Source organism: Bos grunniens, chromosome 15, assembly GCF_055505025.1.
Source record: "Bos grunniens cultivar Pamir isolate PY7600 chromosome 15, Bosgru_T2T1.0, whole genome shotgun sequence".
NCBI classification, from domain to species: domain Eukaryota; kingdom Metazoa; phylum Chordata; class Mammalia; order Artiodactyla; family Bovidae; genus Bos; species Bos grunniens.
In genome coordinates, this window is record NC_141179.1 from 30,150,715 (window position 1) to 30,270,016 (window position 119,302).

Consider the following 119,302-nt stretch of genomic DNA (forward strand, 5'->3'; position numbering starts at 1 on the left):
TGTTTTAATCTTGTAATATGAAAAATACAGAAAGAGATAATCCACATACATAACAGCTTTTTGGAGTCCCTCGATGGGTTTTTACTTTTTATTTGGGGGGCAACTCCCCCTCCTACTCCCCGTGTCCTTGCTAGCACTTTCTCTGACAGCAGTTTAGAAAATGCCTGAACGGAGCACTGGGCACACCTGGACCTCCAGCCCTGCTCTGTGGGACACTGGGGGTGGGTTTCCAATCACTGGGCTTAGCGCTAAATCTTGGCAGGAGCGGGGCAGCTGGCGTGGGTTGGGGCGGCTGCAGAAGGGCAGCCTGGCTGTCCTCTAGTAGAACTCCTGTCTGTGCAGTGCATGGCACTGTCCAACCCCCAGCACTTTGCCCTAGCTCTCTCTGCAGAAGGTAAGGATATCCTGGTATGGCGAGTGCTTTTTTTTTTTGTTCCAGATTTAACTTATTTTAAAATCTCTTTTATTTATTTATTTTTAGTTGAAGGATACTTACAATATTGTGTTGGTTTCTGCTATACATCAACGTGGATCAGCCATAGGTGTACATATGTCTCCTACCTTTTGGGCCTCCCTGGCACCTCCCACCCCACCCCACCCCTCTAGGTTGTCACAGAGCCCAGGTTCCAGTTTCCCGAGTCATACAGCAAATTCCCACTGGCTATCTATTTTACATATGTTACTGTAAAGTCTTTCGACTAAGATCAAGAGTAGTATCTGTTCTTATCAGTTTTTTGGATCATTTCTAAGAAGGCAAAGGAGCGCCATTTCCTCAGTTAACCTTAGTTTTGTGGCTGTGATGTTTCTTGCCTCACCACATTTGGGTTGCTACTATATTTAGAGACAATTTGTTTTAGCTTTGACAGCTGAACTTATCATTATTTTCATAGGAACTTTATTGGCTTGAAAGGATAATTTGTGTTATTTTCTACTTGTCTTTGGCATGTAGAAAGAAATAAAAACCTGATGTTTACATCACATATTTTTACTCAGTCTGTCTCACATGTGAGAGTGAAATACATGCTTAAAAAAATAGAAAAAGAAAAGAAGGTAAAATGGTCCTGAGATCACTGCATTACGATCTTCCCCTACCCTTAAAATTATCTGTTTTCAAGTGACATGATTTTATATAGAGAAAACTCTAAAGACTCCACCAAAAAACCCAAAAAACCTCAAATCTGTTATCTCAATGAATTCTGTAAAGTTGCAGGATACGAAATTAATACTCAAAGCCAGTTTCTATACACTAACAATAATTATCTGGAAAGAGGTTTTATTTTCTTCAAAAAGCTTTATTGTTTCCATTTGGTGGGCTCCAGTGTGGTTAAACGGAGAAGGCAATGGCACCCCACTCCAGTACTCTTGCCTGGGAAATCCCATGGACAGAGGCGCCTGGTGGGCTGCAGTCTATGGGGTCGCTAAGAGTCGGACACGACTGAGTGACTTCCCTTTCACTTTTCACTTTCATGCATTGGAGAAGGAAATGGCAACCCACTCCAGTGTTCTTGCCTGGAGAATCTCAGGGACGGGGGAGCCTGGTGAGCTGCCGTCTATGGGGTCGCACGGGGTCGCACAGAGTCAGACACGACTGAAGCAACTTAGCAGCAGCAGCAGCAGCAGTGTGGTTAAAAACCTGTCTGGAGGTTGCAGGGAGAGGTTCAGGCAGAAGCCCTTATACCAGGGAGATGCAGGGGGGGCCCTCAAAGGCTACTGAGCTTTGGGGGGCTACTCATAGGACCTTTGGAAAGGATTCTCTGCCCATCTCAGCCCAGGGGCTGTCAGCCAGCCTTACTGAGATTAGTCATGTGGTCACCGTCTTCCTGATGACTTTCACCTCTTTCTCTGTTACAGACCAGAGTTCGTGAACTCTTTAATCAGTAGAAATTGATAAAAGGCCAGGAAAAAAATTCAGCAAGGCTTTACTGGGACTACAGCAGGAGGGAGCGAGAACAAGTAACCAGTACCCTTGCTCACTCCCTGCGGTGGGGTCCGGGTTGGGGTGGGGGGGCGGAGGCGGGCAGGATGTATAAGCTGGTCCCTTAAATGGGGGAGGGGAGGGCTTCCCTGGTGGCTCAGTGGTAAAGAATCCGCCTGTCGGTGAAGGAGACATGGGTTCGATCCCTGGTCTGGGACGATCCCACATGCTGCTGAGCAACTAGGCTCATGCACCACAACTATTGAGCCCACGTGCTGCAGCTACTGAAACCCGAGTGCCCTAGAGCTGGTACTCCAAAACAAGAGAAGCCACTGCAGTGAGAACCTGCACACCACAACTAGAGAAAATTCCGAGAAGCGATGAAGATCCAACACAGCCAAAAATAAATAAATAAATAAAATTAAAAGAAAAAATCTGAAACCAGGATCCAATGCATTTGCCATTTGGCCATTAAAAAAAAATATGGGGGAAGGGAGGGATGGGTCCCCTGGGTAGAGGTGGAGGGGTGGCTTGGGTGATCTGCCCAACCCCTTGGTTATGCTATGTGCAGGGCCTGACATCTCAGAAGTGGCAGTTGGATTTTGATCTTTTCGTGTCTTGTTCCTGATTTGCCCAGCTGTGCATGTATGGAGTTGCTTTTAGCCCCTTATAGTTTCCTTGTTTTCTGTTGCTGCAGAGATATATTCAGTTGTCCGGGTATATGTCCCAGTCCTGAGTCCCAGCCTGTCTCACCTCTAGGAAGCTGTCGTCCAGGTATGTGTGGGCAGAACCCAGGGCACGCAAATGCAGAAGAGCCTGGTTCAGGGTCTTCTCCAGGGCCATGGTGGTTTCCATAGCCTCCAGGTCCTGCCTCACCCCTACTGGGCCAGCTTCTCTGAGTCCTGGAAGAGGGTGGAGCAGGTGAACTGGTTTTGGTCTTCTAAAGATGCTTGGAGCCCTCACAGTTCTTGACCAACTGGCAGAAAGAAGCAGCCCACACCCTCCAGAGCCACGTTGTTGCAGTTGAAGTAGAAGCCCAGAGAGGTAAGTGTAGAAGGCCAGAGACTCCCAGACGCTGGTCGACTGTATAGTGGGCTGCAGTTTCCATGTTAGTGGAATAAGTCTGACAAATCTGGGAGCTCATGGTTGATGACAGTAAGGAGCCACCACACAAAACCCTGTTGGCTGGTCCTAGAGGTAGGGGGTGGCCGAGAAGATAGTCCTGGAGGTGGTGACTGGAGAGTAGGTTACAGGATGGTCAGAGGCTGGAAGGAAAGCCACTGCTCTGTTCTGACCAACTACTGTGAAGCAGAGGCAGATCTGCCTGACTGCTGGATGGGCTCCAAAAAAGAAATTAAGGACCTCCCCTAGTGGCTTAGAGGGTAAAGAATCAACTCATGTCTCCTGCATTGGCAGGTGGATTCTTTACCAGGGAAGCCCTAAGATTGTTTTTAAATAAAATAAATCCAAAGAAAATAAAAGGAATCAGCAATAACAGCAGAAATTAATGAAACAAAAAACAAACTATAATACAATGTCTCAAAGCTAGACTCTTTGAAAAACTAAAAACAGAATACTCTGAAGATACTGATCAAGAAAAAATAGAAATAAGTCACTACTTTGCCCTACAAAATTTTCTCTCTTTATACCCCTTTTATAATATGGCTGCTAACATAGAGCAAATTTAAAAAATAATAACACTAATTACACATATTTTAAAAATTCAGATATAGTTCATATAGCACAAAATTCACTGTTTTATTTTTTAATGTGTATTTATTTATTTGGCTGCACCAGCTCTTATTTGCAGCATGTAGGATATAGTTCCCCGACCTTGGACCCACTGCATTAGGGGCACAGAGTCTTAGCCACTGGACCAGCAGGGAAGTCCTGTAATGTCTATTTTTGTTTAATTTTATTTTTACTATTCATTTATTTGGCTACATCTGGTCTTAGTTGTGGCACAGGGGATCTCCTCTGCATTATGTGCAGTCTCTCATGGTCGTACAGGGTCTCTCCAGTTGTGGCACACAGGCTTAGTTTCTCTGCTGGCACGCAGGCTCTTTCTGGATCAGGGATGGAACTCACATCCCCTGCACTGCAAGGCAGATTCTTTGTACTGGACCACCAGGGAAGTCCCCTTTAATGTCTGTTTTAAAGTTTAAATTGGTATTTAATAATAATAATAAATAATAATAAAATAATCCAGCTCTCTTTTGGTTACTATTTGCATGAAATATAATTTTCTGTATTTTCATTTTCAACCTGTTTGTCTCTTTAAAGTGAGTCTTTTGTAAGCATATCATCAATTATTAAGATCCATAGTCATGCTGATTTTTCCATCAGCGCCTTAAGCTGTTCAAAATTGATATCATCCTCTTAACAAAACAAATTCCTTCTTCTTAATTCCTCTGCTTACCATCCCCATGTTGTTTTCACCTGTATTTTTGTTTCAGAATTCTTAGTAACTGGCTAATAATAATGTTTCTTATATGCCAGTAATGTACAGGTTTAATTATTGTAGGTTTTAAAAAAACATTTCTGTATTTATTTATTTGGCTGCACCGGCTCTTAGTTGCAGCACCCAGGATCTCTAGCTGTGGCATGTGGGATCTAGTTTCCTGACCAGGGATCAAAGCCAGGACCCCTGCATTGGAAGGGCAGTCTTAGCCACTGGATCACCAGGGAAGTCATTACATTTACAAGTGGTGGACAAGGGATTGATTTTTAATACATAGAGAATTCTTAAAAATCATTAAGACCAACAACCTAGTGGGAAAATGCACAAATGTTAGAGAACAAATGTCACTAAGAAGAGGAATATAAATGGTTCTTCAATTAGATGCTCAACCTCAATCATGAAATAAAATTGATGCCACTTTTCATCTATCAGGTTGGCAAAATTATAGTATTAATGCGGTGTTTGCCAAATTCAGACTGAAATTGAAGAAAGTGGAGAAAACCACTAGACCATTCAGGTATGACCTAAATCAAATCCCTTATGACTATACAGTGGAAGTGAGAAATAGATTTAAGGGACTAGATCTGAAGACAGAGTGCCTGATGAACTATGAATGGAGGTTCGTGACATTGTACAGGAGACGGGAATCAAGACCATCCCCAAGAAAAAGAAATGCAAAAAAGTAAAATGGCTGTCTGAGGAGGCCTTACAAACAGCTGTGAAAATAAGAGAAGTGAAAAGCAAAGGAGAAAAGGAAAGATATACCCATTTGAATGCAGAATTCCAAAGAACAGCAAGGAGAGATAAGAAAGCCTTCCTCAGAGATCAATGCAAAGAAATAGAGGAAAACAATAGAATGCGAAAGACTAGAGATCTCTTCAAGAAAATTAGAGATACCAAGGGAACATTTCATGCAAAGATGGGCTCGATAAAGGACAGAAATGGTATGGACCTAACAGAAGCAGAAGATAGTAAGAAGAGGTGGCAAGAATACATAGAAGAACTGTACAAAAAAGATCTTCATGACCCAGATAATCATGATGGTGTGATCACTGACCTAGAACCAGACATCCTGGAATGTGAAGTCAAGTGGGCCTTAGAAAGCATCACTACGAACAAATCTAGTGGAGGTGATGGAATTCCAGTTGAGCTATTTCAAATCCTAAAAGATGATGCTGTGAAAGTGCTGCATTCAATATGCCAGTAAATATGGAAAACTCAGCAGTGGCACAGGACTGGAAAAGGTCAGTTTTCATTCCAATCCCAAAGAAAGGCAATGCAAAAGAATGCTCAAACTACAGCACAATTGCACTCATCTCACACGCTAGTAAAGTAATGCTCAAAATTCTCCAAGCCAGGCTTCAGCAATATGTGAACCGTGAACTTCCTGATGTTCAAGCTGGTTTTAGAAAAGGCAGAGGAACCAGAGATCAAATTGCCAACATCTGCTGGATCATCGAAAAAGCAAGAGAGTTCCAGAAAAACATCTATTTCTGCTTTATTGACTATGCCAAAGCCTTTGACTGTGTGGATCACAATAAACTGTGGAAAATTCTTAAAGAGATGGGAATACCAGACCACCTGACCTGCCTCTTGAGAAATGTGTATGCAAGTCAGGAAGCAACAGTTAGAACTGGACATGGAACAACAGACTGGTTCCAAATAGGAAAAGGAGTATGTCAAGGCTGTATATTGTCACCCTGTTTATTTAACTTATATGCAGAGTACATCATGAGAAACGCTGGGCTGGAAGAAACAAGCTGGAATCAAGATTGCTGGGAGAAATATCAATAACCTCAGACATGCAGATGACACCACCCTTATGGCAGAAAGTGAAGAGGAACTACAAAGCCTCTTGAAGAAAGTGAAAGAGGAGAGTGAAAAAGTTGGCTTAAAGCTCAACATTCAGAAAACGAAGATCATGGCATCTGGTCCCATCACTTCATGGGAAATAGATGGGGAAACAGTGGAAACAGTGTCAGACTTTATTTTTCTGGGCTCCAAAATCACTACAGATGGTGACTGCAGCCATGAAATTAAAAGATGCTTACTCCTTGGATGGAAAGTTATGACCAACCTAGATAGCATATTCAAAAGCAGAGACATTACTTTGCCAACAAGGGTCCGTCTAGTCAAGGCTATGGTTTTTCCCGTGGTCATGTATGGATGTGAGAGTTGGACTGTGAAGAAAGCTGAGCACCAAAGAATTGATGCTTTGGAACTGTGATGTTGGTTGGAGAAGACTCTTGAGAGTCTCTTGGACTGCAAGGAGATCCAACCAGTCCATTCTGAAGGAGATCAGCCCTGGGATTTCTTTGGAAGCAATGACGCTAAAGCTGAAACTCCAGTACTTTGGCCACCTCATACGAAGAGTTCACTCATTGGAAAAGACTCTGATGCTGGGAGGGATTGGGGGCAGGAGGAGAAGGGGACAACAGAGGATGAGATGGCTGGATGGCATCACTGACTCGATGGATGTGAGTCTGGGTGAACTCCGGGAGTTGGTGATGGACAGGGAGTCCTGGTGTGCTGCGATTCATGGGGTCACAAAGAGTCGGACACGACTGAGCGACTGATCTGATCTGATCTGACTCCTTGGAATGAAAGTTATGACCAACCTAGACAGCATATTAAAAAGCAGGGACATTACTTTGCCAACAAAGGTCTGTCTAGTCAAGGCTATGGTTTTTCCAGTAGTCATGTATGGATGTGAGAGTTGGACTGTGAAGAAAGCTAAGCGCCGAAGAGTTGATGCTTTTGAACTGTGGTGTTGGAGAAGACTCTTGAGAGTCCCTTGGACTGCAAGGAAATCCAACCAGTCCATCCTAAAGGAGACCAATCCTCGGTGTTCATTGGAAGGACTGATGTTGAGGCTGAAACTGCAATACTTTGGCCACCTGATGGGAAGAGCTGACTCATTGGAAAAGACCCTGATGCTGGGAAAGATTGAGGGCAGGAGGAGAAGGGGACGACAGAGGATAAGATGGTTGGATGGCATCATCGACTCGATGGACATGGGTTTGGGTGGACTCCAGGAGTTGGTTATGGACAGGGAGGCCTGGCGTGCTGTGGTTCATAGAGTCACAAAAAGCCGGACACGACTGAGCAACTGAACTGAACTGAACTGAATGCGGTATTGGTTTTAGAAATCATTCAAGCTTGGGTCTGATCTTCCTTTAAAAAGGTAAGAAATACCCAACCCAAAAGATTTGTCTCAGGAATCGCCAGGAGCCCAGTTCCAAGAACCCATTTTCTTAATCAGTGAACAGTGCTGCTTCCCACACACATTAGAAAAGAATTGAAAGCAAATACTATGAGAATCTACATCAGGGCTGTCAATGTCAGCACTATTGACATTTGCCTGCATGTGCGCTCAGTCACTCAGACATGTCTCACTTTTTGCGAACCCATGGACTATAGCCCACTAGGCTCCTCTGTCCATGGGATTCTCCAGGCAAGAATACTGGAGTGGATTGCCATCTTCTCCTCCAGGGGATCTTCCCAATCCAGGGATTGAACCTGCGTCTTCTGCATTGGCAAGCTGATTCTTTACCACTGAGCTACCTGGGAAGCCCCTATTGACTTTTAGAGCTGGGTAATTCTTTCTTTTCTGTTTAGTTATTTGGCTGCATCTGGTCTTAGTTTCAGCACTTGGGGGTCTTTCCACAAAGGGCACAGACTCTGTACCTGCGGTGTACAGGCTTAGTTGCTCTGAGGTCTGTGAGATTTTAGTTCCCTGACCAGGGATGTGTTCCCTGCATTGCACGGTGGATTCTTTACCACTGGACCACCAGAGAATTCCCCAGGGCTGATAATTCTTTGTACCGGGGGCCTGTTCTGTGCATTGCAGGATGTTTTAGCAGCATCCTTGACATCTTTTCATTAGAAATCCTCGCTCCTCTCCCCAGTTACAACAGCCCAAAGTACCTTCAGACATTACCAACTGCCCCCTGGCAAAACTCCTGATAATTTCCTTAAATATTCCTGCCTTTTAATGTAACCTAAGAGATCATGAATACAACCTTATGTCTGAATCCTGTTGTCTATAATCCTGAAAAGCAGAAACACTCTAGGTATGCAATAATAGAGGAAAAGATTACATAGACCATAGTATATCTAGTCAGTGGACTGCAAAGTTGTTATTGATGCCCACCTGATGATAGAAACTAGAGGAAAAAAATCAACCCTGTAGAAAAATGGCTATTTAAAAACTGAGAACTGGACTTGCCTGGTGGCACAGAGGATAAGAATCCACCTGGCAACGAGAGGGACACGTTTCATCCCTGGTCCAAGATTTCACATGCCGCAGAGCAACTAAGCCTGTTTGCGACAACTACTGAGCCCACGTACAGCGACTACTGAAACCCATGTACAAGAGCCTGTGCTCCACGAGAGAAGCCGCCGCAAGGGGAAGCGTGCGCACTGCAGCAGAGTAGGCCCTGCTTGCTACAGCGCCACAAAGTCCACACAGCAACCAAAACCCAGTGCAGCCAAAAATAAGTAAATAAAAGTATTAAAAAAAAAGAATATATTAAAAATTTCTAATAACATGGTTATGATGTTAACTTTAAATATATACATAATTACATACTCAAATGAATAGAAAACTTAAAACCTGAACATAGATGTTTAAAGCAGCTTTATTCATAATTGCCACAATTTGAAAAAGCAACCCAGATGTCCGTTAGTAGGTGAATGGTTAAATTATGATACATCTGGACAATGCAATACTAGTCAGTGCTAAAAAGACACTATTGAGCCACAAAAAGACAATGAGGAACCTTAAATGCATATTACTAAGTGAAAGGAACCGACCTGAAAACAGCACTGCATACTGCAGGACTCCCAGCTACGTGACATTTTGGAAAGGGCAAAACTATGGAAACAGTAAAAAGGTCTGTGGTTGCCAGGAGTTATAAAGGGGAGGGAGGGATGAATCTGCAGGGCAGAGGATTTTTAGGACGGTGAGTACTCTGTATGCTACATGATAGATCACAGATCGTAATAGTTACAACAGTTCATAGATTGTAACAAACCACCTGCTCCGGTGTGGGATGTTGATACTGGGGTTGGCTGTGCATGTATGGGGCCAGAGGGTATATGGGAACTCTGTGTACTTTCTGCTTAATTTTGCTGTGAACCTAACCGCCCTTACAAAGTCTGTTGGGGAAAAAAAAGCAGCTTCAGGCTCAAAACTTGTCTGACTTGTTCAAGTGTTATAGAAAAACACAAGCTTCATGGTCATTTCTTATTCAACTGCTTAGACACGTAAATAATTTACTACAGTGACTTTCCTTTGGTGAAACATGGCTTCATCACAAGCAATGAACCACCAAATGAACTGTTCTACATATGATGAAACAGTAGCAACACGTTCCTGTGTCAGGATAACAGAAGGGTTAGCATTACATTCAAACTTAGCTGAGCCTCTCAATACCTCTGATTCCTTGGACCTCTCAACCTCTTTGCTGCTATTTATTTGTAAAATGAGACTGTTACCTTAAAAATGATTATTATCTAAAAATACCTCAAATATTATCTAAAAATACCTGGTCCAAACGATGTCAGAGGAAAAATAAAACAATTTTGTTTTCATGAAGAAAAATTACATGCGTGAATCTCAACTAAGTTCAAAATGTTACCGATGTTTTGGTGGTAGTATTATAGGTAATTTTGTTATTCAAGTTTTACCTTCTAAATTTGCCATAATAAACATGCATTATTTATATTCAAGGAATAAACATACTTTCTTTTGGCCATCCCATGTGGCATGTGGAACTTGCCCAACTAGACACTGAACCTGTGCCCCCTGCGCGGGAAGCACAGAATCTTAACCACTGGACTATCAGGGAAGTCCTAGAAATAAACACATTAAAAAAAAAAAAATCACAGCACAAAAACTATAGAAAAGAATATTTTATTGAAACAGTTTCTCAATTAACAATGGAGCAAAGTACAATTTGACTCAAATCTGTCCAACCAGCCTCAACTGCTAGTGAAACAATTCAAACATATAGGACAGGATAGGAACCTTAGGGCACATTTCTGCCAATGTGGCAAAAAAAAAAAAAAGAAAAAGAAAAGACAAGAGACAGATACAACCAGGCTCCCCTATGCCCTGGGAGTGGGGGTGGCAGCCCTGGCTCCTGCTACAGATAGGACCCTGGGGGGTGGGCTGCCCGACATCCACGTCGTGGGTCAAGGGCCCCCATCACAGCAGAGCAATGCACTACAGAAAGGCCAGCCTGTACCCTCTTCCTTTGCCCACAAGGCCTGCCTCCAAGACAGCAAGATGGCAGTTCTACATTCATGCCAGTCTCTCCTGCCCCCAGGGTCTTGGGACAAGGGGCTCACAGTAGAAAGCACATTTTGGTCAGCCCAGGGGGCCAGGGAGTGAGGGAAAGGCTCTGTCTGAGAGGGCAGAACAACAGGGAGAGAAGGGGGGCAGAAGTCCAAGGGCCATGGAGTACCAGGCAACTGGGAAGATGCAGATTTCAACAGCTGCTTGCAGAATGCTGGCACCCTGCGCCAGCTACTCACACGCCTTTCCTGGCCCAGAGTCCACAGGTGGGGAGCTACAGTGCTCTCACACATCTCACTCCCTCGAGAGGCAGCTGGATTCTCTTCACTTTCTCCCTGCCTACTCTGGCCACTGGGGTTGTACGTGTGGGTGGGGGTCGATCTCGAGTGACTTAGGCAGTCCAAATGGATGGGGTCTGGCCAAGAGGCAGAGGACTGTCCAACTTGCAAGAGAAAGGCAAGGAGACTCACAGTGGGGAGGCATGAGAATGGGGATTTTTAGGGGAAAAAACCTTGGAGGAGGCAAAAGTACAGACAGGAGCTCAGAAACCAAACCTGGAAAGCAAGGTTCTGCATACACTGGCCTGTGTGGCATAGATCTCATGGTGGAAAAGGGAGGGAAGGACAACCAGAAGAGCCTGGAGACCCTCTAACAACCCAGGACACCCTTCCCACTACCAGGCCTGTCAGCCAACCACTGATGGCCGCACTCTCACCTACCCACAGGCGAAGAATGAAGACAGAATAGTGATTTTTCCCAAACTAGGACCTGGATGGTAGGGAATCAGCAGGTGGGGTTGGGGAACAAAACGATTTCAGTTTGAACCACAGAACTATTCCAGAAGGAACCAGTAAACCGTCCCTTCCTTCCCCTTCTCCGCACCTCCAGTCGCAGGTGAGAGAAGAGGAACTGAAGCCTCTGGGGAGGCGGGGAACCAACCCTCCCCCAGTCCTTGGTGCTTAATAAATAGAGGTGGTGAGAGAAGGGGGCAGGGACGAGTGGGGAACTGGGAGGTTATAGTTCATCATTCTTCAAAGTTCGCTTCTGTCCTGTCGGCTGTTCGGGATGTTCCTTCTGTTCGGATTCTGGGAGGAATTGGGGGAAAGAGAGAACAGGATGGAGGAAGGTGAGACAGAGGGAACAGGCCCAGCTCAGGGAAGGCACTGCCCTCCAGCACAGCCCGCCACCTCCACCCTCACCTGCTGCGGGACCCCCTAATTCCAGAGGCTCAGAGTCTGCTGCTTCAGGTCCTGCTTTGTGGAAAGAACAGGTTAGTGTCTGCAAGAAGGAGGAAGGGGCTAACGCAGGGGTTAGCAAACTTTTCCCAATAAGAGCCAGACAGTAAATGTCAGTATTTTAGGATCTATGGGCCACACTTGGTCTATTCTGTTTTTGGAAATAACATCTACAAGATGTAAAGGCCATTCAAAGCTCCAGGGCTGTCCAGAGAGAGGCTGTCCTGCTAGTCTGCTGACCCCTCGGGGCTAAGTGATGTCCATGTTCCCCATCCGCTTCCCCAGCTCACCAGTCTCTTTCTCAGGTTCTGGGATGGGCTTCGTGTCTTCAGTCTGGCCTGGAGGGAAACCAGGAGGAAAAGGTAGTCCCCGGAGGGAAGGGAAAGCTTCCTCCTGCCCAGTGATGCCTGAACCAGTCCCCTGGCCTCACCTGGTGGAGGGATGACCTTCTCACTCTGGTCACTGGTGCTGGCATTGAGGGGAGCCTCTGCCCGGGTCCCATTCTTGTCCCGGGGCCGGGGCCGGGGCTTGGCGAACTTGGCCTTATTGAGCAGATACTGCACCTCGCGGTCCAGGGCCGCCATCTTGGCCTCGATGTCTTTCGAGAGCAACACGGGCTTCTCTGTGGTGGGAAGCTTGGCCTGCTCGGCCACGGTTGTGTTCTTCCAGGCCTGTGGGCGAGGTCAGGACAGGCTTGGAGCCAGCAGATGCCTCTGTCCCGGATGAAACACACCCCAACCAACCTCTGGCTCTTCCCCTCAGACCTCAAATCACTGCCCGTCACTGTCAGCCCCCGAAGCAAACAGATACCTCAGGATGGCATTTGAGGCTCTCCACAAGGGAGTGCCAAACTGCCTATTTCTGGTTTCCATCCTATTTCTATGGACTAACCACAGTTGAACCTCTTATTTTTCTCCTTATTTCAACCGCTTTGGTGCTCTGGTTCAAAAAACAGCCCCCACATCCAGAACAGCTTCTGCATCTCATGACAGGTCATTCTGAGCTCCCCAAACCCTGCCCCAATTTCTGCATGCAGTTCAAGCCCCAGCTCCTCAGAGCAGCTCTCTCTGATCCCGCAGGGATGGGCTCCACTACCCCTCTAATCGACGACTCATGCCTATGACCCTGGTCTGGGACTGATCAGACGTGATCCCAAATGCAGCCATCTTTTGCCTTTCCAATGAGCTGCCAAGCCAGGAGGCAATGACTGCTGAGTCTCCATTTCTCCGCATCTCCCCTGCTGCCAAGGATGGCCCACCTTGCCAGGTAAGTCTCCAATTAAGTATTTATATGGGGATTACCCAGGTCTCATTGATGATTTTCTCTAACGTTGTCATCTCCACTTCAGTGAAGATCTGGTCCATCTCTGGGATGAGCCGGGCCCCCCTGCAGTCAGAGAGGAGACCGTCAGCCCAGGAAGGACAGGGGTGGGACTGAGTGGGGAAGAAGAGCAGAGGGGCTGCTCACTTGAGGAACATGCTGGAATGATTGAGGAGATTATCCAGGGCAGACAGCCGTTCGGGCCACTTCTTGCGCTCTTCCACCCGAAAAAACAGCCCGTGGCACAGCTTCCGTAGTTCAGCCAACTTCTCCTTCAACATCTGACGGACGTGGGGGTGGGAGAGGGCAGAGGGGTTAGGGGACGACAGCCTTGCATCCTTCTTTATGACCTCACACCCCAGCTCTCTTTCCTTTCCCCATCCTGCCCACCACATCCTGGGAGCCCTCTCACCGCTGTGGTGGCCCCAAAGCCCTCATCCTCCAGCCAAGTGGACGTGGCACTGAGCTTCCCAGAGATGTCCTCACGCTGCTCCTCAGTCGACACTTCCTGGTACTCGGGCTGGTACAGCTTGTCCTGGGGAGGTGCACCAGAGCGCGAGTGCGCAGCAGGCCCTCGGGGCAAGGCTCTTGGGGCAGGACCCTCCTCCCCGACCCCGTCCCTTGTCCTGAGGCAGGCCTGTGTCCCAGCCCACCAACCTGGGTCTCAAAGATGAAGGCTTCCAAGCTGTTGGCTGCTTTCTCCCGTTCCTGCTTCTGCAGGTCCCGGAGTGTCAGGTCCTGGAGTCTGTGGCCGAGGGGCAGCAGGAGTGAGGGGTGCTGCTCCATAGCCTGCGCCCACCCTCCGCACGCTTGCAGCCTTTACTCACTTCTGGGCCGAGCGGGCCAGCTGGTCCTCGGGCAAGTCAGGCAGGTCCAGGACGACCAGCTCCACTCCGATCTCCTCCACCATCCTCTGCTTCCGGGCTGGTTTCTGCTTCTTTTCTTCCTCCGGGGCTGGAGGGGCACCCTCAGACCCCGCCTCTCCCTTCTCGCTTGGCTTCTGTGGGGAAGAGACGAGGGTGTGAGGGAAAGCATGATCAGCCCTCCTGTCCTCCACAGGTGGGGATGGCTCTGGGGACAGGAAGCACGGCAGGTGCCTGTCCCGTCAGCCTCGGGGTCCAGGCCGACTTCACTCTGCCGAGAGCTCACCTGGGCCTCGGGCTTGTCCCCGCCGTCTTTCTCTGCAGCCTTTTCTCCTTCAGGGGCTGCAGCCCCCTTAGCCTCAGGGGGTGGGGGCGAAGAGGTGTCCTCCGCTGGGGCCTCAGCTTCCTCCTTGAGCTCTGCTTGCTCTCCAGGCTCGTCCTTGCTCCCCTCAGCAGGCCCTTCCTCCTCCTCCTGGAAACAAACAGACACACCCTCTGAGGAGTCACCAGCAGGGCCCATGGATCAGGACTGGCTCTGCTTTGAAGGGCTCACTGCCTATGACATAGCTTGAGGGAGACAGAGGACCACTGTGTGGAAATGGGCAATGGGCGTCTGGACTGAGGCAGTCTAGCTGGACAAAGGAAAAGTGTCTGGAGGTGACGGTGAGCCTTGGGATGGCTTAGAGTCCAGAGAAGGGTTTGGTGAACCCAGCTCGGGCTAAGGGGAAAGAAAGAAAGATTCAGTCGTGTCCAACTCTTTGCGACCCCATGGACTGTAGAAACCAGGCTCCTCTGTCCATGTAATTCTTCAGGCAAGAATACTAGAGTGGGTTGCCATTCCCTTCTCCACAGGCTAAGAGGAGGCGGGGCCTATCATATCCTGAGAAGCTGGGATCAACACCCCAACCCCCAGTCTCTGCTGCTGCCGCCTGGTCCCATGCACCGTCCTCCACGCTCCCCTGGCTCCACCCTGGCCTTACCTGGACTGTGTCAGTACCATTTTCTTTAGTATCTGGTGTGCTGCCACCTCCAAACAGGCTGGAGATGGTGTTGCCAAGTTCTAGAAAGAGGAAAACCCAAAGACTTAAAGAGCGCCACAGAAGTGACTCCACCCCCAACCCTAAGGGGAAGGCCTGCCCACCTCCCTGGAAGGCACACAAGGACACTCTCTCACACACGTGCACACACTCATCTTACTGGTCAGAGTAGATTCCTCTTCTGGGCTGTCCTCCACCAGCGTCTCAAACACAGACTCCACCTGACAACATGGATCCGAGGTGAAGACAAGCACATGCTAACCCACCTTTTCTCCACAAACATCCTGCCTGGCGGGTCACTGTTTAGGCACAATCATGTGACTTCCAGCTGTGCTAGCCTGTCCTCTCCCCTGCCTCCTCCAAGGGCTTCTGGATGGAGTCTCCTCCACCCCTGGTTGATTACAAGCCCTTTGAGAGGGGACTGGAGCTTCCCCCTCCTCACCCTCACACTCCTCCACTCAACAGAATGGGCCATGGTTGTCCACAGTATGTTCTAAAAGATACAAATCCCATGAACTGTTGTTAATAAGCAGGTTTCTCAGCCATCCTAGACCCTGAAAATTACAACGTCAGTGAGCATTCACAGGCTCTGAGATGGCCCACACCAGATCCCTTGTTTAGCTCAAGATTTATCCAACTCCCAGACCCACTTTATTGACCATGTTTGAACACTACAAGGAACCGCTGTTGAAGAGGCTGGTGGTGCCTGGGCCCCGCCTGGCACAGGGGGGCTCCTGCTCTCACCCTGTCCAGGCTGAGCACACCACTCTCGTCCAGGTTGAAGTGAGCCTTGATGCCCTTGGACTCATAGTCGGGATACTTCTTGAAGCTCTCTCCCACACCTTTTAGCTTCACTGTGGTCAGATTCTGGGAGCCAAATACCCTGGGTGGGGAGGAGAAACCCATTCAGGGGAGCCTGCAAGCCTGCCTCCAAGCTCTAGTCTACACAGCCTCTGGGTATGAGACATGGGGCCCTCCCCGAGGACACCCTCAAGATGGAAGCACCTCCCAGAGGAGAAGCTCAGCCCAAACCCAAGCCCAAGCCCACAGGCTGCTTCCCCTGTGTCACCCGCAGACCCCATCCCTCCCTCCCTGGAGTCCCCATCTGGCCCCACCCCCTCACCGAAGATCCTCAGGCCCCAGGAAGCCCAGGTCACCATAGTTGATGTGGAAGTTGAAGTCATGGCTGTAGCGATTAAAGGTGATGACTTTGCGTTGAGGGTAGGGTCCCATGCGGGAGAAGAGGACGCGCTTATTGTGCTTCAGGCTGCGGACCCCAGTCTCCTCCTCCACCTCCCTCGTGAACTCCACCTACATGGCAGGAGAAGGGAGGCCCGGTGGAGAAGCACAGTAGGGTCTGGGGTGGGGAATGCCGATGGCAGGAAGACAGAGGGATAGGCTTGAGCAGACAGTGGAGATGACCCTGGGAGAGGTATGGGGAGCCTTCCACCCAGCACACAGGCTTACTCACCAGGATGGGGTAGATCACTGCATCCCGGACGACGAAAGGCTTCACCTTGAAGGCTTTGCTGAGCGCGGCCGCCTGGTACACAGCCCCCATAGCGGCGGCTTCGTCGGCATTGATGTTCTTCCCCAGCTCCTCCCTGTGAACATCCCAAGGCTCAGGACCATCCATCTGCAGCCTGGCCTGGCCCCCCTCCCCTCAGCCCTCCTGCTGCTCAGGCCCCACACTCACTTGCCCACAGCCTTCAGCAGCACCTCCTGCACTTTGGGGACACGAGTGGCCCCACCCACCAGGATCACCTGCTCAATCTCATCCTGTAGGGGGAGAAAGCGGGGGATGGGTCGGCTCCGAGGTCACCCTCCTCCTCAGCACAGACTCTTCTCTGACTTCTTCCCTCCTCCCTGCCACCTCTTCACTTTCCATCCCGTCTGCCTCTCCGCCACACCCACCCCGATGACCCTGCCTCACCAGTTTCATCTCTGCACTCTGCAGCGCCTGCTGCACGGGCCCAGGGACCCGCTCAAACAAGTCTGCACACAACTCTTCAAACTCCGCTCGAGTCACCTTTGCCTTGAAATCCACATCGTCCATCAGGCCCTCGATCTGGGAAAGGAACAGGAAGGTCAGAGCACTCACCCAGGTCCTGCTCTCTGGGTTGGTGGGTCAGATACCAAGGGGACAGGATACTGGGAGGCAGGCAGGAAGCATGGGAACAAGTGATGGGCCACCCCGAAATCGAGCTCAGGGTGGTGGGGTCCTCCATCCTCTGGTGGGGGGCGGGAAATCTTTGCCCTCAAGCAGCCACGTGTGAGCACCTGGGCCATGTGATCAGCATTGGCGCTCAGAACGGTCTTCAGTCGATTGGCCTCACGCAGCAGCTTGGCCATGGCACGAGGGTTCTCTCGCACGTCCTTTGCTCTCTGACCCTTGCGCTGCTCATTGAAAAGCCTGGCCAGGTGCTCACGCAGGCGGAGCTCCATCTCCAGGCCCCCCAGGGTACGGTCAAACCTGTGCAGGAAAGGGAAGAGGGACAAGTGTGAGGAACACACGGGGTCCCTTCATCCACACAGGAACCTGGCTCTCACCCACACGGCTAACACCTCTCAGCCATAGCCCATCTGGCCATTTATTCAACTGTAACTACTATGCATCAAATTATGTATTTGTCTCTGGAAATACAATTGTAAGAAGGAAACAAAAAAGACAGGGTCCCTGCTATCAAAGAGTTTATAATCGAGCAATTAACCACACTGTGAAATTTTAGCAATCCTCTGTGTTATAACAGAGAGACAGATAATGCCACTAGAATATATAGATAAGTGAAATTTCAGCTATTTAGAGATGTCTGGGAAAGTTCTGTGGAGAAGTGATGCTGGAGCTGAAACTTGAAGATGAGCTGGAGTTAATGAGGTGAAGAAGAGAGGAAAGAACATTCTAGGCAAAGGGTGAGGTGTGAGAGAACAAGAGTGTATAAGTTCAATGGAGGGCAAAGATGGCTAGAGTTCAGGGTCAGAGCCAAGCTGGAGTTGTCATACAGGTGGCTTTATAAGCCAAGACAAAGGTGTGGAGCCACTGAAGGGTTTCTAAAGAAATGAGATACAGACAGGTTTGAAAAGAACCCTCTAGCTGAATGTGGAGAAAGAACTGGAGGGAGGCCACACTGGCAGCAGTGAGATATGCTATTCTGCAGGTGAGAGGTGACAGCAGTTCAGACTAATACGAAAGCCGTAAACGTGGACAGAAAAGAATGGGTTCATGAAATAACATAACATCAGCAACAAGGAAAGCAAAGATGCCAAGAACAAAGAAATAGTTGAAGCTAACACTCCTCATAGGGCCTATGGCCTTATGGATTTCCTCAGAAGCCGCTTGGGACATTCATTGCCCTCAACCTTCCCAAACTGTCTCCCCACATCTCCATCTACCTCGTGCTCTTTGGGAGAGGTATCCTACAAAGACTGATGCTTTAGCCAGGAGAGTATTCCTGCAGGGAGCAGGAAAGAGAGGCAGCTGACCCTCCAAGAAGAAACCCAGACCCAACGGCAGCTCAGCAAGCAGCCCTCCTCGCAGCACCCACTTACCCCACACCCCGGATCTGCAGCTGCGGCTGGATCCCCGCATCCTTAGTCTTCACTGTCTGGTAGGTCACGATGGTGCACACAGTGCTGCCTGAGCCCATGTCATAGAACATGATATTCTGCAGAGACATCGAGGCCACTGTCACAGGAACCTAACACAACTCCAGGGTGCCTGCCTGCCTGCCTCCAAAGGGCTGCACCGACTCGAATGAAAGCCAAACAGCTCAGCAAAAGGAGCTGAGAGGGGGCTGTTGCCGCATTTGTCAAGAGCCAGCATGCAAATAAGATGCAAAACAAGCCAAGTGACTTCCATCATCAGACTCAGCCACCCTGCCAGGCCGGTCGGCAGCTCCCCCCCGGCTCACCTGGGCAGTGCTGTTGATATCTTTCCTGCGGAAGACACCGTAGCTGAGGGCTGTGGCGGTGTTGTCATTGATGAGCTGCAGCACCTTGAGGCCAGCCATTCGCGCAGCCTGCAGCACGGCTCGGCGCTCAGCCTGGTTGAAGAAGGCTGGCACAGTGATCACTGCATCCTTGATGGGCTGCTCTACAGAGGAAAACAGAACAGGGTTCCCACCAGCTCCACACCTTAGATGGGGGTTTCTCAGTTTCAGCACAGCTGACATTCTGGGCTAGATAGTACTTTTTTTTTTCCTTGGCCACACCACATGGCACATGGGATCTTCATTCCCCAACCAGGGATTGAATCTGTGCGCCTGCAGTGGAAGCTCAGGGTCTTAACCACTAAACCACCAGGAAAGTCCCTGGGCCAGATAATTCTTTGTTTTGGGCGGCAGAGGTGTGCAGTCTAGGACGTCTGGCAGCACCCGTGGCTTCTACTCAGTAGATGGCAGTGGCTGCAGCTCCCCAGTTGTGACAACCAAAAATGTCATCAGATGTTACTAAATGTTCCTGGGGACTCAGACCTGCCTTCATTTGAGTCTCCAGGGAAGGTGGCTTCCACTGGCCCCACCTTGGCCACCCACCTGCAAAATCTTCAGCCAGAGACCGGGAGTAGTTGAGAAGCATGCTGAGGACCTCCTCTGGCGAGAACTGCAGCTGCCTGGGGGAGGGGAGATGGTTAGCGGCGAGGAAAGCCCGGCATCCACACAAGGACAGTGGTGAACACATGTTGACGGGGATCCCACCAGGCCCCGTGAGCCCACCTTCCCCAGCAGGGCACTCACGGGCTGATTTGGAAGTACACAGTCTGCCTCTGCGGGTCGAAGCCCAGCTCATGCTCGGGGAAACGAGCTTTGTAAAGGGCTACATGGGGGTTATTCTCCTGCTTCCCCAGGAGGTGCTGGAAGTAACGCAGCGTTGCCTTTGGGTTCTTGATGGCCTGAGAAGAGGTAAAGAAAGAGCAGAGTGTTAAGACTCCCAAACCTGCCTTCACCTACCTACCTCGGAGATCAATCAGGGAGCAGACTCTGGAGTCTGCCATCGCCTCTCCTCTGCCCACTGCTTTGGGAAGGGGTGGGCTGTGAGCTCACCATGCTGGCTGCACTGTCGCCAAAGAATCGTTCATTTTCTTTCAGGGTCACAGTCACTGGGGTTTTCCTCCGGGACTCCCTGAGGAAAAGACACACTGGGGCCATGTGCCTATGGCACGGCGTGTTCTCAGGAGCCTTAACACCCCCACGTACATACAACACCCCACAATCATGCAGACACAAAGTGTGTTGAGGCCACTACCAAGAACACACTTGGGCCTGGGGTGCGGACCCTCTTTTCCCCACCCGACCCTGGGGCCGCCCTCACTTGTTCAAGACAATCTCCATGGGTACTCCAGGTTTGACGATGGCCACCTTCATAGACTCGCTGCCCAGGTCCACAGACATCACTGCCAGTGTGTCTGAAGGGGAAACAGATCTGTCAATTAGCCCCTCTTTCCCCGCCTTCTACCGCTTTCCATGGAGAAGGTAAGACAGCAGCAGACAAAACAAAAACGTCTGGGTCTGGCAACCTAAGAGCGGAAAGGTTTCCCATTCACCAGTCTCATTACCCCTGCCCGCCACATATCATCCATCATTCACTCATTTATATTTCTTTTGACGCCTCTGCTGGGGTACATACCACTCAGTGCCAACAGGTCTGCCAAGAGCACAGTCATCAAGGCCCAACAGGCTAGCCTCCTCGGCTTCTGCCTTCTGACTGTGGCTGCCATTGTGTCCCTAGGAGAGGAGAAAAACAACACTTGTAACTGGATGCCCTGAGTGAAGGAGGCAGAACCTCATCCAGAACACAGAAGCTTTAAAATTCATACCTACTCCATCCTCATCCAGGGCAGGACAGGGTACATCCCCCCCCTTCCCTTCTAATGAGAACCAAGCACTCTCACCATCTTCAGAAGTGACCACGGGAAGGCCCAGGTGAACCACCGGGGATCCAAGCCTTTGGCCACCACATCCCGAAACAGTGATGGTAACAGGCCAGGAGGAAGGAGACCAAGGCCTTCCGCCCACTGTACAGGCAGCTCGACGGGCGCACCCCAGCACTGTCCCTGCTGTCACACACCTGGGGTGCCGCCAGGGATCCCCGCTCAGGACTAGACTACCTCCCTACACCTGGAGCTCCCCTACTGGCGGGGAAAGCCTGGCCGGGCCTGAACGGGAACCGAGAGAGGGTGACGCTGGAGGAGGCAGGGATGGAAGAAGGGCACGTCTCGTCCTCAGCATCCCTTCGGGTTGTCCCGCCCGCTCCCCTTCTCCATCCCATCCCGGCCCCGCTGTCTACACACAGCCACTGTGCCTGGAACGATAAGGTTCCGCGCCGAGAAGGCAGCCAGTATTCCGAATTCACCTAAGCCTTACCGGCCAAAGGCGGCGGCTCCTACTCCCGGAAACGGGTCCCAGCCCACCTCTAAGGCATGAGAGCACCCCAGGGACCGAGCTGCGGGGCCAAGCGTACCGGCGTCCGCGCGGCCCTCACTCCCGCTACTGACCCGCCCCCGGAGCTAGCACGTTGCCTCCTCTTAGGGGTGGCCGGTTCCCATCGCCATCCCCACCCCTGCTACCTCTTGCCTCCGCTCCCGTGGCCCCAGCTCTGGGACAAACGCAGCTCCGAACAAACCCACGAGGCCAGCAGCGCGCCCCCCAAATCCGCGCCCTCCACAACTCCCCTCTGCTTGCAAACTGTTACATTAGCCACCAACCTCTCCGCGGCGTCTCGCGCACCAGCCGGCCCCGGACGCGGCGTGCGCTCATTGGAGCCTCCGCTGCCCGGCCCTGCGCAGCGGGCCTGGCCCCGCCCCCCACCGCCGCGGCGCGCGTCCCCATTGGGCCACGTTCTAAGCCCACCCCCTCCTCCGTCTCCGGCCGCCGCCGCGAAGGCGAAGGAGAGGCCAGTCCATCAGTTGGAGGAAAACCGCCGATGCCCGCCTCCGATTGGTCCACGTCACGCGCGGCCCAGCGTCCATCCCGGTGCGTTCACGGGACCTTTCCGGCCGCGGCGCTGAAGGTCTGATTCGGTGCCTGGAGCGAGTCGGCAAACGGGCGGCCCAGCACTCGGGCCTCTTCTGGTCATCTGGGATCCCCGTCCGAGGAGCAGGCATCCTTGCATCCCCGAGGCAGCCACGCGGAAGAGGTGCTAGCTTGCTGGTCGGTATTGAACTGCCCTAGGCTTTGGCTGGAAATCAGAGAATGACTTCTTAGTCCACCTCAACCCCCGCTTTCTTTCTTTGCGGAAACTAAAGCCACCAAGAGAGATGTTCGCTGATGAGTCGGAGATAACGCTTGTATTAGTGGCAGAAGTTGGCCTGGACCCTTTACTCCAGTTTGAGAAAGAACATGCCGAACTGCAAATCCCTGACACAAAAGCCGGTTTTGTGAGGCTCTAATTGGTTAAGCACAGATGCACCACCTCCTGTTTCTCTTCCATTATGCCTGTTTACTTTCTGAATTAAAGCACCTCGGAAAGGTTTCTGGTGCTCTTAACTCCCCTCTCTGTACTTCACAAGCCCATAGAAATCTGCCTGGTCATGAGAGCACACTTTCTTTTTCCAGTTTTATTGACATCAGCGCACTTTTCTTAAATATGGTATCACTGCTTCCTCTCATGAAATCGTTGCCTAGCCTCCCTTTACAGAAGGTTCTTGTGAAGGCCCTGGCTATGATAGCCCAGGAAATCTTATCTGGTCCTTTCCCTACAGTTTTTTATAATGCTTAGGGCTGTTACAGAATCCAAGCTTTGTCTACTAGCCAATAGTTGGACGACAAACTGATTCAGGCAAACACTAGGCTTTATTCGGAAAACCTGGCTACCAAGAAGATGGCAGGCTTGCACCCTAGAGTACCATCTGATTGGGGTCTGAATGTCAGTTTCTTTTATAGAACAGAGAGGAGGAGGTGGTGTGGAAGTAAAGTAAAAAGGCCATAAATCCTGCAAAATAGGCATCAGGGAAGGGATGTGTTAATTTCTTCTTTTCTGTAACCATTCACAGGTGGGCAGGGTCAGATGTATCAGTAGGAACTGAATAAAGGCACTTTAACATTCAGGCAGAGGGGCAGGTTCCCCTAGCCAGGTCATTATATATTTGTACAGTTGTAGACAGCATCCTTTTAGTGACTAAGTGACGAAACGCAAAGGTTAAAGTAAACAGATCCAGCTGGGTTCAGATTTGAGTCTGGTGTCTATGCTTAGAAGATCAACCTACTGGCAGTATCAAGGAGAGGTCTGTTTTCCTTCCTTTTAAGAATAGTTCAGTCTTCAGGTAGTAGAGAAATTGGTAGAAATAGAAATTCGCTTGAAACTAACACAGTTTAATTACACAAATAATATACAAATGTAATCTTGTAAAAAGTTCTAATATGCCAGATAAAGTTAAATCTCTTTGATAATATCCACAATCTCTAGAGTTATCTGCTGTTATTATTCTAGGCCTTTTCCTCTATTTACATACATGTATGCATCTTGAAACATGTAGCTGCTGTCTTTTTTAAATGGTAAAATGTTATACAATTAGCTTGTTTGCAACTTGCTTTTTTTTTTCCTTGGGTTAAAATAAATCATGGTGTATTTTCCATACCAGCGTACAGATTCACCTTGTTTATTGCTATTGAACATTCCATAGCATGGGAGTTGTTTAATCATACTGATGAACATAGAAGTTGTCATTTCAATGCCACAGAGAAAGATTTTGCTTATTTTCTAAGCCCGTTGTGGTGCGCAGGCTTAGTTGCCCAGTGGCACATGGGATTTAGTTCCCCAACCAGGGACTGAACCTGTGTCCCCTGCACTGGAAGGCAGATTCCTAACCACTGGGCCACCAGCAAAGTCCCCAAGATTTTGTTTCTCAATAACTGACTCTACTTTTGACCACCTATTCAGTGGGGTGAAAGTGAAGTCGCTCGGTTGTGTCTGACTCTTTGTGACCCCATGGACTGCAGCCTACCAGGCTCCTCCGTCCATGGGATTTTCCAGGCAACAGTACTGGAATGGGCTGCCATTTCCTTCTCCAATTCAGTAGGGTAGATTCTTTCAAACAGAATATGCACTTTAACATTTATTGGCCCTGTGCTGCATGCAAGCATTGTGCTAGGTGTTGGGATTCCAGAGATGGGGATGACCTTTCCTTCAGAGGTGAATCTGTTGGGAAACAAGTATGTTCACAGTTTTGCACACTTGTTAAAAACCTATTGAATGATTTTCAGTTCAGTTGCTCAGTCGTGTCCAACTCTTTGCAATCCCATGGACTGCAGCACGCCAGGCTTCTCTGTCCATCACCAATTCCCGGAGCTTGCTCAAACTCATGTCCATTGAGTCGGTGATGCCATCCATCTCATCCTCTGTTGTCCCCTTCTCCTGTCTTCAAAGTTTCCCAGCATCAGGGTCTTTTCCAATGAGTCAGTTCTTCGCATCATGTGGCCAAAGTGTTGGAGCTTCAGCTGGAGCATCAGTCTTTCCAGAGAATATTCAGAACAAACTTCCCATAGGATTGACTGGTTGGATCTCTTTGTAGTCCAAGGGACTCTCAAGAGTCTTCTCCAACACCACAGTTCAAAAGCATCAATTCTTCAGCGGTCAGCTTTCTTTTATAGTCCAACTCTCATATCTATCAGAAGAACCATAGCTTTGACTAGACGGACCTTTGTTGGCAGAGTAATGTCTATGTTTTTTAATATGCTATCTAGGTTGGTCCTAACTTTTCTTCCAAGGAGCAAGCATCTTTTAATTTCATGGCTGCAGTCACCATCTGCAGTGATTTTGGAGCCCCCCAAAATAAAGTCTTATCACTGTTTCCCCATCTATTTGCCATGAAGTAATGAGACCCAATGCCATGATCTTAAGTTTTTTGAATGCTGAGTTTTAAGCCAGTTTTTTCACCCTATAAAGAGGCTCTTTAGTTCTTTGCTTTCTGCCATAAGGGTGGTGTCATCTGCATATCTGAGTTTATTGATATCTCTCTGGGTGGGCTTCCCTTGTAGCTCAGCTGGTAAAGAATCGACCTACAATGCAGGAGACCTAGGTTCGATCCCTGGGTTGGGAAGATCCCCTGGAGAAGGGAAAAGCTGCCCACTTCAGTATTCTAGCCTGGAGAATTCCATGGACTATGTAGATCATGGGGTTGCAAAGAGTCCGACATGACTGAGCAACTTTCACTTTACTTCTTTCTCCCAACAACCTTGATTCCATCTTGTGCTTCATCCAGCCCAGCATTTCGCATGATGTGCTCTGCATATAAGTTAAACAAGCAAGGTGACAATATACAGCCTTGACATACTCCTTTCCCAATTTGGAACCAATCCATTGTTCCATATCTGGTTCTAACTGTTGCTTCTTGACCTGCATACAGATTTCTCAGAAGGCAGGTAAGGTGGTCTGGTATTCCCATCTGTTTAAGAATTTTCCACAGACTTTTGTGATCACTGGATGGCTTTACTGGGAGAGTAAGAAAGTCTGCCCTGCTCCGCTCCTTATGTGAGCTCCCACTCCCAGAATATCCTTGGTGGGAGCACAGTCTGCAGCAGCTGTGCTTCTCAACCTGGGTGTTTGTCCCCCCCCCCCCGGGAGGGGCAGCAGGTGCAATTGCTCTGGGGAGTCACCTGTTTTGTTCTCTGACCAGATTGAAGTTTCACAAGAGCAAGGTGTAAAACAGTAGGAAAATTTTAATGTAGAACATCTGACTTAGATGAAACAGGACAGCTGCTTCCCTGGTGGCTCAGACCATAAAGCATCCACCTGCAATGCAGGAGACCTAGGTTCGATCCCTGAGTTGGGAAGATCCCCTGGAGGAGGGCATGGCAACCCACTCCAGTATTCTTGCCTGGAGAATCCCCATGGACAGAGGAGCCTGGCGGGCTACAGTCCATTGGGTCGCAAAGAGTCGGGTACGACTGAGTGATTAAGCACAGCACAGCACAAGACAGCTGAATCTACTAGTTCTGCTCCAGAACAACCTGTAATAACGTTTGAGGACTACCTCCCCTCCCCTACACTATGCAGAAGCCCAAGGGAGAAAGCTGCCATCTCACAGAACATGAGTAAAATGAACACCTAAGTCAGAGCACATGCATACATTATAAACCATGCATACATTATATAACCATGTCACGGGCCGAGGCCAATGTCAATTATGGTGAACATCCTGGTCCAGAATTTAAAATGTGTTGTCACCCAGTTACCCCATTCTTAGGTATATATCTATTTGAACATATTCATGAGGAGACTTTGTTCACTGAGACTTTGTAATAGCTTAATTCAAAATGCACTAAAATGGAATACTGCTCCAATGCCCAGCAATAACTGTATAGATAGGGAATTCCCTGGCAGTCCAGTGGTTAGGCCTTGGTGCTGTCACTGGTGGGGCCACAAGTTCGATCCCTTGGGGGAACTAAGATCCTGAGTGCCATGTGAAGTTGTTAAAAAAAAAAAGTTGGATCAAATAAATAGTGGTAGATTCACACAATGGAATTCTATAGAGCAACTGGTCTCTTACATTCAACTGCTTAAATAAATCCCACACAGTATTCAGTGAAAGCAGACAGAAACCAGAGAGCACACAGTTTATGACTTCACTTGGATAAAGTTTAAAAACAGGCAAAATTAAATTCTAGTCATAGAAGTTGGGATGGTACTTACCCTTTCACAGTAAGGGGAGGGCATAAGGCTGGCTTTGGGGATGGTAGTTGCAATGGCTTTGTGAAAATTGAGTGGATTGTAGTATGTACATTTAATCTGTTTGCATGTTACACTTCAATAATAATTTCAAAAATTATTTTGTATGTGTCACACAAAAGACTAGATGGTTTATTTACTGTAACTTTAGGCAGGAGAAGCACCAGGGTAAGTTTTTTTTCCTACTTTTATAGCAATATTTTTAGAACTACAGAAGAAGTGTCTGTTGTGTAGCTCTCCTAGCCCTCAGTTTCAACATCTTTCAAAGAGCCATGCAGGTACATGCCTCACAGGTCATACCAAAAAGTGCCTGTGGGGCTCCTGGGTACAAGGGCTTTGTGTCCCCATTTCTTTGATTGTAGGAAACAGCCTTCATTCAGCCTCCATCACTTCCCCTGAGTTCCAGTAGGCAGATTCAAGCAGTTGTTAACTAGGGAAGGGATGGGATGTGAGACCAGGGAGAAACAAACAAGTCAAGAGCAGTCTTGGGGCAAGGTCCTGTTTCCCCATCAATGGATACACACAACAATATCTTTGAGTTATTTTTGCAGATACTGAAACCCCTTCCAGGTGACAGAAGTTGACATGGTTAATGATGGTATACTGCCCACAAGCTTGTAGACCTCAGATTAGTTGACCTGAAGGTTAATTATGCTAATTTCTATTTGCATCACCATGAACCCATCAGAAGAATGTCAACAAGCTGATCACGCCCTCTTTGAACAATTACTATAAAACTCACTGTCCAAGTGGAGACATACAACTTTGAGGGTATTAGCCCACTGTGGCCCCCTTTGCTTGGCAAACTAATAAAGCTATCCTTTTCCACTTCACTCAAAACTCTGAGATTTGATTCAGCACCTGTGTACAGAGAAGCTGAACTTTCGGCATCACAGGGTTGGTGTCAAAATTAAAGAAGGGGGTAAAGTGCTTCACACAGTGCTAGGGAATCCTAAGCACTAAATATACATTAGTTAGCTTTTTTTCTTTTCAGTCTAGAGAAATAAAACTAAAAGATGTGCAGTATTGCAGTGCTAAAAGCTTGGTTAAGTGCTTTACCAAATTCATGACGAAGGTTCCTCTTGCAGGCCAGATTTTCACAATCAATAATCAGCTAATTGCTCCTTTCTCCTGTTTTATGGTTGCCTTAAAGCCCTGCGCTCTCTTATACTGTAAGACCTCTGAGTTTTATTAGGTTGACCTTTTTGTTCCTAAAGTGGAAACTGCTGCTAGCCTTTATAGGGGCTAAGAGGAAAAAAAACAGACTTTACAGTAGTTAAGAAAATAGTTTCTACCCAGAGAGCCAGATGTGGGGGCGGGGTGGGGGGGGAATGATAGAAAATAAACATTTGCAGCTGAAACAATAAGTTTTCCTATTTTGCTGTAGAGGATATGACTGTTGTACATGATAGGCAGCAGTTTGCTGAAGGGCAAAAGAGAGGGCATTGCTAGGTAATTCTTGATTCTGAGTCATGATCTCTTTAATTTCAAGCTAAAGACTCAAGTTGCTTCTTTACCTTTAGTCCCTTCAGAACTCCAGTTTTCAGAGTTTTGCAGAACTGGAAGTGACTTTGTACACACAATCACTTTCTGTGTAGTCTGCCTTCTTACATCCTCACTACACTGAAGTGCCTGGATTCAGACAAGCATACCTAAAAGACAAATCCTGGTGTATGTTCTGACAAGTGTAGCCTAGCTTCACACCCCCAGCAAGTTATTTAATTAAGGGTTAGGGAACGGAAGAATTCGTTTTATTTCCAAAAGACTTTGATGTTTTTGCTCAGGGAGAATCACCTGAACCTCTTTGAGACTCTGTTTCTCATAAGAGATAATGATACTCCTGCAGGTGGTTGCTACAAAGAGTCAATGAAGAGTGAAAGCACCTCATTAGGTATAATTCACTACATGAAATTGAGGGCTGGTATCTGGAAAAGATGAAAACTCTAATTTGAAAAGACACATGTACCCCAGTATTCATAGCAGTACAATTCACAATAGCAAGACATGGAAGCAACCTAAATGTCCATTGACAGATGAATGGATAAAGATGTGGTATAAAAAGATGTGATATATATTAATATATCACATTAATTAATATTAATATATATTAATAATACAAATTAATAAATTAATAAAAAGAATGAAATAATGCCCTTTGCAGAAACATGGATGGATGTAGAGATTATCATGCTAAATGAAGTAAGTTAAAGATAAGTATCATATGACGTCACTTATATGTGAAATCTAAAAAAGTACAAACAAATGAACTTATTTAGAAAGCAGGAATAGACTACAGACATAGAAAACAAACTTATGGTTCAGATCAGAGATCAGATCAGTCGCTCAGTCGTGTCCGACTCTTTGCGACCCCATGAATTGCAGCACGCCAGGCCTCCCTGTCCATCACCAACTCCCGCAGTTCACTGAGACTCAGGTCCATCGAGTCAGTGATGCCATCCAGCCATCTCATCCTCTGCCGTCCCCTTCTCCTCCTGCCCCCAATCCCTCCCAGCATCAGAGTCTTTTCCAATGAGTCAACTCTTCGCACGAGGTGGCCAAAGTACTGGAGTTTCAGCTTCAGCATCATTCCTTCTAAAGAAATCCCAGGGCTGATGTCCTTCAGAATGGACTGGCTGAACCTCCTTGCAGTCCAAGGGACTCTCAAGAGTCTTCTCCAACACCACAGTTCAAAAGCATCAATTCTTCAGCGCTCAGAACTTCTTCACAGTCCAACTCTCATATCCATACATGACCACAGGAAAAACTATAGGCTTGACTAGACGAACCTTTGTTGGCAAAGTAATGGCTCTGCTTTTGAATATGCTATCTAGGTTGGTCATAACTTTCCTTCCAAGGATTAAGCGTCTTTTAATTTCATGGCTGCAGTCACCATCTGTAGTGATTTTGGAGCCCAGAAAAATAAAGTCTGACACTGCTTCCACTGCTTCCCCATCTATTTCCCATGAAGTGGTGGGACTGGATGCCATGATCTTCATTTTCTGAATGTTGAGCTTTAAGCCAACTTTTTCACTCTCCACTTTCACTTTCATCAAGAGGCTTTTGAGTTCCTCTTCACTTTCTGCCATAAGGGTGGTGTCATCTGCATATCTGAGGTTATTGATATTTCTCCAGGCAATCTTGATTCCAGCTTGTGCTTCTGCCAGTCCAGCGTTTCTCATGATGTACTCTGCATATAAGTTAAATAAACAGGGTGACAATATACAGCCTTGACGAACTCCTTTTCCTATTTGGAACCAGTCTGTTGTTCCATGTCCAGTTCTAACTGTTGCTTCCTGACCTGCATATAGGTTTCTCAAGAGGCAGGTCAGGTGGTCTGGTATTCCCATCTCTTTCAGAATTTTCCACAGTTTATTGTGATCCACACAGTCAAAGGCTTTGGCATAGTCAATAAAGCAGAAATAGATGTTTTTCTGGAACTCTCTTGCTTTTTCTATGATACAGTGGATGTTGGCAATTTGATCTCTGGTTCCTCTGCCTTTTCTAAAACCAGCTTGAACATCAGGAAGTTCATGGTTCACGTATTGCTGAAGCCTGGCTTGGAGAATTTTGAGCATTACTTTACTAGCATGTGAGATGAATGCAATTATGCGGTAGTTTGAGCATTCTTTGGCATTGCCTTTCTTTGGGATTGTACCAAACAGCAAAGGAAGGGAGGGATAAATTGGGAATTTGGAGTTAACAGATACACACTACTATATAAAATAGATAAACAGCTAGAACCTACTGTATAGCACAGGGAACTATACTCAATACCTTGTAATAACCTATAATGGAAAATAATCTGAAAAAGAATATTTATATGTGTATGTATGTGTGTGTGTATATATATGTATATATATATGTGACTGAATCACCTTGATGTACACCTGAAACAATGTAAGTCAACTTACTTCAATGTATTTATTTTTAAATGAACTTACTTCAATTTAAGAAAAAAGAAATTAAAAGCTCATTACTGTCAGGCCTTTTTATGTCTGTTTCCTATCGTGGTGGTCAAGCTCCCTGAAGAGCAGGCACCATGTCTATTTCATGTATATATGCTGGGCATTTAGTACAATTTCAGGAATACTAAAGACATATTTGTCAAAAAGAGGGAAGGAAGGAAGGCAGCAAGTCTGAAGAGGTGCATGGGTCCTCTGGAGGGCCAGTCTCTGCTTATGTACCCTCACCAACAGAAGATCCAGTGGCTTCGACATCAGAGCCTCTACCACTGGACAGTAGGGGGAGCAAATGCATCAACAACAAAGATGTCATTCTGCTGCTCACATCTCTCTTTGCTTTCACTTTGCTTCCTTTAACAAGTATTATCCATAGCCTTAATAACTCATAGGTGAAATCGGACATAGGACATAACTCAAAGGTGAAATCGGGTCCCATCTAGACCCTATTTGTGCTTCTGCTCAGAGACTGAGATTCAAAATGGTACTAATACCTGCGTGACAAAGAAGAAAGAAATCTGGGCTATAAATCAGGAAATCTGTGTGCCCTACCCTCATTTATTTCTTTAGACAAATAGACATAACTTTTTCCATCAACTAGATCAAGGAGAGGGTAAGAGGAAAAGCATCCACATCCATTGCTTCAATCCACTTGGAGCATCTACTAGGCTGTTAGACCTGGTTCTTGGTAAGCAACACACAGGCCCTGCTTGCTGAGAATCCGGGGAGGGAATAAAGCCTAACATGTTCTGAAAATAGGCTGTGGGGGACAGGAATGCAAAAATAAACTCCACAAATACTAATCATATGGCCACTTTTTCATATTGCATACTGTCTCAAATGACTGTGTCACTCCCATTTGTAGCTTCCAGTGGCGCAAAAACAGTAAGTACACTTGCAGTTTTCCACACAGACAGCTGGTTTAGCCCAAGTTGGGACCCGTAGGTACCATGAAGTGTCTTTGACCCTTGTCACCTGTAATATCACACAGCGGTCAGTGCCACGACTTCAAGGCTCTTTGCTATACTCTGCTTACACCCTGTCATTATGGCAAGGAGAGAAAGGCCAGGTTCTTGGAATTTGTGCCCCAGAAGTATTTCCCAGCTTCCTTAAGAGACATGTTTTAGGTGCCCAATAAACGCCATGCCTCTGACAGAGGGACACAAAAACACACTGACTATAGTTACAATCTGTACCTGGTGGCAGACACAAACCTCTAATATTACTTCTCCTTTCCTACAGCCGAAAAACCAGTTTCATATACACCCACTCACTTAGGCCTCAAAACAGTCCTGTGATGCAGAAGGTAATTCACCTAGCTAGGCACAGCGGGTTACAATTCACAAACCGCGTGTCATTCCTCGTCTTGATCCCCCACTGCCAGCCAATTTAATTAAAGAGGAAACTGATGCCCAGAGAGGTGAAGGTCTAGCTCTTAAGAAGCATTTCAGTCAAGGCACTTACAGAGCCGGCAAAACCGAAAACTGCGGAGTGAGCTGCGGGTGGTGAACCCTGCCTCAAGCGGCCGCGCCTACTGTCCAAGCAGCGGGAAACCGTCACTTCGAGAGGAGAGCGCAGGTGCACCAGACTCCAGGACGTCAACGGGTCATGTGATACGCCGGCTCCTGTCATGTGACCTCTTCCCCGGAGGAGGGGACCTTCGGCCAAGATGGCGACCTACCTGCAGTGGCGGCGCTTCGTTTTCTTCGACAAGGAGCTGGTGAAGGAGCCACAGGGCAATGATGGGGCTGCTCCCGGGGCCGCGCCTGCCTCTGGACCCGCTGCTTCCAAGTTCCTTTGCCTCCCTCCTGGCATCACAGTCTGCGACTCAGGCCGAGGGAGCCTAGTCTTTGGAGATATCCTTCTTCTGGAGCTGTTCCTTCCCTCCTCGAATCCCTGAAGAGATCCAGCTGAGATGGAATCTGTCCGTCAGTAGGGTTCGTGTTACGGGCCAGTTTCCTTTAGATGGGCGCTCGGTGTTCCTTCTGTGGTCTGAGGGAAGAAAGGAGGAAGTCCGTTCTCTTTAACTTGTTGCCAAATGAGCGAATATCCTGGGCAAGTCGTTTAACCTCTCTGGACTTCAATTTCCTTATCTGCAAAAGGGGCGTAAAATAACAGTTGGGCAAGGTTTTTGTTTTTAAGGTCGATCAAAAGAACAGATGCAAGTTGATTTTAAAAGATGAATATGTAAGGTGTCATTATCTCCCCAGCCCATATTGTGGGTGCTGCCCCTAAACTCTGGCCTTTCTACTGTTTTTAAAATGGGGAGTTTCCAGAGATGATATATGGAAAAACCCTTGAAAAATTTAAACACTTGTATAGATTTTGTTTTTTATTGTGCATGTGTGCTTAGTCATGCCCAGTTCTTTGCAACTCCATGAGCTGTAGCCAGTGCAGGCTTCTCTGTCCATGGAATTTCCCAGGCAAGAATACTGGAGCGGGTTGCCATTTCCTTCTCCAGGGCACCTTCCTGACCCAGGGTTTAAACCCCTATCTCTTGTGTCTCCTGCATTGGCAGGTGGGTTGTTTACTAGCTGAGCCACTGGGGTGCTGTGCTGTGCTTAGTCATGTCCGACTCTTTGGGACCCCATTTACTGTAGCCCGCCAGGCTCCTCTGTCCATGGGGATTCTCCAGGCAGGTATGCTGGAGTGGGTTGCCATGCCCTCCTCCAGGGGATCTTCCCAACCCAGAGATCGAACCCAGGTCTCCCGAATTGCAGGTGGATTCTTCACCATCTGAGCCACCAGGGAAGCCCTGGGGGTAGTTATTTGCGTTCTGGCCTAAATGTAAGAATCTCCCCTTGGAAAGGAGGCTCCTTGACTGCTCTGCACATATGGAAGGCCAGATCTGGTTCTTGCCCCGCTCCCTACAGCTTACGGGTTTCCAGGCCTACAAACTACGGGTGACACACCTGTACCAGCTGAAGCAGCACAATATTCTGGCCTCTGTTGGTGAGGACGAAGAGGGCATCAACCCCCTGGTGAGTCCTAGAAAAGAAACAGGAAAGACCCACAGGCCTGGGAATGAGTATTTGCTGGAGAGTGACTATCATTCACACATCTGAGATCTGTCCCCAGGTAAAGATCTGGAACCTGGAGAAGAGAGATGGTGGTAATCCACTCTGCACTCGAATCTTCCCTGCCATCCCGGGGACAGAACCGACTGTTGTATCTTGTTTGACTGTGCATGAAAATCTCAACTTTATGGCCATTGGTAAGAAGAAAGAAGGCAAAGCTAACACCCGATGATTCTTTATAGATTTTCTTCAGAGTTGCTTCTACAGCTCATTTTCAGGAGACCGTTTTGTACTGAAGTGAGGCCTTTTGAGATTTTAAAGTTTGGGATGGGATAGCATTTAGTTTTGCTCTTTGAAAATGAGTCCGTGAGTCCTAATCCTCATGGTAACCACTGGAGAAGTTGGGTATGAGGAGAAAGATGGTCACTTCTAAAAAGTGCCTCTAAAGGTCTTTTTTCTGCTTCCGTGCCTTTTCAGCCTCAATAAAATACTGTTCCCTGCTCTCCTGCAGGTTTCACAGATGGCAGTGTTACACTGAACAAAGGGGACATCACTCGGGACCGACATAGCAAGACCCAGATTTTACACAAGGGCAGCTATCCTGTTACTGGACTGGCCTTTCGCCAAGCGGGAAAGACCACTCACTTGTTTGTTGTGACAACTGAGAATGTTCAGGTATGACCAGCGCCTCCTGGTATGACTGTTGGGGCAAGTAGGAAAGGCTCTTTTATTGCTCAGGGGGCTAGGGTAAGGAACTGACAAAAGAGGTTCTTATATTTTTAATCATACAGCCTTGAGTCATTTGCCTAACTTAATATTTTATTTCTTTACTTAGGAGACTGGGAAGAGTTAGAGCTAGGAAGAGAACTCTTGGGCTTGTAGCAGAAGACATAAGTTTTTCTTCTAATAGGCTTGTTAAGTGCCACTGGACAAGTTACTTCTTTGGTTCTTGTGCTTCTAAGATAACAGTTTACTCACACCAATAGTTTTGTTTTCTTTTCAGCCAGAGTTTTCTGATAAAGCAGTAAAATTCTCTTACTTGCCGAATATCTGTAGTAAGTAGTGATAGTGTATACAGAGGAAGAAAATGTGGGTTCTGCTTATATATTTAGTAGATGGCTGATGGTAATGGCCCATTTAATGGAGAAGGCAAGCATCCAGGTAAAGTCTTAAGGTGCTAAGAATTAAGAGAGCCAGTATGGAGGTGGGGATACCTTTGGGAACATTTAGATGCCACCTCCTCAGAGGGAGCCAGTTAACCCCTGTCTTACTTCTCACAGTCCTACATAGTTTCTGGAAAGGACTATCCTCGTGTGGAATTGGACACCCATGGTTGTGGCCTGCGCTGCTCAGCCCTCAGCGACCCTTCTCAGGACCTGCAGTTCATAGTGGCAGGGGATGAATGTGTCTATCTGTACCAGCCTGATGAACGTGGGCCCTGCTTTGCCTTTGAAGGCCATAAACTCATCGCTCACTGGTTTAGAGGCTATCTTGTCATTGTCTCCCGTGACCGGAAGGTTTCTCCCAAGTAAGGATTCTATGGAGAAGCAAAAGGGAGTGGGCTGGGCTTGTTCCTTAGAATTAACCTGATTTCAAATTCCTAATGCCTACATCCTGTCAACTTCCTACTTTGTACTTTTTGTAGACGTGTTTACACCTAGACTCAGTTATAACATTTTTTTTTTCGGCTGAAAAGTGTGCTTTTGCTGCAGACATTTGCTGAGCAGTCCTTTTGCACTAGAATGCTCCAGGGAATTTGGGACCTGGCATTGGGTTTTTTAATTACTTGGGCGAATTGAATTGGGTAGAGGAATAAGGGATTGAGTAGTGGAGAGATTGGAAAGTGCTGGGAGATGCAACACGGGGTGTTTTTTTTTTTTTTCTGAGTCATCAGAAAGTGGGACAGAATCTTCAGCGTGATGCAGGTGATCCTTGTCAGATATTAGTTTTCATTCAGTACTAAGCCTAGTGGACTACATATACCAGGCACTAATTATTTGTTAAATCTTAGGTGTTGGAATGTACTTCAGTTTTCAGTCTGTTGCCTGTATTAATTATAGGATCCTTAAAGGTGACTCCAGGTCTACACATACTCTTCCAACAACTGCCAGCACCATGCTGTGTATCGCAGGATGAGCTGCTAGCAGTGACTTGTTCTGGGAGGAATAGGTAGCACCAGAGTTGTCAGGGGAAAGGAAATAGAGGGGAGCTAAGACTGAGGTGGTACAGATAAATATCTGGTGCTTTTTCTTTCCCACACAGGTCAGAGTTTACCAGCCGGGACTCCCAGAGCTCTGACAAACAGATTCTCAACATCTATGACCTGTGCAACAAGTTCATAGCCTATAGCGCTGTCTTTGAGGATGTAGTGGATGTGCTTGCTGAGTGGGGCTCCCTGTACGTGCTGACGCGGGATGGGCGGGTCCACGCACTGCAGGAGAAGGACACACAGACCAAACTGGAGGCAAGGCCACCAGGTTCCCAGAGCTGGCTATGGGCACCCAGACACGGCTCTAGGAACAGACTCCCCAAGTCGCCTTGGCCAGGGTGTTTCCTTCCCTTTGGGTCATAGCCTTACTTAGCCTCTTTAGGGTAAGATTCCATGGTCAGTGGCCTGGGATGTGGCCTTAGAGGGCAGCAGTGGGTGGGGGTCCACTCTGCCTGACTGCAGAGAACTTAGTGAGGTGAGCTGATGTTAGTCTCGGGGGTGTCTGGGGGTCTCACCCTAAGATCTAGGCTGACCGGAACTTCATAACCGCCTGGCTTGTGTGTTGTGGATGCATTCTGGGAAGGTGTCTTCTCAGGCCTGCTTCTTCCAGTTTTCTAATCTCTCTTCCTTTCCAGATGCTGTTTAAGAAGAACCTATTTGAGATGGCAATTAACCTGGCCAAGAGCCAGCATCTGGACAGCGATGGGTTGGCCCAGATCTTCATGCAGTATGGGGACCATCTCTACAGCAAGGGCAACCATGATGGTGCTGTCCAGCAGTATATCCGGTCAGTCTGGAGGCGCTTTAGGATATACCTGTGGATGCGGGAACAGAGAGCCAGCTAGACTGAAACCTGCACTTGGGGACTGGGGTGGGCGGTGGACTCCATCATGAATTGTCCTTTTTCCTACATAAATTGCGATGCCTCAAATGAGGAGACAGTATACCTTATTGGAAAGGGAGTATTTAGGGTCAGATGCTACATGACCAGTGTGCAGTTGAGCTGATGATACGTGTAAGTGCTAGTCACTAGTTGTGTTTGATTCTTTTCGACCCCATGGACTGTAGCCCACCAGGCTCCTCTGTCCGTGGAATTCTTCAGGCAAGAATACTGAAGTGGGTAGCCTTCTCCAGGAGGTCCTTGCGACCCAGAGACTGAAACCAGATCTCCTGCATTGCAGGTGGATTCTTTACTGTCTGAGCTATCAGGAAAGCTCTCAAGGAAGTTGAGCTGAAAAGTACCTGTTATTTTAAATGTTAGCTTGGCCTTTGTTAATACTCATTTTGATCAAATTCTTTAAAGGGGAAAGGGTATTCATCTCTTGTTTCCACAGTTTTTTTCCTTGGTACTAATTAGTTTTTTGACCTAGTGAAGAGTTCTAAGACCCTGTCTAGGTTCTTTGCCAACCTCTCTACAATTCCTGTTTTCAGTCAAGTCTAAAAACCAGTGTTCTGGAGCTTTGCTGCTCATGTGGTCCCCAGTCTAGTAGCATCGATACTACCTGGGATTTTGTGAGAATTGCAGGGTCTCATGCCTCACCCCAGATCTGCTGAAACAGAATTTGCATTTTGAGACCTGCAAGTGATTCCTACGCACGTGAAAGTTTGAGAAGTATGATGATCCTGATGCTGTTTGACACCTGTGTCTCCCTAGAACCATTGGAAAGTTGGAGCCATCGTACGTGATCCGCAAGTTCCTCGATGCCCAGCGCATCCATAACCTGACAGCCTACCTGCAGACCCTACATCGGCAGTCCTTGGCCAACGCCGACCACACCACCCTGCTGCTCAACTGCTACACCAAGCTCAAGGACAGCTCCAAGCTGGAGGAATTCATCAAGGTGCAGGGTGGTGCTGGCAGAGGGTTCCTTGAGGGGCTTCACCAGGACTGCAGGGAGAGGGAAGAGCTGCCTGTATTTAGGGACCAGAATCCTCTGGTCCTCTGGTCTGTAGGCAAGGAAGAGAAATAGTCTTTTCTGTGAGTTCTCTCCTGTCTCCCCTCTTTTTTTTTTTTTTTTGCTGTACTGTGCGGCTTGTGGGATCTTCATTCCCCCACCAGGGATTGGACCTGGGCCCCCAGCAGTGAAGGCGTAGAGTTTTAACCACCAGACCGCCAGGGAATTCCCCCACTTTTGTTTCTTGATGCCAGAACTTCTCTTGGTATCTAAGCCCCAGGAAGCCCAGTGTCCCCAGAGGCATCCCTCTAACAGTAGAGGCAGAGGAACACTTACGGAGAGGCAGGATAACTATGTTTTAAAAGCATCATTTTGGGGACTTCCCTGGCAGTCCAGTGATTAAGACTTTGCTTCCACTGCAGGCGGCATGGGTTCGCTCCCTGGTGTGGGACAACCAAGTTTCCACATGCTACTTGGTGTGGCCCAAAAAAAAAAAAATCCACCTTACTATTACCTTAAGAATCTGGTCTTAGAATGAGATGCATATTTCCTTTCCAGCCACAACCTCTCTGTGAATGGTTTTGTCTTATGTCTTCCTGACAGACAAAGAGTGAGAGTGAAGTCCACTTTGATGTGGAGACAGCCATCAAGGTCCTCCGGCAGGCTGGCTACTACTCTCACGCCCTCTATTTGGCTGAGAACCATGCTCATCATGAGTGGTACTTGAAGATCCAGCTAGAGGACATCAAGGTAGGTGAGCTTCCTGACTCAGGCAGGTCGTGTTCTTTTTCTGGTATATCCCTGGGATGGTGAAAGTGTCTCCTGGGACTTCCCTGGGGGTCCAGTGGTTAAAGAGTGTGCCTTCCAATGCAGTGAACATGGGTTCAGTCCTTGGTCAGGGAACTAAGATCCCACATGCTGTGGGGCCACTGAGCTCACATGCGCCACAAGTGGAGAATCCACGCAGGGAGCCCCAAAAAGAAAATAGTAATAAAAATAAAGTGTGTTTTGATGGGTGAGGCAGGAGCATGCAATTCTGCTGCCCTTTCTGTCCCCACAGAATTATCAGGAAGCCCTCCGGTATATTGGCAAGCTGCCTTTTGAGCAGGCTGAGAGCAACATGAAACGCTATGGCAAGATCCTCATGCACCATATACCAGAGCAGACGACCCAGCTGCTGAAGGGACTCTGTACCGACTATCGGCCTAGCCTTGAAGGCCGAGGTGATAGGGAGGCTCCAGGCTGCAGGGTAAGGCCTCGGGGAGAATGGCTTTTGAACATATGGGGGTCATCTCAGGGGCATGGGTAGGCCCACTCACTTGGCCTCCTCTCTCATCCCTTGCCATCGTAGGCCAACTCGGAGGAGTTCATCCCCATCTTTGCCAACAACCCTCGAGAGCTGAAAGCGTTCCTAGAGCACATGAGTGAGGTGCAGCCTGACTCCCCGCAGGGCATCTATGACACGCTGCTTGAGCTGCGACTCCAGAACTGGGCCCACGAGGAGGATCCGCAGGTGAGGCCTGGCAGAGCCACCAGAGGTGTTGAGAAAAAGACAGCACTTCCATTTCTTCCCTGGTTGCCACTTGCTGCTCGCTTTAGATCAATAACACCTCACCCTGAGGGGCTAAATGGTTCCCCATGAAAAGGAAATTGAAGACTTTCTTGCAAGGAGTCAGACACCACTGAGTGACTTTCACTGCTGGTCTAAAACCAGAGTTTTAGGCAGGCTAAGACTCTTCACTCCCAATGTGGGGGGCCTGGGTTCAAACCCTAGTCAGGGAACTAGATCCCACATGCCTTCCCTGGCAACTAAGAGCCAGCACAGCCTAAATAAATACTGGAGAGAAAAAAGAGGAAATTGGAGTGAGGGGAAGAGTAGTTGACTTGCTGAGGGGTCACTTTTCCCCTAAAGTCCGGCAGCTCCACCCTCCTCTTCTAGGTCAAAGAGAAGCTTCACGCAGAGGCCATCTCCCTACTGAAGAGTGGCCGCTTCTGTGATGTCTTTGACAAGGCCCTGGTCCTCTGCCAGATGCACGACTTCCAGGATGGAGTCCTTTACCTCTATGAGCAGGGCAAACTGTAAGAGTCAGGGGGTCCTCAGGGGAGGGGGCAGAGCTGAGCCACTCGCCCGAGTGAGGGCCGGCTGCTGACGCACACCCCGCCTGGCGCAGGTTCCAGCAGATCATGCACTACCACATGCAGCACGAGCAGTACCGGCAGGTGGTGGCTGTGTGCGAGCGCCACGGGGAGCAGGAGCCCTCCCTGTGGGAGCAGGCACTCAGCTACTTTGCCCGCAAGGAGGAGGACTGCAAGGAGTACGTGGCGGCTGTGCTCAAGCACATCGAGAGCAAGAACCTCATGCCGCCCCTTCTAGGTACTCTGCGGGGTGGGCTGGGTGGCTAGGTGGGTGCAGGCTGCTGGCGGTCGGGCTCTGGGGCAGGGGTTCTTCAGCTCTGTCCAGAAAGCTGCATGCTTCATGGTTTTGCTTCCTCCCACCTCAGTGGTGCAGACCCTGGCCCATAACTCCACGGCCACCCTGTCTGTCATCCGGGACTACCTGGTCCAAAAACTGCAGAAACAGAGCCAGCAGATCGCCCAGGATGAGCTCCGGGTGCGGCGCTACCGAGAGGAGACCACCCGCATCCGCCAGGAGATCCAGGAGCTGAAGGCAAGGTACTTGGCATCCAGGAGTGTAGAGGTATCCAGGGATAAGCTTGTTCTTCACAGGGTGTCATTTTTTACACACAAAGGTTATATGGAGTGAGTTTCAACATTTCATTCTTGAAGATCTGTTTTAATGGGGGAATTCCAAAGAATGATTTATTACATAGAAGATGATTTATTGGGTTTTGTTATCTTGTAGCAGGTACTTTTCTCTCTAGATATGCCTGTATTTTACCTTTCCTAAACACACGTCTAAGTTGTGGTGGGAAGCCCTTGGAAGTAAAAAACGTTGACAAAAAAGTGGATAGTTTACAAGTATTTATAGTAGATATTAACCCTTAACTTTGCCATTAGCTTTATAAAATATTTGTTATTGTTCTTTAGTCACTAAGTCCTGTCCAATTTCTTCATTCCATCAATATTTACTGAGTCCATTTTGTCTTAAGCCCCATTCTTAACACATAGAAAAATCCCTGCCTTCACAGAGCTTATGTTGTGGAGGTAGAGACAGACAGTAAACGTGTTAAATAAGCAAACTATTGTAGTGTGTTCCATGGTGCTAAGTTCTAAGGAGAAAATTGAGGAAGAGGAATAGGGTGAGGGGTTTAGGTGTGTTGTAATTGATAAAGTGGCCAGGAAAGGTCTCATTGAAAGGGAAAGGGTCACATGCGATTAAGACCTGAAAGACAATTTAGTGGCAGTAGGGGAAATTGAAAGAGAGATAGCAGTCCCCCCATGGATTGGATGGACATGCTGGGAGCATGCTGAGACTCCCTGAAGGCCCAGCATGGGGTCCTCCTGTGACCTCCTTTAGGTGGTAGGAAGAACAGGGCCTCATAGTTCCTATTCATCATTCATTCATGGCTGCTCTGGGTCTTTGTTGCTGCACACAGACTTTCTCTAGTTGTGGTGAGCAGGGGCTATTCCAGTTGCAGTGCTTGAGCCTCTCATTGTGGTGGCATCTCTTGTTGATGAGAATGGACTTTAGGGTGTGTGGGCTTCTGTAGTTGGCGGCTTGTGGGCTCTAGAGCATGGGCTCAGTAATTGGAGGGCACAGGGTAAGTTGCCCCAGACTATGGATTGAACCCGTATCCCCTGCATTAGCAAGCAGATTCTTAACCACTGGACCTTCAAGGGAGTCCTTGTCGTTCCTTAATGGAGACGTCTCTCTTCTTGTTTCGTCGAGCTGTCTCCTCTTTCCACATGGCTCCTGGCCCTGCCCTCATTCTTTGCCACTCTTCTGGTCTCCCTTGCCTGTAGTCCAAAGATTTTCCAGAAGACCAAGTGCAGCATCTGTAACAGTGCCTTGGAGCTGCCCTCAGTCCACTTTCTCTGCGGCCACTCCTTCCACCAACACTGCTTTGAGAGTTACTCGGAAAGTGACGCTGACTGCCCCACCTGCCTCCCTGAAAACCGCAAGGTCATGGATATGATCCGGGCCCAGGAACAGAAGCGAGATCTCCACGATCAGTTTCAGCATCAGGTGGGGAGGGAGGCGTGGCCACATGACTGCCCCACCCACTGGGAGGCGGGGAGTGCTGGAGGGCTACTGTTTTTTTTTTTTTCCTCCGCCTCTGAGTTCTGACTCCGACCTTTTCTCTTTCCTCAGCTCAAGTGCTCCAACGACAGCTTCTCTGTGATTGCTGACTACTTTGGCCGAGGTGTTTTCAACAAATTGACTCTGCTGACCGACCCGCCCACAGCCCGACTGACTGCGAGCCTGGAGGCCGGGCTGCAGCGGGACTTGCTCATGCACGCCAGGAGGGGCACTTAAGCGGCTAGTGGGAAGGGGTGTGATGGTAGAGGCCCAGCAGCAGGGACACAGGGGTACAGAGACAGAGCTGTTGCATAGGAGTCGGGGAGACCTGCCCAGGACCCCCCTCTCATCTGATGCCATTGCCCTCAGGACTTAAGGGGACTTTCTTTTCCTGCCTCCTCCTTTGGCTGGCCAATCCGCCATTCCTCCTGTTGCCTTTCTGAGCAGTGTAGATCATTCCAGACCAGTGGGGGAGGGTACCTCAGTAACCTCAGAGTCTGGACAATAGCTGCTTTATTCTCTATCCAAGAGCACCAGGCTGTGCTTGGGTCCTGGCTCCCAGAGTCTATAAATAAAAGCATATAATGATTTCATGGTTGAAGGATTTATTGTGGAGACTTCCTGGTGATTCTTAACTGCAAAATGTACTTCTTTCCCTCTGCTCTCCTAGAGCGTCCTTTCCTTTCCTATAGAGTTCCTTAAAGATGATGTTAAGGAGACTTCATGCCAGTAACGAGTCGGGCCTCTGGCATTTAGCACAGTTCAGTTTACTGAAGAACGTCTGCAAAGGCTAAGGCCTGAGACCCAAGAGCAGCCTGGACTAAGGCTGCTCTGTAGTGTGGCTGGTCTCTGTGGTTCTTGTGTGGACTAGGTATTCAGGCAGGAGGCAGATTCTGGTGAGGGGCCTTGGACTGAAGCTTCATAATGGGTGGGTTGGTGTCTTGCTGTATTTAGTACCAGATGATAAGCAGGATAAAAAGGGCCTTTATGAAACATTTTTTTCTCTCTCGAAAGTTGTCAGCTGAAGTTTGTGTTGTTACGGGTGTCTGTATGTCATTTGGGTTACACTGCCTATTGGAAAATTGCTCCTGTGGGTCTGTTTGATTAAAAGAAGTAACTTGGACATTGTGGTTTAGACAGTATTTAGAAAAGGTGGAGTGCACTACATTGGTAGCAGCTGAGAATACAGACTTTGGATCAGCTGTCCAGAGCTTGAATCCTAGTTTCACTTAGGGCAATTCTGAACCTTCTCTGAACCTCAGGTCTTCGTCTATGCGTAAGGAATTACAACATCTTTCTGGTATGGCTGTTATGAAGCTTTAAGGAGCCAATCAATGGGTGTGTTATTAGTCCCCAGCAGGTTGGTAACTCCTCAATGGATCCTTTGCTTGAAGTTGCAAATGCCAGTAGAAATCAAGTTTGGTATAGCAGAGCAGAAACTTTATTCATTGATGAAGGAATGGAGAAGAGAGAGCACATGCTCTAAAGACACCTCCCTGCAAGGAGGGGAGTAAGGGAATTCAAAAGATAGGAGGCAGACAGGTCAGGCTAGGAAAGGGGCAGAGATTTTGGGGGGCAGCCTGGGCATGAGTCTTCCATGCTGCTTTGCAGACAGCAGGAATTGTGCCTACTAGTGTATAGATAGCCCCTCTTGGGCAGGGATCTTGGCAAGGTGCTGAAGAAAAGGTAGCTTTGGACACCACCAGGTCTCATCTGCTTTGGGGCTGGTTTGGGGCTCTTGATCACCCCATATCAGCTGTAAAACATCTCTGTCAAATACTAGGTGCTTTTGAAACACACACAGGTAAGTCAAGTTTACAGACACTTTTAGCCCTCAGGGGCTGGTATGGATGACAGGTGTCCACATTTGTGGAAGTGGTTAATACACGGTTAGCGCTGTTAATGGTAAAGCGTTATTAACTAGCCCTTTCTTGGCTAACACTAATAATGTATTGGCACTCCCTTTTCACAGTTATTTGTCTTTAGGCATGACCTTTGATCTCTGAGCCAGTTTTGACTCATTTTAAAAATAGAAATGCCTTGGCTCACTGCAACTAGATAGAAGCCCACATAGCAATGAAGACCCAGCCCTGCCAAAAATAAAACATTTTTAAATAAAAATGTTGCCTACTTCAGGTTTGTAGCAGAAGCACTGCATAAGCTGCACTAATTGCTTGTGGCACAACTAAGGAGATAAAGCTGTAGAATTCTGGATGATTAACTTTCAAGAGCAGGCCCTTTTCATTTGTAGGTTTTGAATCCAGCCTGCGGGCATGGTAAATTGCTCAAGTAGCCTTACTTCCAACCCTCCATACACGTATGGGTGCTCAGTCATGTTGGACTCTTTGAGACGCCCTGGACTGTAGCCTACCCTGGACTATAGCCTACCGGCCTCCTCTGTCCATGGGATTCTCCAGGCAAGACTAATGGAGTAGGTTGCCATTTCCTCCTCCAGGAGATCTTCTGGACCCAGGGCTCCAACCCGCACCTCCTGTGTCTCCTGTACTGGCAGGCGGGTTCTCTACCACTGCACCACCTGGGAAGTCCACAGCCCTGCACAGTAGGGCTTAATATCCTTTTCCTCTCGGGGCCTCCCACTTTTGCTTATTGACTTAACTTTTGGGGGGCAGCAGGGACGACAACTTATTTTGTGGCTAAATCTGGGGAGCGTATTTTAGCCACAGGACATCAGTACTCCTGGCTAGGTAAAAATGAACAGTTGGGCCTGGGTCTCAAACAATGAAGACCAGAGCCAGCCTTGGAGAGTAGGGGTGCTCAGTTCAGTCGCTCAGTCATGTCCGATTCTCTGCAACCCCATGGAGTACAGCACACCAGGCTTCCCTGTCCATCACCAAATCCCAGAGCTTGCTCAAACTCATGTCTATCTAGTCGGTGATGTCATCCAACCATCTCATTCTCTGTCGTCCCCTTCTCCTTCCTTCAATCTTCCTGAGCATCAGGGTCTTTCCCAATGACTCAGTTCTTTGCATTAGGTGGTCAAAGTATTGGAGCCTCAGCTTCAGCATCAGTCCTAGCAATGAATATTCAGTTCCTTTAGAATGGACTGGTTGGATCTCCTTGAAGTCCAAGGGACTCTCAAGAGTCTTCTCCAACACCACCACAGTTCAAAAGCATCAATTCTTTGGCGCTCAGCTTTCTTTATGGTTCCACTCTCACGTCTTTAGATGACTACTGGAAAAACCATACCTTTGACTAGAAAGACCTTTGTCAGTAAAGTAATGTCTCTGCTTTTTAATATGCTGTCTAGGTCTGTCATAGCTTTTCTTCCAAGGAGCAAGCATCTTTTAATTTCATGGCTGCAGTCACCATATGCAGTGATTTGGAGCCCAAGAAAATAAAGTCTGTCACTGTTTCCATTGTTTCCCCATTTATTTGCCATGAAGTGATGGGACTGGATGCCATGATCTTAGTTTTTTGAATACTGAATTTTAATCCAGCTTTTTCACTCTCCTCTTTCACTTTCATCAAGAGGCTCTTTAAGTTCTTTGCTTTCTGCCACAAGGGTGGTGTTATCTGCATATCTGAGGTTATTGATCATTCTCCCGGCCATCTTGATTCCAGCTTGTGCTTCATCCAGTCCGGGATTTCGCAAGATGTACTCTGCATTTAAGTTAAATAAGCAAGGTTGCAATATCAATAGCGGTGGTAACCCAAGGTAAGGTCTTCGCTGTCGCAATCATTCTAATTCCCGCCCAGGGGAAGTCCCGCCCTGTCTGGCGGCGCCGGAAGTGACGCAGTCCCTTAGCGGAGCCGGGAGTGTGTGGCTGCTGGAGAAGCTGGAGACCTGCGCGAGCCCAGTGTCCGGCCGGCAGGGGCCTTCGGCTTCCCCGACACCGGAGGACGTTGGCGGCAGCCCCGGGCCTAGCTGCCGAGCACAGCCATGTCTGGTAATGGCAACGCGGCCGCAACAGCGGTGAGTCCAGAGCCGGTGACCCTTTCAACCTCAGTCTTCCGCACTAGCGGTGCAACGATTGGCCCCAAGTTGCCACTCTCCGTCGCCCATTGGTCGGGAGGGTTATCTGTTCCCCCCCCTCCCCGCCCCCCCCGCTTTGGCCCGAATAGTTTTTAAAGGGCCAGTAGCTGCTGCTGCTGCTGGGTTGCCCTTAAAATCCGTATTGCCCTGGGGGAATCTGTGAACATTGGGGACAGACTTAAGAGCAGAAGATTTGTCTCGAACGGGAACCTCGTTGCTGTGGGGATCTGAATGGCATCATGAGGCCTGGAGTCCACGGCTCTAGATTTAGTGACCCAACCCAGGAAAATTCATGTACACGAGACAGGGTGCTATTCCATGGGATCCTTTCACTCGAGACAGGTCCGAGGCAATTAGGATCGAGAGAGGAGAGCGTACCTCTAAGTCTCCGCACTACACTCAAACGTTTTGGAAGTGCACCTTCTCCCCTTTTTTCCTGTTAACGGCCACCTAGCCCCAACCTACACTCAAAATTCCCCAGCTGAGGCACCGTTCGTTGAGTTACTACCTTTGTGGGTGGGGAGCGCCCTCGAGCCTTCCTATTCTTAGCCTGGGGTCCTAGCTTTGGGCTTGTGCAGATGCAAAGTGCAGAGCTGGTGAGGCCAAAGTCAGCCTGAGATAAGAAAGGAGGAGGGCAGCAGTTTATCTCTTCCTGAACTACCTGCTGGTAAGGAATAGGATTCTTTGCCATTGTTGACATACCTGAGCTTTGGACTAGGAGTAACAAGATGTGATTCCAGCTCTCAGCGGTAAAGAATTCTTTACCCAGTGGTAAAGAATCTGCCTGCTAGTGCAGGAGACACAGGAGACAAAGGTTCGGTCCCTGGGTCGGGAAGATCCCCTAGAGTAGGAAATGGCAACCTGCTCCAGCATTCTTGCTGGGAAAATTTCATGGACAGAGGAACCTGGTGGGCTACAATCCATGGGGTCACAAAGAGACACGACCGAGCCTGCACATGCATGCACCCATGATTTAACCTGTGGCCCTGGTCAAGTTGCTTGGCTCTTCACAGCCAGCCTTTGCTTCTGTAACATGGTTCCTCTCTGCCTGTTAAGTTGTTATGAAGCTTAATAGCAATAGCTCTAGTATATACGTACTTGATAAGGATCTTTTTACTGGAAGAGTTTGACTTGAATATGCTGTGCAGAATCAATAAAATTAAGGGATTGTTTGAACATAGCAGTTTCTGGGATGTTTCTGTGGGCTCCTTGTGGCCCAGAATTTTAGTGGCCATGTTTGGCATTTCGAGCTTAGTCTAATTTGCTCGGGGTACCCTAGAGTTTATTTATTGGAGAAGTGATAGACGTGGAGCAGACTAAAGTCTGAGAGCAACCAGTTGTTACCTCCTCTAGTGACAGAGGCCCCAGATACCTGGCTGCAGAAGAACTCCATAGGATGAAGATTCCAGAATAGGGAAAGTTGATAGTGTCTGTAGGGGCTATTGTCTGATCTGGAAAGAAATAGGACCTCAGACTGGAGAACTCCGTTCTCCCTGGTTGGCACTGAATACGTTTGTCCAAGATATGCTGACAAGAGGAAGAGGTGTGTCCCACTGAGTTCTTGGCTTGGTCTATGACATCCTAATATTTCCTTCTTGGTGAAATCAGAGGCCACATTCTAGGTGAAGGGACATTAGACAGCTTATCCTCTTAGTCTTATAGAATATCAAAAGCAGAAGATACTTGAGTGCAAACTTCATTTTATAGATGAACAAATAACTTTATAGATGAAAAACAAGATGGTGAATTTAAGGTCACCCTGCCAAGAAGCTGAGCAGGACTATATGTCAGATCTATTGGCCCCAGACCTTTACATGTGCATGCCAACCAGATTACAGGATCCATAGTGTGGCAGCTATGGGGTAGGTCTTATAGTATCTAGGTAGCACTGAAGCTTTCTTGAAGCTGTTCTGTTGGGGATGCTGAACTTGTCCTCAGTGACTCAGCGCAAGTTCCCCTGTGTGGCCCCAGCTGCCCTGCCCCTGCCTGCTGCAGGCCCACCCTCTCTGGGGCCAGGCTGATGGGCCTTATCTCTCTATCCACCTGGTTGAGTGCAGCATTCCTGATGCCTTTGCTTAGATGAGCTTCAGGGCTTAGTGTCCTTGTCATTACAGCAACAGCGGGTCCTACTATCGCTTCTCTCTGGTCTCTGCTTCTCTGGATCTGTGAGGAGGCAGAAGGTATTAGGGAAGGTAAAGGGACTGTCTTGGAGAGTCTTTCCCCACTCTGAGGCTCACGTGGCCACAGGGAAGGGGCTGAGGTTCCTTTATTCCAAGCCAGTGAGTCTGATTCTTGGACAAGGTTTTGAGGACCTTGAACAGCAGCGGGGACTGTAACCTGGGGACTTTTTTTGCAGGAAGAAGACACCCCAAAGATGAGAGTGATTCGAGTGGGTACCCGCAAGAGCCAGGTTAGTGCAGGTACCAGGGTGGAGGAGGTTTGTCAGAAGAGTTCTGTGTTCATAGTATTATAAATTGGGGGGCCCAGAGGGTTCTCAGCAGCCTGGGGATGGCGGAAATGGGGTGACTGAGCATTAAATCCCATGCAGAATGACAGATGGCATTCTGTGAAGAGATAGTCCCTAAGCTGGGGAAGTTATTGGGGTACAGAGGACTCCCAGTCCAGAATCCTCCCCTTCCTAGGTAGCCATTCAATGCCCTCTCTGAATTCCAATCCCTTCAGGATCTCTATGACCCTGTGAGGATTTGAGCCTAGGGCAGTGGCCAGACTACAGGGCTAACCTAAATTTCTCCCCCCACAGCTGGCTCGCATACAGACGGACAGTGTGGTGGCAACGCTGAAAGCTTTATACCCAGGCCTGCAGTTTGAAATAAGTGAGTTTTCTGGACAGGAATGGAAGCTTTTTGGAAGCTTTTATCCCCCTGGAGGGGGCTTTCTTTGACCAGAACCTGGTCCCATTGCCTCTGAGAGTTCTTGGCTATCCCCAGTTTGGAGGGCCCATTCCTCCTTTGAACACCTCCAGCTTTGCGCTTACCTGGGCTAGCCTAGCATTTTAATATCTTCTGCTTTGTGTCTTTTTATGATTGCGTCTGGTCTTCCTCTTAGATTGTACTTTCTCAGGGATCTGGTGCTTTTCTGCCTCTGTATCCACTGCCAATCTTAGCACAAGTGCTGGGCTTAGCAGGGGCTCAATAAATGCTGTTCCATGAGCATCTAATTGGTTGACTTTCTCTTCAGTTGCTATGTCCACCACGGGGGACAAGATTCTTGATACCGCGCTCTCTAAGGTAGCACCATTTTTCATCCAACCCTTTCCTCCCTCGTCCTCTTTCCTTTCCCCCAAAGATTCACCTTGAAGTTCTTTCTTGCCTGGCAGATTGGAGAGAAGAGCCTGTTTACCAAGGAGCTGGAGCATGCTTTGGAGAGGAATGAGTAAGTGAAATCGGGAGCATGACGCCCTCCCAAGCTCTCACTAGGACCCCAGTGCACATCACATCTGGGTGTCAGCTAGACTGTTGGGCTTAAAAGCTTGGATAGGCTAGAGCAGGGCTCATATGTCAGTTTTTCAGGCCTCAGAAAAGGAGAGAGTCCTGGATCTGAGCCTTCTGGCTGCCTGGGGTGCTGGACTGGCTGGGGGAGGGGGGTGAGAGGGAAGAGAAGAGGGGGAGCAAGTCTCAGGGACCCAAGGTCTCAGAAATGCCTGCTTCCTGAACTGCTCTGGGCTCCACCAGTGACATACAAGCAGGAGTGAGTGGAGAAGGGCTAGGGCCTGCTGCTCAGACCCCTTCTTCTTGCCTCTCTCCCATCTCCCTAGAGTGGACCTAGTTGTTCATTCGCTGAAGGACCTGCCCACGGTGCTTCCTCCTGGCTTCACCATTGGAGCTGTCTGCAAGTAAGAGCTCTGCCCTTTAGGACTTGGCTTTCTGTCTCTAGGCTGTCTCCCCTAACCTGAGGAATGTCATGCATGGCAGAAAACTCAGAAAATGCTAGTTAGTTGACTATTGAGAAAGACTGGAAGTGACCTGAACTGAGATCTCTCCCTCATTCTATGACCTCTCCATCTCCAGGCGGGAGAGCCCCTATGATGCTGTTGTCTTTCACCCAAAATTTGTTGGGAAGACTCTAGAAACCTTGCCAGAGAAGAGGTAAGTGGACAGGCATCTTGGGATATGTACAGCAGATGGAGGGGTGGAAGGAAGAGATTTCAGAACAGTTCCTGCTTAGAGTTAAATCTCATTTTAAACCATCTCTCTGCACAGTGTGGTAGGAACTAGCTCCCTGCGGAGAGCAGCCCAGCTGCAGAGAAAGTTCCCACATCTGGAGTTCAAGAGTATTGTATCCTTTCAGAGAAGGGAGGAGGCAGCAGCCAAGGAGGAAGACAAAGTCCAGAGGGCCCTGGGAGTTGTGAGAGGGAAGGACTTCCAGAGGAAGTGGACTGTGAACGCAGTGGACTGCATGTCATCCCATTCATCCATCCACCCATCTATCCATCCATCCATTCATAATCCTTTCATGTTTTCTTAGCCCCAAGCAAGTGCCTGGCACTGGGGATATGGTGAGCAAGATCAGCATTGTCCATCCTAACATAGTTTACATTTTAGTTCTGGAGACAGACAACCAGGCATTGACAATACAGAGTGATGCTGAATATTGATTACATGGAGGCAGTGGGATTGGCAGTTGCTTCCATTTTAATTAAATTTTTTAATTGAGGTATAGTTGATGTACAATGTTGTGTTAATTTTTGGTGATTTGGTGATTCAGTTATACATATATATATATATATGTTATATATATATATACATATTCTTTTTCATATTATTTTCCATTGTGGTTTATTACAAGATATTGGACATAGTTCCCTGTGCTATACCATGGGACCTTGTTGTTTATCTGTTTTGTATGTAGTAGTTTGTATCAGCTTATCTCAAACTCCTGATTTATCCCTACCCCACTACTTTCCCCTTTGGTAATCATAAATCCATTTTTATTTTATATTCCACCGTATTGTTTTGATTTTTACAGTTATGTTTGTAAAGCTGATTTTCAAAGTAATATTTGCTAAGTCCTTCAATGTAGAAAGTAGAGAATTCTCTGGAGGCTTCTAGCTGGAACATCTAAACACAGACTTGAGGGTCAAGGAAGGCTTCTTAGAGGTGTTGTAACCTTGGGTAAGGTTAAATATAATAACTTAAAACCTCTATCATTTCCTCATCTGTAAAATGGAGATGTAATACTACTGCCTACTCTTTCACCCTTGGGCTGTGGTGAAAATGCAATGAATTGATGTATATAAAGCGCTTCAGAACAGTGTGTGGCATATAGCAAGTATGAGTAAGTGTTAGCAGTTGTCACCAAGCTGAGAACTCAAAAGGTGAGAAGTTAGCAGCTAGAGGGACTCAGGCAGAGGAAACAGCGTCAGGCTCCAGCCTGCCCAAAGCTTGTGGTCCTTAGTGTCTCTCCACAGCGGGGAAACCTCAACACGCGACTGCGGAAGCTGGATGAGCTGCAGGAGTTCAGTGCCATCATCCTGGCCGCAGCTGGCCTGCAGCGCATGGGCTGGCAGAACCGGGTGGGGCAGGTAGGTTTCCTCTCTCCTCTCTAGTTGCCTTCATCTCCTTCCTGCCTATATTCTTTTTGAATACCCATTTCTAGCCAGTGGAAGCTGGAAATGAGACCCAGGTTAGCAAGGTTGGGGCTCAGAGGCTGGACTCCCACTTTTGCTTATCCAGGCTTTCTGTAGGTAGGGAAACCCCAACTCAGTGCTGTGTGCTTCTGGGCACCCCTACCTCCACCCTTCTGACTGCCTCTTCTGCCCCCACAGATCCTGCACCCTGAGGAGTGCATGTATGCTGTGGGTCAGGTATGCTTGACCACGGAAGCCATGTATTGTTGTCTCCTCCTTTTGTTTTCAACCAAGTTCTGTCCCTTAGCTCCATTGGCTGGGGAAAGATTGGTACTGGTATCTTAGGCTATTTTCCCATCAGGGGGCTCTGGGTGTGGAAGTTCGAGCCAAAGACCAGGACATCTTGGATCTGGTGGGTGTGTTGCACGATCCTGAGACTCTACTTCGCTGCATTGCTGAACGATCCTTCCTAAGGCACCTGGTAGGACCTGTGTTCCTGTGGAGGGGTGGATATTAGGAAGGGTAATGGGGAGATTTCTCCTGCTGTGTATTTAGTCATAACTCATTAAGAATGGACAGGACCCAGGTCTGGGCCCCTGCCTCATTTTCCGTTATGTCCTTGGCGGGAGTCTGTCTCTGGGCTCTGGTTGCAGGGTGGTGATAAGGATCTTAAGCTAACAGGGAGAACTTGTTGCAGGAAGGAGGTTGCAGTGTGCCAGTGGCAGTGCATACAGCTATTAAGGATGGGCAAGTAAGCAGGGGAAGATGGGTGGCAGGGCAGGGAAGGAACTGGCATTTCCCCTGTGTATCCACCACCATGAAGAGCACAGGTTTCTAAGTAGTTCTCTCTTACAATTTACTGAGGCAGCCATTTTCTTTCCCAGCTGTACCTGACTGGAGGAGTCTGGAGTCTGAATGGTGCAGAGACCATGCAAGACACCATGCAAACCACCATCCATGTCCCTGTCCAGGTGCCGAGGCTGCAAGGGGAGGGAAACACATCTTTATGTTACCTCCCCTTTCCTTCTCACCAAATCCAACCCTTCTTCCTTCGCCCAGCATGAAGATGGCCCTGAAGATGATCCACAGCTGGTGGGCATCACTGCCCGGAACATTCCACGACAACCCCAGCTGGCTGCTGAGAACCTGGGCATCAGCCTGGCCACCTTGTTGCTGAACAAAGGAGCCAAGAACATCTTGGATGTTGCACGGCAGCTCAATGAAGCCCACTAATTGGTCTGTGGGGCACAGGTGCCTGCCTTGCTGGTCACCCAGTGCCTACATCCCAGCCCTCTGCTACCTGAGAAGTGACTACCCCCACAGGATTGAACTGCAGGGCAGAGACTTCCAGAGACTTGTCTCACCGAGGGGCCTTGCCTCCCCAGGTGGGGGCTTCCTCTCTAGAGAAAAAAAAAAATCTTAGTAATAAGCCACAGCCTTTGAATGTAACCAGTTCTACTAATAAACCAAATTTAAAGGTGGTTTTTGTTTTTGGTGGGGCTGCAGAAAAGGAAGGACAAACTCAAAACTGTTTATGCCTGATCTCTGAGGCTAGGACCCTTTCAAAGTTCTGAAAAACGCCTTCTGTCAGTAGTTCCCATTTTCTAACAGAATCGAGTGTCTCCCAGGGAACGCCAAGAAAGCCATCGTCTTAATAATCTACAATTTGTCGCTCTAGTTAACAGTAAAGCCTTATATCGGTTCCCCTCCCCCACTACCTTTAGGTATCTACAGAGTCGACTCTACAACCCTTTCGCAAAATGAAGACACCTCACTTTTCTTTAGGAAAAAACCCTTTAATAAAATTAGTCCATCTGAAACTTCCCCCCATACCTAAAGTACTAGTTTTGGATGGGTTAGCTGCAAAATTCCAGTTCCGAAGCCAAAGGCGGCTCAGTCCAGACGGGGATTAACGGACTTGTGCTGGTATCTAGGTGCTTGGCAGGCGGAGTGGACCCGCCGGGAAGGGAGCGGGGAGGAGGGGCGGACCCGGGGGCAGGGCTCCCACAGACCCCAGGCCGCCAGGACCCGCTACGGTTGGCGACGCTCACGCCGCGAAGGGTTTCTTCCACACAGGCCAGCGAATGAAGATGGAGGGAACGCGGCCGTGCGAGGCCCGAGATCCGGCAGCAAAAGGGGTCCCAGGACGAAATGAAACAACCGATTGACTCCGCCGCCGGCGGCAATCGAGTCCCGTTCTAAGCACCGAGCTGTAGCAGAGCGCACGGCCTCGCCGGCGACAGTCCGCACCGACTCACCTTCCTCCCCGGCCCTGCGTCAGCTCGGCCGGCCCAGCTTTCCGGAAGGTGCCGCGGCCTCCCCGCAGCCCATCGGCATTCTGGGGCCAACCCGGCCGAGTCACGAGCTCGCTCCCGGGGCCGAGTGGCGTTCGAACGCACGCCCTCCGCCGAGCTTCGGCGGGAGCGAGCCGCGGGGGGAGGGGCGGGCCGGGAAGAGGCGAGCGCGCAGCCGCCCGGCCCGGAGCCCGAAGTGGTCCAGCTCTTTCCGTGAGTGCTGTGGTGGCCCTTAAAAGGGCCTTTGTGGTGTAGAGGGGAGGGCTGGGCGGTGGCGGTACGGGCGCCCTCAGTACTCCTGAGAGGCCTGGGTGGCCTTCTTGCCGCCCGCTGGCGCCTTCGGCCCCACGGTGGCGCTGGTCTTCTTAGGCAGCAGCACGGCCTGGATGTTGGGCAGGACGCCTCCCTGGGCGATCGTCACGCCGCCCAGCAGCTTGTTGAGCTCCTCGTCGTTGCGGATGGCCAGCTGCAGGTGGCGGGGGATTATCCGCGTCTTCTTGTTGTCGCGGGCCGCATTGCCCGCCAGCTCCAGGATCTCAGCGGTGAGGTACTCGAGTACCGCCGCCAGGTAGACCGGCGCGCCGGCGCCCACCCTCTCGGCGTAGTGGCCCTTCCGCAGCAGCCGGTGCACGCGGCCCACGGGAAACTGAAGGCCTGCTCGCGAAGAGCGCGACTTGGCCTTGGCGCGGGCCTTGCCGCCGGTCTTGCCGCGGCCAGACATGCTGTATGAGGTAGAGGAGCGGTGAGAAGGACGGCTGACAAAACACAGGAACAGCCACCCGCCGCAGTCTAACGCTTCCGCGCGCGCCCCGGGGCTACCCTTATAAGCTCCTCAGGGCACACCCCCGCGCCCTCCTGATTGGCTCTTTTCTCAAATACCCGCCTCTGGTTGGCTGAGGTTAACTCTTCGGTGACGCGCCTCAGCTGAGGGAACGCGTCCGCCGATTGGTCGAATTTGAAAACCCTTTGCCCGGGGAACAGGAGAGGAGGCGCAGAGACTACCCGCAGCCAGCCAGTCTCGGCTGTAGCCAATCCAAGTGAAGCGCGCCAGATTTAAACGCTACAGCCCGAGACCAGAACCGGAAGACAAGAAGAGTAGAATCGGAAGCCACCTCAAGAGCGTCTGGGAAGTCTGCGCAAGGCAGGCCTAGGATTTTTAAAGGAAAAGAGTCAACACCACAACTATCTCTGCCTCCCGTCCTAGGTCTGGTCACTCCCTCCTCCTACCTGGCAAAAGAAGAGTGAAAAAGGGAAGGAATGAGACCCCCCTGAAAGTCCAACTCTACCCCAGAGAACAGATAACGCCAATCTTATGGCCCCTTATGCTACCCGAGCAGCAGGATTTCACATTTATTCAACATGTTCTGTCTGGTCTGTTCTTTCTGATCACTTCTTGCTAGGAGGCGCCTGATGTGCTTAAAAAGAAAGAAAGAAAGAAAAAAGGATGGGACAGAGATAGGCATCCTGTCCAAGGAAATACTTCCTTCAACCTTCCCCATCCACCCTACAATGCCCACATAGGAAATATACCTATAGGAACAACAAGAAAAAGACAATACTTTATTGTCACCACTGGGAGCACCTGGCCCCCGGTCTGCTCTTAATCATCAGAATACTTAATTTATAGTCAAATGTCAAGTCACCTTTGAACCTGTGTCCCTATCCCCAGCCAGAGTTCTGTCCCAAGTCCAGCATTTTCCTTGAGTGTCAGAGTTGTGGGCAATTGCATAAAAGCTACAGTACCCCAACTTAGGAGGCAGCAAAGATGGGATGGAGAGGGAGAGTGGCAAGCTGAAGAAAGCCATAGGCAAAGTCCAATCACCAGTTATTAGAGAGCAAGACAGGCCCAAGTGTCAATAATCACAGGGGAAAGGAAATGCTGAGAACAAAATCTGGAGGAAAATGAAGGGTGGGAGAGGTCTGGGCCAGTTGGCAGTCTTGGTCCAGGAAATGTTGGCCTGAGTCAGGAACCCCGGAGGCTGTGAAGCAAAGGGCAACGGATCAGGGGACTCAGACATCATAGAAGAGTCGGACAAGCTGGTACCGAATGGAGAAGGTGACAGCACTACCGACGACCTGCAAGGAGAAATGAACTATAGTAAGAACCCTGGAGAAAGGGAGACAAGGAGGTGTAAACCACACCCCCAATAGCACTGCACCTGTAGCAACAGCAGGAGGAGGGTGAGGTTTCTCTCATGCATGGGCCCAAAGACTTTAAGTAGCAAGTTGATGAGGGTCATGTTGTTACATTCCGTGAAGGCACCATCCTCATCCTCACTGTGGCGCACCGTCAGTAGCCCAAGGTTCTCTGCTACCTGGAGAGGCCAAAAGTGGAGAGAACTTTTGCTAATACTTATGCTTCAGGAATGGGATCTGCTGAATGCTTGCAAACTCCCCTCGGGTCTGATGTAGGCCTAGGTTTTCCCATTCCCTGAATTCAGAATGGCAGCCTAGAGCCTTACCTCCTTGTTACCCTGTTACCTTTAGAATAAAGGTGCCCAAGAAAGAGAGGCTCTTGGTCTTGAACTTGGAATAGCTCATCTCCAGTTTGCCTGTCTTGGTATTGAGTCTGCAGGGGAAGAGAGCTTCATGTGACTGGGCCACTACACAAAGAACTCTCCTCACTGTGGTTAATCCATAGAAAGAGCACTGAATGTAGGGTCAAACACCCTGAGATCTATTTCTGGTTCTGCTGCATACTTCTGTGTGATCAGTGCTGCTGTGAACATTAAATGAGATCATGTAACTAAATGTGCTCTGTAATGTATAAAGGGCTAACTCTGTGGAGAAAGCCCTTCTTTGGGTCCACTCCCTTTGCACAGCAAATGTCTAAGGCATCCCGAGTGACAAAGCTATGATGTCCCTTTCAAGCCCCAAAGCTACCTGGGCATACGGTGGCGAGGACAGGGGATGATATGCAGGAGCTGAGGCAGTGAGTAGAGGAAGTTGAACACCTGGGGCATGAAGAAGAGGAGCATGGTCTTGCTGAAGTGTCCCAAGATGCCCACCACGGCAAAGGTCATGCCAGCAAAGTAACAGAAGGTATCTCCCACAAACACCCGTGATGGGTACCTGCGTAGGGGAGAGGATCTGAGCCATCAGCAAGAGGTGTTAGCAATTCTTTATCTCACATTACACATCCTGGGCACTGGGCTAGCCCTAGCTAGATCTGGCTCAGAGAGGGTTCGCGCTCTCCCAGCAACTCTCCAGGAACCAAGGCCCTGATTCCTTCTATTCCTGGGGGCTCCACAGCATCTGCCTCAGTGACTGATTTATGAATGCGTGCATGCTAAGTCCCTCAGTCATGTCTGACTCTCTGTGACCGCATGAACTGTAGCCTCCCATGGAATTTCCCAGGGAAGAATACTGGGGTGGGGTGCCATGTCCTGCTTCAGGGAATCTTCCTGTCCCAGGGATTGAACCAGGTCTCCTATATTGCAGGTGGATTCTTTAGCACTGAGCCACTGGGGAAGCCCAAGACTTAAGAATATAACCAACTAAAGACCCAGAGAACAATACAGAGATGTGCAGGTTTAGCCTCTGTATCAGGAGATGGGTCACAATCAGGACAATACCTGCCACATGTCCAAAGAGCTGTCCCCCCATCCACAGGCCTACTTACCAGTTATGGTAGAGCAGTCCCAAGGTGGTGAAAAAAAAGGGTATCATGAAGTAGAGAGAAAAGATGTGATCATCTCGATAATCACCTTTGGAAGAAGGGGAAAAAGAAAGAAGGAAAAGTTGATGTCCACTTCCCCTGCACATCATGGTCCTATTTTCCTCTGTCTCTTAAGTTCTTTCCCAAGCTATACAGTCCACCTCTCTAAAGTCTCAAGGACTCACTACCCCTTTTATATCACCCAGGCAATTTCCAATACTTCACCTCTTTCATGAACCCCTCCTAAACTAGTTACTGTCTTACATTTGGTTCAGACCATTCACACTCTTGTTTGAATATCAGCTTTACTTCCTGAGTGACCATGATCATGACACATTTAACCTAACATGACACGTTTAACCTCTCTGAGTCTCAGTTTCTTATCTGTGAAAAAAGTTGATAAAAAATACCTGCCACATAGAGCTGCTACAGAATTTAAAGTGAGATTACATTTTCAAAGTGCTTAACTTTAATAAGCACTTATGGAGGTCCTTCAGCCAAAGACCACTAAAAACATGCCTGGAGTCAAAGCTAGGTTTACTGAGGTGTAACAAAGGACACTTTGGAACCCACACACTGTGGGGAACCTTAGGATGCCTCAGTAAGGAGGTGTTAGGAGGACTTGTTATAGGATTTGTTTTAAGTAATTCTGCGGAGGATACAAGGAAACAGAGTTTTGCCCTGGACTGGGTGCTGTCAGCAGGGTTAGTGCCATGATTGAGAAGCTTAATAATTTTTATCCAAGAAGTGAGAACTGAGCTGTTATCAGAAGGAAGCAGCAACCATTCATTTTAGCCAGCAGGGGATCTTGGTCATTGTGAGATGTACTGTGTTCCTGTGGTTTTGTCTATTCTCAGACTGTTATAGAGAGGGTCTGGTTTTGGTCACAGTTACCCTATCTGATTTGGGGTTTTATAAAATTGTTTATGCTCAATAGGAGAAGGCTATGGCCTACCTATAAGTGACAATCCCTTTATAAATGCTAGGGCTTTCTTTCTCACATTTAACAAATCTTAGTTACTATTTGTAACTTACTATTAATAAGTAAATAGCTCCCCTTATTTTCCATAATTATTCACATATCACATTTTTTCTGAATTCCCCAAAGCCAAAGATCAGGCCGCTTCCTTAACACTCAGACTTCTCTCCCTATTCCAATCCCACCTACCATCCAGCTCCACCAAGTTGAAGACAATGATGGAAGCAGAAATGACGAGTGACTGGCCAGCCTCAAGGCCATTAATTCCTGCTAGAATATTAATGGCATTGGTACAGAACACTGCCAGCAGCCCCATGTAGACATAGTACAGGATCCCTGCGGGAAGAAGACAGTAAGAAAAGTAATGCCGCCTGTGGAACGAGGATTTAAGGATATTCTGACAAAAGTGGTGAGGACCAAGTGTGGGATGAAAGGTCAACAGAAGGATCTAAGAAGACACGGCGGGGACAAAACAGGAAGGAGAATGTGGAGCACCAGGAAGGATGCTCGGCCGGGTATCTCACAGGGGGCAAGGGTGCCCTGAAGTAGGGGTCATAGGGGCAGAAGTGGCCGTGCTACTCACCCAAGTCCAGATGCAGGCCAAGGATCGGGCGTAAGGGCTTGGGTACCACAATGGTCGTGTTGCCAAAGTTGGTGAAATAGACCATGAGGAGAGGTAGTGAGGCAGCTGTGGGCAGCAGCAGCTTATGGCGCCAGCGCAAATTCAGTACATCATCCGCGAAGCCCAGGAAAATCATGCAGCAGATGGCAAGGAGTGCACCTATCAGGGCCACAAACTGGGGGAGGCTCGGGCATGTCATGGCTCCAGCCTACTCCCACTTCACCGTTCCTTTCAAGAAGACCCGTCTTTTCGTTCGTTCTCAGCTCCTCCCCGCAAACCCAAATAACCCCAACTCTCTTCACTAACTCCTAGCCCTAGCCCCAGGCAGCCGCCCGCACTAACCCACTTACTTCATGGTGGGGGAAGGCTTTACACTGCTGCTCCACAAAGCAGTTCAGGAAAGGGAAAGGGATGAAGCAGAAGAGTATGATAAGGAAAACAGCACCGCTGATCACTCCCTGGGACTCTGGGCTGTGGCCCGGCAGCAAGTCAGGTGAAAGGGGTGGGCGGGGGGGAGAGGAAAGGGGGCGTGGTCACTCACTAATGCAAGCAGTACCGTCACCTAACTTGGCGGGGAAGGGCACCACCACTGGAATCCCAGATACACTCAAGGGTCCCACCTTTCCGCCTCCATCCCTTCCCCAATACTAACCAGATCTGCCCGCCACCTCCCAGAATCCCGGGCTGGCTGCTAGGTTAGCGCTCTGTCTAGCGCGCAGTCAAGCGTTCCAGTCCCCGCCTTTGCCCACCCCTTCCCCCCGCCTGCCCTGCCCCTCACATTTGCTCCCGGCTGGATTTGTTGAGGTCCTGGCCACAGAGGCGCGCGGCGATGAAGTGGCCTCGGAAAGCAGGGATAAGGGTCACTGTGGCCACAAATCCCATCAGCGAGCCGATCAAATTCACCAACAGCGGCATAGGCAACTCCGGGAAGGCCCACATGGTGACCTGCCAGGCGGCCCACTCGGCCGCCTTCTTAGCTAATGGGCAAGCTCCAGCAGTAAGGTGTAGCCGCTCCCCACAGGCTGGTTCTTCCTACAGCAGCCTGAGCAAAACCCAACAACTCTGACCTGAGCCGCCTTCGGGACTCCCGCGAGCCTCTAGGAAGCAACCTTGGCTCTGCCTCTCTGCCTCTGCTTACCCACTGTTTCCGCCCGGATCTAGTTCGCAGAGCAACTATCACTGGAAGGAGGCGGCCATTTTTAATACGGGCATAACAGTGGGGACAGAAGTGTGATTTTAAACCAAACCCTTTATTCGAGAGATGAATCATCACCAGGGATCTGGAAAAGCAATTAAAGAAGGACAAACAAAAGCAGATTCTTTCCCAACATCATATTAAAGATGTACAGCCCAAAGCGGAAAAACTCCTTGCCCGGTTCCAAGATGAACGCCTCCTTGTACCACGTGTCTGACGCGGCTTATTTTCGATTCCACGTCAGGTTTAGCTCCGTCGGCCTCCGCTGGTCACGCTAAAAGAGCCAATGCCTGGCGTTTACTATGGGACGCCTCTGGAACCGGGAAGATGGCTACAGGAAGCAGGGGGGCAGGGGGAGGGCAGGCGGGATAAGGATGTGGAGCAGCACCTGCTCCTTGTAGAAAAACCTGTTGCCAAGGTAGTCAACGTTGAGAAGGAAGCCAAGGTAAACACAACTCAGTTCCCCGAAACTCAGCTACGGCTTGGAAGATGATGTAAATTTTAAGCGCTGACACTTGAAAAGCCCCTCCCACTTCATGTTTTCCGGCGTCCTTGATTCAGGTACTTTTCCTACATCATCCCACCCACCTTCTACCCCCGCAGTAGCAGTTAGTTGCCGGGCAACACAGCGGCGCACTTCAGAACTGATGGGGCTGGGAGTGCTCTCAGGTTTGGATTTAACCCAGTACTTGACTTTCCTTCGTATGGGATCATTAGACTGTGGCAGCCTTCCAATCCGAGGAGGTGAGGCCGAGGCTTTGGAAAGAACTAAGTAGGAGAACTCGGAGAAGGCAATGGCACCCCACTCCAGTACTTTTGCATGGAAAATCCCATGGATGGAGGAGCCTGGTGGGCTGCAGTCCATGGGGTCGCTAGAGTCGGACACGACTGAGCGACTTCACTTTCACTTTTCACTTTCATGCATTGGAGAAGGAAATGGCAACCCACTCCAGTGTTCTTGCCTGGAGAATCCCAGGGACGGGGAAGCCTGGTGGGCTGCCGTCTATGGGGTCGCACAGAGTCAGACACGACTGAAGCGACTTAGCAGCAGCAGCAGCAAGTAGGAGAACCAAACCCCAAAGTGGCTGGCTTCTGGTAAACCTGAGGAATTCCCAGGCAGGTTTCTCCCTCCAGGTCAGGTGCCTTTTGCTTGGCACCTGTTTCCCTTGATCACACATTCACAGGCTCTTAGGTGGCAAATGATTCCAGTCCTCAGGGAAGAAATCATCACGAGGAAGTTGAGAGAACTCAAGTATGCTGATAGTTTCTTCATTCTTTTGAATAAGAGTCAGAGTCAGGTTGACTCTTTTTAGGCCAAAGGTAGTCCCTCTTGTCTCTCAAATGTCCTTTCTACTTGAAGGTGGCTCTAATTAACAACATAAAGCCATATATACGGCATATATATATATATATATATATATATATATCAAGCCAGTAATTACTTGATAGTTGTATTCCACCAGTTTTTCAGTACTTATTATCCCACTGGTATTGTTTTTCTGTGTGTGTGTGCAGCTGCACATGGGTACATGAGTGTGCATCTGTAATTCCCTAGAGGCACAGTGTTTTCTGTTCCACAGGGTGTCCCCCTGGGGCTAAGCACACAGATATCTGTATCGAAGGCATCAACACATATAATGAGTCTCTATCTGAAAGAGGTACAGAGGGCAATAGGAAAGAACAATTAGTTGTGACCAGGGGAAGTGAGAGGAGCTTGAGGAAGAGTAATATCTCCAAAGATTTCAGTATGTGACAAGATTGGAAGGGCCTTTCAAAGAGGGAAAGTGAGACACCAGGAGCAGGTGGAAAGGAGGAGCTTGTGAGAGCCCCAGAGGAGGCAGCATTCAGATATCTGGTTGATCAGGAGCAGGCTGAGACTCCCGGGAGGTCTGAGGAATAGTCTGTATCTATTTCCTGTTTTATTAGGAGGCCAGTCCTAATAAATCTTCCCATCTTGGCATTGGGAACCTTTGTCTCTTTCTTCTCCAGAGATCGTTAGCCCTCCCCCACAACCCCCACTGGAAGAGGGTAGGGGACTTGTTCAAAAATAAGACACTGGGGATTCATGGATAGTAACATGCATACATGTTACTATCAGAACATGGTTACTTGGATACTTGTTATATAATCGGAATATTTTTGTTCCCATGATGGTAAATGCCCAATTGATTATCAGACTCACAAGGAGAAACAAACACATGATTGTTTGGGCACACTTGAAATTTTGTGCCTGTCCTGATACAAGTTCAAAGCATCTGCCTATATGCTGATGCTCATCCTAGGATCCATGGATTAGGTGGGTTGTCAATGGTTTCAGCTGGTTTCTTGGGCTGAGCAGGCAAGGTCTGAGATGCACATCTCCTGCTAGGGAGCCCTGAGTGCCTTCCAGTAAGCAAAGCCAATGCATTATTAAGTCCGATTGCCTGAAAAGACTGTCCTAGAAATGTTTCACAGTGCTGAACAAGTCATTATGAGACAGCTTTGGAGGGTTTGGATCTATGACACTTTCAGGACCATATCTGTGGCTTTTTCCAGGCAGCTGAGTTACTTTTTTCCATTTCTTCCTGCCTCTCCTTTATCAGCAAGCCCCAAGATCTCCCATTCCACTTGGATGATACAAATAGATTTTCAAAAGATGGAAACAGCATAGAAAATCTCAGTGTTTACATGTATATTGGAATATTTTCTGTTAGGCTTCTTTGTATTTATTTATTTGGCTGTGCTGGGTCCCAGCCACGTCACTCAGGACCTTCGATCTTTGTTGTGACATGCAAATTCCTAGTTGTGGCACGTGGGATCCAATTCTCTGACCAGGTGCCAAACTCGGGGCTCCTGCATTGGGAGCACAGAGAGTCCCAGCCACTGGACCACCAGGGAAGTCCCTCTGTTAGACTTCTTAAAATTACGAAGAATTTGTGCTTGGGAAACTTTTAAGTACTGTAGGGACACAAAGTGAAATAAACATGATTGTTTTCCTGAAGGAGTTGACTTCCTTATATTAAAGTATCTTGACTGAATATGAGGGAAGAGAGATGAGTTAAGACAGGGTCTCCACTTTTTTTGTCCTCTAAAATCCACACTCTAGGACTTCTGTAGTTTGTGGGTTTGTTGCTAAGTCACATCTGACTCTTGGGATCTGATCGCCAGGCTCCTCTGTCCATGGGATTCTCCAAGCAAGAATATTGGAATGGGTTGCCATTTCCTTCTCCAGGGGATCTTCCCGACCCACGAATCGAACCCCAGTCTCCTCCATTGCAGGCACGTTCTTTACCAACTGAGCTACAAGGGAAACCTATAGTTTGAGGTAGCCAATGATGATGCATGGGCAGGGCCACAGCAAGGTCACCCACACCCCATTCCTTAGAGTGAAATCTGGGGATGCCCCAGGCTTTCCTACACCTCCCATGGCTCAGGCACCCTGTCGCTAACCTGGCAGGTTCTGCTTAGCTCTGCAGCCGGACACTTTAAGAGGACATTGTTTACTTCCATGTGCTCATTGCTCAGACTAATGACTGGATTTGGGAGAGAGATACTTAACATCTTCCTGTGTACCTCTCTAAGGAAGGCCTGCCATATATATGTGGAGAAAAAGGGCCTCTTGGGGAATGGAGATTCCTCTGAATCTTTTTGCAGAATTTTCCTTCCCCTGCCTCCAGAAAGCAATGACAAGCCTCTGTCCTATAGGAATGGAATCCATCCCCTTACACCTAGGAAAAGGGATGGATTCTGAGGCCAGAGTGTACCTATAACATTTTTGGATGCGTGCTGAGATATCACATATTTCAGTCCTCTGGCTGAATCTATTGATAGTCCAGTGCTGCAGTGCCAGCTCCCTTCTCAATACCAACCCCTCTACACGTGCTCCTTAGGCAGAAGCTGTTACTATGGAAATACATTATTTTTAAAAACAGAAGCAGCCCCAGGCTTGGGAAGTATCTCCAGAACAAACCCACACGAGCAAGGAGGTTAATAGGGTGTCTCTTAGTCCTGGCTCCAAAGGATGGGAGTAGATGACGGGGGTCAATATTCCATGTTCTCAACCTCTCTCGGGTGGGTATCAGCTGGACCTCTGCCAGGCACTTCTGTCTAGGAGGGATGCTCTGCATCTACACACCCAGAGCCTAGCTTCGGCCAGGAACCAAGAAGCTGCGGAACCTGGGTGTTTGGGGATAAGGGGTTGATGCTATCCACAGGGAGTTCCTCCTTTTTAACTCCACAGGCGTCCAAACTATGGAAAGCTAAGGAGCGTAGGGGAAAGCAGAGGCGGCATCTCTGTGAGTGCAGTTACTCTTGCTTACTCTTACCTTGAGCTCAGGGGAGCAGGAGTACCCCCGATTCCAGAATGGGGCGGGGTAGTTAAAGATCCCGCCTATTTCCCACCCAGGAACCTCCTCCCCGTTCCGCTCCTCCTCCCACGGTCTTACAGAGCTGGAGTTCCCGGCTCCCTAAGCCCCTCCCCCGCGGGTGCGGCTCCTTTAAGGCAGGGTGGGGGCGGGGGGGCCGGCCGTGTTGTCAGTGTCAGCTCTGCGCACGCAGCCCTCCGGGAGCCGGTGCCGGCCCGTGAGCCACAGCGTCTCCGCAGACGAGTCTCCGCCCGGGTCCGGCGGGGCCCCCGCCGTGGGAGGAGTCGGGCGCTGGCCGGCGACTAACCCGGGTCGCACTGGCGGATCAACCGAGGAGGGCCCCGGACTACGGAGAGAGGGACCCCGGCGTCGCGACTCCCCAGGAACCTCCTCTCCTCGATCTGTGGCACCCCCTAGTCCCGGGCACCCAGCCCCGGAGAGCCCCCAATCCCGCGCGCCCAGCCCCGGGGGAGCCCGCCCCCGCCCCGCGGCCCGCCCGGGCCATGCTCCCCCGGGGCAGCGGCTGAGCCTGAGCTGGAACCGGGACCGGAGCCCGCGCGGAGCATGGATCCGGGTTGGGGGCAGCGGGACGTGGGCTGGGCAGCCCTGCTGATCCTCTTCGCCGCCTCATTGCTCACGGTGTTGGGCTGGCTGCTGCAGTATGCCCGGGGCTTGTGGCTGGCGCGGGCCCGCGGGGGCCGGGGCCAGGGACCCGCCTTCGCTGCCGAGCCCGCCGTCTCCCTGCGGGAGCTGGGCGTGTGGCGCTCGCTGCTGAGGCTAAGGGCGACTCGGGCCGGCGCACCCGAGGAGCCAGGCGTCCGGGGCCTTCTGGCATCTCTCTTCGCCTTCAAGTCTTTCCGGGAGAACTGGCAGCGGGCTTGGGTGCGAGCGCTGAACGAGCAGGCCTGCAGGGATGGGGTGAGTTGGACAGGACCTAGATGGTCCCCCCACTCTGCCTTTTTTTTTTTAAAGAGGAAGGACTGCTCAGGCCAGGAGGACCGTATGGGGGTGGGGATCAACTGAGGAACCCCGTGGCATCTCCTCCCCTCTGGGGTCAGAGAGAAGGGTGCAGGCGTGCCTGGGCGTTGTGGAAATCCAGCTATATCCCAATTTTCTATTCCTGTGGTCTAGGTACTCTCTGGCTCCAAACCGGTGCACAACTTGCTGTTCTCATAGCAACACTAATCCCTGTGCCCCAGGGCACTTCCGCCTAGCCTGGGTGCTGGTTGTGTGTGGGGGGGGGGGGGCAGTGGGGGGAGAGCAGGGCTGGCAGGAGTAGAAAAGAGACAGGTGCACCTGTGAAAGAATCTGCTTGGTCCTCTTGCCACCACACCCAGTCAGCACTTCATGCCCCAGATCCCTGGTGTGACCAGGCCTGAATCCCACCACCCCCCCCCCATCCCTCAGTAATTTCACTGCTCCAGTCTAACACATCCTTCTTCATGCTCCCTGCCATGTCTGTGTGGAAGGAAAGGTGTTCAGGTGGAAAGGAGACTGACAATTCATGACCCTCCCAGCACATAAGCCTAGAGCAGTCCCTTGAGGGTCAGTCACAAACCAGCCCAGCCTACTTCCTCTCATTGCACCACCAGCAGCTGGCCTCCTAGGAAGTGGGGCAGGAAGCATGGTCATAAGACTGAGGTGGGAGTGGGAAGTGAGACCTCCTTGTCTTGGGATCCCCACTCATCTTGGCCTTCACAGCCTATGAACCGCCTCGCTCAGAGGGTTCTCCATTTCCAGCCACCACTAGTTGGAGGGCTTCACTCAACTAGCTGCCCAGATGCCTGGAAACAGTAGACACACAAGAAATTGCTCTTCCTCCTTCACCCAGCTGACCAGAAAGCCAGATGGCATCTGTCAGTCTGCACCATGAACTCAGTCTTCCACCCAGCTCTCCCTGTACCTTGTTCCTCTGTCAGGACTGACTCCCCAAGACGACTGACTCCCCAAGACAGCTGACTCAGCTGGACATTAGCCTCCCTTGGAGGGGGTGGGGAGATTGGGGTTCTAACCATCCATCTCCCTTGGCCTGACCTTCGGACAAGACTGCTACAGTAGCAGAGAAGTTGGCTTTCCCCGGTTTGCCAGGGAAATGAGCCCTGTGGATTTGTTTCTGTCTGTGCCCAGTCTGTGCCCCCTCCTCAGTTCTTCCCATTCTGCTCCCTGGATGGGGCTGCAGCAGTTTGCTTCAACTGCCGTGGAAGAATTAGGAAGCTCTTACAACACCTAAGCTAAGCAGCTTTCTGCTCCCTAATGCCACCTTGCTCTCTGCCTTGAGGAATTAGCCAGGTCCCTGGCCGCTGAGCCTTCTGAGCTTGCTTTTCTTCCCAGTTCCTCTGGTAAAGTTCCCCAAGGCCATGCTGAGCTAACCTTCATCTCCAAGAATATGGGTAGAGTCATACTCCTGTGCCTCCACATCCCATTTAGCTGGAAGAAGGCTTAGTTCTTATCTTGAATAAGTGGCTCTACCGCTTTCACCCTTGGCTCAGCCGTGTCTCTCCCTGCCCAGCTAAGATATATAGGTGGCACCAACACCTTTATTATTATTTTTTTCTATGCACATCTTTCTTCAAGGGTAGGGAAGAAGGTAGGGGGAGGAGGAAGGCTCCTGGCATTCAAGGAGGAATCTAGGGTCTTCAGCTCAAGGTGATCTGGTCTCTGAGGTGGTCTAGCTCCCCAGGTCTGCCTCACACCTGCAGACCCCTGAAAAGGTGGGATTCAAAAGAAACACTTCCTGTCCTAAAGCTCTGAGCCAAGGAGGGGCCAGAAGGCAGCCTGCAGCTGAGGCCTCTGCAGTGCCAGGGCCTAGCCAGCAACTGAGTAGGTCAGCCCTGCGGGGGCAGTTCCAGAGACCTGACCTTATGCCCACATTACTCCCCCAGAGCTCCATCCAAATCGCCTTTGAGGAGGTGCCCCAACTCCCACCCAAAGCCAGCATCAGTCATGTGACCTGCATAGACCAATCAGAGCGCACCATGGTAAGGGTCTGATGGGTTCTGCCTTCTTTAGGACTGGGGTGGGGGCTGATCCTGAGTTCCCTTTACTCTGAGGGTTCTAACCTGAAGTCTGTGAATGCCTTAGGAATCCCAGAATTGGCTTCAGGAGGTTGGAGAATCCCATTGAAGTTACAGGCAAAATGTAGTACTTGTGTGCATATCTGCATTTTTCTGGAGGAGTCTGAATTTTATCATTCTTTTATGGATTTATGACCACTCCAAGGGCTTCCCTGGTGGCTCAGTGGTAAAGAATATGCCTGTAATGCAGGAGACTCAGGTTTGATCCCTGGGTTGGGAAGATCCCCTTGGAGAAAGAAATGGCAACCCATTCTAGTATTCTTGCCTGGGAAATGCTATGGACAGAGGGGCCTGGCAGGTTACAGTCCTTGGGGTCACTAAAGAGTCGCAAAAGAGTTGGACCCCCCAAAAGGTGATTCCCGAGGGAAACTGGAGAGGGGTCTGCTGACCCACTCTCAGGCAGGACAGGGCAGGGCCGAGGTGAGCATCTTCCTCTATGCCTGACCCTCCTTGCCTCCGTGCCTTGGCTGTCTCAGGTGCTGCACTGCCAGCTCTCTGCTGAGGAGGTGATGTTCCCAGTCTCTGTGACCCAGCAGTCCCCCGCTGCCGTCTCCATGGAGACCTACCACGTCACTCTGACACTGCCACCAACACAGGTGGAGGGGGTGTGGGAAATGGAGTTGGGCAGGGGGTGGGAGGTTCAGCTGCCTCTGCCTTTTCTGTTTGGTTCCTCTCTAAGATGGAATTTGGGAAGAGAGGGTCCTAGGGGGTTGGAGGAGTCAGGCAAGTCAACCCAGTCCCTTTGTCCCTTGTACACAGTTGGAAGTCAACCTGGAGGAAATCCTTGGCGAAGGCCTGCTTGTATCCTGGGCCTTCACTGATCGCCCAAATCTCAGCCTGACGGTGCTTCCCAAGCTGCAGGCCAGGGAGGTAAGGGGGAAGGGCTGGAGAGAAGAGACAGAACAGGGAGAGGGAGGCAGAGCTGAGGGCCTCACCTCCTTGTTCCCCTCCCTGCAGAGAGGTGAGGAGCAAGTAGAGCTCTCTACTATTGAGGAGCTGATTGAGGATGCCATAGTCAGCACCCAGCCAGCTATGATGGTCAACCTCAGGGCTTGCTCTGCCCCTGGGGGCCTGGTGAGTAGGCACTCAAAGCAAATAGTTTGCGTGCATGTTGTCTTCAGGGTACTGTGTTGGGATTCTTACAGCTCTTTTTACCTCCTCCTGCTCTTAGGTTCCCAGTGAGAAGCCACCCATGGCACCCCAGGCCCAGCCATCCATCCCCAGACCTATCCGGTTATTCCTAAGGCAGCTTCGAGCATCTCATCTGGGAGGTGAGCTGGAAGGTGAGAGCCAGAAGCTTCTGGTGGGCTACCAAGGCTGTGGCTGCAGGCATTCCTGGCCCCTCTGCCCAGGGTATGACCTCTCTACTACTCAATGGCCTCTCAACTTGGATATGAGCATTTTTATGTTTCTGGTTCCTCACAGGCACTGGGGAAGTGTGCTGTGTAGCTGAGCTTGACAACCCCATGCAACAGAAGTGGACCAAGCCCACGAGGGCTGGGCCTGAGGTGGAGTGGAGCGAAGACTTGACATTGTAAGGAGTGACTCCCCAGCCCCCACCCCTGCTTCCACGGGTGGACTGAGATCAAGTCCTTCCAGCAGAGCCCTGACATGAATCAGCTGTTTTCAGCTCTTAATTTTTGCTGTGAGCCTCTATTGTATGCCAGGCCCTGGCGTAGTCCCAAGGGCTACAGACATGACCAAGATGCACCTACCTCAACCCTGAGTTGATCACCAGCTCAAAGCAGAGACAGATGTACGTCAAGGAGATGGTATAAGTGCTCCAGTCCAGGTTTATAAAAAGTGCCATGGGCGTGCTTAGGTTAGGGAGCTTAATTCCACAAAAATAAAGATAAGAGTAGGCTTCATGGAGGAAGTGGCATTTAAACCACACCTTTGAACAAAAGTAGGATTTCAACAGAGTGTGAGAGACCAAGGGTTCATGGCAGACGGAACAACTTGAGTAAAAGAAAAAGAGGGTGATTCAACATAGAGACTGGAAAGGCAGGAACCGGGAATATCTGAATGCCCAGCTGAGGAGCATGGTCCCTGCTCAGCCCCATCCCATTTTCTAAGGAAGAGTCTGTATTTGGAAGCATATTGGAGCACTTGTTCCATCTTATTTACATCCATCTCTCTCTGCCTCTGGGCTTCCCAGGTGGCTCAGTGGTAAAGAATCTGCCTGCCAATGCAGGAGATGCAGGTTTGATCCCTAGGTTTCGAAGCTCCCTGGAGGAGGGAATGGCAACTCACTGGTTTTCTTGCCTGGGAAATCCCATGGACAGAGGAGCCTGGAGGGCTTTACTCCATGGGGTCGCAAAGAGTCAAACACAACTGAGCATACATGCATGCACTCTGCCTCTGGCCTGAGATCAATTCAAGGGTGGATTCAGTTTGCTAATCTTCCCCCTCCCTGCCCCACCTCTCGTTGGCCACAGGGATCTGGGCCCCCAGAGCCGGGAGCTGACCCTCAAAGTGCTGAGGAGTAGCAGCTGTGGAGACAGTGAGTACGGGGCAGGAAGGAGCACCTCTGGGTGGGTGCTGAGTGGGGCTGCCTGGTCATGGACCCAACTCACAGTGCCACCCCTTTCCCCAGCTGAACTCTTGGGCCAGGCCACACTGTCTGTGGCCTCCCCTTCCAGACCACTGTCCCGAAGACAGGTGTGCCCACTCACCCCTGGGCCCGGGAAAGCCCTGGGGCAGGCAGCCACCATGGCAATAGAGGTGAGAAGCTGCCCCCGGTGGGGAGATGGGAAGACCCAGCGAAGGCCAGTCCTGAGGCCCTGCCTCTTTCCTCTTTCCCCCTTGGCAGCTTCAATATGAGGAGGGTTCCCCCCAGAACCTGGGCACTTCCACCCCCTCGACTCCACGCCCCAGCATCACACCTACCAAGAAGATTGAGCTGGACCGGACCATCATGCCAGATGGCACCATTGTCACCACAGTCACCACCGTCCAGTCCCGGCCCCGGGTAGATGGCAAATTAGGTAAAGAGGAGGAGCCTGGGAGTCCAGCTCTAGCCAGGGGCCCTGGACTGCAGATCCGTGGCAGGACAGGGAGGGGGCAAAGAAAGCCCTAATTCCAACTCCTCCTGTTTTCTGACCACATCTTCCATATCGCCTATGCCTCTCTCAAACTTTCCCTTGAAAGTGAACGTTAAGTTGCTCACTCGTGTCTGACTCTTTGCCACCCCATGGACTGTAGCCTACCAGGCTCCTCAGTCCATGGAATTTTCCAGGCAAGAATACTGGAGTGGGTTGCCATTTCCTTCTCCAGGGGATCTTCCTGACCCAAGGATAGAACCCGGGTCTCCCGCATTACAGGCAGATGCTTTACCATCTGAGCCACCAGGGAAGCCCTAAACTTTCCTGTACATCTGTCCATTTCCCTAACTAGCCCTCTCCCCTTTAAGTCTGGACCTACCAGCCCCCATGACAGTACTCATACTTCCACCTCCCCAAGTTCCCCTCTGTCTTTTCACATGTTAGTCTTCTTCCCTTTTCCCAGCCCCAGCTGCCTAATTGCCCCTCCCTCACCCCTCAACCTCTAGCACCCATGGGACCCTCCAACAAACCCAGTGACCTCAGTGGCAATTCTCCTACTCCAGGGCCTCTCCATGACATTTCTCCCAGCTCTACAGGTCCCATGGCGTTTCCCGTACTTCCACTGGACCCCTATGCCATCTCTGCACACTCTCAGTATTTTCATGCCCTTGGTGGGGCCCCTGCCTCTTTCCCACACTCCTATTGGTTCCTGTGGTATCTTTTTGTCCCCATGGCATCTTCTTAGTCACCCCTGTGATTAATCATGCCTTAGTCATGAGTCAGCCAAAGTCTGCCTCTCAATAAAGACAGTAGCGGGTGGGGGCCACTCTAAAGCACCTCCCAGCTCACTGACCCTCCCCCACCCACCAGACTCCCCCTCCCGCTCCCCGTCCAAGGTGGAGGTGACCGAGAAGACGACGACAGTGCTGAGTGAGAGTGGTGGCCCCAGCAGCACATCCCACAGCAGCAGCCGTGAGTAGGGAATTGGGAAGTGTGAGTGGTGGTTGACACCGGAGTCCCGGAGTCAAAAACCACTTTGGGTGAGGCACAGGAGTTCAAGTCCAAGAAGGAGCTAGGGAGGAGTCAGGTTGCCCGTCTTCTGTATCCATCATCCAGCAGGGGAGAGCCACCTTTCCAACGGCCTGGACCCTGTAGCAGAGACAGCCATTCGCCAGCTGACTGAACCCAGTGGGCGGGCAGCCAAGAAGACACCCACCAAGCGTAGCACACTTATCATCTCGGGTGTTTCCAAGGTAACAGGGCTCTGGGGAAAGGAGGTGGGCTCGGGAAAAAGCCCTCATGGGTCACTGTTGCCCATTAAAACTTGTCCTTCCTGCCAGGTGCCCATCGCTCAGGATGAGTTGGCACTCTCCCTGGGCTATGCGGCATCCTTGGACGCCTCAATACAGGATGATGCAGGGCCCAGTGGAGGTCCCTCCTCACCTTCCTCAGACCCCCCAGCCATGTCCCCAGGACCCGTAGATGCCCTCTCCAGTCCCATGAGTGTCCAGGAAGCAGATGAGACAACACGTTCGGACATTTCTGAGAGGCCCTCCGTGGATGATGTTGAGTCGGAAACAGGGTCTACTGGTGCCCTGGAAACCCGCAGTCTCAAAGATCACAAAGGTGGGGTGATATTGGCAGCCCCTCCTTTTTTAAAAAATGTACTTATTTATTGTGGGGTTATGCTGGGTCTTTGTTGCTGCGCGCATGCTTTCTCTAGTTTCAGAGAGTGGAAGCTACTCTTTGTTGCAGTGTGTGGCCTTCTCATTGCGCTGGCTTCTCTTATTGTGGAGCACAGGCTCTAGGCGTGCAGGCTTCAGTAGCTGCGGCTCCCAGGTGCTAGAGCTCCAGCTCAGTGGTTGTGGTCCACAGGCTTAGCTGCTCCAAGGCATGTGGAATCTTCCTTGACCAGGGATCAAACTCATGTCCCTTGCATTGGCAGGCGAACTCTTAACTATTGTGCTACCGTTGTCCCACCCCTACCCCTCTTTGATGCCCAGTTTCATCACCTGGGTCCCACTGGACACTTAGGGACATGGGAGCCTCGGGCCAGTCTCCTCGTTCCTCCTCCAAGGGATCATCAGAGTTCCCAGCCTGTTTCAGCCACGCCAGAGTAGAGACTGGGGACTTGCTGCCTTGGGTCTTGGCTTGGATCTAACAGGCGTGGGTAATAAGAAGAGACTCAAAAGTATTTCCCTTTTTTAAAAAACCTCTGTTTTTCTCTCTTCCCGGATCTAAGAGCATATTTTCCTTCCCTTATTCTTTTCTTCTCCCTTTCCTTTCATTCTGAACTCTCTCCGCTATAAGAAATCCTTCCCTAGGCCAACCCTAGGAGTGTCCCTGTAACAGTGACACAGTCGGTACATACCTGTGGTATTTCTAATTTATAAGGTTGTAGGACTTGCCCCAAATATCCTCCTCCCTCTGCCAGCGCGTCTTTAACTATTTTAACTATTTATGACTTATGTCTTTAACTATTTATGATTTAAGCCTGCATCACTTCTTGGGATATTAAGGGTCCTAAGTCCAAAGCCTGCTGTGTAAGCACCTTTCTCATTATATTGGTCTTGAATTTACCCCTTTAAAGTGTTCCAGACACACCGCTCTTTGCTCACATCCTGGAATCTACTCAACAATCAAGGTCAACCCACTTTGTCGCTTTGTGATTTTATAGGCTTTTAGGAACACCTCTGTTCAGCTTTTTTCTTTCTTTAGTAAAGAGGCCCAACTGTCAGTCTGTCCTCACAGAGTAGCCAGCCCTGGGACATTCCTCCTCAGGAGTGCACATAGAATCCCATGAGCGCCGCCATGTTTTTCGCAGGAAGGGCATGTCTTTTCTGTTCCATGCCTTGGACCCCTTCATGCTCTTCCATGCTCTGCTCCCCACCTCGCCCCTCAGCCTCCCCTCTCCCCCCAACAGTGAGCTTCCTGCGCAGCGGCACGAAGCTCATCTTCCGCCGGAGGCCACGTCAGAAGGAAGCTGGTCTGAGCCAATCACACGATGACCTCTCCAACACGGCGACCACACCCAGCGTCCGAAAGAAGGCTGGCAGCTTTTCTCGGCGTCTTATCAAGCGCTTTTCCTTCAAATCTAAACCCAAGGCCAATGGCAACCCCAGCCCTCAGCTCTGAGGGCCCTGTTCACCCTCTGAGCTAGGAGAGAGCCGGAGTCCTCTCAGCCCTTTCCCCACATTCCCTTCCATTCCCCTCCCTGGATTCCCAACAGCCTGGGCCAGGGAAGCCCCGCGAGTTCCAGGAAGGCCTGTCAACCCTGGGCTGTGGGGCCAGCTGGAAGGGTACTTGCAACGGGAAGCGTGTGAGAAGTGGACACCCGTTGCCAAGGACGTAGAAGAGGGAATGGGTGGCTGGGAGAAAGAGGAGGCTCTGTCCTGACACCTGTGGGCATTCCTCAGACCCGTTTGCCTGCTGTTGACACCCACCCCCTCAGAGGAGTCCCAGGGTGCTCAGCAACTCAGATGATCCTTTCTCCCTTATTTATTCTCTTTTCTATTTATATGTGTGGTCCCAGCCCCTCAGTGAACAGTGGATAGAGGGCATCTCTCCCAGGTGATCCTTCTCTCCTGTCCCAGGAGGGTTGGCAATTCCCTTTGGGATGGGGCTCCCACACTTCCCTCAGGTCCCCACCCCGACCAGCACCAGTGTCTGCCTCTGAGGACATTGGCAGCTCATAGAATGCCGGGCCGGTGCCCGGGATGGGGGGCAGGTACTCCCCACTCCCTGCCTCCCCTTCTGCTCCTCATCCCTCCCTCCCCCTTTATTACCGTTTTTTGTACTTGATGCCTTCTCTGTGAGCAGTGGCTCTGTTGGAAGGAGGGAGCCAGGAGCCTGCTGGGAAGCCTTCCCCAGAGAGATGGCTTTAGGAGTTTTATTTACAGACTGTGTGATGATGGAGCAAGAGCAGGGTTGCCCCTCTGTATAGTGGGAGATGATGATGTCCATTGCTGTGTGATGGCTTGGAATTTAATTTATTAAAGTCAAACTGGAGTTTATAAACTGAATAAATGGTCATCCTTTGAAAGGCAAATGGGTAGTGAGGCTGTGGTGTCGAGTGGGAGGATCAGAGACAGGGACCCATGTCGGGTAGGTGACACGTACATTGGGTCTGTGAAGTTCTTGCACAGAGGGAGGGACATGTGAGAGAGAATGGGAGCACAGTGTCTTTGAAAGGTCAAGTTGTAGTGGTAATTTTAGTCAGGAAGAAAAAAAGCTTCAGCTAGTACAGGCATCTTCATTCCCCTTCCTTGAACAGGCTGCTCCTCCTAGAATATAGGAGAGTCTGGAGTAGAGGCTCTGGATCTAGCCTGGATCTGAGTCCCAGTTCCACACATAATTATCTGCATGACCTTGGGCAAATTATGTCACCTCAGAGTGCCTCAGTTCTCTCATCTGTAGAGTGGGAACTATGATTAATAGTAGCTATCGTTTGGTGTGGGTGAGAAGTAAATGAGTAAAGTGCTTAGAACTCAGCTGGCATACAGTCAGCACTGAATAAGGGTGAGCTGTTGCCTCCGAAGAGACAGATTGGAAGGGGGAAGTCTCGTAAGGGTTTCATCACAATAAAAAGTCTTTCACTCCTAAATGAGGGCAAGTTTCAGGCGATTATGACACTAGTAAATTCAAGGATCCTGGTTCCTGTTCTCCCAGACCTTACTCAGGACTTGAAGCAAATAAGCTGCTGCAGGGTGTCAGACAGAGCACTGAACCAGGGACAGAAAACCTGGGTGTACCACAGACCCTGCAAGTGACCTTGAGAAGTCCACTTCTCCTTTCTGGACCTCAACTTCCTCATCTCTAAAATGAAGAGTGGCCGAGATAATCTTCCAGGTCACTCTAGCCTTAACATTCTGACTAACCTATATCACAGAGGCTTTAAGGGTACCTGCCTTTGGGGAGTCAGCTTGGAGTTGTTAATATTCCCCCATGTTCCTGTCCATACTAGCCAGAGAATATGGAACATTTTGAAAGGGTGGCAGAATATGGATATTTGGTTCATTTACAGAGTGAAAGTGAAAGTTGCTCAGTCGTGTCCAGCTCTTTGTGACCCCATGGACTATACTATACTTTATTTTCTTGGGCTCTAACATAACTGAAGGTAGTGCCCGCAACCATGAAATCAAAAGACACTTGCTCCTTGAAAGAAAAGTTGTGACCAACCTAGAAAGCATATTAAAAAGCAGAGGCATTACTTTGCCGACAAAGGTCCATCTAGTCAAAGCTATGGATTTTCCAGGAGTCATGTATGGATGTGAGAGTTGGACTATAAAGAAAGCTGAGCATGGAAGAATTGATGCTTTTGAACTGTGGTGTTGGAGAAGACTCTTGAGAGTCCCTTGGACTGCAAGGAGATCCAACCAGTCCATCCTGAAGGAAATCAGTCCTGAATATTCATTGGAAGGACTGATGCTGAAACTGGAACTCCAATACTTTGGCCACTGACTCATTGGAAAAGAACTGACTCATTGGAAAAGACCCTGATGCTGGGAAAGATTGAAGGCAGGAGGAGAGGGGATAACAGAGGATGAGATGGTTGAATGGCATCACCAACTCGATGGACATGAGTTTGAATAAGCTCCGGGAGTTGGTGATGGACAGGGAAGCCTGGCATGGTGCAGTCCATGGGGTTGCAAAGAGTTGGATACGACTGAGCGACTGAACTGACTGACTGGACTATACAGTCTGTGGAATTTTCCAGGCCAGAATACTGTGTAGCTGTTCCCTTCTTCAGGGGGTCTTTCCAAACCAGGGATCAAACCCAAGTTTCCCCTATTGCAGGTGGATTCTTTACCAGCTGAACCACCAGGGAAGTCCCAGAACACTGGAGTGGGTAGCCTATCTCTCTCCAGTGGATCTTCCCGACCCAGGAATCAAACCAAGGCTTCCTGCATTTCAGGCAGATTCTTTACCAGCTGAGCTACCAGGGAAGCCCAATTTGTATGAGAGATATGCCAAATTCTAGTCATCAAAACTCAAAGAGATTTATCAAGCTCCTTCCCCTGATCTAAGAAATGAAACTCTTATTTGTTCACAGAGGAGCAGTTTGTTTACCAACATGACCAGACAGCCAACACACTGAACTCAGAATTTCACGAGAAATTTTTTTTTGATGAGAGGGCAGGTATTCAGGTTCCAACTGGATCTGTGGATTGAGTTGTTGATGACCGGAAAAGTTAGTTTCCAGTGCTGAGCTGCCCAGTGCAGTCACCTATTTTGTAGTGAAGAAGAGTCTCATCACTTTTCAAAAATAGAGATTTTAAAAAACGAACTCAGAGGAAACACAAAACATAATTCAGCTTATCCATTTTCTACTTTCAGGAGAGATCCAGAGTTTTGGATGAGTATGAATTATGCTTCAAGGTCTTGCGGCAGCTTTTAAAGAACAAATCTCAGGATGTGTCTTGAATTATCCAGCCAAAATTGTGGCCTGTTTTCAAGAGAAGCAGATTGAGTGGAAGTAAACTATGCTAGACAGCAAAGTACTGTCTCAAATTTTGGAAACGTGTGCATTTCAGAGATATCCTGAAATTTTTTCTCTGTAAAAATTGAGTCTACGCAGATCCGTGAATGAGTTTTTCTTCAGGAATTGCTAAATTAAAGCTAAAAGCCATCTATGGTGGTTTAATCCTGAATTAAAATATGGTTGGCAATTTGTGAAGTATTACTAAAGCTATGTGCTTTTGAATGGATAAAGTTGATAAAACATTTTTGTTACTAGAATTATATTTTAAAACCCTTATTTTAAAATAGGGACAAAATTTAATCACTTAGTAAAAAATTTCATGCACAAATTTCTGATTTTCTTGTGACTGCTATTTTTAATGGCATCTTTAAGTTCATTTTATTTATATTGAACATTTAACGGGTTTTCTGATTTTGTAAACTATATAGGCTTATATTTAGGCTAGAAAATATAACATAATATCAGTCCTAATGAAGAAATGGCAATCCACTCCAGTGTTCTTGCCTGGAGAATCCCAGGGACGGGGGAGCCTGGTGGGCTGCCGTCTCTGGGGTCACACAGAGTCGGACACGACTGAACCGAGTTAGTAGCAGCAGACTTAGCAGCAGCAAGGTACATAATTTTTAAACAAATATGTCTTGGATGCTTACTGAGTTTCAGTTACTAGGCTAAGCAGTGGGGTTATAGAAAGACACACACACACACACACACACACTCTCCCTGTCCTCCCTCACTGAACTGAGTCAGTGCAGAATGCAGACAAGTTGAACAGGCAAATACAATATAATGTGTGCTCAGTCATGTCTGACTCTTTGTGGCCCCATGAACTGTAGCCTGCCAGGCTCCTCTGTCCAGGGAATTTTTTCAGGCAAGAATACTGGAGTGTGTTGCCACATTCTCCTCCAGGGGATCTCCCCCATCCAGGGATCCAACCCTCCTCTCTGGCCTCTCCTGCATTGGCAGGAGGACTCTTTACCAGTAGCGCCACCTGGGAAGTGCGATAGAGCTGTAATAGGGAAACACAGAAAAGGGATGTCCAGGAAGATTTCCAGGAAAAAAAAAAAGCTGCTTCTTTGAGACCAGAAGAATGAGTAGGAATCAGTTCCCATCAGTTTCAGAAGATTGTTCCAGGCAGAGCAAACAGTAAGTACAAGGCAGCAGAGGAAAGGCGGCTAGGTGTGGTGGGGAAGCTGAAAGAAATCCAGGGCTGGGGAGCAGAGAGGAGCTCGAGAAGCACTCAAGATACGATGGGGAGAAGTATGCAGGACCCAGATGCTGAAGGGTCCAGAGAGCCTCAGTATGGTTTGGGGCTTTTAGCGTTTAAAGCAGCGTGGTGGTTTGATCAGATTTGCTCTCTGCAAAGATCACTTTGAGAGCTCCGTCGAGAATGGTTCGGAGGGAAGCAGGAGTGGCCGCAGGGAGCCAGTTGGGTCAGTGTAGACATCCGGGATGGACGTAGCTAATGGTCAAGAGATGGGACTGCGAAGCTCAAGAAAGGGTGTGTGTGTGTGTGTTGGGGTGGGGAACTTGAGAGATCCTGTGTTAAGGGGGCAGAATTTATAGGACTTGGCAATGGAATGGATATGACGTGTGAGGGAGGAATCAGACATGACTGCCAGGTTTCAGGAGTCGTTCACTGAGACTGGTAACAAAGAAGGCAGAGTTGTGGGAGGAAGAGAAGATGGCATAAGGAATACTGATATTTAAGAAACAGGAAGATTAAGAAGGTGAAGGACCCCCAGTTTGGGCCGAGCGGGGTTCGTTGTTCTGGGCACCGAGCCTCCGACGCCTTTTCCTCCGCCTCTTCCTCTGTCTTAACTCCCACGCGGCCAGCTGGCGCTGTAACCAACAAGAGGGGGGAGACCCCTCTCGGCTCACAGCCCGAGCTCGGCGCATGCCCAGTGGGTGCCGTGCGCCGAGCCTGCGCAGTCGGGGAAATTCGGGCCCTAGGGAAGCCTGCCTGCACTTAGCCTGCAGACCTGCGGCGTCCGCAGCGCTACCTTCCCGCGCGGCCCGCTGCCGCTCACTCCCGCCCCTTCCGTGTTTTGGTCGCGCACGGGTTTCGTCAGTTGCAGCGGCGATTGGCTGTTAGAGGGATTTGAGAGCGACGATTGGCTGTCGTTGGCCGTCACTCAAGTGCCCTCCCGGAGACGGTGCGAGGTGGGAGGGGAGCTGGAGAGACCCGGGAGCTGACTGACGGGAGGTAAGCAGGGGATGCCGGGGATGGCGGGGCAGCATCGGTTTGTCCTTTGGGCCGGCTGCCGAAGCCAGGCACTTTTCCGGTCGCTTCGGCGAGGCGCTCTCTTGCTGCTCGGCCACGCTGTTCTGCCTGGCGCCTGCAGCGCCCCCAGCCCCCAACCCCGACTTATTTTCCAGTCTGGGGCTTCGTTGCAGCTGAAGCACGATCGCCGCCACGCCTTAGGGGGAAGCCAGCTGGGCTGAGAGGGGGAGGTTTCCCCGCTCGAATGGTCTCCTTCCTTTTCTCCGAATTCTACCTGTGCTCCAGGGGCCCAGTCCCCACCGCTAAGGGCAACCTTTCCTGCTTAGCCTGCCGCCGCGGTTTCTCCCTGTCCAGCTCCCCTCACCGGGCGCTTTGTTTTGGTCGTTGTTTAAACACGTCAGAATCTTATTTCTTCGGCCAAATTGTGAGTCCTTAGAAGGTTCCAGACCTTGGTCCCTCTTTTCTTGCGTACCATTCAGGGTTCATTCTCGGTGCCTTGCGTTGCAATTTATACTCAAGTATTTGCTCGTTGCTTCTTTCTATGATTCCCTATGAAAGGAAGGGTTAGGAATCCTTCGTGTTTTCCTTTTGTTGATCTTTTTGTAGCATTGGTTCTTAGATCATCTAATTTTTAGAAGCAAGGATACGAAGAACCAACACTTGTTGAGTTAGGCAAAGCATTTTAATATCCATTATGTGTTTTAATCCATAAATCAATTCAGTGAAATAGGCATGATTATTCCCGTGTTAATAATACATGGGAAACCCGGGCTTAAGTAACTTGCCTAAGATCACAGGGCTAGTAAATGTTGGAGCTTTCTAATCATATCAGTCGATTCCCTCACCCACTGCTGTGATATTAATATCCTGTTTTACATTTAAGGAAACAGGTTCAGAGAAGCTAGGTGATTTGTGCAAAAGTAAAGTAATGTTATAGATTTACTTGAACATTAAAAGAGCTCATAGTAGGTGTGTGCTGGCTCTGCAGTTAGAATGAAGAGATCACAGACCAGGCTTTCTAGGAGCTCACAGCTTATTGGAGGAAACTTACAAAATAGCTACTCAATAAAGCATGCTTTGGGTATTGTGTATATGAATATGATGTCTTTGGTGAGGAGGGAATCAAACATAAAAAGGTAAGACAGGCAGATGGAGGAGGAGAATGGAGTCATGCTCCCTGGCTTTGAATTCTGTTTCCATCACTTCCTAGCTTTGTGATCTTGGGTAAATTACTTAACCTATCTGGGCCATTTCCTCATCTGTAAAGTGGGATAATCAGGCTGTCTACTTCAATAGGATTGTTGTACTAATGAGTTTTTATAAATATAAGACACTTAGAACAGTGCTTGGCATATGCTTGCATGCATGCTTAGTTGTGTCTGACTCTTTGCCACCTCATGGACTGTAGCTTTCCAGTCTCTTCTGTCCATGGAATTTTCTAGGCAAGAATACTGAAGTGGGTTGCCATTTCCTTTTCCGGGGGATCATCCCAACCTGGAGATCAGACTTTCATCTCCTGCATTGGTAGGTGGATTCTGTACCACTGAGCCACCAGAGAAGCCCAGGTTTCTTATACCCTCTGTGCGGCTATGTGCTGTGCTTAGTTGCTTAGTCATGTCCAATTCTCTGAGACCCCATGGACTGTAGCCTACCAGGCTGCTCTGTCTGTGGAATTTTCCAGGCAAGAATACTGGAATATGTTGCCATTTCCTTAAGGCTTCCTTAAAAAGGGGTTTTTGGTACTTCCCTGGTTGTCCAGTGGTTAAGACTCCATACTTCCAAGGCAGGAATTACCTTTTTGGTCCCTAGTCAGACAACTAAGATCCCACATGCCATGAGGTGTGGACAAAAAAAAGGGGAGGGGTTCCTTTGGTAACCAGTTAGATATAGTAGGTTCTTATACTTGTAAGTATGAAAGATTTTATGCATTTTGTATTTTCTGGGGTTTTCCCCTTTCATTGTGTACTAAAGTTCTTTTTCAGAGTTCCCACCTCTCTCTGAAAGGCCAGGAAGAGCAATACCGCACTCCCTTCCTGGGTACCACAGTGAGAGTTGGTGAGAGTCCTCAAGGAGGTGATGCTCAGGGGACAGAGTCAGGGCCTCTTAGTGTCTTTTCTTCCCCCAGAGATTTTTGTGTGCAGTGTCACCTGTCATTCTGTGTTTTGTTTTAATGAGGGAAACTATCCTTTTATTGTTCCTCAGACTCTGCTTCTGGAGGCCCCATCACAACTGGGCTGCTGAGTTAAAGGGCAGATTTCTAGGCCTAACCCCAGCCTTCCCAGATCTGAATCTCTAGGGCAGGAGTTGGAAACCTCTGCATTTGTGTGCATATTAAAGGTTGAGAACTTTTTGTTTTTTATTCAGCTTTCTTCAACGAATGTTTATTACCCACCAAAGTGTGCCTAACACTGTGTATACCCAGTATAAACTGGACAGACACTGCCTCTTATGTGAAATAGAATTGACATTTTTGTTCAGAGGATATTAGGGCAGTGGTGAAGTAAAGCACCAGATAGGTTAGGCAAAAGGAGTATGTGTGGCCCTTCGTAAGTCTGATGGAGTACTTACGATGTGATCCAGTGAGAAATAAGGAGCTTCTAGGCTCATCTGTGTGCATAGGAAAAATGTGGACTTTGGAGTCAGCCTGACCTGACCCTACCCCTGGTGTGTGATCTTGAGCAAACCAGTTAACCTCTCCAGGCCTTATGCCCTTATCTACAAATGAAATTAAAAACAGTACTTCCCTCATAGGATGGTGTTGGTAATTAGATGACACAATGTGCTTAGTAGGTCCTTGGCATATAGCAGATTAAAAGCAGAAGGGTTTGTTGTCCCCATTCTGAAAATAAGGGTGTTCAGGAATAGAAGGGTTAAGCTTACTTGTTCAAGGTCACACAGCTAAGTAGGTGGTGAACAAAGGAGTCTGAATCTGAGCTCTGGGTCTTCAAAGTCATCTTTTTGAACCTGAGCATTGTTCTGCCTTTTGTAGGAGTAATTCCTTCTTGATGGGTTGCTCTGAAGCTCCTTGAAAAAGTGTCTGTTAAAGTTCTTAGCTCAGAGCCTGGTACGTGCTCAATAATGTCAGTTTGTATTCTCCATTCCCAAGAACACCAAACAGCTTCCAGGGGTTTGAAGAACTGCTACTCTGTCCTTACTGAAAAAGCACAGCGTTTCTCGAGGGTCACTGAAAAACATCTCTTGGCTCCAGGCTGGCTGGCTGTTCCGTGTTAACCCCCAGCAGCACTTGGGTGGAATCTGTACAGGTGCTGATTTCTTCCTCCTCTAGGGTGAAGGCCATGCCGCCACCTGGGAAAGTTCCCCGGAAGGAGAACCTGGGGCTGCAGTGTGAGTGGGGGTCCTGTTCCTTTGTGTGCTCGGCCATGGAGGAATTCTGCGAGCATGTCACTCAGCACCTGCAGCAGCACCTGCAGGGCTCCGGGGAGGAAGAAGAGGAGGAGGAGGACCTGCTTGGTAAGGAAGCAGGACACAGGAAGGGGAAAGAGCCCAAGGGATGGTGGAAAATCTGACTCTCCTTGCCACAGAGGGAGAAGGCAGCCAGTGAGAGTGGTGGTTTATTTTCTTAATTGTGCTTTTTTTATTTGTTTATAAAAACATTGTAGACTCATTCTGGAAAACTCATTCAGCAAGGATATATGGAATGAACCTTTCCTCTTGCCATTAAAAGTCAATTAACTGACAGTACTTTAGTGAACATTCTTTTTGACCTCTCTCTGCATGTATATATATAAATTAGATTTTACTTTTTTTAAAGGATCATATTGTACAAGCTGTTGGCAGTCTGCTTTTTTCACTCTGGCAGTGTTTTTATTTATTTATTTATTTTTTACTGTGAAATGCAGTAAAATTTAGCAATGCATTTTATGTCACAACCCTGTATAGAGAAGTTAAGAAATACTAAAAACAATCCTTGCCTTGATTAAATTCTCTCTGAATTGTTCTATTTTATTCTCTTTAATTAAAAAGAAATTGTTATTTGCAATCCTCTAAATTGATTTCACTAGCCACTAATAGGTCATAACACAGTTTGAAAAAAACTTTTCTACAGAAGGTATAGAGAGCACTGCTTCCCCCACCTCAAATTCCATTTGAATCTAGTGACTGTAACCTGTAACTAAGAGCTTCAGAAGCAAGTAATATTTATACAGAAGGGAAATTAGGTGATTATTATATTTTTAAAAGTAGCTACTTTTCAAAACAAGTAAACCTATATAGAGCACTGAAAATTTGGTGCTTAGAGAGATAGGAAGTAGACTGGAATAGCTGATAGGCCTTCCTAGAGATCTTGGGCAGAATATGGGGGAAAGAAAGACCTATGGTTTGACAGGAAGGAGTGGGAGGCATCCCGGGTTCCTCAGGGAACAGCAGAAACGCCAAGCCACAGTAGCAAGTGCCAGCCGCACCTGCTGTGTCTGAGTCACTGGCACTGGGCTGTGCACACAGTCTCCCTGCCTAGACCGTGCTTCCTCTCCACCTGGTTGTAGCTTTATATTTATGCTTGTGATTATTTTGATGTGTTTTTCTTCCTGACTGAAAGCTGTGCAAGGGTAAGGACTGGGACTCTTTTTGTCCTCGTTGTTGTATTCCCGGTGCCTGGTACACAGTTAGTAGTCATTAAATGCTAGCATTTGCTGGATGAACTCCTGGTATACCAGGTCATCCCAGCCTGGTCCCTTGCTGCTAAGTGGGAGGAGAGCTTTGGAAAGTCATCAGTCGCTTCCTTCTAAACCCCTTTTTGCAGAGGAAGAATTCTCCTGCTTGTGGCGGGAGTGTGGCTTCTGTTCTCCGGACAATTCTGCTGATCTCATCCGCCATGTCTACTTCCACTGCTACCACACCAAGCTGAAACAGTGGGGACTGCAGGCCCTGCAGAGCCAGGCTGACCTCAGCCCCTGCATCCTGGACTTCCAGAGCCGCAACCTCATCCCTGACATCCCCGACCACTTCCTGTGCCTGTGGGAGCACTGTGAGGTCAGCAGACAGAGCCAGGAGTAGGGATGGAGAGGGGTTGGGGATCTTATCTCAAGACTCCTTAATCCTTTCTGGGATACGCTATGTTCCTGAAGTTCCTGCTAGTAGCTTTCCTTCATTTCTGGGTAGCCCCTTGCTCAAACTTTCCTATCCCCACCAATTAATTTGGGAGAGAACCAAGAAGCCCCCCTCTGGACACCTGAGAGTAGGAGTCCCTCCACCCATCCTCAGTCCTTACCCCAAGTTGCTCCTGGCACAGAACTCCTTCGACAACCCCGAGTGGTTCTACCGGCACGTGGAAGCGCACAGCCTGTGTTGTGAATACCAAGTAGTTGGCAAGGACAACAATGTGGTGCTCTGTGGCTGGAAAGGTAGGGCCACTCCTTAATTTATGGCTTCTAAAGAAACTCTGGGGTTACTAAGGGACCAGAGCAGCTAGGGGTAGGACCAGTCCTGCAGGGCAGGGTTGGGTGCTGGCTGGAGAGACTTGGGGGTACAGACCCTACTCTGGGGGTTTGTGGCTGGACCTGACCGGGCCTTCCTTCCCAGGCTGTACCTGCACCTTCAAGGACCGCTTTAAGCTTCGAGAGCACCTCCGCAGCCATACCCAGGAGAAGGTGGTGGCCTGTCCCACCTGTGGGGGCATGTTTGCCAACAACACCAAGTTCTTAGATCATATCCGTCGCCAGTCCTCGTTGGATCGTAAGTGATTGAAGAAGGGGCATAGGTGCAGGCTGTCCTACTTGGGGTGGTGGCTGGGGGCACGTTCTCAGGAGAGGGGGCCCCTGAAGGTATCTGCAGCTTAGCTATATCTGTCTTGAGGGCTCAGTCACCTGGCACAGTGTCTGCTGATGGGCACCCATTAGAGGTTGTCACTCCATGCTTACGCTGTGCCACGGCTCTTGTCTCAGTGAATCCTCGCAGCGGCCCTGTGAGGTAGGCTTCTTATCCCCCGTTTTTGCAGATGAGAAAACTGAGGCTCAGATTAAATCACTTACCTGAGATCACACTGCTAGTAAGCGGGCAAGCCAGAATTCTAATTCAGGTTCTCTACTCCAGGTCCCACGCTCCTTCCATGATACTGGGTCCATCCATAGTTCCCCAAGCTCCCCTCTTCTTGGGTGGTTTCCCTCTGCCTGGGGGGGTTCCCCTCTCCCAGCGTGCTCTCCTCCTCTCTGCCACCGGCCGTGCTCCACCTGTCTTCTGCCTGACCCCCTGCAGAGCAGCACTTCCAGTGCTCTCACTGTTCCAAGAGATTTGCCACAGAGCGGCTGCTGCGGGACCACATGCGCAACCATGGTGAGTAGCCGGCCAGCGCTGTCCTCCGGGCCTGCCCTCCAGGCTTCCGCGAGCTTTGCGGCCACAGCCTCCTCTCTGCCCCTCAGTGAACCACTACAAGTGCCCTCTGTGTGACATGACCTGCCCGCTGCCCTCCTCCCTCCGAAACCACATGCGCTTCCGCCACAGCGAGGCCCGTCCCTTTAAATGTGACTGTTGCGACTACAGGTAAGAGGAAACGGGGTGGGAAATCACAAAACCTGGGTTCCAGGATTCCCCCATGCTTTCTGATCCCTCATGATCTTTCTTGGCAGCTGCAAGAATCTGATCGACCTCCGGAAGCACCTCGATACCCATAGCAAGGAGCCAGCCTACAGCTGTGATTTCGAGAACTGCACCTTTAGCGCCCGGTCGCTCTACTCTATCAAGTCGCATTACCGAAAAGTGCATGAAGTGAGTGGGGCTGATGGTAGGGAGGAGCCAGCAGAAGTGTGGGGGGTGCCTGGGGTGGGGGAAGCTGGCCTCACTCTCCCCTCCCCACCAGGGGGACTCAGAGCCGAGGTACAGATGCCACGTGTGTGACAAGTGCTTCACAAGGGGCAACAACCTCACCGTGCACCTTCGCAAGAAGCACCAGTTCAAGTGGCCCTCAGGGCACCCCCGCTTTAGGTATGTCTCTCAGCCTCCCCCCATACCTGGATTTCTGCATTTTTTTCTTCATACTTTTCAGCAATTTAAAATCCTTGAGTTTGATGGTGCTCTGATGTCCACTGTCTCCATTTAGGCTCAAGGAACCTCCAAAATATTGGTGGGGCAAGGAATATTTTTCTAATTTCTGAATCCAGGGAACAATACCAAACCCAATAAATGATCCCCAAAGCCCTGCAGCCAGAACCAGAGCCCAGAGCGTGAACCCAAGGGTCCTAATGAGTAGCTTCATGGCCTTCTCATAAATCCTTTGACAGTCCTACTGTCCAACACAGACAGTTCCTCTCTCCTCTCCCCTCCCTTTCCTATTTTTAAAAAAAAAATATTTATTGGCTGCATCAGGTCTTGGTTGCAGCACACGTGATCTTCATTGCAGCCCTACTGTGAAGCCTTCTAGAGAGAAGTGCAGGCTTCTCTCTAGTTGCGATGTGTGGGCTCTCTAGTTGAGGCGCATAGGCTTAGTTGCCCTGTGGCATATGGGTTCTTGGTTCCCCCACCAGGGATTGAACCCCCATCCCCTGCATTGGAAGGTAGGTTCTTAACCACTGGACCACCAAGGAAGTCCCTCCCTTTGCTTTCTGAGTAATGAGCTTTCTTGCCTTTTTTTCTAAATCTTATACAATAAAGACTTTTTTTTTTGTCTTTAATACCCATCACTTAGAATCCCAGGGCTTCTTCCCTCCTATTGTCCCTTACCTCGCCAGTCTACAGCCTGTGTCTGCCCCCCGTGCCCGCCGTGCCCCCTGCCCCTGCTTGCTATACCCTCCGTGCTCCTCCTTCACCAGGTACAAGGAGCATGAGGACGGCTACATGAGGCTGCAGCTGGTTCGCTATGAGAGTGTAGAGCTGACCCAGCAACTGCTGCGGCAGCCACAAGAGGGCTCGGGCCTGGGAGCATCCCTGAATGAGAGCAGCCTGCAGGACATCATTCTGGAAACAGTGCCCGGGGAGCCAGGACCCCAGGAGGAGGCTGAAGAGGAAGGTGGGGGCGGTGAGGGCATAGCCCTCCCGGCCTCTCAGGGCACGTCGAGCCCTATCATCCACGTGGTGAACCAGACCAACGCCCAGGGCGAGCGGGAGGTCGTCTATTACGTGCTGTTCGAAGCCCCGGGAGAGCCCCCACCCGCCTCTGAGCCCCCCTCGGGGGGTGTCATGGGAGAGCTTCAGGGAGCAGCGGAAGAGCCAGGAGTCCAGATGGTGTGAAGGCTGCAGGCCCCCACCCTTGCTACCTCCAGGCCCTGGAGTCTGAGCCAGGCTGGTGGCAGCGCCCCTAGTGGGCAGCCCTTGTCAACGAATGCCTTTAGGAGTGATGCTGAGAGTAGCGTGGTCCACTCTTGAGCCAGCTTGCGTCACTCAGCAGGCTGAGGGACGTCCTTTTTCTGCCAGTCCACATTCTTTGGTGGTCCTGAAAAGTTTTGATTCTTTGAGGGGGGGCACCCTGGTTGTGTGTGTGTTCCTGTAGAGAGGGCTAGTGTCAGGCTTAAAACCCTAATCCCCTAGACATGCTAGAACAGGGATGGAAATCCATAGTCAGCTCACATCCATTCCTGTCTGTAGGGGTCCTTGGGCCCAGGGGTGCCAAGGAACTGATCCCTCCAAGGGCCCTTTCCTCAAAATCAGCCAAGGCATTTCCCTCTGAATGGTTCCTCTTATAGCCCCAAGGACTTTCATGGTTATCCTCAGGGATGGGATTAGAGGCACTGAGTTTGTGCATAACAATTGTTTTTGGTAATAAAAGAAATGTGTGGGCCGTGACTCATTTCTTCTTCCTTATGTTTGGTAGATTAACTAGGCAATGAGGAGATGCTGCTGCCCAGAAGTGGAGCAGAATAATTAGGCTTGTTTCCCTTTTCAGTGACTGGGGTTTGTTTTGTTTTTAACTGTCCTCTTGTTCCCTGCCTCTCTCCCCCTCACCCCACCTTTGGTGAAACTTCTCCATTTCCTCTCGGAACATCTACCAAGATGGAGGTCCCAGGCATAGGCCAGCAGTGGGCAGTAGAACACTGGAATGGACGAGTGGAGCGCACCAGGGAGACGGAGCACCCGACCACGACCGTTCTGAGTGCTGGTTAGGGCCCAGTGCTTCTGGGGCAGGGGTTCTACAGAGGCGGCTCTGGGGGTGGGGCGGGGGGTGGGTGTGAAAGGCCCTAGGGAAGAACAGGTACTTGGAGTCCCAGAACCAAGTTAGAAAGGTATGTGTCTGAAGGTGTGTTTTCCTGAAGAAAAGGGTATGTTTTTTCAGTAGATTCGTAAAGGGGTTGGAAAATTTCAAAATATGAACCATTTTTTTAGGCCTGTCTAGTCACATCTTCCAGAGAAGGCAATGGCACCCCACTCCAGTACTCTTGCCTGGAAAATCCCATGGACGGAGGAGCCTGGTAGGCTGCAGTCCATGGGGTCGATAAGAGTTGGACACGACTGAGCGACTTCACTTTCACTTTTCACTTTCATGCATTGGAGAAGGAAAGGGCAACCCACTCCAGTGTTCTTGCCTGGAGAATCCCAGGGACAGGGGAGCCCGGTGGGCTGCTGTCTACAGGATCACTCAGAGTCAGACACAACTGAAGTGACTTCACAGCAGCAGCAGCAGTCACATCTTCAGAGAAGCAATGGCACCCTACTCCAGTACTCTTGCCTGGAAAATCCCATGGATGGAGGAGCCTGGTAGGCTGCAGTCCATGGGGTCCCTAGGAGTCGGACACGACTGAGCGACTTCACTTTCACTTTTCACTTTCATGCATTGGAGAAGGAAATGGCAACCCACTCCAGTGTTCTTGCCTGGAGAATCCCAGGGACGGGGGAGCCTGGTGGGCTGCTGTCTGTGGGGTCGCACAGAGTCGGACACGACTGAAGCAACTTAGCAGCAGCAGCAGGAGAAGTCACATCTTAGCACTCTGAGTCCACTCCTAGAGTCTCTGCCACTCTCAAGAGATCAAGGAAATACTCTCAGGCGTCTTGGATGGGCAGGAAGCTATCCCCCCTTCAAAATTAAATGTAATTCTTACTACAAAAATGTACTTTTTTGTGTGCCTGTTGCTGAAAGAATTCAGGAAGAAAAGTCAGTTAATTCCATCAGCCATTTACTGAGTTCCTCTGTGAGTTCAGGCACTGTGACAGGTGCTAAGGATACAAAGATGGATAAACGCAGGCAGGACCTGCCCTGGAGGGACTTGCGTACAGAGGTGAGGAAAGACCTAAGTGAGTGGCTGGTCAGGGTTCATTGAGGAGACTCAAACAAGGAGCTGACAGTATTACTTGGGCAAGGGCTCAGGAAGGGCTTCGGCAAAGAAACGAGTAGTGCTGCCATCTACAAAGGGGTGGCAGGTTATTCCAGGCATAAGAGACTAGGTCTGGAATTTGAAGAGGGACTTTGTGGTCTCAAGCACTGAGGGCTGTAGGTTGTAGAGAGGAAGAAGACTGGGAAAGAACGCAGAGCCACCCAGAAGGACTGCATCAGGATTTAGAATGGTGATTCTGGCCACGATGGGAAATGAGAGAGCAGGCCCTCGGAAGTTAAGGGGTTGCTGCAGGAATTCAGGCGGAAATCTTGAGGGCTTTAAGGTCGAGTTAATGTAGGTGTTCATTTGCCTTTGCAAGAGCCCCTTCAGGAAACACCAATGTGTTCACCATATACAAAAATAAAATGGGTTAAAGACCTAAATGTAAGACCAGAAATCATAATATTCCTACAGGAAAACAGGCAGAACACTTTGATGTAAATTGTGGCAATGTATTTTTGGATCTGTCTCCTAAAGTATAGGAAACAAACAAATGGGACCCAATTTTAAAAAGCTTCTGCATAGCAAAACTAAACAAAATGGAAAGACAACCTACAGAGGGAGAGAAAATATTTGCAAGTGATACTCAAAGAGTATCCAAAATACATAAAGCAACTCAAGCAACTCAACATCAAAAAGAAAAAATTAGAAATTGGGCAGAAGTGAATAGATATTTTTCCAAAGAGGACATGCAGATAACTGTTAGGGAAATTAAGGTGGAGGAAGTCTTATTCAGGTTTCAAAGACAAGAAAGCAGAGCAGGCCTCTGACCTTGCTTATGACCTGCCTTAACAATGCCTTGACCTTCCCTTGCCTGTGACGTTCCTGCTTATGAATACACTGATTGGTACCAGTAAGGTGCATGACACTGTAGATAAGACAGAGATTGAATCTTGTAATTCTCTTGAGCCCTGAGAATCTGGCCAACTCCCCAGGACCTGAAAATTTTCATAATTCACAAGATAAAAATAGCTTTGTAGAAAGGTTAAAAACTAGAGCTGCATTTTTCTTGTAAACATGATGTCAGTTTGAAACATGGGATTATAACAGGGAGTCCCCAGAATTGCAATTTGAAGTCTTGCCCATGGGTGGATGCACTACCTGGGACCCTTTCTCAGTTGGGACTCCAGATTGGGGTCACACAGGACATCACAGTGCTGTTTGGATGTCAGTCCAGTTCAGTGGTGTATGTGCTGTTACTCTCCTCTACTGTTTCTATTTTCTTTTCTTTTAATGGTTGTATATTGAAAGTAAGTTAGATACTTCTCTATTAAATATTAAAATTATTTGTGTATAATGAGTGGTTACTTTTGTTAAGGAATCCTTTGAACCTGAAACGAAACTTAACAACTTTCAGCAAAACAATAGCCAACAGGCGTATGAAAAGATGCTCAACATTGCTAATCATCAGAGAAATGCAAATCAAAACCACAATGAGATATCATCTCACACCTATCAGAAAGGCTATTATCAAAAAAGAACACAGATAACATGTTGGTGAGGATGTGGAGAAACAGTTCACTGTTGGTGGGAATGTAAATCAGTGCAGGCACTGTGGAAAGCAGTATGGAGGTTTCTCAAAACACTATAACTAGACCCACCATACCATCCAGCAGTTCTGCTGCTGCTGCTGCTAAGTCGCTTCAGTCGTGTCCGACTCTGCGACCCCAGAGATGGCAGCCCACCAGGCTCCCCCAGAATCCCTGGGATTCTCCAGGCAAGAGTACTGGAGTGGGTTGCCATTTCCTTCTCCAATGGTGATAGTGAAAGTGAAAGCGAAGCCACTCAGTCGTGTCCAACTCGCAGCACCAGGCCCCTCGTCCATGGGATTTTCCAGGCAAGAGTACTGGAGTGGGGTGCCATTGCCTTCTCTGATCCAGCAATTCTACCTGAGTGTATATCTGAAAAAAACCAAAAACACAAATTCAAAAAAATACACGCACCCCAATGGTCATAGCAGCACTATTTACCATTGCCAATATATGGAAGCAACCTAAATGTCCATCAATAGATGAATGAATAAAGATGATGTAGTATGTATGCAAATATATACATATATATACGGGAATACTACTCAGTCGTAAAAAAGAATGAAATTTTGCCATTTGCAACAATATGGATAGACTTGAAGGATATTGTACCAAGTGAAGTAAATCAGAGAAAGATAAATACTGTATGATATCACTTATTTGTAGAATCTTAAAAAAAGTAACAAGCTAGTGAAAAGAAGCAGATTCACAGATACAGAGAATAAACGAGTGGTTACTAGTTGGGAGAAGAAAGTGCGAAGGGGCAAGATAGGGATAGAGGATTAAGAAGAGACTTCCCTGGAGGTCCAGTGGTTAAGAATCTGCCTTCCAATGGAGGGGACGTGGATTTGATCTCTGGTCTGAGAACTAGGATCTCATATGCTACAGAGCAACCAAGTTCCACGTGTGGCAACTACAGAGCCTGCCAGCTACAATGACAGATGACGCATGCTGCAAGGAAGATCCCACCTGCCCCAATTAAGACTGGACTCAGCCAAAAACAAATACAAATATTTTAAGAAAAGAAATACAAACTATAATATATGAAATAAGCCATGAGAAGAAATTCTCTGGTGGTCCTGTGGTTAGGATTCTGTGCTTCCACTGCTGCGGGCTTGGGTTCAATCCCTGACCGGGGAACTAAGATCCCACAAGTGGCACAGCCTAGGAAAAATAAGCTACAAGGATACACTGTATAACACAGGGAATATAGCCAATATTTTATACTAACTACAGATGGAGTATAACTTTAAAAATTGTGAATTACTATGTTTTATACCTATAACATATTATTCTGCACATTGACTATAGTTCAATACAAAAATTACTTTATAAAGAAGGCATTGAAACGGTAATTTTTAACACTGACAACCCAGAGGAGAGAGGAAAAGCGAGTGAAGGCTCCATAAGCAAAGCTACTGCATCCCCAGGCTCATTCCTCGAGGATCCTGTGTTAATCTGGCTACCCCACACCCTGTCCCTCCACTAAACAAGTGTAATTCTGGTTCCCCCATTAGGCCTTCAGATAGCTGAAGCAACAGAAGCTCTTTGTGCTAAGCACCCTCAGCTGCTTCTAAACTTCCTAGTGTTATGCGGTTTGGGGTCCCCGTTCCATCCCCATGTCCTCAGGGCCTATGGCTTTGGTAGTTATACCACGTTCTCAGTTTATTATGAAGCCACTACCCTCTGACATCCCTAAGCCTTTGTATGTGTTGTTATTGCCCAAACCATGCTTCTTCACTTTGGATGTCTGCAGTGGTGATCTTGGGCCTAACAGCAGGCCCTCGTGTTTATCCTCTTTAAATTTTGATTTGTTAGACGCAGTTGACAACTGTCTCAAAGTGGCAGGTTAACAGGGCCAAAGGCAAACCCCCAAACAAAGGTCAGTTAGAGATCTTTCTCCTAATCAAGACCAGATAAAGACGGGGACTGGCTAAGACTCTGTGCTCCTGATACGGTGGACCTGCGTTTCATCCCTCCTCACGGTACTAGATGCCACATACCTCAACTAAGTGTTCAGATGCTGCAACTAAAAATTCCGTATGCTGCAATCAAAGATCCCAAATGCCACAAGTAAGACCTGGCACAGCCAAATAAATAAATAATTAATTTAAAAAATTATTTTAAAAAAGACCTGCTGCTGTTGCTGCTAAGTCGCTTCAGTCACATCCGACTCTGTGACCCCATAGACGGCAGTCCACCAGGCTCCGCAGTCCCTGGGATTCTCCAGGCAAGAACACTGCAGTGGGTTGCCGTTTCCTTCTCCAATGCATGAAGGTGAAAAGTAAAAGTGAAGTCGCTCAGTCGTGTCCGACTCTGAGCAACCCCATGGGCTGTAGCCCACCAGGCTCCTCCATCCATGGGATTTTCCAGGCAAGAGTACTGGAGTGGGGTGCCATTGCCTTCTATTAAAAAAAAAAAAAAAAAGACCAGATGAAGACTAAAACCTCTGAGCCCTGATAAGAGTGTGGCACCCCAGGAGCCTCATTCTTGTGTATAATTCAAAATGAAAATATTAAACTGGGAAGCAAATATAAGGAAGAACAGTATGATTTTGCTTTCACAAACATATATTTATAACCTATCAAATTCTAGCATTTATTTTTTTTCTTTCATTTTTTTGGTGCCTATGTTTTGCTGGTGTTCTAAGCAATGGCGTGGGCTGCCCCTTGAGTGGTTACTCCAGCATTTACTGATGCCATTCATTGCTCAGCTGAGCAAAGCTTTCAGGGCCAGGACAGCACCCCAGGAAAAAGGCCTTGCCTACCAGTCCTATGGGTCACACCCACACCAAATCCCATTGCTCTGTTTGGACCATGGGGGCAGCAGAAGACATTTTGACCTGATACTGTAAGATTCTAGCTCTCCAGGAGGAGGGGATCCAGAGCTCTGTGTGCCTGGGTTGCTGCTGCTGCTGAGCCACTTCAGTCATGTCCAACTCTGTGAGACCCCATAGACGGCAGCCTACCAGGCTCCCCCGTCCCTAGGATTCTCCAGGAAAGAACACTGGAGTGGTTGCCATTTCCTACTCCAATGCATGAAAGTGAAAAGTGAAAGTGAAGTCGCTCAGTCGTGTCCGACTCTTAGCGACCCCATGGACTGCAGCCTACCTGGCTCCTCCATCCATGGGATTTTCCAGACAAGAGTACTGGAGTGGGATGCCATTGCCTTCTGGGTTAGAAAGTGCTAAACTGGAGAGACAGAGTATTGAGTCTAAGCAGTCAGATGCCTGTGGAAGATATTAGAGGCTGGGGGTGGAGCCTCCAGCCTGGGGTGGAGCCTCCAGCCTGGGGTGGAGAGCAGATCCCTGGATGGAGGAGGCTGCCAATACTAATTTGATTAGAGTTTCATCTAGAGTCAGATCGTGCTGCTTGAAGATTAAGGAGACACCTGTCTTACTCTTCACAAAGGGGTGAAGGTAGGAAGAGAGGGCAGATGGTCCGGGAGGGTGGAAGCTAATGCTTCTTTTTTCTTCTTTGGAGCAAGTCCCTAACCTCAGACAAGAGCAAGGAAGAACTGAGCCAGTAGAAAAGAGAAATATTTCTCCAAAATGAGAAGGAGGAATAGTCATGGGGGACAGAGTCATTTCTGTCAGATTATGATGTAAGGGATATAGATTTTCAGTGAATGAATGAATGTGGGCAAGACCAGGAATCAGTTCAGTTCAGTTCAGTCCCTCAGTCGTGTCCAACTCTTTGCGACCCCATGAATCGAAGCACGCCAGGCCTCCCTGTCCATCACCAACTCCCGGAGTTCACTCAGACTCACGTCCATCAAGTCAGTGATGCCATCCAGCCATCTCATCAACTGTCGTCCCCTTCTCCTCCTGCCCCCAATCCCTCCCAGCATCAGAGTCTTTTCCAATGAGTCAACTCTTCGCATGAGGTGGCCAAAGTACTGGAGTTTCAGCTTCAGCATCATTCCTTCCAAAGAAATCCCAGGGCTGATGTCCTTCAGAATGGACTGGTGGGATCTCCTTGCAGTCCAAGGGACTCTCAAGAGTCTTCCCAACACCACAGTTCAAAAGCATCAATTCTTCGGCACTCAGCCTTCTTCACAGTCCAACTCTCACATCCATACATGACCACAGGAAAAACCATAGCCTTGACTAGACGGACCTTTGTTGGCAAAGTAATGTCTCTGCTTTTGAATATGCTATCTAGGTTGGTCATAACTTTCCTTCCAAGGAGTAAGCGTCTTTTAATTTCATGGCTGCAGTCACCATCTGCAGTGATTTTGGAGCCCAGAATAATAAAGTCTGACACTGTTTCCACTAAACTTCCCCATCTATTTCCCGTGAAGTGATGGGACCGGATGCCATGATCTTCGTTTTCTGAATGTTGAGCTTTAAGCCAACTTTTTCACTCTCCACTTTCACTTTCTTCAAGAGGCTTTTGAGTTCCTCTTCACTTTCTGCCATAAGGGTGGTGTCATCTGCATATCTGAGGTTATTGATATTTCTCCTGGCAGTCTTGATTCCAGCTTGTGCTTCTGCCAGCCCAGCGTTTCTCATGATGTACTCTGCATAGAAGTTAAATAAGCAGGGTGACAATATACAGCCTTGACGTACTCCTTTTCCTATTTGGAACCAGTCTGTTGTTCCATGTCCAGTTCTAACTGTTGCTTCCTGACCTGCGTATAGGTTTCTCAAGAGACAGGTCAGGTGGTCTGGTATTCCCATCTCTTTCAGAATTTTCCACAGTTTGTTGTGATCCACACAGTCAAAGGCTTTGGCATAGTCAATAAAGCAGAAATAGATGTTTTTCTGGAACTCTCTTGCTTTTTCGATGATCCAGCAGATGTTGGCAATTTGATCTCTGGTTCCTCTGCCTTTTCGAAAACCAGCTTGAACATCTGGAAGTTCACGGTTCACGTATTGCTGAAGCCTGGCTTGGAGAATTTTGAGCATTACTTTCCTAGCGTGTGAGATGAGTGCAATTGTGCAGTAGTTTGAGCATTCTTTGGCATTGCCTTTCTTTGGGATTGGAATGAAAACTGACCTTTTCCGGTCCTGTGGCCACTGCTGAGTTTTCCAAATTTGCTGGCGTATTGAGTGCAGCACTTTCACAGCATCATCTTTTAGGATTTGAAATAGCTCAACTGGAATTCCATCACCTCCACTAGCTTTGTTCGTAGTGATGCTTTCTAAGGCCCACTTGACTTCACGTTCCAGGATGTCTGGCTCTAGATGAGTGATTACACCATCGTGATTATCTGGGTCGTGAAGATCTTTTTGGTACAGTTCTTCTGTGTATTCTTGCCACCTCTTCTTACTATCTTCTGCTTCTGTTAGGTCCATACCATTTCTGTCCTTTATCGAGCCCATCTTTGCATGAAATGTTCCCTTGGTACCTCTAATTTTCTTGAAGAGATCTCTAGTCTTTCCCATTCTGTTGTTTTCCTCTATTTCTTTGCATTGATCACTGAGGAAGGCTTTCTTATCTCTCCTTGCTATTCTTTGGAACTCTGCATTCAGATGCTTCTTTCTTTCCTTTTTTCCTTTGCTTTTCGCTTCTCTTCTTTTCACAGCTATTTGTAAGGCCTCCCCAGACACACATTTTGCTTTTTTGCATTTCTTTTCCATGGGCATGGTCTTGATCCCTGTCTCCTGTACAATGTCACGAACCTCATTCCATAGTTCATCAGGCACTCTATCTACCAGATCTAGGCCCTTAAATCTATTTCTCACTTCCACTGTACAATCATAAGGGATTTGATTTAGGTCATACCTGAATGGTCTAGTGGTTTTCCCTACTTTCTTCAATTTAAGTCTGAATTTGGCAATAAGGAGTTCATGGTCTGAGCCACAGTCAGCTCCTGGTCTTGTTTTTGCTGACTGTATAGAGCTCCTCCACCTTTGGCTGCAAAGAACATAATCAATCTGATTTCGGTGTTGACCATGTGGTGATGTCCATGTGTAGAGTCTTCTCTTGTGTTGTTAGAAGAGGGTGTTTGCTACGACCAGTGCATTTTCTTGGCAAAATTCTATTAGTCTTTGCCCTGCTTCATTCTGTATTCCAAGGCCAAATTTGCCTGTTACTCCAGGTGTTTCTTGACTTCCTACTTTTGCATTCCAGTCCCCTATAATGAAAAGGACATCTTTTTTGGGTGTTAGTTCTAAAAGGTCTTGTAGGTCTTCATAGAACCATTCAACTTCAGCTTCTTCAGCATTACTGGTTGGGGCATAGACTTGGATTACTGTGATATTGAATGGTTTGCCTTGGAAATGAACAGAGTTCATTCTGTCGTTTTTGAGATTGCATCCAAGTACTGCATTTCGGACTCTTTTGTTGACCATGATGGCCACTCCATTTCTTCTGAGGGATTCCTGCCCGCAGTAGTAGATATAATGGTCATCTGAGTTAAATTCACCCATTCCAGTCCATTTCAGTTCGCTGATTCCTAGAATGTCAACATTCACTCTTGCCATCTCTTGTTTGACCACTTCCAATTTGCCTTGATTCATGGGCCTGATGTTCCAGGTTCCTATGCAATATTGCTCTTTACAGCATCGGACCTTGCTTCTATCACCAGTCACATCCACAGCTGGGTATTGTTTTTACTTTGGCTCCATCCCTTCATTCTTTCTGGAGTTATTTCTCCACTGATCTCCAGTAGCATATTGGGCACCTACTGACCAGGTCCATGAATCAAGGCAAATTGGGAGTGGTCAAACAAGAGATGGCAAGAGTGAATGTTGACATTCTAGGAATCAGCGAACTGAAATGGACTGGAATGGGTGAATTTAACTCAGATGACCATTATATCTACTACTGCGGGCAGGAATCCCTCAGAAGAAATGGAGTGGCCATCATGGTCAACAAAAGAGTCCGAAATGCAGTACTTGGATGCAATCTCAAAAACGACAGAATGAACTCTGTTCATTTCCAAGGCAAACCATTCAATATCACAGTAATCCAAGTCTATGCCCCAACCAGTAATGCTGAAGAAGCTGAAGTTGAATGGTTCTATGAAGACCTACAAGACCTTTTAGAACTAACACCCAAAAAAGATGTCCTTTTCATTATAGGGGACTGGAATGCAAAAGTAGGAAGTCAAGAAACACCTGGAGTAACAGGCAAATTTGGCCTTGGAATACAGAATGAAGCAGGGCAAAGACTAATAGAATTTTGCCAAGAAAATGCACTGGTCGTAGCAAACACCCTCTTCCAACAACACAAGAGAAGACTCTACACATGGACATCACCACATGGTCAACACCGAAATCAGATTGATTATGTTCTTTGCAGCCAAAGGTGGAGGAGCTCTATACAGTCAGCAAAAACAAGACCAGGAGCTGACTGTGGCTCAGACCATGAACTCCTTATTGCCAAATTCAGACTTAAATTGAAGAAAGTAGGGAAAACCACTAGACCATTCAGGTATGACCTAAATCAAATCCCTTATGATTGTACAGTGGAAGTGAGAAATAGATTTAAGGGCCTAGATCTGGTAGATAGAGTGCCTGATGAACTATGGAATGAGGTTCGTGACATTGTACAGGAGACAGGGATCAAGACCATGCCCATGGAAAAGAAATGCAAAAAAGCAAAATGTGTGTCTGGGGAGGCCTTACAAATAGCTGTGAAAAGAAGAGAAGCGAAAAGCAAAGGAAAAAAGGAAAGAAAGAAGCATCTGAATGCAGAGTTCCAAAGAATAGCAAGGAGAGATAAGAAAGCCTTCCTCAGTGATCAATGCAAAGAAATAGAGGAAAACAACAGAATGGGAAAGACTAGAGATCTCTTCAAGAAAATTAGAGGTACCAAGGGAACATTTCATGCAAAGATGGGCTCGATAAAGGACAGAAATGGTATGGACCTAACAGAAGCAGAAGATAGTAAGAAGAGGTGGCAAGAATACACAGAAGAACTGTACCAAAAAGATCTTCACGACCCAGATAATCACGATGGTGTAATCACTCATCTAGAGCCAGACATCCTGGAACGTGAAGTCAAGTGGGCCTTAGAAAGCATCACTACGAACAAAGCTAGTGGAGGTGATGGAATTCCAGTTGAGCTATTTCAAATCCTAAAAGATGATGCTGTGAAAGTGCTGCACTCAATACGCCAGCAAATTTGGAAAACTCAGCAGTGGCCACAGGACCGGAAAAGGTCAGTTTTCATTCCAATCCCAAAGAAAGGCAATGCCAAAGAATGCTCAAACTACTGCACAATTGCACTCATCTCACACGCTAGGAAAGTAATGCTCAAAATTCTCCAAGCCAGGCTTCAGCAATACGTGAACCGTGAACTTCCAGATGTTCAAGCTGGTTTTCGAAAAGGCAGAGGAACCAGAGATCAAATTGCCAACATCTGCTGGATCATCGAAAAAGCAAGAGAGTTCCAGAAAAACATCTATTTCTGCTTTATTGACTATGCCAAAGCCTTTGACTGTGTGGATCACAACAAACTGTGGAAAATTCTGAAAGAGATGGGAATACCAGACCACCTGACCTGTCTCTTGAGAAACCTATACGCAGGTCAGGAAGCAACAGTTAGAACTGGACATGGAACAACAGACTGGTTCCAAATAGGAAAAGGAGTACGTCAAGGCTGTATATTGTCACCCTGCTTATTTAACTTCTATGCAGAGTACATCATGAGAAACGCTGGGCTGGCAGAAGCACAAGCTGGAATCAAGACTGCCAGGAGAAATATCAATAACCTCAGATATGCAGATGACACCACCCTTATGGCAGAAAGTGAAGAGGAACTCAAAAGCCTCTTGAAGAAAGTGAAAGTGGAGAGTGAAAAAGTTGGCTTAAAGCTCAACATTCAGAAAACGAAGATCATGGCATCCGGTCCCATCACTTCACGGGAAATAGATGGGGAAGTTTAGTGGAAACAGTGTCAGACTTTATTATTCTGGGCTCCAAAATCACTGCAGATGGTGACTGCAGCCATGAAATTAAAAGACGCTTACTCCTTGGAAGGAAAGTTATGACCAACCTAGATAGCATATTCAAAAGCAGAGACATTACTTTGCCAACAAAGGTCCGTCTAGTCAAGGCTATGGTTTTTCCTGTGGTCATGTATGGATGTGAGAGTTGGACTGTGAAGAAGGCTGAGTGCCGAAGAATTGATGCTTTTGAACTGTGGTGTTGGGAAGACTCTTGAGAGTCCCTTGGACTGCAAGGAGATCCCACCAGTCCATTCTGAAGGACATCAGCCCTGGGATTTCTTTGGAAGGAATGATGCTGAAGCTGAAACTCCAGTACTTTGGCCACCTCATGCGAAGAGTCGACTCATTGGAAAAGACTCTGATGCTGGGAGGGATTGGGGGCAGGAGGAGAAGGGGACGACAGTTGATGAGATGGCTGGATGGCATCACTGACTTGATGGACGTGAGTCTGAGTGAACTCCGGGAGTTGGTGATGGACAGGGAGGCCTGGCGTGCTTCGATTCATGGGGTCGCAAAGAGTTGGACACGACTGAGGGACTGTACTGAACTGAACTGACCTGGGGAGTTCCTCTTTCAATAACCTATCTTTTTGCCTTTTCCTGCTGTTCATGGGGTTCTCAGGGCAAGAATACTGAAGTGGTTTGCCATTCCCTTCTCCAGTGGACCACATTCTGTCAGATCTCTCCACCAGGACCCGCCTGTCTTGGGTTGCCCCAAGGGCATGGCTTAGTTTCATTGAGTTAGACAAGGCTGTGGTCCTAGTGTGATTAGATTGACTAGCTTTCTGTGAGTATGGTTTAAGTGTGTCTGCCCTCTGATGCCCTCTTGCAACACCTACCGTCTAGACGGTATACCATTAATAGATATAGGAGTGGGATAGATCACCTGACAAGTCAGCAAAGCTGAAATCTAAGAACAGGCAGAGGCAAGTTCAACACAACCAGACACCTTTTTGAAGCCGATATCATCACTCCTGGAGCAAAAGAAGAAGAAAGAAAACTGGATTGATCCTCAACCATGATCTGCCAGCCTGGACATGAATTGCCTATGGTCAAGGAGGAAGGTAATTAGAGCCCCCAGAGATGGATCGTGACGTCAAAACTGGACACGGAGGCCCTCGGGACTAGTTAGAGTCAAATAAAATGAACCTTTCAAGATTAGAGGGCAGGAAGGAAATGTGGTCAGAACAAAGGGATATTTTTAAGGTTTTTTTTTAAAAAAACTGAGGTACAGTTAACTTACAATGTTGTGTTAATTTCTGCTGTACAGCAAAGTGATTCAGATATATATATATATATATACACACACACACACGTTCTTTTTCAGATTCTTTTCCATTATGGTTTATCACAGTTCAGTTCAGTTCAGTTGCTCAGTCGTGTCCGACTCTTTGAGATCCCATGAACCGCAGCATGCCAGGCCTCCCTGTCCATCACCAATTCCTGGAGTTTACTCAAACTCATGTCCATTGAGTCGATGATGCCATCCAACCATCTCATCCTCTGTCATCCCGTTCTCCTCCTGCCCTCAGTCTTTCCCAGCATCAGGGTCTTTTCCAATGAGTCAGCTCTTTGCATTAGGTGGCCAAAGTATTGGAGTTTCAGCTTCAACATGAGTCCTTCCAATGAACACCCAGGACTGAGCTCCTTTAGAATGGACTGGTTGGATCTCCTTGCAGTCCAAGGGACTCCCAAGAGTCTTCTCCAACACTACAGTTCAAAAGCATCAATTCTGCAGCTCTCAGCTTTCTTTATAGTCCAACTCTCACATCCATACATGACTACTGGAAAAAACATAGCCTTGACTAGATGGTTTACCGCAAGCTATTGAATATTTTAATAGTTTCCTGTGTTATACAGTAGGACCTTATTGTTCATCCACTTTATATATAATAGTTTTCATCTGCTAATCCCAAATTCCCATCCTATACCACTCTGTACCTCCCTCAACCTCCCTTTCCTTGGCAACCACAAGTCTGTTGTGTATTTCTTTGAGTCTGCTTCTGTTTTGTGGGTAAGTTCATTTCTGTCCTATACATGTCCACATAGATGTGATATCATATGGAATTCGTCTTTCTCTTTCTGACTCACGTCACTTAGTGTGATAGTCTCTAAGTCCATCCATGTTGCTGCAAATAGCTTTTGTTTTGGAATGACTAAGTAGCATTGCCTTGTATGTAGGTACCATGTCTTCTTCATCCACTCATCTGTCAGTGGACGTTTAGGGTGTTTCCATGTCTTGCCTATTGTGAATAGTGCTGCTGTGAACACTGCGGTGCAAATACCTTTTTGAATTATAGTTTTCTCCAGATATATGCCCAGGAGTAAGATTGCAGGATTGTGTGGTAGCTCTATTTTTAGTTTTTTAAGGAACCCCCATACTATTTTCCATAGTGGCTGCACCAATTTACATTCCCACCAACACTCTAGGAGGGTTCCCTTGACTCCACACCCTCTCCAGCATTTGTTATTTGTAGACTTTTTAAATCATGGCCATTTTGACTGGCTGAGGTGGTACCTCATAGTACCATTAGTTTTGATTTACATTTCTCTAATAATAGCAATGTCGAGCATCTTTCTTGTGCCTACCAGCCATCTGTATTTCTTCCTTGGAGAAATGTCTATTTGGTCTTCTTCCCATTTTTTGATTGGGTTGTGTGTATATGTGTGTGTGAAAAGGAACATTTTTAAATGGAGCTTCTAAGAGTCTGGAGTATGCCCACAAGGAAGCAGGCTGCTGAGTGGAGACAGAGGTCACTGGAGTAGTGGAGACCAAGGGAAATAAAGCATTTTGAACACCTACTAGCTGTAGCCTTTCTTCTCACCCTCCAGTGAGTAATCCATGTTAGGAGCAGGAGAAAAGGTCACAGAGAAAATCTGGGCAGACACCTGGTTGGTTCCATGCAAAGGGTACAAAGGGGTGTGGTGGGAGTTCAGGTTCTAGGAAAAGAAAGATGGCAAGCTGAGACTGCGAGGCAGAGGTGTGTGGATTCTCAAGGAATGGGAGACAATGACTTGGGCAGAGAACCTTGGCATTCTGCACCTTTGAAGAACCCCTCGTTTTCTTCTTATCAAAAGGAAATGGCAGGACATCACAGCTAAGAGATGGAGAGAGAAATATCACACTTTATTTTTTTATTTTCTTACGCTGAAGCCCAGTGTCTTGGTTTTAGGTTCTTCTAATGGGACTTACACATAAGCAACTGTTATGACGTATGAAAAGCTGTTCAGATTTCATGCCTCTGACCCTTAAGCACACTTAAGCTATTCACAACTGCATTACTCTCTATTACACAGTATGTCTGGCAGTAAATTGAAACTGAAGTCACTCAGGTGTGTCTGACTTTTTGCGACCCCATGAACTGTAGCCTACCAGGCCCCTCTGTCCATGGGATTTCCCAGGCAAGCGTACTGGAGTAGGTTGCCGTTTCCTTCTCCACACACTTTAAAAATATACTTCAATATTGCTTAATTTCATTATATATGTTATAGTCATATTTTTAAACAAACTTTTAAAAGTTAATTGGGTTTTGGCTGCACTGGGCCTTTGCTGCTGTGTGTGGGCTTCTCATTGCAGAGGCTTGTCTCGTTGCAGAGCATAGACTCTAGGCAGGTGGGCTTCAGCAGCTGAGCACTCAGGCTCTGTAGTTGTGCCTGTGGGCTCTAAGGTGCTGGGCGAGGCACATAGGCTCGGTAGTTGCGGTTGCGTGTCCCAGAGCACGCGGACTTCAGTAGTTGCAGCACTTGGGCTTGATAGTTTCGGCTCTGGGCTCAGTAGTTGTGGTGCATGAGCTTAGTTGTTCTGTGGTGTGTGGGATCTTTAGGACCAGGGATTGAACCCATATCCCCTGCATTGACAGGCAGATTCTTGTCCATTGCACCACCAGGGAAGTCCTAACAATAAAGTTTTTTTTTTTTTTTAAGTAACATCAGGGACTCCTTGTAGATACCACTCCACTGCCTGGACTCAGGTGCCTATACCCATCTTTACTACCCACCTCCAACACCTCCCTCTTCATCCACCACTCTCTTCCATTTCCCCAAGTAGACAGCAGAGGGTCCTCCCATTGACAAATACACTTGATAATAATCTATTCAAAGATGAGAGACTGTCCTGGTGGACAAGAAACCTGGGGTGGTGGAAGCAAAACTGAGTCAGTTTCAAAGTCCTCAGTCCAATTTCTGCCCAGCTCCCATAGGATCCTGATACCCTTCCCTTTTCCCAATAGGTCCATAAATCTCCTTATCAACTGCTTCTCCCACAAATCTGTGCCCAGAGCACCCTGTGTCTGCTTGATTACTTCCTGGCACTAAGCTGAGACAGGAATTTTCTGCTTCTGCCTTGCGCCTCATAAGTCAATTACCATCAACACTTACCTATCTGGGTCTAGGGAACCTGTCCTGGATGGAGGCTGTCTTGGTGGTGATGGGACAGGAGGTTCTGGAGTGGGAACTGGGGAGGATCTTAGAGACAGAAGAGGATCAGTGGCAGGGAACAGAGGAGGTCTATTTGAGGAAAGGGGGAAGGGTTCATTGAGGCATTGAGGAAAAGTCCAGGGTAGGAGATTGGAAGTTTATTTGGGGGATGAGAAATCAAAATGTACTCCCAGACTAGCAACATCAGCATCACCTGGGGACTTATTAGAGATGCAGATCCTCTACCCCCACCCCAGATGTTGAATCAGAAACTCTGGGGGGTCGGGGACCATGATCTGTGTTGTAAGGACCCCTCCAGGGGATACTCATGTGTGCTAAGCTTGAGAACCACTGTTCTTGAGTTACAAGGTGTCTTCCAGGAGTTAGAGGTGTGCATACTATGGAATCAAAAGTCCTGTCTGGGAAGGTGTACGGAGGGAGTTGGAGGTATCTCCCAGAATGAGAAGGGTCTACCCTAGTGACTTCTAGAAGATTGGAAAACTTTTGTATCCTAGAAGAGGGAAAAAGCCCGTTTAGGAGAGTGGAGATGGATCTGCTTCATAAAATGGGAAGGTGACACTACCAGAGACTGAGCAAGCTTGACATCGTAGATCAAGTCATGGTTTAGAATGTGTAGTCTTGGATTTGGGTCCCTGGATCCACCACATGAGCTGTATGACCTCACACTAGTACTTAACATTTCTTAGCTTCAGTTTCCTCATCTGAAACATGAGAGGATAATAACTGGCCTTAGTGGTCCAGTGACTAAGACTCCACATTCCCAGAGACGAGGCCCAGGTTCAATCCCCGGTCAGGGAGCTAGATCCCACATGCCGCAACCAAGAGTTTGCGTGCTGCAACCAAACAAACAAACAAAGAACCATGCATCTTGCAGACAGCAACTAAATACCCTGCATGTCACAATGAAGACTGAAGACCCTGCCGGTCAGAGCTAAAACCCGGTGGAGCCAAATAAAACAATCACGGTAACAAATACTGGCCTCTAAAGCTGTGAGGGCCGGTTAGACTGTTTAGTCAACAGATAGCCATAGAGTGGGTTTTCTGTGTACAAGTTCTGGGAATTCAGGGGAGAAAGAGAGAGACCTAGCTTCCTTCTTCAGAGCTCATATCCCTAAGATGAGAGCCGAGCACATAGAAGACGTTCAAAAAATGTAGTTCCCTCTCCTTTGCCAAGGAAATGAGAGATTCTTATGGGGAAAATGAAATGACTTTGAACCATGGTAAGTCTGACTTGGAAAGTAAGACTTAGAGAGTAAGGATGCATGATCTTTTTGAGAATGAAAAATCACCAGTCTAGGCACTTGAACACTTGAATCTCATAAGAACCTTCTGAGGTAGATATGCAGGATTTTTATCATCCCCACAACTTGAATGACACTCAGAGAGGTAGAGAAATTTGCTTCAGTACAGAATTAGTTAAAGCACCAAGGGTAGAATGCACATCTTCCAACTCCAAATTCAGGACACGAAAGAAGTGTTCACAAAATGGGGAGAGGGTGTTCTGTGTCCTACAGAATGTCCCAGGGAAGAGACAGCCTTTAGTAGGCACATGACAGGTGTTCTAACCCAGGGAATTGGAAGCTTCATCTAGGGTAGTGGCTCTCAACTTGGCCTGCTCAGTGGGATCAGTTGGGGAGCATTTAAAAATACTAATACCCGGATCCAACCTTAGAAATCAGCATGAACTGTTTAGTTATCTAAGCATCTTTTGAAAATCCCCAAGTGATGTCTAGTCTCAACCAAAGCTGGGGACCACTGCTTTGGGGCTGGGGATGTGAATCACACAGGGTGGAAACCTGGTAGAAGACTTGGGGATGTTGATCTCTGAGGATAGGGAAATCTGTCCTGAGGAATGGGGACAGAGCATTCCCAAGAAGGGGAGGAAATTTTCCTGAAAATTGTCAGGTTATATGCCATGGAATGGAGGAGAATGTCCTTAAGCTGTGAAGGTTATGAACAGCCTGTCCAAAGAGTGGAGGGAGACAGTCCTGCAACAGGATTTCCAGGGGCTTCACAGCAGAGTGGGTAAAAAAAAGGGCTTTAGGGTTTAAGCCCTTTTCTGCTGCTAATTAGATATATTTTCTTGGCACATGGCTTTACCTCAGAAACCTCAGAAACTTATGCCTCAATTTCTTTATCTGTAAAGAGTTGTTGTAACACCTGCTTGTAGGGATACTGTGAGAATTAAATGAGATAATGCAACTATGGGGGGGGGTAGCCTATAGTAGAAGACTGAAGGTTACCTTGGAGAATAGAGGGTCCTGAGGAACAGTGGTGATGTGGGGCATGGGATCAGAGGAAGGTAGAGAGGGCTGGACCTGAAATCTGTTTGCAACTCTAATGTCGGGAGCCGCTTTAGGCATTACTGACCAAATGGAGGCATGGCCCCAGGATGAAGGAGTTAGGACTTGTAATTATGACTTGTTTTTTCCTCTCCTTGGCTGAGTTGACTGAAAAGGAATATTAAGGTGTTTATTGTTCTGGAGAGGAGTATGAGAAGGCACAAAGCCTTCTGCAGCTGTGCTCAGAAAATAATTCATGAAATTAATCACTGACATTTGTTTAAGGACTTTTATAAAAAGTTCCAGGATGAGCACACAGGCCGTAGCTTGAGGCCATGGGAGGGATTGCTATCTGAAGCCTATTTGTGAGGAGAATGTTTATGGCAAAAGAGTTTACTGAATTTAGGGCTTAGAAATGATTAAAACAGTTAGAAGTTAAAGATTTAAGGAATGTTGTAAAGTTAGCATATTTTACTATAGCTTATAGAAGTTAGGAATTTTTAGAGACACTGCTCTCCGCCTGGGTGCCCTTTCCCAATAAAGTCTCTTGCTTTGTCAGCACATTTGTCTCCTCGGACAATTCATTTCTGAGTGTTAGACAAGAGCCCAGTTTCGGGCCCTGGAAGGGATCCGCCTTCCTGCAACAAATGGCGACTCTGGAGGGGACTCTTCTTCACTGAGACTGACATCCTGACCACTAGGGGTACTCAGGGGCCAACTTGCCTGCCAATGGACCAGACCCAGCGGCCGCAACTGGGACCCTTTTGTCCCTGGTCTCCTCCTGACGTGGACAACTGGCCAGAGTGCCCTGACCGGTAAGGAAGAAGAGACTTTATTGACCTCTCTCCCCTTCCCTCTCTCTTTTCTCTCCTTAAGCCTTCCTATCCTTCCCCATTTTTCTAGTCCCCCGGTCCTGGATGCAGGAATCTGGTCGAAGGGCCCACAGCCTGAGCTGAGGATTGGAGACTGATCACCTCCTCTTGGCAGAGAACTCGAATTCTGGTTCTGGTCTGGTCTGATTTCTGGTAGGGCCAAGTTCCAGTCCTCCCTTCTCTGGAGGCCCAGGGAAAAGTCCCATAATGCTTGGGTATCTGTAGGCGGCAGGAGACATCTGTAAGGCCACCCCTTTCGCACCCCTCTCCCACCTCCTCCCCCTTCTTCTTTCAACCTGGCTCACTTTCCTCCCTTGAAATCTTTGATGTTAGTACTTGGATCTGAAGTTCTGTGTCTCTATAGGAGGTTTTCTGAGAGACTGTATTCTTGTATTTAAGGGCTTCCCTGGTGGTGCAGAGGTTAAAGCGTCTGCCTGCAATGTGGGAGACCTGGGTTCGATCCCTGGGTTGGGAAGATCCCCTGGAGAAGGAAATGGCAACCCACTCCAGTATTCTTGCCTGGAGAATCCCATGGACGGAGGAGCCTGGTGGGGTACAGTCCACGGGTGGCAGAGTCGGACACGACTGAGCGACTTCACTTTCACTATAGCTAGAAGCCTTTTTAAGAGATAGTGAGCTCAGGATGATAGGGGTAAACAGGATTTAGGAAGATAAGTAGTAAACTGAGGAATGTAGCATGAGTTACAATGTAAATCACAAGTTAACTATAGGACACATTAGAAGAAGTAGATAATAGATGGTAAGGCTGATTCCGAGAGAATCACTGAGGCAGCAACTCTGTTTGAAGAGCAACAACGATTTATGGACATAATAAATCTGGGTGAGGGGGAACTGAAAATGTCAAACCTCTGACCTAATGCTTTTGTAAAAGTATAAAAGAAAATCTTAAACTTGAAATAAATAGGTAGTCCAAGAAAACTGAGAGGCTGTCTTATTACTCGCTGACACCGTTCATCTCTTCAGGTTGAATCCCTGGCTGCTGGAGCTGGACTCTGGCACTCTAAGTCACGGGGCAGGGCCTGGAGATGTCCTGCAGGGGCCGCCAGACTCCAGGCTGCAGAGAGGCTGGGGTGGGCAGGAGTGGGGGGGAGGTGTGACCTGCGGAGGAGAGGTTTGACTGCTAGTAACCTCTGCTGCGGTAAGGAGAAGCCTCAGCAGTGGCAACAGCCTCCCCTCCCATCCATCTTTGCTATGTGACAGGTGGGAACTTAAAAGCTTGGGTCACGTGTCTCAGCTGGCTAACCTACTTACCCCTTGAAGACTGGAGCTGGGGCAGGCTGGGGCCAGGAGGAGATGCCTGAGAAAGGCATAGGGCAGGGGGAAGCCCCTGGAATGCTCTGGGGTCTTAAAGGCTTGTAGGGTGAGGGTGAGGACGCACACGTGTGTGAGAAGATGCCAAACACAGTGTTCTGCTCTATGCCCTGGCACACATGTACCTCCAGCATCAGGCGTTGTCTGTCTTAAAGGACCGAATTTGCCTGGGAGAACCGAGATTTCTACAGTTGGAGATGGAGAAGGAAATGGCAACCCACTCCAGGATTCTTGCTTGGGGTGGGGGTGAGGGTATCCCATGGACAGAGGAGCCTGACCGGCTGCAGTCCACGGGGTTGCAAAGAGTGGATGACTTAGTGACTAAATGGCTATCAGCTGGAGCAGGCCGGGCTCTGGGTACTGGTTTAACCTTGGAGCTGCCTCTGAATTCTCCAAAAGCAGTTCTGTCGCTTTTTGACTGGTCTCCTGGTCCTCAGAGAGGGAAAGGGGAGGTGGGGAGGATGTCCCAAGACTCTTGCTTGGGAATTCCTAGGGGATGCTGAGCTCAAGGGCCAGAATTGAGGGAAATTGATGCGGGGTGGGATGGTGGTGCAGACAGGCTGGCAGCTCCACAATCCCTTGAGAGTGACGGAATCTGCACCCCCCCCAACCCCTCCCCCACCACCATTGTATAGTCTGAAATTCAGGGACCTGTCTCCTCTGAGCGACTTCAGCTCTCTTCACCGCCTCGGAGTCGGCCTCTTGCCACCAATCTCCAGTTCTGGGTCCACACTTGCACTCTCTCCCGCACCCCGCGTAGCTGGCGCTTCTCTCCCCTTCGCCATCCTCGCTCCCCGCGGGGTGCGGGGAGGCGTGGGCCCTTTAAGAACCGCAGGACCGGCTGGCAGCAGCTTGGGCAAGGGCGCAGTCGCCCGGCGGGTTCGGAAGGACAAGGCACCAAAGATCGGGCTTAGGGAACCGGGTGTGCTCGGCCGAGAGGGGTAGGGGCACGCCCCAGTCGCCCCTTTGCAGGCTTGTCATCTCTTTTCTGACCTGAGGCTCGAGCCCTCCCCTGTCGCCTGCCCCGCCCCGGCCCCGCCCCGGCCCGGACGCCGGGTTCGGGAGCCGGGACACCGGGCCCAGTGCTGCAGCCAGAGGCAGGTAAGGAGGACCTAGAGTCTCCATCCTCAGCCCGTGGCAGCGCTCATCATCTCAGCTCTGCACCAGCCCAGGGCGCCTCAAGGTGACCAGGCTTGCGGAAGATGGGAGGGGAATGACCCCCAATGCGGCGCTTAGTTGGCAGTGTGGGTTTTGAGTCCGGGTGGTGAGCCCGTTTGAGGCGAGAGTCCAGGGCGCGGGGACCCAGGGCCGCCGGCAGGAGGGACTGGCCAGGGCACCTCTCCTAGAGATGGGGAGGGAGGCGCAGCGGGAGGCCCAGAGCCTCCTCTTCCTCCGCCTTTGCCTGGCCCATCCTGCGGTCACCCTGCTACCCTGATTTCCTAGCAGGCAGCCTCTGCCTGCCGCCCTTTCTGCACCCCCGCTCCCCACCCCACCTCACCCCCCTCCCCCGCGCCCCATCCAGTCCCCAGAGACTGGTGGCCTGCAGGGTAAGGAGATTAGAGCCTCCGCGGGGAGGAGGGAGCGGGTGCAGGCTTCGAGGGCCCCGGCTGGGGCTGGGGCTGCCTGGGACCGAAGAGAGGTGGGGACTGAACGTAGCTGCGCCGTGAGTGGTGGTCGGTGGAGGGCAGATGCTCTGGAGGTGGGACGTGGGAGCTTCCGGTAGCCGATCTAGCCTGAAAAGGAGGCGGGGAGGCGAGGGCACATGAGAAAGCAAGGAAGCTCCGAGCCAGGGATGGAGGTCTGCCCCAAACTGAGCAGGGCCTCTCCCTTCAGGCCGGACTTGGCGTGATGGCAGAGAAGACTCTGGAGGCCGTGGTCTGTGGACTACGACCTGGAGCTGTGGCCATGGCCGTGGCGCTGGAAGATGGGGCGGAGCCCCCTGTGCTGACCACGCACCTGAAGAAGGTGGAGAACCACATCACTGAAGCCCAGCGCTTCTCCCACCTACCCAAGCGCTCAGCGGTGGACATTGAGTTCGTGGAGCTGTCCTATTCTGTGAGGGAGGGGCCCTGCTGGCGCAAACGGGGTAAGGGAGCAGTCTGGTGGGGAACTGTGGGCCCCCATGAGTTGCCTCTTCTGGAACAGGAGGCCTGGGTTTGTCTCCTGTTCTACAAATCCTGCAGGAGCCAGTCCACTAAAATCTCAGCCCCTCACTTACTCTGTGGACAGCTGAGGTGCCAGGGTCTGAGCTCCCTTCACACCTGTAAGCACCAGGGGGCACTAGGTTCAGTGAGTTATTTCCTCTTCTAAGTTGATGCTATTGCTTCTGGTCCTTGAGGAATTGTCCTTCTTTGTTTCAGGTAGAGCTCCTGCCTTCTAGGGTGGATATGAGAAAGTCTGGGCTGTATGGCAGCGGTTGTCCTCAGTGGTTAGCAAAAATCCTTGGCCCTATGGAGCACTGCTAATTTTACAAGATATTCTCATTCCTGTCTTCTTACTTCATTCTTGCCAAAGTTCTCCAAGGCAGGGAGGGTGAAGGGTTGGTAGGATAGGTGACATCTTGTTGTTTAGTTGCTAAGTCTTGTTCGACTCTTTTGAGACCCCATGGACTGTAGCCTTCCAGGTTCCTCTGTCCATGGTATTTCCCAGGCAAATTGGACTGGGTTGAAATTTCTTTCTCCAGATTTGCCTGACTCAAGAATAGAACCTGGGTCTCCTGCTTTGCAGGTGGATTCTTTACTTCTGAGCCACCTGGGAAGCCCTCTCTATGTTGCTAATATGAAAACTGAGGCCCAAAGAAGGTGAATAACTTGACTGATGTCACACAGCTAATAAGTGGCAGTGTGAGGACCAGAAGCCAGGTTTCCCAGCTCTCCTTGCAGTGTTCCTTTCTCTCTCTTATCTTCCCTGGTAAGCATTCCCATCTCCACTGCTTCTCTCTTTAGGACAGGTGGGTAATGGGGTTGCCTGCGGCTCCAAATTCTCTGAATCCTCACTATCTCCCGTCTTTTGCCCCTAACCCCTTCCCCCTGCCATGGGCAGGTTGAGCTGGGAATAGAGAAGCTGGGGTTTCCCCAGAGCCTGGGTGTGGATCAGGGGTGGAGCTGGAACATTCTTCTCTGAGGTTTAATAAATGTTTGGGGTGCTTCAGAGCAGAGTTGAGCCTGATTCTCTCTGTACTCCCTACCCTCACTCCCATGAGTGACCAAAAGATCACAGGGTCTGAGTCACTAGAATTTGAGATATCTGGGCTCTCTGCTTAGTGCCCTTGGTCCTGAGGCCAGTTTTGGGGCACAGGAGGTACCTGTTATTTCCTTAACCCTCAGTTTTAAGGACTTCCCTGGTGGCTCAGACGGTAAAGAATCTGCCTGCAATGTGGGAGACCGGGGTTCGATCCCTCGGTTGGGAAGATCCCCTGGTGAAGGGAATGTTTACCTACTTTAGTATTCTGGACTGGAGAATTCCATGGACAGAGGAGTGTGGGTGGTACAGTCCATGGGACCGCAAAGAGTTGGACATGACTGAGCAACTAACACTTTCAGTTTTAGGAGAAATGAAAATGCAAAAGAAGTGTCTAGATGGGCCAACTCTCTGGTGGCTTCAACTCAACTCACTAGCCACAAATGGGCACCCCGACCAGGTCCTGCCCTCCTTTGCCCTTGCCAGCCCCATTCTGTTCTACTGGCCATTCTGCCATTTTTGCGTCCCTGGTCCCTCTCTCTGCCCTCTGTACTCCTCTCTCTGCCTGCTTTTCTCACGTGAATCCCTGTCCCTTTCTTTGGAGAACAGAGAGCAATTAGAGGCAGTGGTAAAGAATCTGCCTCTTGATGCAGGAAACGCAGGAGACACAGGTTTGATCCCTGAGTTGGAAAGATCACCTGGAGAAGGAAATGGCAATCCACTCTAGTATTCTTGCCTAGAGAATCCCCATGGACAGAGGAGCCTGGTGGGCCACAGTCCATGGGGTCACAAACAGTTGAACATGACTGAGCATGCAGGCACATTCAGTCATTTCAAGAGGAAAAAGAATAAGGGTCATGGAGAAAGGGAGATTCTGACTTTCCCAAGTCAGAATTTGTCACCTGCCTCTCTTAATTATATATGACATTTCTTGATATTCAAAACACTTTTCTATTAATTATTATTAACCTCACTTAATAGTCATAATAACCTTATTTTGTCCTTGGGAGGAGATACTACTATCCTTATATTACAGATGAGGAAACGGAGGCCCTGAAAGAGTAAGTGACTTCATAAAATTGCAAAGAGAGTTACTGATAGAGGCAGAACTAGAACTCTGGTGGGTCTCCATCCTGAAAGCCTGGGAGGCAGGCCCTTCCCAGGTTGAGCAGTTGGGGTCCAGCAGGAGGCCCAAGACATGGGTTCTTAGCCACTTAAGCTGCGTGATCTTGGGCAGACTGCCTACCCTCTCTTGCTCTCACTTTCCTCACCTATAAACAGGGATGATAAGAATACCCACTGCATGGGCTTGGGCAGCTCAGCTGAGACATTAGCCATGAAAATGCTCTGTGAAAGGCAAGCATTAAGATAATATTTGAATTTGGCATCAGAGTTCAGTCAAGTGCTTGGTGGTGATTAAATAAGGGGAAGGTTCATCATTGCCGATTTCTTCCCCTGCAGAAGAAGTCACTTCTTGTGAGTAGCTCTGAGAGGCATATGCTAGTGTGCACAGCCACACGTCTCTCTGATTGATGGTGACAATGACTGAAGCAGAGGGTTGGAATTCATGACGTCCCTTCTCCAAGTAAAGAACTTGCCGTATGACCTTGGGTGTCACTGGATGTCTCTGGGCCCTAGCTGCCTCATCCATGTTGCTATAGCAGTGACTGAGGCAACGAGCTTTGTAAACCAGAAAGCACCATCCAGGCAGTTAGTATGATCAGGATCCCACAGTGGGCACCAGAGGATCCCCTGTCTGATGGAATGTGTTCAGAAGGACAGCTGGGTGCTGTGGAGGGAGGGTGAAAGATCACATCCCTTCACTGCCTCTGCTAAAGAGGTAGAATGGAGGGAATTGGGCTCCACGGGGGATGGAAGAGAGTGGTAGTGAGTGTTGGCTGGTAGGGATTGGTGTTTCAACCTCACTGAGGCAGGCCTGTAAGCAGGGCAGGCAAGGCCAGAGTCTTTGACTTCATCTTTCCTCTCTACCCCCTTGTCTTGGCAGTTGACTCAGGAATCTCTGCCCTCTGCTCCCTGGATTGTATTACATATATGTTGTTATACAGCACCGTTTTCCTCCCAAAGCCTGGAAAGCCTCTGCCTTCTTTTTCCATTTTGAAATGCTTCTCATTCTTCAACACTTAGCTCAAATGCCACCTCTTCCATGAAGCCATTCCTGATTTTCCCCTTGCCCCTCTACCCTCATCAGTTCTATTTTCTAAATTCTCATTGCACAAGACTTATGCTTCTATGATAACCCTTACTTTATCTTTCTTCAGATCTATAGATGATTTCTTTTTTAAAAAAGTACTTGTTATTTGTGTGACTGTACTGGGTCTTAGTTGCCACATGTACTATCTTCAGTCTCCGTTGTGGCATGCGGGATCTTTAGTTGTGGCATGCAAACTCTTGGTTGGGACATGGGGGATCTAGTTCCCTGACCAGGAATAGAAACTGGGCCCCCTGTATTGGGAGTGCGGAGTCTTGGCCACAGGATCACCAGGGAAGTCCCCATAGATGTTTTCTTGTCCATCTCTTTTACCTAGACTATCACTGTCTTGAGTGCAGGAACTGTGACTCCCTTGTTGTTTTTTTTTTTTGATTGAGTGTCTGATACAGAGCTTGGAATGTAGTGTGTATCAATAAGCATTGTCACATGAAATTAACATTAAAATGTCACTTGCTTTTAATGTGCTCTATGTACCAAGCACTGTGTCATATACTTTACATACACACACACACACACACACATATATATATATATATTTCTTTATTTATGGCAGCGCTGGGTCTTGATTGCTGTTCGGGCTTTTCTCCAGTTGTGGTGAGCAGGGGCCGCTCTCCAGTTGCCGTGCGAGGGCCTCTCATTGCGGAAGCCTCTCCTGTTGCAGAGCACAGGCTCCAGGGTGTGCAGCTTCAGTAACTGTGGCACACAGGCTCAGTAGTTGTGGTGCACAGGCTTGGTTGTTCCGTGACATGTGGGACCCTCCCAGTACAGGAATCTAACCCATTTCTCTTGCACTGGAGGATTCTTTACCACTAAGCCACCAGGGAAGCCCTAGTTTACATATATTATCTCACGGAACCTTTATAGCAACCCAATGAGATAGATACTATCTATCTTACAAGGAAGCACCTTACAAATGAGGCATCTGGAGCTCAGAGAGGTTAAGCAACTTGCTGCAGGTCACACAGCTAGCTGGTGAGTGTGGAGTCAGAATTTGAATACAGATCCAAGTGACTCCAAATGTGTACTCTTAATGCATATGCTGCCTCCCAGTGAGTGAAAGGTGAGATTTTACTGGGCCACATTAGGGGCTGCAGAGATAAGCCCGGTGGGGAGACAGAGCACGCTGATGAAAGACTTTTAGGAGGAGGCCAAGGCTCTGAGAACACACATTCAGAACACTTATTGAGCATCTACTACATGCCAGCCAATCTGCTAAGGTTACAAAGATGAGTCACACACAGACCCTGTCCGCAAGGAGCTCACTGACTAAGAGGCTGGGGGAGGGGGCTGAGAGGCAGGCACCTCAAGTAACAAACGTGCTGGCAAATGAGGAGTGCTGTGAGATTAGAGGACAGTTAGCTAGCTCAGACTGGAAAATTGGAAAAGTCTTCCTGGAGCGGGTAAGAGGGTGAGCACCGTGTTTGTAGAAGAGAAGTAGGGTCTTCTGTTGGGTCCCCTCTCCATACCCATCCATCAGATGTGGGGGTTTTCCCATGGCTTTCGGAAGAGCACTGTCACCTCGGGTACATTGACATTAGTGGTGGTTGCTTCTGGGGGGACAGAATGAGAGGGTACAGGTCATCATTGGGGCTCTGAGGGTCACTCTGCCATCCTAACCAAGTCACGATGAGTAGAGACTGCCTAGTTCACTGATAGCCATGGCTCCTAAGAGTTTGAGGTGTCTTTGTTCATTGAAGCGCTGATCAAAAGTTCCTCTTTTCCTTCCACATTGCAGGTTATAAGACCCTCCTTAAGTGCCTATCAGGTAAATTCTGCTGCCGGGAGATGATTGGCATCATGGGCCCCTCAGGGTCTGGCAAGTCCACGCTCATGAACCTCTTGGCAGGATACAGGTAAGGACAAGGCTGGGGTGGAGTGGGGGCAGGGCCCAGGAAGAGAGGAACCCTGGGGAGCACGGAAGAGGTTCTGTAGTGACCCTGACCTCCATCCCTAACTGAGGGCGTCCCTGCAGGAAGTCTGGGATGAAAGGGCAGATCCTGGTCAATGGGAAGCCGCGGGAACTGAGGACCTTCCGCAAGATGTCCTGTTACATCATGCAGGAAGACATCCTACTGCCGCACCTCACGGTGCTGGAAGCCATGATGGTGAGAGCTGGGCAGCCACCGCCTCCTCCCAGTCCCCCAGGTGCCTGCCGTCCCCACTCTTTCCATTGGCCAAGGGGTCAAGGCCCTGCCGCCCCCACGCATATCTGATCCGCCCTCTCTCTGGGCCCCAGATCTCCGCTAACCTGAAACTGAATGAGAAGCAGGAGGTGAAGAAGGAGCTGGTGAGTTGGAGGGTGGGGGTGTGGGGGGGTGGTGTGGGGAGGGGAAACAAGGCAGCTGCCCTTTCCAGGCCCTGAGATCTGGGGTGCCCTCGATTTGGGTAGGAGGAGAGGGGTGGCCAAGGTTGGGATGCTGGGTTTAAGGGAGATGCTTATTTAAATTGGGGTGGTGGGACTTGCCTGGTGGCCAAGTGGTTAAGACTCCACATGTCCCTTGCAGGGGTCCCAGGTTCCATCCCTGGTCAGGGAACTAAGATCCCATATGCCGTGCTGGGTGGCCAAAAAAATTAAACAATTAAAAAAATTTTTTTAATCAATAAATACATCGGGGTGGTGCTGGGGGAAAGCAGAGACTCTGAAGCTGACCTGGGCTGGATCGGGGGCCGGGCCAGGTGACGGAGATCCTGACGGCGCTCGGCCTGCTGTCCTGCTCCCACACGAGGACAGCCCTGCTCTCCGGTGGGCAGAGGAAGCGCCTGGCCATTGCCCTGGAGCTGGTCAACAACCCACCTGTCATGTTCTTTGACGAGCCCACCAGGTAGTTCTCCCCTCCTCTCCTATTGGGCTGCCCCTTCCCCTCAGCCCAGAGCCAGAACTGGAGGCTGCATCCGCTCCACTGCTGAAGACCAGAGCACGTGTTTGCAGCCTCCTGGGGCCAGAGAAGAGCTCCACCCCTGCCAAGCCTGTTGCCTAGCAGCCCTATCCTTCACCCTCGCAGAAATCCCCATGTCCTCCCTGGCTGATGCCACCCGCTCCTTCTCTCCCCCACAGCCAATCAATCACAGAGTCCTGCTGAGTTTACCTTCTTTCTCCATCTCTCAGATTCACCCCACCCCCATTCTTAGTGCCAGTGCTTAAATTCAGGACATCATCAACTCTTGCCTGCATTTCTGCAACAGACTCCTCTCTGCTTGTCTCCAGGCTCTCCCAGCCCATCCTTCCTCCAAACTGCAACCAGAGTGAACTTTCTAAAAGACAAGTCTGGCAATACTCACTCCTCTGCTTAAAAACATGCAACGATTCACATTTGCCCTCAGAATAAAGGCAGAGGACTTACAAGGTCTGGGGCTGAACCTACTTTTCTGGCCTCACATCTTGCTTCACGCTGACTTGTATTTTATGCTCTAATAAGATTGAATCGCTTATTATTCTCTTCGTCAAGCCATGTGTTCCATGCCTTTGAGCCTTGCACATGCTGTGTCTTCTGCCTGGAATGCCCTTCACCACTGCACCTGCCCTTGCCCCCTCACTTGACTTAGCTCTTTCTTCTGCCAGACTCACTCAGGAACCTCCTCTGACTCCTCTCCCAAACCTTTGTACAGCAGAGGTGAATTCTCCCCTACTTTTCACCCCCTGTTTCTACAGCATGGTCCACATTGTCTCAAATGATCTGTGCATTTCTCTCTCTCCCTTCCAACCAGAGTCTATGTCTTATTTATTTGTCCTTCTAATCCCAGTGGCTAGCATTCAACAAGTGCTTAATAATTGCTTGTTGCACCTAACTGTAGTCTGGGCTTCTTGGTACCTCCAAACTCCTGAATCATACAATGTGGATGGGATATAGGGGTGGCCAGAATGACCCCCTTCCTGCCAGCTCCCTCGCCCTCATAGCAGCTGCCCCATCCAGACACTCCCTTGGCCATACCCACCTCACCCTGCCCCCTGGTGGCCTCTCTCTGGACAGTGGACTGGACAGTGCTTCCTCTTTCCAAGTGGCGTCCCTCATGAAGTCCCTGGCCCAGGGGGGCCGAACCATCATCTGCACCATCCACCAGCCCAGTGCTAAGCTCTTTGAGATGTTTGACAAGGTGAGGGTCTCTGGGACTCAAAGGTGACTGACCAGTGATGGGCAGCGGGCCGGGGATCAGTCAAGGTGTGGTGGTACCTGCCTGACCCACTCGTGCTATTTTCCTTGCCCTTCTTTTTCTGCCTCAGCTCTATATCCTGAGCCAGGGTCAGTGCATCTTCAAGGGCATGGTCACCAACCTGATCCCCTATCTGAAGGGGCTCGGTTTGCACTGCCCCACCTACCACAACCCGGCTGACTTCAGTGAGTAGGGGCCTGGTGGTCCAGGCTGGGATATGGTGGCGGGCCAAACCTAGGGGTCCAGATCATGTACTTGGACCTCCTGGGGGCAGAGATCTCACTGTCACCTGCCTTCCACACACACTCAAGGAAGGGCTGGCTTGCTCTTGGGAAGCAAGGAGAGATCTTAGCTGAGTGCACCCCCTCTGTGTTCCCCAGTCATCGAGGTGGCCTCTGGCGAGTATGGAGACCTGAACCCCCTGCTGTTCAGGGCTGTGCAGAATGGGCTGTGTGCCATGGCAGAGAAGAACAGCGGCCCTGAGAAGAATGAGGTTCCCACCCTCTGTCCCCCTTGCCCTCTGGTGAGTAGGGGTGGAGCGAGCAGGATGCAGAGTTGGGGAGGGGAGACAGGAC

General features: G+C 49.0%; 8 protein-coding genes and 1 long non-coding RNA gene across 47 annotated transcripts in view; 6 read left to right on the forward strand and 3 right to left on the reverse strand.

The window, feature by feature from the left end:
• Positions 1-10,277: 10,277 nt before the first annotated feature.
• HYOU1 (hypoxia up-regulated 1) lies at positions 10,278-32,361 on the reverse strand. Of its 9 annotated transcripts, none has more exons than XM_086339588.1 (26): positions 32,214-32,361; positions 20,752-20,849; positions 20,437-20,530; positions 20,169-20,247; positions 19,863-20,017; positions 19,662-19,738; positions 19,041-19,222; positions 18,679-18,794; positions 17,413-17,605; positions 17,066-17,200; positions 16,829-16,911; positions 16,604-16,736; positions 16,256-16,443; positions 15,877-16,015; positions 15,293-15,353; positions 15,076-15,155; positions 14,382-14,567; positions 14,060-14,232; positions 13,890-13,977; positions 13,645-13,767; positions 13,380-13,513; positions 13,214-13,298; positions 12,343-12,583; positions 12,203-12,250; positions 11,877-11,930; positions 10,278-11,762 (listed from the first exon to the last, which is right to left on the reverse strand). In XM_086339588.1, exons 2-26 carry the CDS (start codon positions 20,840-20,842, stop codon positions 11,692-11,694), a joined length of 3,009 nt encoding a protein of 1,002 aa, XP_086195714.1. In that variant the 5' UTR covers positions 20,843-20,849; positions 32,214-32,361; the 3' UTR covers positions 10,278-11,691. The 9 variants fall into 9 exon arrangements, with proteins under 9 accessions (XP_086195714.1, XP_086195719.1, XP_086195718.1 ...); XM_086339593.1 differs by having other exon boundaries at positions 11,877-11,927; positions 32,214-32,347; XM_086339592.1 differs by lacking the exon at positions 32,214-32,361 and adding an exon at positions 21,830-21,949 and having other exon boundaries at positions 11,877-11,927.
• LOC147357567 (uncharacterized) lies at positions 12,583-16,345 on the forward strand. The gene is made up of 2 exons (XR_015141964.1): positions 12,583-13,178; positions 14,948-16,345. It is a non-coding gene; the product is annotated as an uncharacterized LOC147357567 (long non-coding RNA).
• A 40-nt stretch (positions 32,362-32,401) lies between the features above and the next one.
• On the forward strand, positions 32,402-42,664 carry VPS11 (VPS11 core subunit of CORVET and HOPS complexes). Of its 6 annotated transcripts, none has more exons than XM_086339598.1 (16): positions 32,402-32,686; positions 33,470-33,730; positions 33,816-33,963; positions 34,278-34,441; positions 35,047-35,294; positions 36,029-36,230; positions 36,611-36,762; positions 37,630-37,816; positions 38,474-38,620; positions 38,931-39,119; positions 39,222-39,383; positions 39,810-39,949; positions 40,042-40,244; positions 40,372-40,543; positions 41,795-42,017; positions 42,144-42,664. In XM_086339598.1, exons 2-16 carry the CDS (start codon positions 33,584-33,586, stop codon positions 42,306-42,308), a joined length of 2,649 nt encoding a protein of 882 aa, XP_086195724.1. In that variant the 5' UTR covers positions 32,402-32,686; positions 33,470-33,583; the 3' UTR covers positions 42,309-42,664. The 6 variants fall into 6 exon arrangements, with proteins under 6 accessions (XP_086195724.1, XP_086195725.1, XP_086195727.1 ...); XM_086339599.1 differs by having other exon boundaries at positions 33,828-33,963; XM_086339601.1 differs by having other exon boundaries at positions 33,623-33,730.
• A 3,146-nt stretch (positions 42,665-45,810) lies between these two features.
• Positions 45,811-53,133, forward strand: HMBS (hydroxymethylbilane synthase). The gene is made up of 14 exons (XM_086339624.1): positions 45,811-46,005; positions 48,422-48,475; positions 48,827-48,899; positions 49,264-49,313; positions 49,403-49,458; positions 49,841-49,918; positions 50,094-50,171; positions 50,286-50,361; positions 51,494-51,607; positions 51,851-51,889; positions 52,014-52,133; positions 52,350-52,403; positions 52,537-52,623; positions 52,712-53,133. The coding sequence occupies exons 1-14, from the start codon at positions 45,973-45,975 to the stop codon at positions 52,883-52,885; spliced, it is 1,086 nt and encodes a 361-aa protein (XP_086195750.1). The 5' UTR covers positions 45,811-45,972; the 3' UTR covers positions 52,886-53,133.
• A 294-nt stretch (positions 53,134-53,427) lies between these two features.
• On the reverse strand, positions 53,428-54,990 carry H2AX (H2A.X variant histone). The gene has a single exon (XM_086339628.1). It carries the CDS (start codon positions 54,665-54,667, stop codon positions 54,236-54,238), a length of 432 nt encoding a protein of 143 aa, XP_086195754.1. The 5' UTR covers positions 54,668-54,990; the 3' UTR covers positions 53,428-54,235.
• Positions 54,991-55,492: 502 nt separating this feature from the next.
• On the reverse strand, positions 55,493-60,337 carry DPAGT1 (dolichyl-phosphate N-acetylglucosaminephosphotransferase 1). Of its 7 annotated transcripts, none has more exons than XM_086339620.1 (9): positions 59,984-60,337; positions 59,556-59,676; positions 59,167-59,364; positions 58,773-58,919; positions 57,569-57,653; positions 56,830-57,018; positions 56,428-56,515; positions 56,106-56,261; positions 55,493-56,022 (listed from the first exon to the last, which is right to left on the reverse strand). In XM_086339620.1, exons 3-9 carry the CDS (start codon positions 59,339-59,341, stop codon positions 55,957-55,959), a joined length of 906 nt encoding a protein of 301 aa, XP_086195746.1. In that variant the 5' UTR covers positions 59,342-59,364; positions 59,556-59,676; positions 59,984-60,337; the 3' UTR covers positions 55,493-55,956. The 7 variants fall into 7 exon arrangements, 5 of the variants coding, with proteins under 5 accessions (XP_086195746.1, XP_086195744.1, XP_086195745.1 ...); XM_086339618.1 differs by having other exon boundaries at positions 59,167-59,380; XM_086339619.1 differs by lacking the exon at positions 59,984-60,337 and adding an exon at positions 59,858-59,957 and having other exon boundaries at positions 59,167-59,380.
• A 378-nt stretch (positions 60,338-60,715) lies between these two features.
• C2CD2L (C2CD2 like) lies at positions 60,716-74,878 on the forward strand. Of its 11 annotated transcripts, none has more exons than XM_086339608.1 (14): positions 60,716-60,961; positions 67,626-67,721; positions 68,294-68,413; positions 68,577-68,687; positions 68,775-68,891; positions 68,989-69,100; positions 69,243-69,351; positions 70,256-70,320; positions 70,414-70,541; positions 70,630-70,804; positions 71,732-71,833; positions 71,981-72,114; positions 72,202-72,487; positions 73,785-74,878. In XM_086339608.1, the coding sequence occupies exons 2-14, from the start codon at positions 67,719-67,721 to the stop codon at positions 73,994-73,996; spliced, it is 1,674 nt and encodes a 557-aa protein (XP_086195734.1). In that variant the 5' UTR covers positions 60,716-60,961; positions 67,626-67,718; the 3' UTR covers positions 73,997-74,878. The 11 variants fall into 11 exon arrangements, 9 of the variants coding, with proteins under 9 accessions (XP_086195734.1, XP_086195733.1, XP_086195728.1 ...); XM_086339607.1 differs by having other exon boundaries at positions 60,879-60,961; positions 71,978-72,114; XR_015141949.1 differs by lacking the exon at positions 60,716-60,961 and adding an exon at positions 64,903-65,661 and having other exon boundaries at positions 71,758-71,833; positions 71,978-72,114.
• Positions 74,879-78,090: 3,212 nt separating this feature from the next.
• Positions 78,091-88,293, forward strand: HINFP (histone H4 transcription factor). 4 transcript variants are annotated; one of them, XM_086339612.1, is made up of 10 exons: positions 78,091-78,485; positions 82,850-83,034; positions 84,323-84,552; positions 84,812-84,923; positions 85,102-85,254; positions 85,774-85,851; positions 85,938-86,058; positions 86,145-86,283; positions 86,375-86,499; positions 87,324-88,293. In XM_086339612.1, exons 1-10 carry the CDS (start codon positions 78,430-78,432, stop codon positions 87,739-87,741), a joined length of 1,617 nt encoding a protein of 538 aa, XP_086195738.1. In that variant the 5' UTR covers positions 78,091-78,429; the 3' UTR covers positions 87,742-88,293. The 4 variants fall into 4 exon arrangements, with proteins under 4 accessions (XP_086195738.1, XP_086195741.1, XP_086195740.1 ...); XM_086339615.1 differs by lacking the exon at positions 78,091-78,485 and adding an exon at positions 79,518-81,087; XM_086339614.1 differs by lacking the exon at positions 78,091-78,485 and adding an exon at positions 79,518-79,987.
• Positions 88,294-110,017: 21,724 nt separating this feature from the next.
• Positions 110,018-119,302, forward strand: part of ABCG4 (ATP binding cassette subfamily G member 4) — a 14,491-nt gene continuing 5,206 nt past the window's right edge. For 5 of the 7 annotated variants that reach the window (XM_086339631.1, XM_086339633.1, XM_086339635.1 and 2 more), the window contains exons 1-9: positions 110,223-110,351; positions 111,002-111,254; positions 116,314-116,431; positions 116,551-116,683; positions 116,815-116,865; positions 117,255-117,400; positions 118,547-118,670; positions 118,798-118,912; positions 119,108-119,250. In XM_086339631.1, coding sequence (XP_086195757.1) covers positions 111,017-111,254; positions 116,314-116,431; positions 116,551-116,683; positions 116,815-116,865; positions 117,255-117,400; positions 118,547-118,670; positions 118,798-118,912; positions 119,108-119,250 — 1,068 coding nt within the window. In that variant the 5' untranslated portion in view covers positions 110,223-110,351; positions 111,002-111,016. Of the gene's footprint in view, positions 110,352-111,001; positions 111,255-116,313; positions 116,432-116,550; positions 116,684-116,814; positions 116,866-117,254; positions 117,401-118,546; positions 118,671-118,797; positions 118,913-119,107; positions 119,251-119,302 lie in introns of all 7 variants that reach the window. The other 2 variants (XM_086339636.1, XM_086339637.1) reach the window with 2 other exon arrangements.

Coding starts and splice junctions, on each gene's coding strand:
- HYOU1 (XM_086339588.1), bottom strand. CDS start 20,842: ATGGCAGCCACAGTCAGAAGGCAGAAGCCGAGGAGGCTAGCCTGTTGG. Junction 14,568..15,075: donor ATGGTACTGACACAGTCCAG/GTAAGGCCAGGG, acceptor GTTTGTTTCCAG/GAGGAGGAGGAAGGGCCTGC. Junction 11,763..11,876: donor ATTAGGGGGTCCCGCAGCAG/GTGAGGGTGGAG, acceptor AATTCCTCCCAG/AATCCGAACAGAAGGAACAT.
- VPS11 (XM_086339596.1), top strand. CDS start 32,419: ATGGCGACCTACCTGCAGTGGCGGCGCTTCGTTTTCTTCGACAAGGAG. Junction 35,295..36,028: donor GACCGGAAGGTTTCTCCCAA/GTAAGGATTCTA, acceptor TTTCCCACACAG/GTCAGAGTTTACCAGCCGGG. Junction 39,120..39,221: donor GGGAGGCTCCAGGCTGCAGG/GTAAGGCCTCGG, acceptor TTGCCATCGTAG/GCCAACTCGGAGGAGTTCAT.
- HMBS (XM_086339624.1), top strand. CDS start 45,973: ATGTCTGGTAATGGCAACGCGGCCGCAACAGCG. Junction 51,608..51,850: donor GGCAGAACCGGGTGGGGCAG/GTAGGTTTCCTC, acceptor CTGCCCCCACAG/ATCCTGCACCCTGAGGAGTG. Junction 52,134..52,349: donor GATCCTTCCTAAGGCACCTG/GTAGGACCTGTG, acceptor AACTTGTTGCAG/GAAGGAGGTTGCAGTGTGCC.
- H2AX (XM_086339628.1), bottom strand. CDS start 54,667: ATGTCTGGCCGCGGCAAGACCGGCGGCAAGGCCCGCGCCAAGGCCAAG.
- DPAGT1 (XM_086339618.1), bottom strand. CDS start 60,144: ATGTGGGCCTTCCCGGAGTTGCCTATGCCGCTGTTGGTGAATTTGATC. Junction 59,677..59,983: donor AAATCCAGCCGGGAGCAAAT/GTGAGGGGCAGG, acceptor GCCGGGCCACAG/CCCAGAGTCCCAGGGAGTGA. Junction 56,262..56,427: donor TGGGCACCTTTATTCTAAAG/GTAACAGGGTAA, acceptor TGGCCTCTCCAG/GTAGCAGAGAACCTTGGGCT.
- C2CD2L (XM_086339602.1), top strand. CDS start 65,308: ATGGATCCGGGTTGGGGGCAGCGGGACGTGGGCTGGGCAGCCCTGCTG. Junction 68,688..68,774: donor CCAAGCTGCAGGCCAGGGAG/GTAAGGGGGAAG, acceptor CCCTCCCTGCAG/AGAGGTGAGGAGCAAGTAGA. Junction 69,352..70,255: donor TGGAGCGAAGACTTGACATT/GTAAGGAGTGAC, acceptor CGTTGGCCACAG/GGATCTGGGCCCCCAGAGCC.
- HINFP (XM_086339612.1), top strand. CDS start 78,430: ATGAGTAGGAATCAGTTCCCATCAGTTTCAGAAGATTGTTCCAGGCAG. Junction 84,924..85,101: donor GGTGCTCTGTGGCTGGAAAG/GTAGGGCCACTC, acceptor CTTCCTTCCCAG/GCTGTACCTGCACCTTCAAG. Junction 86,500..87,323: donor TCAGGGCACCCCCGCTTTAG/GTATGTCTCTCA, acceptor CTCCTTCACCAG/GTACAAGGAGCATGAGGACG.